This window comes from Glycine soja, chromosome 16, assembly GCF_004193775.1.
Source record: "Glycine soja cultivar W05 chromosome 16, ASM419377v2, whole genome shotgun sequence".
Lineage (NCBI taxonomy): Eukaryota > Viridiplantae > Streptophyta > Magnoliopsida > Fabales > Fabaceae > Glycine > Glycine soja.
The window spans coordinates 27994523-28138701 of NC_041017.1; the positions used below are offsets into that span (position 1 = coordinate 27994523).

At 33.2% G+C, this 144179-nt stretch overlaps 10 protein-coding genes, 2 long non-coding RNA genes and 5 pseudogenes across 33 annotated transcripts; 9 read left to right on the plus strand and 8 right to left on the minus strand.

The window, feature by feature from the left end:
• Window positions 1-7095: 7095 nt before the first annotated feature.
• LOC114389715 (chaperone protein dnaJ 11, chloroplastic-like) lies at window positions 7096-7972 on the minus strand. The gene has a single exon (XM_028350457.1). It carries the CDS (start codon window positions 7854-7856, stop codon window positions 7383-7385), a length of 474 nt encoding a protein of 157 aa, XP_028206258.1. The 5' UTR covers window positions 7857-7972; the 3' UTR covers window positions 7096-7382.
• An 8538-nt stretch (window positions 7973-16510) lies between these two features.
• LOC114389012 (fanconi-associated nuclease 1 homolog) lies at window positions 16511-21447 on the plus strand. 17 transcript variants are annotated; one of them, XR_003661670.1, is made up of 8 exons: window positions 16511-16634; window positions 16758-17086; window positions 17594-18610; window positions 19472-19563; window positions 19635-19772; window positions 20680-20738; window positions 20823-21051; window positions 21118-21447. XR_003661670.1 is itself a non-coding variant. In XM_028349588.1 (7 exons), the coding sequence occupies exons 1-3, from the start codon at window positions 16616-16618 to the stop codon at window positions 17849-17851; spliced, it is 621 nt and encodes a 206-aa protein (XP_028205389.1). In that variant the 5' UTR covers window positions 16511-16615; the 3' UTR covers window positions 17852-18610; window positions 19472-19563; window positions 20680-20738; window positions 20823-21051; window positions 21118-21447. The 17 variants fall into 17 exon arrangements, 8 of the variants coding, with proteins under 8 accessions (XP_028205389.1, XP_028205390.1, XP_028205386.1 ...); XR_003661671.1 differs by having other exon boundaries at window positions 19635-19740; XR_003661664.1 differs by having other exon boundaries at window positions 19635-20738.
• Window positions 21448-31680: 10233 nt separating this feature from the next.
• Window positions 31681-32523, plus strand: LOC114389251 (TMV resistance protein N-like). The gene has a single exon (XM_028349885.1). The coding sequence runs from the start codon at window positions 31914-31916 to the stop codon at window positions 32289-32291; it is 378 nt and encodes a 125-aa protein (XP_028205686.1). The 5' UTR covers window positions 31681-31913; the 3' UTR covers window positions 32292-32523.
• A 1231-nt stretch (window positions 32524-33754) lies between these two features.
• On the plus strand, window positions 33755-39099 carry LOC114389244 (TMV resistance protein N-like). 3 transcript variants are annotated; one of them, XM_028349874.1, is made up of 6 exons: window positions 33755-34464; window positions 34653-35823; window positions 35984-36274; window positions 36380-37177; window positions 37271-37773; window positions 37912-39099. In XM_028349874.1, exons 1-6 carry the CDS (start codon window positions 33881-33883, stop codon window positions 38990-38992), a joined length of 4428 nt encoding a protein of 1475 aa, XP_028205675.1. In that variant the 5' UTR covers window positions 33755-33880; the 3' UTR covers window positions 38993-39099. The 3 variants fall into 3 exon arrangements, with proteins under 3 accessions (XP_028205675.1, XP_028205676.1, XP_028205677.1); XM_028349875.1 differs by having other exon boundaries at window positions 37915-39099; XM_028349876.1 differs by having other exon boundaries at window positions 37927-39099.
• Window positions 39100-39214: 115 nt separating this feature from the next.
• Window positions 39215-41023, plus strand: LOC114389249. The gene is made up of 3 exons (XM_028349882.1): window positions 39215-39335; window positions 39617-40056; window positions 40145-41023. Exons 2-3 carry the CDS (start codon window positions 39618-39620, stop codon window positions 40993-40995), a joined length of 1290 nt encoding a protein of 429 aa, XP_028205683.1. The 5' UTR covers window positions 39215-39335; window position 39617; the 3' UTR covers window positions 40996-41023.
• On the plus strand, window positions 40996-43182 carry LOC114389250. Its single transcript, XM_028349884.1, has 4 exons — window positions 40996-41373; window positions 41488-42079; window positions 42149-42665; window positions 42767-43182. Exons 1-4 carry the CDS (start codon window positions 41356-41358, stop codon window positions 42792-42794), a joined length of 1155 nt encoding a protein of 384 aa, XP_028205685.1. The 5' UTR covers window positions 40996-41355; the 3' UTR covers window positions 42795-43182.
• A 2666-nt stretch (window positions 43183-45848) lies between these two features.
• Window positions 45849-52551, minus strand: LOC114389248 (TMV resistance protein N-like). Of its 2 annotated transcripts, XM_028349881.1 has the most exons (6): window positions 51811-52551; window positions 50704-50805; window positions 48180-49299; window positions 46820-48010; window positions 46538-46733; window positions 45849-46164 (listed from the first exon to the last, which is right to left on the minus strand). In XM_028349881.1, exons 1-6 carry the CDS (start codon window positions 52182-52184, stop codon window positions 45902-45904), a joined length of 3246 nt encoding a protein of 1081 aa, XP_028205682.1. In that variant the 5' UTR covers window positions 52185-52551; the 3' UTR covers window positions 45849-45901. The 2 variants fall into 2 exon arrangements, with proteins under 2 accessions (XP_028205682.1, XP_028205681.1); XM_028349880.1 differs by lacking the exons at window positions 45849-46164; window positions 46538-46733; window positions 51811-52551 and having other exon boundaries at window positions 47427-47585; window positions 47720-48010; window positions 50704-50924.
• Window positions 52552-53252: 701 nt separating this feature from the next.
• Window positions 53253-58423, minus strand: LOC114389923 (annotated as a pseudogene).
• Window positions 58424-61083: 2660 nt separating this feature from the next.
• On the minus strand, window positions 61084-62682 carry LOC114389924 (annotated as a pseudogene).
• Window positions 62683-70551: 7869 nt separating this feature from the next.
• On the plus strand, window positions 70552-75743 carry LOC114389245 (annotated as a pseudogene).
• Window positions 75744-78128: 2385 nt separating this feature from the next.
• On the plus strand, window positions 78129-85177 carry LOC114389925 (annotated as a pseudogene).
• A 7981-nt stretch (window positions 85178-93158) lies between these two features.
• On the minus strand, window positions 93159-94777 carry LOC114389252. Its single transcript, XR_003661730.1, has 3 exons — window positions 94197-94777; window positions 93628-93667; window positions 93159-93464 (listed from the first exon to the last, which is right to left on the minus strand). It is a non-coding gene; the product is annotated as an uncharacterized LOC114389252 (long non-coding RNA).
• Window positions 94778-95182: 405 nt separating this feature from the next.
• Window positions 95183-99927, minus strand: LOC114389246 (TMV resistance protein N-like). 2 transcript variants are annotated; one of them, XM_028349877.1, is made up of 5 exons: window positions 99089-99924; window positions 96589-97708; window positions 96129-96419; window positions 95541-95939; window positions 95183-95454 (listed from the first exon to the last, which is right to left on the minus strand). In XM_028349877.1, exons 1-5 carry the CDS (start codon window positions 99562-99564, stop codon window positions 95410-95412), a joined length of 2331 nt encoding a protein of 776 aa, XP_028205678.1. In that variant the 5' UTR covers window positions 99565-99924; the 3' UTR covers window positions 95183-95409. The 2 variants fall into 2 exon arrangements, with proteins under 2 accessions (XP_028205678.1, XP_028205679.1); XM_028349878.1 differs by lacking the exon at window positions 95183-95454 and having other exon boundaries at window positions 95901-95980; window positions 99089-99927.
• A 723-nt stretch (window positions 99928-100650) lies between these two features.
• On the minus strand, window positions 100651-104782 carry LOC114389926 (annotated as a pseudogene).
• Window positions 104783-121612: 16830 nt separating this feature from the next.
• LOC114389927 lies at window positions 121613-122281 on the plus strand. Its single transcript, XM_028350627.1, has one exon. The coding sequence runs from the start codon at window positions 121613-121615 to the stop codon at window positions 122279-122281; it is 669 nt and encodes a 222-aa protein (XP_028206428.1).
• A 10880-nt stretch (window positions 122282-133161) lies between these two features.
• LOC114391035 lies at window positions 133162-133610 on the minus strand. Its single transcript, XR_003662053.1, has 2 exons — window positions 133528-133610; window positions 133162-133292 (listed from the first exon to the last, which is right to left on the minus strand). It is a non-coding gene; the product is annotated as an uncharacterized LOC114391035 (long non-coding RNA).
• Window positions 133611-137231: 3621 nt separating this feature from the next.
• LOC114391034 (TMV resistance protein N-like) lies at window positions 137232-142400 on the plus strand. Of its 2 annotated transcripts, none has more exons than XM_028352032.1 (6): window positions 137232-137806; window positions 137995-139111; window positions 139277-139567; window positions 139673-140470; window positions 140564-141069; window positions 141211-142400. In XM_028352032.1, the coding sequence occupies exons 1-6, from the start codon at window positions 137331-137333 to the stop codon at window positions 142280-142282; spliced, it is 4260 nt and encodes a 1419-aa protein (XP_028207833.1). In that variant the 5' UTR covers window positions 137232-137330; the 3' UTR covers window positions 142283-142400. The 2 variants fall into 2 exon arrangements, with proteins under 2 accessions (XP_028207833.1, XP_028207835.1); XM_028352034.1 differs by having other exon boundaries at window positions 141223-142400.
• Window positions 142401-144179: the final 1779 nt, after the last annotated feature.

Consider the following 144179-nt stretch of genomic DNA (forward strand, 5'->3'; position numbering starts at 1 on the left):
GGGATTTTTGTTTAGTTGTACATGCTTTTTTGTATGAAACAGTGTAACCAAACTGTTGATGCATGTTTGCAATCAAGGTTTTGATTTCGATGCCCGGATTTGTTTTCACTAAATGAACAATATTATGGGCAATTATAGAAGAATCTAACCTAACATGATCTTGTGATATGGTAGAATTTGTACAGGTACGAATACCGTTTAATTTCTTCAACTCCCACCTTTTGCGTATTTTGCTGAACGATACTCTCGCCCTCCAATAACATCCATTACCATATTGATTACACATGGCAATGTACTTGTCACTCTTGTTCTCGTCCACATCAAAATTAAATGAATGCATCAAATGAAATTGTTTAATGGCATTCACAACTGCTTGTTTTGATTCAAATGTCAATCCTTCAGAAAGGTCATTTGTACTAACACTCGTTGTCCTTTGATAAGAATTTGAGTACTCTTAATTTTCAGAAAGTTGGTTACTAATAGTTTCAAAATATGAAGATGACTCACTTTGATTGCTTGGTTAACCATGTTCATCAAAATCATGTTGTTGTTCATCATCGTTGAAGTCGCTAACATTATCTCTTATTATGGGTTCTTCATTAGCCATCTGTAAAAAAAAGTTATTTATTAGTAAGGAATCATTGGATTGTATGTAATGTAAAAAAAAAAAAACCTTTTAATGTATGTAACACTAAAAAAATTATGTCAATATGACTCTACGAAACACGTTAAAATCAGAGAACCAATTAATTGTTTGGATGCAACAGATGCACCGAAGTAAGAATGAATCCTACTTTTATAAGTTTCATGGAAGTGAGCAGTGTTTGTTGAACAGTTCATGCTACAACTAAACACTAATATTCTAAAACATAAAATAATAATTTAATAAAATTAATTTAACATGTATAATAATTTATCTAACTAAACTGTAAATTAATAATAACTAAACACTAATATTCTAAAACATAAAATAATAATTTAATAAAATTAATTTAACATGTATAATAATTTATCTAACTGAATCATAAATTAATAATAACTAAACACTAATATTGTAAAACACAAAATAATAATTAACAAAATTAATTTAACATGTATAATAATTTATCTAACTAAACCGTAAATTAATAATAACTAAACACTAATATTCAAACATAAAAATAATAATTTAAAAACATTAATTTAACATGTATAATAATTTATCTAACTAAACCGTAAATTAATAATAATTAAACACTAATATTCTAAAACATAAAATAATAATTTAACAAAATTAATTTATCATGTATAATAATTTATCTAACTAAACCGTAAATTAATAATAACTAAGTGATATTTGGAATGCAAAACTAATTAATTATTTTCAGCATGCAAACTGATTAATTATTTTCATTCTTAAACACTACACAACGCAATGAAATAATATTAAGAATGCAAATGTCTAACAGTTGTAGCTTAAGTGATATTAAGAATCCAAACCGTAATAAAATAATATTTATAAGAAATCATGGATTGCATGAATAGTGAAGTCGTGTGGTATTCTACGACTTCAACAATTCAACAAATGTCTCGTGAATTAATAGTGAAGTCATGCTGCAAAGCAAAGAGCAAAAAACAACAAACAAAAAGCAGAAAACAGCAAAGAAAAACCAGAAAACAACATGTCATTAATGTAGTGTATTGTTCACTTGTGCAACAAAGAAATAGCAGAAAACAGCAAAGAAAAAGCAGAAAACAACATGCCATTAATGTAGTGTATTGTTCATGCAGCAAAGAAATAGAAGAAAACAACAAAGAAAAAGTAGAAAACAACGTCATTAATGCAGTGTATTGTTCACTCACTGTGCAGCAAAGAAATAGCAAAAAACAACAGTAATTTAATCTTGTGAACCTACCACATGACTTTCATTTATGATTCCTGAACCTACTAAGGAAATAGCTTTAGAACAATATGCTGAAAACAAGCTTCGTAGGCTCCAATAATTTACACCCATAAAGGTTGCACATGCATGAATAGAATAAAAGTAAATTGGTGTGCAATAAGAATGCACATGCTACTCACAACTGCTATATCCTGAAGCATGCTTACAGGTACATGAAATGATATATCAGACCTTGGAATCTTGTCATGAAGCATGCTTATACGGTCATTTATGATGAAATGATTTATGATACCATGGAATCTTGCCAGCAATAAAGTAGTTCAATAATAACTTATGTTATCAGCAATAATGGTACTCTAATAACTTGAATCACGAACCAACATGCTTTAAGTTGTGTATATTAGACTTCAACAACTGTGCAGCAATATTATACAAGTTAACATATTAGAAAGTTTTACTTTTGCAAAAAAAATATTGTGTGCACGAGTACCTTACACCACCCTCCTTTCATACCTCCCTCATTTCATTCTTCCCCATTCTTATTTTCATCCTTCTATCCATTTACCAATGGCATATTCAGCACAACCCAGACCAATTGATGGCTCCTTGTTACACTTATAAGACATCCATATTTCAAATCAAGTGTGGGGAGACCAAGAGAGAATCATCCGTCTGAGATATACTTCTGTTTGGGCTTTTACCCACTTAGATCAAATAGATAATCGGGTAAAAAATCTAATCATGTTAGCTGGTTTCGGTCATATTATAAATGTTGGAAAAGTTGATATTAACCAGCATTTGGTTAGTGCGTTGGTTGAACGTTGGAGAACGGAGACGCACACATTTCATTTTTCACATGGAGAGACAACCATTACTTTACAGGATGTGGCCCTACAGTTGGGCTTGAAGATTGATGGATTGCCGGTAACCGGTTTCATCGCCGATGATGTACATGTTGCTTGTCAGACATTACTAGGGGAAACTCCACCTGATAAGCATGTAAAGGGTAAAATGATTTACCTAACTTGGTTGTGGCAAAATTTTTAGCAACTTCCCGTTGATGTTGATGATGTTGTCATTGCACAACATGCTAGAGCTCATATCATGATGATTATAGGCGGTTGTTTGATGCCAGATACATCAGGTGCAAGAGTTCATTTTATGTATCTTCTTTTATTATCAAATTTAACTGAGGCAAGTCATTATAGTTGGGGTGCAGCAGTATTAGCATCCCTTTTTCGAACTCTAGATCGGGTTGTGAAGCTAGACTAAACAGAAATCGGTGTATGTTTGTTGTTGCTATAGTCATGGGTGTGAGACCACATTAAATGTATTACCCCAAAGATAGATCACCTATTCATGGAAGAAGTACAAGAATGACTCGGATTTCCTCTTGCATGAAGGTGGTCTCGTCCAAGGACTAAAACAAATATTCCCACCAATTCAGTGAGATTGATACACATCATATTTGATAGACTACATATTAATGAGGTTCATTTTTTAATTTTCATGAATTAATTATTTTTTCTAGTTTCCTATTCAATTATAAATATGTTACAATAATAATGTATGTGTTGCGATTCCTGTGGACTCCTTATGACACACCAGAAATAAGACCATTAATTAATGATGTAGAGGTATCAATGATTGTTCGGGCAAAAGTCTCACTCATATGTTTTGCAACTGTGAAATGACATCCGATAGACAAAGTCATGAGACAATTTGGACTGTGATAAATTATTCCAGATGACCCATCAAACCTAGATCAATTCCACGACATAGATATGAGAGGGAGAACAGATATTTTTTGGCCTCACCATCATCATCATTGGATTGTCAAATGGAATCATTAGAATAATTATATTGTTCATGGTGAAATGGACCAAGGTCTTTTACATAAAAATTCAGAATACATGCAATGGTATATACGTTGAACTAGATGATATATATCGCGCGAAGGAGCAGTATCAAATGAGGTTGTAAATCTGCTTTATAATTTTAATCATTCTTGATATTATTATTCATTATTATTTCTAACTTTGTAAATTTGAATCACAGTATTATCCTGGTCATTACCAACATCAATCATATGCAGAACCCAATGTACCTCCAGTGCTTGTTCCTAGATTTATGTCCCAACATCATCCATCACAAGCCCGATATCAATCAATTAGTTTTTTTGGTTACGCGTCTCAAGGATGTCAACAAAGTTTTCAACCACTAGGGTTCTCATCATATATACCTCAATACTCATTTCAAGTCCCTTCTACCTCAAATGTTTTTTATGGCTCCTCACAAATGTTTGCCACCACTTTCAACATTCCACCATCTACATATAATCTAGCACCATTGAGTTCTTGTTATCGTCTATCATTACTACACTCAAATACGTGACATAGATCACGAAGATGAGAACGAGGATGAGGATAACAACAATAACAACGATGATGGTGATAGTGATGATGATCATAATAACGGTGGTGATCATGTTCCTCAACAACAACGGACAGTTACACGTGAGCATCCTAGAATAAGAGGGGGTAGAGGCCGTAGACCAAGAGGACAATAAACACAAACAAATCCAGTCCAAGAAGATGAGAGACCGAGACGCATATCTAAAAGAACTCATTGTGGGACATCGTCTCATTATTAGTTTAACAAATATGTAATTTTTATTTAAATATAATCAATTTTTAAATTAAAGTCTTTCAAATTTTTAATATTTCATTTTAATTTTTTTATGTATTTTTATTGATAGATTATTTAAAATTTAAATAAAATCATTTAAAGTAAAATATATTTAAAATATATATAATATGTTTTAAATAATAAAACATTAAAATAAAATAATAACATATCAAATAAAATCATAAAAAAATATACTAATAAGTAAGTCAACTTAATATTATTTATTATATATTCAAATATATATTTTTAATTTTTTTATTTAAAATAAAAATGAAACCGTAAACAATTGTAAATTTAAAATAAAAAACAGAGAAAAGAAAAAAAAATAGGTTAACAAAACAAAAACAACTGTAAAAATAGAAAAAAAAAGCAGTTAAAAAAACTGGTTTAAGACTTCAAAGTCGTAAACCTTTAAAAAATAAAAAAAAAGTTTTACGACTTTGTCGTAAAACAAAAAGAAAATCTTAAATTAATGAAGTCGTAAAGAATTTTATGACTTCGGTTTTAAAAAAAATTACGACTTTAAAATCATAAAAAATAACATTTAAACTGAAGTTGTAAATAATTTTATGACTTCAGTTAAAAAAATAAAAATAAATAAAAAGTTTTAACAAGTGTTACAACTTCTAATTCAGTACGACTTATCCCGTTTTGAGTAATTTTTTAAAATATATCCCGATTGAAAATTTGGTAAAATTTTATCCCTAATCGGTAAAAAAACCGTTGTCTAGTTGGTCATATATTTAATATCAAGTAACTGTGACACTACTAGAAAAATCAATCTATACACCTTTCATATCCCTAGATTTATGAACAAAAGGTTCAGGTGTTATTTATTGAATTTGTTTTATATGTGAGTGTAAAGTCATATCCAAATATTTGGTTTCACATTATTATCCATTGAACGCATGTTTATCTCGATTAAACGTGGATTATGTTGTTGAACAAGATGTTAGGATAATTTAGTTTATGTGATTTGCTTAAGATACGCGTGTCACCCTTGACGCTAGTTCAAGTAGCTTATAGATTCGACAAAATTGATTTTTAGTGGGTATTTTTTCTGGTTTCCTATTTTATCCCTCTTCCACCTATTCATTCTCAAGGGTGTGCGTCTCGTGGAAATGAGGAGTAGAGCATAAACACATTCACACATGTAATAGAAAGAGTACGAACAACGAACTTCGGAGGACTTGGGAAACCTTATGAAGAACTTCAGATTTCAGAATCAAAACTCAAAAAGTAGTGGGAGGGAAGCTTGTAAGGATAAATACCCATCTAAGCTACTGTTTTGGTCCATACTATCTCACTTTTTTAAAAAAAAATTGTAGCGAAAATACTTTTATAGAAATTAGTTTTAATATATCACAAAATAATTTTCATAATCTAATCTTAGGGAAAGTAGTTTTCACAATCCAGCATTATTAATTTCATTGTAATTTTTAAAAACCTACTTTTTTTTTTTAAAAACAACAACAATGATAGTAATCTATATATCAATATCAATAATAATCTTTAGGAAATGCATTTTATTTCACAAGCTAATATTTTAATTATTAATTTTATTATAAAAAACTTGTAATAAAACTTACTTATTTATTTTAAATTAACAATCAAAATACCAATATAATAATAAATAATAAATAAGAATACACAAGTCATGTTCAAATAACTAAAACTCATTTTAGTAATTACATACTCAAAATCAATTTTTATTCAAAGTATTCAAATAACATTCTATTAAAAATCAATTTTTTTATATTTGTTATCCAAATAAAAATCACATTACTTTATAATCAATTTTGATCATAATTAATTCTTTAAAATCAGTTTCATTGAAAATTAATTTTGTCACCATTAATCCAAACACACACTAAGTTTATGCATATATAATTCTTTTTAAAAATAAATACTCTTCTTTATTTACAACTGATAAAAATGTTATTACATTAATATTTTAAAGTAAGTTAAATGAAGCATGTTTCACAAGAAATTAACTTTTATTGTAATTTTTAACCTTTTTCTCAAAATCCTAGTGGTAATCCTTTGTGTTTTATTTTTTTTAGTATTATTTAATTATTTTAGGATTAACTGACTTATTGTATTTCACTTTGGTTGAGTTTTAGATGAAGGTAAGATTACAACGATAATAAAGCAGGTAATTGACTGAGAAAGTTAGGAATTGTTTTAGTTACAGGATTTGGTGCATGTGAGAAGAAAATGCCTAGATTTTGATTTTAATTTGGATAATTAATATACCAAAATATTATGTATCACTATTTCTTATTTGATTCTCTTGTCTTATTTATTATTTCTTTGGTCCAAACATCAGCAAGTCAACGACATCCAAATCTTTGTGAAATTGTATTGTAAACTAAAGCTGTCAATAAAAATGTCCTTAAAATTTAAAATTTAGTCTGTGGGCTGGTCCTAACCAACAAGGTCCTGTGCACGAACATGTGTTATGTGTTATTTTCTGCAGTTGAAGGGAGAAAGGAAAGTGCATCGAGGAAGAAGAGAGGAAAGATTGAAGCCACACGTGTCACATTTGTAGTAAACAGATATCAAATACGTAGGTTTAGATTTTATAAATACAAAAAAATAGATAAAAAAATCAAATTTGAATATTTTGGGGGAGAGAAATGATATTTTAGACTGTTAAGATTAACACTTTCTATTTTTAAAATTTGCAAAGTATGTACTGTTTAAACTTAAAGGTGATTCAAATAACTGCGCCCAAGATCCCAATTCCGAAGTAGCTAGCAAGTTAGTTCAAGCGAGCGCGCTCCCACTCGGACGAGTCAACTCAACTCACTACCAACACTGATCCGTTTCCCAGTTCCGCCCACCGTAGCCGGAAGCCCCCGACAACGTCGTCTTGACCGGTCGCTGCTGGCGCCGGAACAAGCTTCTATCGTAGCTGTCGCGCTTCTCGGGATCCGAGAGCGTGCAGTACGCAGCATGGATCTTCATGAACTCGCCCGCAGAGGATTCCTTTCGCTCCACCGGCGCCACGTCAGGGTGGCACACCCTCGCCAGCCGCCGGTACGCCGCCCTGATTTCCTCGCCGGACGCCGTGGCGCGGATCCCCAGAATGTCGTACAGCGTCGCGCTCGAAGCCATCCCGTGATGAGGTCTCAGATACGGAGCTGCCTTATGTTGTTGCTCCTCCGTGAAAGTGGCGGTGGCGAACGATATTACTGACCGGAATCTGACGTGGCGCGGCGGTGAGGTTACGCTTTTACCGGAGAGAGTAACAGTGGATGTAGGAAAAGGTGCTGTGAACATGTTACGGTATGATACGGTGTCGTTGTTGGATTGGAAGTTGAGGCTTTCGAGGAATATTTGGTTTGTATTTAAAGAAGAGAGGGAGGAGAGATATATATAATGCTTTGGTAGTAGGGTGAAGGGAGGGATAGAGTATAAGTTAGAATTTTTTTCACATTACACAAACTAGCAAATTAATATTACATTTGAATAAAGAAAAAGAAAAAAATAGATGAAGAGAAAGTGTGGGTCCCAGTAAAACTGTGATTGTGCTCTGTTTGGGTGGGATTTCACGTGAAAAAGCATAACCAATCTTATCCTGTAGACGTTTTGATTTATATTGGCGTGTATGACTTATCCAATTTTGATACTTCGTGTCGATTATGGGTTGTCTTTTGCGTGTTTTTAAGGTACACGATGTATATATCTCGCATTTATTGTTTTTTGAAATCATCTCATTAAGTATTTTTTTTATAAGATCATTTTTGGCACACGGTCTATTTGGTTTTTGGTTTTGCAACCCAAACATGGCTCTAGTTTGTTCAGAACTATTTGGGATAAACAGTCTCCTTGTGTTTTTTATTGTGTAATTCGCTAACAAATGCTCCCTTGAGAGATAAAAATACAAAATTTAGTCACAAAAATGTAAAAAATATGATAAATATATCCGAATGTTTGTTTTCATCCATCCGTTAATAAAACAACTTATGTGGCATAGAAGAATGAATTATGATTGATAATTAATATTATCTTTATTATTATGTTTGTTTTAAATTATGTTTGTCAATATATTTTTTTAAGTGATTATTATAATGTTAGGTTTGTAACGATAAAAAATAATGAAAATTTATCCTAAAATTATATTTTACCCTTTAATGAAACAAAATTTTAAATTTAACAAATTAGTCCAATAAAAACATACTAATATTTAGATCCAATAAAAAATTATTGACATTTTCGTTCAATAATAATAATTTATCGACATCTTAATCCAATGGAATGTACCAACATTTAGGTGCAAAACAATTATTAATATTTTTTCTTCAATAAAAAAATATTGACATTTTTGTCCCAAAAAAATTAATAGCATTTACGTAAAAAAATGATATCTTACTAATGTTTCCGTTCAACATGGAGACAGCATGATCACCTTAACAATTATCTCAGTGATAAATTTGTCCCTCTTTATCATGTAAGCTATTCTATTAAAAACGATAGACTAAAGTTAATGATCATATATATATATATATATATATATTTGTTGTACTTTTTTCATTTTTTGAGACTAAATTTTATATTTTCATCTCTTATATACACATTTGTTATCGAATTATATATTCAGTAATAAAAGTGATTATTTATTCAAACAATTTGCATTAAAACTTTTTTGTTTTCCAGCTAATTTTTAGGTATACAACATATTTTTTATTTTTGCAAAATGCAATTAGAAAACGACCCTTATTCGCACGTTCTTTCAAAATAGTTTTCATTATAAGCTTTTTTCTTGCTAATTTTTAGGTATACAGCGTATTTCGCTTTGCGAATTGCAAACCCGAAAGTGGTTCCGTGTTTACAAATTCTTGTAAGCTAATACTTAGGTATACAGCGTATTTGATTTTGCAAATTGCAGCCGAAAAACTGCTTTTTATTCCGAAGTTCTCTCAAGACATTATAATATTACAGGATTTTTTTTTTCAGTCTAATTTTTTAGGTGCACCGTGTAGGGATGAAATTGAGTCGGGTTAAATCAGATTTTTTTTTCGAAGGCGGGTTAAATCATATTTGAGATATATATAAGTCCAAACCAATTAAGTACCGATGAAGTGTTAAAAGCACAATGCTCAGTGATAGATCAACAATGAGTGATAATAAGGGAATGAGCTTCTAGAATAAGAGCGTTGAATGAGTCATCAGATCACTTAAAAATTGTTGGGGTTCAGAGTGAAAGAAAACAAAATAAAAATAAAAATAAAGTATAACTTACACTTTTACATTATATTTTATTATTTTTATTCCAATTCACTTTTATTTCATTTCTTTTTATTTTACCGAAGGGACCTTATTTAGATATTGTTTAAAGTATGTTGAAGCATAGATCAAATCGCTTACTGAGAACATTCTCAAGAGCTGTTGTCACTTTAACACCCAAAAATTTTGCACATCAACCAGTATAAAGGATTATAATGAACTTACTTAAAAATTCTCATTATTAAGGATGACAATGAGTAGATTTTAAGTAAGATCATATAATATATATTTTCATATTTATAATTAAAAATAATATTTGTATCTGAATCGATATTTGTATGAGTAGTAATATTAATCCACATTTATATATCTAATGTATACTTATATATCTATATCCACAGCAGCCATCCACACTTTACTTATATATATAATTAATAATAATAATAGATTAATAAAAAAATAATTAAAACAATTATTATAATAAAAAATAATATTTATATTAAAATAAAGTGAATGAAGTGTGAGACCTACACTAAATAGTATGTAAAAAATTTCCTTCTTTTTTTTCTCCTTTTCTTAGGCTTAGTAACCAAATTTACCCTAAAGGCCTTACTTGTCATACTTGTCAATGGGTGTTCCTCATCGAGTGATGAGTGGGAATTATAATCGTATAAAAACGTGAATCCCAAGTTGTTAAAAAAGCTTTTGGGATTTGGGATTTGGGAATTGCAATTAAGATCATGATTTTCATAGTTGTTAATTGGATTTTCATTCTAGGAATATATTTTGAAGACTCCATAGATTGTTACTCGGTTCCTTTCTCAATTCTTATTCTTGTGTAGTACTTTTTTTATATTAAACTTATCATTAATTTAATTTTTCTATTTATATAATTATTTTAATATAGTATATTTATTATTAAAAAAATTCAATTTGGTTACTTTATTTTCAAAATCAATGCAATGTTGTTTTTTTTCATTCAATTGCAAGAAATGAAGTTAACTACTTACGTACATTACACATTAAAAAAATGACACATAATTGACCCATAAAACACATTGTCACCAATAAATTAAATGTTTAAATTCTTGATCCATTTTCAAAGTGTAAAGTTTGGGACCCATAGGAGGTCGGCCTTGGTTAATCACCAACTTGGTTATAGTCCTTAGTTATTAATAGGAGAAAACGAAGTGAAGTAGGTAAGTGACATTCTTTCATTACACATATCTCTTACATACACTCATTTGAGTGTCGAGTCCCTTTTCAGGTACTCCATCTCGTCATTAGAGAAAGAGCTTGGCTAAGGAAGAAGAACATCACTTATAGCTCAAACAAGGAGAAATCTGGTAAGAACATTTGGCGTTCATCGTGGGAAACAAAGTTAAATTTCCTTTCATCACAAGAGTATATGGTAGCAACTAGGAGTTCGACGTTGAGGTCAATAACCATGGAGGAAAATTCAGTGATGCAAGCGTTTAGAGAGTAGTTAGAGGCTTTACAGAAGAAGAATGCAGAAGAGTTGGTCATATTACAACAGAAACAATAACTAGATTTGCAAGCACTGCCTAAGGAGAATGATGCTATCTGAGCACAACTACAACAATCACAAACGAACACATAGAACATTATTCCAACTCACCCTATTGCAACATAGATAGAGCAATCATTACATAACACCAATTGTCAAACAAACATTGTAGGATGATCACATCAGGGGTCTCACAGTCAACCTGTTGATTGCATCGTCGACATCCTTTCGCTGACAACATTCTTAATGCACCCTTACCTTTGGGGTGGAAACCTCTCAACATTGACCAATATGAAAGAACCATAGATCTTGATGGGCACTTGGGGTCGCATATTACACATGTAAACTTATATACTAACAATGATGTCATTCTATGTAGGATTTTTCCAAGTTCCTTGAAGGAACCCAAACTAACATGGTGGCATCAACTCCCTCCTCGGACAATCAACACATTCAACACACTCGTTGAACTATTTGGTGCTCAATATGCCACATGTCAATCACATCGTACGACTCGATAGCGTCGATCAACTTGTGATAAGTTGACAATTAGTCGTTGTGAGACTTCATGGGTAGATTTTCACACATTGCAGTCAAAATTTGGGATCTCAAACCCAAGGTAGCCATTCATGCTATGATAGCGACACTTAAGCTAGAAGCATTTGCAAATAGTCTGGGTAAGAATAGGCCAACTAGCATGCTTGAGTTGAGACGTCGTGCAACCAGTTTCATCTAGATGGAAGAGTTGTTTGAGTTTTGTGACAAAACTAGTTTGTAAATATTTTTTTAAGTGATTATTGTAATGTTATACTTGTAATGATAAAAAATAACGAAAATTTACTCTAAAATTATATTTTATTCTTGAATGAAACAAAATTTCAAGTCTAACTAATTAGTCAAATAAAAACATACTGATATTTATGTCCAATAAAAAATTAGTGATATTTTCATCTAATAATGATAACTTATTGACATTTTAATTCAATGGAACATACTCACATTTAGGTCCAAAAAAATTAATGATATTTTTTCTCCAATAAAAAATATTGATATTTTTTTCCAACTAAAAATTACTGACATTTACGTCAAAAAATGATATTTTACAGACGTTTTTGTCCAATTTAGACAGTATAGTCACATTAACAATCATTTCAGTCACAAATTTGTCCCTATGTGTCGCGTAAGTTATTTTATTAACGACGATGGATGAAAAATAACGACCGGATATATTTATACTTTTTACATTTTTGGGACTAAATTTTGTATTTTCATATTTGATATACACATTTGTCATCAAATTATGCCTTCAATGACAAAAATGACTATTTATTCAAATAATTTGCATTAAAACTTTTTTGTTTTCCAGCTAATTTTTAGGTATACAGCATATTTTTTATTTTTGCAAAATGCAATTAGAAAACGACCCTTATTCGCACGTTCTTTCAAAATAATTTTCATTTTAAGCTTTTTTCTTGCTAATTTTTAGGTATACAGCGTATTTAGCTTTGCGAATTGCAAACCCGAAAGTGGTTCCGTGGTTACAAATTCTTGTAAGCTAATACTTAGGTATACAGCGTATTTGATTTTGCAAATTGCAGCCGAAAAACTGCTTTTTATTCAGAAGTTCTCTCAAGACATTATAATATTACAGGATTTTTTTTTTCAGTCTAATTTTTTAGGTACCGATGAAGTGTTAAAAGGCACAATGCTCAGTGATAGATCAACAATGAGTGATAATATGAGAATGAGCTTCTAGAATAAGAGCGTTGGGTGAGTCATCAGATCACTTAAAAATTGTTGGGCTTGGTTCCTTTGGAGTGAAAGAAAACAAAAAAAAGTATAACTTAACACTTTTACATTATATTTTTGTTATCATAATTCACTTTTATTTCATTTTTTTTTATTTTACCGAAGGGACCTTATTTAGATATTGTTTAAAGTATGTTGAAGCATAGATCAAATCGCTTACTCAGAACATTCTCAAGAGCTGTTATCACTTTAACATCCAAAGATTTTGCACATAAACCAATATAAAGGATTATAATCAACTTAGTTGAAAAACCCTCGTTACTAGGATGACAATGAGTAGGTTTTGAGTAAGGTCATATAATATTCATTTTCATACTCATGTTTAAAAATTATATTTATACACGATTTGATATATGTGTAGGTAATAATTTTAATTCTAATATCTATATTTAATGTATATCTATATATTTATATCTACACCAATAATCTATATAATAATAATAATAATAATAATAATAAATTAATTAAAATAATTACTAAAAGAATTATTTATATTAAAATAAAGTGAATGAAGTGTGAGACCTACACTAAATAGTATGTAAAAAATTTCCTTCTTTTTTTTCTCCTTTTCTTAGGCTTAGTAACCAAATTTACCCTAAAGGCCTTACTTGTCAATGGGTGTTCCTCATCGAGTGATGAGTGGGAATTATAATTGTATAAAAACGTGAATCCCAATTTGTTAAAAAAGCTTTTGGGATTTGGGAATTGCAATTAAGATCATGATTTTCATAGTTGCTAATTGGAATTTCATTCTAGGAATATATTTTGAAGACTCCATAGATTGTTACATGATTCCTTTCTCAATTCTTATTCTTGTGTAGTACTTTTTTTTATATTAAACTTATCATTAATTTAATTCTTCTATTTATATAATTATTTTAATATAGTATATTTATTATTAAAAAAATCAATTTGGTTATTTTATTTTCAAAATCAATGCAATGTTGTTTTTTTTTTTCATTCAATATTGCAAGAAATGAAGTTAACTACTTATGTATATTACACACTAAAAAAAAATGACACATAGTTGCCCCATAAAACACATTGTCACGAATAAATTAAATGTTTAAATTCTTGATCCATTTTCAAAGTGTACAGTTTGGGTGTTGGATGCCTTTTCAGGTACGTCACCCGCCATTGGAGAAGGAACTCGGCTAAAGAAGAAAATCACTTACAGAGACAAGGAGAAATCTAGTATGAACACAAAGTTTATTAAACTAAAGCCTAAAGTTTAGCCTAATTAAATTATCTAAAAAAAATAGTCATTTTTAATAAGTAGATGTTAAGATAATAATAATAAAAAGTAAATTAGTTTAACTTAACATTAGAATACTGATAGTGAGTATTTTTAAGTAAATTATGTTATTCCTATTTATTGAAATATATACTAAAATATATAGGTGTGTTGAAGTCTTAGCGAATCGTTCTTCAGTGCTTGTCAAATAGATAAAGGATCCCTGGTGTTTGAGCAACCTCTTGCCCAATTGAGCCAATTGCTGTTAGTAGCGGATGTAATAGGTGTTTCAATTTCTCGTAGTATTCCTTTGTACTTTTTTTTTCTTGGGCTTCTAGCACCTTTGAATACAAAAATAAAATACTAATATATAAATTAATAACTTAATAGCATTATTAATAATGTATGAATAATTAATATTTTAGTAATAAAATATAAAGATATTGAAATTCTGATATATTGTCAATATAATTTTTTTTACCCTGTAAAGAAGTTATAGATTACTTTAAATTTGACTTTTAATGTAAGAAAATGTAATTATCACAAAAAATTAACTTTTATACATTTTCAATTAATTTTTTTCACAGTAAATCAATTAGAAATCTTATCGTAATTAAATTCTTATTTCTTTGGTATAGATTATTGCAGTTGTATATCATGACTCAAATTCAAAATCTCCGGTCAAAGCTTGAAAAACTCTAAACTAATTGATAAGGCACTTAGTGATATTAAATTATTATTAAAAAATTCAATAATTTCATTTACATGACTATATATCATTGGATGGCATATTTTATAAACTAATACATTGTATGAATACAAATTTTAGTTTTATGTATAAATGCATGGAGTCCTCTTTTATCAATCAGAAACAAAATGCATCAACTTTGCTGTGGGAGTTATTTACTTCATCCGTTTCAAATTAATTGCACTAATACAAAAGTAGGCTTTCACATCGCGTTATCTACATCGATTATTTAAAATCAATATAGTATATGACGCGGTGACATTTTTAAAATCAATGTCAAGTATATAGAGCTGTTTACAACCTATGAAGCCCGGATACATGAAAAAAGGAAAAATATCGGTGTTGCACCCGTATTCAATTTTTATTTTTTATTTCTTAAAATACAAGATACGGCTGGAACACGACTTAGATACGGCTTCCTAAGGCTAGACACGACTTCAATACAACTCCAATATGGCTCGGATACGCTACTATTGAGCAGCTTGCAGATCCTCGGACATAGCTTCTGAAACGTTGCCACCGACACCGCCTCCCCTCCTCCACCGCCACCGCCACACTCCACCATCTTGGCCATGCACACCGCCGCCCCCGCCTGCACCCCCTTATTCTGCTCCCCCATTGCCTCAATCAGTGGCTTCACGAACAGCCCCACCACCGTCCCTACACCTCCCCCGCCACCCCCTCTATCGTTTCCCTTCAAAAATTGCGGCGAGGGCACCCACGATGTCGCGGCAAGCGTTGCGGACGGCAGAGTCAGCCCTTCAAATACTGTGCAGCGAGGGCACCCACGATGTCGCGGCAAGCGTTGCGGACGACAGGGTCAGCCCCTTGGGTGCTTCATTGTGTGAAGTGAGTGAGTGAGAGAGAAAAAAATGGTTTTGTTGAATGAAATTAGAGAGAGAAAGGTGGAAGAAGTAAAAGTAATGTGAGAAAGGAAAATGTGAACTGATTTGAAGGGAAGTGAGGGAGGTGGAAAGGAATGGTGAATCTATGAGTAATAGTGATGAAAAAAAAAAAGGTGGAAGACAAGTTTTGAAATGAAAATGATGGATGGGGTTTTCTCTTTTCTGATTTGTGTTTTTGGGAATTGTAAGTCAAGGGATAGGGGCATTAATGCATTATTATAATTATGGAAAAATGGAAATAGTTTTTGGGTACAACAAACAATAGGATAGACAAGGTTAGGGATCTGAGGCTAGACATATCTAGATTTTTTTTAATATGAATTTAAAGTTATTCTAGAAAAATCTGACTGCTCTAGAAAAAAAAATCTGAAATTATATACAATTTTTTATATATTTTATTAACGTATCTAAAAGGTATTGTATCTTTAATTTTAAAAATTTATCGTATCTCCGTATCCATGTGGTATCATATCCGTGTCGTATCTCGTATTAGACTTCATAGTTTACAACGTTGTCATTTTTATCGGATTTTTTTCACTTTCTAATCTCTCTGTCTACCTCCCTTAAACCCACCCCTCTCCTCTTGCCATGCTAGCCTCTCCTTCAGGTTTTCATTCCTCTCTAAAACCCTCACTCCCCCAATGCCAACCCTACGCTTCCAATTCCCGCAATTTCTCCTCTCATCACAACTATTCTCTCAATTTCTCTTTTCGTTGCTTTTTTTTGGCAGAGAACCGAACCAGATGCAGGAAGCGTAAGAGAGATTCGCCAATCAGCCGGCGCCACCAGAAGCACGAGGAGGAGGAGGACGATGACGATGAAAACCCAAATGCGGAGGAAGACCTCGCCGAACGAGACTACGATTCGGAGGACCAAACGCACCACAACCACCCTAATTCGCAACCTCATGTGGAGACGGAGGTCCTCTCCGACCACGGCGTTCAGATGTCGCAGTTCCCGCCAGTGATAAAGCACTCCGTGAATCGCCCTCACTCCTCCGTCACCACAATTGTTGCTCTCGAGCGTGCCCTCCATGGAATCGCCCTCACTAGATTTCAGGTACTTTTTTTAGTGAGTAATTAACCTCCTATCTTTCTCAGCTTTCAACTTTGTGCTGCGTTAATATATTTCCTGTATGTGTCATGGGATGTTATGAAATAAAACTTTCTAAGTTTCATGTATAGATTGTTGAGAAAGATAATGTTGTTCCTTTTTTTTACCCTAGTCCCCCTTCCATTGTTCCTCTACGTTACCTGTGTAGCAAGCCTTTTTGACCAATGCTTATGGTTCAATACTTGGCAAGTAGTCGTTTGCATTGTCCAGGACTCAAGCCAAGACCTCTAGTATGAGGGGGGCATGTTACATATATAAACCATTCGCATGATGTCTTCATTTTATATCAGCTGCTCTTTATGTTGATTAATTTTACTTAATAGGGTTAAAAAATAACTTTTATTGATAGGAGACTATGTGTGTTTGAATGTAACCAGTTATATTCATTCATTTTAATTTTTCTGTTTTTTTTAAACACATTGTAATTTTACTTATTAGTTTTTGAATTTACAGAATGCTCCTTTAGATTTTGGTACTGATGACTTTTATATTGCAAGAAAGAGTAGCATAGAATCCCATCTGCAGCAAATTCGTGATGGCATGGCTGAGGAGTTTCTTATTAAGTCATGGGAAACACATATTGGAACAACATGTAGAGGAGTTAATTGGGGCTGCCATTCTTTAGATGAGCTTCGCGCTGATGTTTCTTGTGTTGGGGGCACTTGCTTGGCATCTCTCTGCAAACTTCTGGCTCAAGACTATCGGAGCTGATCTAGTGGAATGCCGGATTTGCTGCCATGGCGTTTCCATGGAGAATACAGTGGTGAAGCCAAGCTTGTTGAAGTGAAAGGCCCCAGGCACTTGCTTGGCATCTCTCTGCAAACTTCTTTCTTTTTCCATTTCTCTTTTTAGATTTGCATTTTTTATAGTTGTTTTATGTAAGTATGCATGTATTCATTGAACTTGGAGAAAATAGGGTAATAAGCGGTTGCTACAATATGGCTTGAAAGTTGAAACTTATTATGCGTGTGCTTGGATATATGTTGTTTTGGTGGTTGCATGTCTTCGTTAATTGACCAAAATGTTGTGGGTTGTGTGGCTGTACTTCTTATATATTGATTCTGTGAGTGGATATTGAGAAAAAAAGATTGGAGAATCTTCAAATCTTCAAATTTACTAGTGTCTCTAGACTCTAATCATTTGATGTACTATACTGTAGAAGATGGACTTAGGTTGTTATATATATATATATATGCCCATCTGCATTGGACACAACAGTACTGTTTCTTTGTATAGTTTGTTGTCTTACAAAAATTAACTTTAAGCCTAATGTAATGGCTTTTACGGAAAGAAAAAAATCTAGCCTAATATCATATTTGTTTGTGGGATGCAGCTGAGAAACTTAGTATGGGCAACTTCAAAACATGATGCCTTATCTCCAACTACTCTGTTAATCACTGGTCATCATTAAGTGGTAATTTTACTGAGATAATCAATTTTGCTGGGCATGTGGCACCGCCCCCTACTGAGGTAATGCAGTCTCTTGAACAACCTTATTCATCCATAAAGACAAAGGAATGGTGTTATTTGCGTTTCTTCATGCTTATTAATGCAAGATTTATGTGGAACCTGCATTTTTTTTTTAAAATCATAAGAAACCTACAAGCTGTTCAATATACATGTGTGGCGTTGATTGAACGGTTGTGATCACTTGGAAGGGATACTCCTTTATAGCTGCACTTCATAATAATGTGATTACTTGAGCGGTTGTAGATTGTGTATATGTGGCGTTGCTTGAACATTCATCCATTGGGAGATGATAAATTTTCTTGAATAAGTGGGTTGCTGTGAACAAATTCTACCATGGCAAATGTAGGGCAGGTGGTTATAGAGGGCTAAACATTCATGAAAAGAATTGCAGGTTATCAATATGGAATCAGTGATCTGGAGGGTTCGGTTCAAAATATCTGTTTGTTTTCACTTTAATAAATGGGTACCTCTGCTTGTGAGGAACTTGGTCTCCCTTATTTCTACTCTTCCTGTTTCTATCACAGTCACTTCTCAATCAAGCTGCACTTAATAACCTAAGATTAAGTCATAGTTAATCACACTTGCTTTTGGAGGTCAAAGTTTCCTTAATTCACAGGGCTTGCCTTAATAGATATTCATGATTCTGTGATCTTGCTGTTTTTTCCTCTCTTTCCTCGTCTTGTGGCTTGCTTCTGTCTGGTTTGGCAATATATACTTGGTAAATACATTAATTTATTCATTTTATTGGATCTGTAGTAGGAATTATTGCTGCTACACAAGCCTACTACTTCTCTCTGTTTCTCTAGTTTATCCTATCAGAATTATGTTGGGTGCAACTTATGATGTCTGTATTGGATGCAGCGTTTGAATAAGAAAGGAGTAAGCTTTTGTACATGGATCACACATGATGATAATGTTATATCAAATGCAGTTGAAATATATGACAGCTTGAGGTATTTTTCATACCAAGTTTATTTGTCTTAGTTTGGAACATGAACATTGCTTGACATGGAAACTTTTGCAGTGGTGCAACGCATATTATTGCCTCCAATAATGATTGTGGTGTGAGAGAATTTGACACAGAAAGGTTTCAGCCTTTGAATAACTTCCAGTTCTCTTGGCCAGTGAATGTGAGCCCTCTCAATGCAATCTGACTGAAGAAGTATATTTTTTATTTTCTTTTCCTTTTTAGCTAATTATTCTCCCATTCAGGTTCATTTCAGCTTTGCTCTCATATATACTGTTGTGTTTTTTCCCTTTAGTTGATTAGAAAAAAAAATTGTATTAGAGATAGCAAGAGAAAACAGATAAAAAAGATGCAGGATAGAACTCTCGGAACTGATAAAGAAAACCAAAACAGAAACACAAAAATTGAAGTCCTATACTATAAAATTAGTTAGTGTAGAGAAGCTGTCTAATCTCTTTGTATATCTTAGATGTTGATACCATGAAAAAATACATGTGCTGAAGACCAAAGAGAAGCCACACACACTTCTATGTAAATTTTTCTTCACCTTTTTTGGTTTGATGTAAATTTATTGTGCAACCGTTTAATTACTCCATATCGATACATTTCCTTGTGAATCGAAGTGATTTTCTTATAACAAGCTGGTGCAGGTTACATGAATAGACTATCTGAATGTGATAAATTTTTTGTTGTGGTTGTTGAATATGAGGAATCTAAGTGAATAGCTTGCTTTTTCAAGTACGTCATATATCAAGATTTAACTTTTAAAATTAAAATATTTGGGATGAAAATGTGATTTAAATCTTTCAATTTTCACTTAAAATTAATCTTAATCTTTATGTGTGTGTTTTGGGTTCTGGCAAAAAAAAAAAAAATAGAAGAAAAAGCGTGTTTCGGGTGATGATAAATTTATTTCATTTTTATGGTGTTAGAGTCACATCATACAGAATTTTTCTACTTATTATATGTATAGCTAACCTGTGTAGAGTTATTATTTGGCATTTTCTTAGTAAAAATGTAAAACGATTTAATTTAAAAGATTTGTTTTAAATAGACAAAAAGTAAAAATTATTACTTAACATCATATTTGTTAATTTTTAAGCATTACTCACGAAAGGATTAGCTGGAATCCAACCTGTTGATATTCCTGGGATCCAAAATGTAAGATGTTTCTTCATCCTCTTTGATAATGTTTCTTCATCCATGGCTGCTGAAGTATATTACCAGGCTATTGGTACTTTGCAGTCCCGTTCTTATCTGAATAATTTAAATCATCACCAAAAGCATCAAAACAATTTAGTAAGATTGGTGTCTAGGGATTTTATCAGCAGTAATGGCTTGTCAACGAGAAGAAGTAACTGCACTAGCTAGAGGAATTGTAGTGTAATTCGATCTCTAGCCTCGCAAACATCAGTCGCTGATCCAGTGTTGTCCTCTTCAAGAAGCAATGCTGGTGACACTTACAAGAAATCAAGTAAGTTAAATGTTCCTGGCAATTATATTTATTGGTGGACATCCTTGTTTGCTAAATGTGTCTAAGCTTTAATCCTTATTGGGCATGGTGAGTCGTTATGGAATGAGAAGAACTTATTCACAGGGTGTGTTGATGTCCTTCTAAGCAAGAAGGGTATAGATGAGGCAATTGAAGCTGGGAAAAGAATTAGCAGCATTCCTTCTGAAGCTGGAGTTTATGCCTATACTAGGGTATGCTGTTTATAGCCCTTTTAAGACCCTTTCTTTTTTTTAATGAAATGTTTAACAATAGATATTATTTGTCTGGAAGGCTGCAATGGCACTTGCAGACCTCTACCAATAGATTGAATAGAACATAAAAATGGTTTTGCTTGTGAAATTATTTGTCACGTGTCTCTATGTGCTATGTTATTACTTATGATTGTTATCGATGATTGCTGTTGTTATGTGTTCTTCTTGTTAAACTAAGAAAGCTTCGTTAATTTCATGAATTTCTTTGTATATAGAGTACATAACATGAGACTCTTATGTAGTAAAAAAAAAACATGAGCTTGAAATAACACTATAAATCAATATCAATAGATTCAGTAATAAGAAATAGTTTCCCTCAATTATAAAAAAAGTTTTGCTCAATTAATTAAGATCATAAATTCAATTTTTTCAAGTGAAAAATAGATACTGGAAGAACTTTTCTTACATATAAATAGATGTACCGAACTCAAGTTAGATTAGTTAAGATATAATGCTACTTTTGATGCCTGGGTCATGTGCATAAATAATAAGCTAAGTAGTAATTTGTTGTACTTTTATAAAATAAAAAGTTTAACTTCACTCCATATGATAGGGACCGCCAAATCTAGCATCCACTTTAACTAATATTTTATTATGGGTCCAGAAATCCTTTAACCTAGGGATTATTTGGATTTAAGTCATTGGTTACTCTTCATTGGTAGATTTAAATCCTTTAACCTAGAAATTGTTTTTCTAGTTATTTTACACAGACTAATAAAAAGTAATAAATTAATAAAAGAGAATAATAATTTTATAAAATTAATATTATATCATTAGTAATTCATATATAGATTTTATAGTCTATCATTAATATTATAAGTAGTATTATTTTAATAAATTTTGTTGTGGAAAAAAATTGTGTTAAAGGAATTAGAGTACATTTAATATGAATTATAACCAATAATTATAACATGTTTCAATTACAATAATTTATAATTTTATTCTATCTTATTTAGTAATAGTGGTAAAAGTTATACTATAATCATCAACCGGCTAAGTAGATTTTAACCTGTGGGAGGAGAAATTTGATTGTTATTAACTTAATTCATTATATTTTCTTCTCCAAAAAGGACTTATTGAGAAGCTTATTCAAACTGTCTGTTGTTCGTAAAAAAAGACAATGCAAAAGCTCAAAACACTATTTTCCTAGTTCAGTAAATCCATGTGAAAAAAGACAAAAGCTAACCAAGAAATTATGGACAAACTATATATAACCATTTAGCATGAACAGGTCAAATAGGATGAGATTGCAATTGAACTTACCCTACCAATCCACAACCAGAACCCAATTCAACAATCTTCTTTCCCTGAAGAAGGACAAGCATCCCTGAGTCAACAGCGTGCTCTAGAAACTTTCCCAGTACAACTCCACTGTCCCACATCACTGCTCCAGTTACTCCATTCGTTCCCTTGAAACAAAAGTCCAAAATTTCAAAACTGTTTAAAACTAAAAACCAATCATTAGAAAAGGCACAGGCCAAAGCAGAAGCCATCTGAGCACTAATGTGAATTATCCATGTCAACAGAACCATTACTCATAAATAATCAAAAAACAAGCACGAATCACACGCCTCTATCCCTCAACCACCAAAACATGCACAAACAAATAAAACACAGCAACAAACATTACAGTCAGTCACTAATTTAAGTTAGTTTATTCTGTTAGTTAAGTTCCGCTCCTATAAAACAAGTGTACAGCATCCAAGACACTCCAGACACTATATATATATATATATATATATATATATATTAATGATTACACAAAAACAAGTTAATTTTTCATTTTCTCAATGCTAATGAAGCTCTTAAATTTTTCCGGAGGAATGCTTTAAGAAACAAAGAAGTTGATCCGAGTTGCACTGAAATCATAAAGCGTGCAATATCCTATGCTGGTGGCCTTCCACTGGCTTTGGAAACAATAGGGTCAAACTTGTTAGGTAAAACATTGGATCAATGGACATCTGCATTAGATGCATATGAAAAAACTTAGAGTTGTCCGTTTACTTTTCTATCTTTTTTTTTCCCTATCCGACTATGATTGATAAACATTAGTAATATTTTTTTATCAAATGTTTTTATACAAAATCAAAGAATAAGATAACTTTTTTTAACACCAAAAAGACAATTTTTTATAAAATCTATAATTTTGGTCATTTTAGTTCTTGATTTTTGCTAATCTTGCAACTTTAATTTGGGTCCGAAAAATACTTATTTATCCTCTTACAAATAAAAATACACACATTGTGTGAGATTGTCCTCCTTTGTTATAACAAGGCTTCAATATATCATACTAGGAAATTTTTTTAATGAATACTCACAATGCTATCTAACACATTGAAAGTGAAAAAAATGTAAATATTATAAAATTTATTATATAATAAAAAAATAGAAATATATGAAAAGTATTAATGAAATATTTAAAATTAAGAGATATCTATGTATTATTACTCTTTCAAATTTAAACTTTTATACTACATCTTTTTTTGCTTGTATATATTTTAGGATATTGTCAGTAAAGTAAATTAGGTAAGCAAATAATGAATTGGTGGATTGGAAATATAATTATTACCTATTATTTAGGCAGTTGTACTAATGAATGGACTCAATGGTCAACTAGTCAACTTTAGGCTTTTATGATATTCCACGATGTATTAACTATTGAAAAATAGGTATGGGGAGGAAAGTCAAACCAAAAAAAGCTAAAAATGAAATGAAAGGCACTAAAGAAAAGTTGTAACAAAAAACTGAAAGTGTTGAAAAGTACAGGAAGGCAAATCAACTTGTCTTTGATGAATGATAAATGCCTTAAAATTAGAAGATAATCCCAATTAAGGCCTTGCAAATACAATACCAAAGAACATATGAGTAAGCCTTTCGTCACCATCTTGACATGCACTACACCCTGCTTCCTCATTATGCAATAATATAAAATATTTACATTAAAAAATTAAAAATAGAACTCAATGAATAAAAAGTAAGTCCAACTACTTTTATAATTTTTTTAATAAATTTTAGTTGATAAAAATGTGTTTATAATTTTAGTTAATCATGCGTCTCCCTTCTGTTGCCTTCTCTTTCGTCGTCACCTATCAAACTTCTGTAGAAGCAAAGTTTCCAAGATTATTTTGATGATGTCAAAGATTATTAAATCAAACAAGATTAAAGAATCAAGAAGATTCAAGTGAAGAATCAAGAGAAGACTCAAAATATGCAAGAACCTCAAGAAAAGCATCAAGGTAAGTTAAAAATAATTTTTCAAAGAAAAGATTGAACAACACAAAATTGTCCAAGAAAATTTTTCAAGAAATATCTTTTACCAGAATTTTTACTCTCTGGTAATTGATTACCAGAAGTCCATAACATTTTATAACTAATTTACAAAGTAGTAATCGATTATCATGGGCATGTAATCGATTACCATTATCTTGTAACGTTCAAAAATATTTTCAAAATAGTGTAATCGATTACACAATATTTGTAATATGGTTTTTGAACGTTGGATTTCAAACCTCAACATGAAGAGACACAACTTTTGATAAAATAAACTATATAATCGATTTCACCATTATGGTAATCGATTACCAGTGACTAGTTTTGAAGAAACTGCCAAAAGTCACAACTTTTAAAGTGATTGATTTTGAAGAAATTGTCAAGAGTCTTAACTTTTAACATGGTTTCTTCAAGAGCCATCAAATGACTATAAATATGTGATCATGGCACGAATTTCAAAATGCTTATTCTCAACATCTTTCTAAGAGTTTTTGTTCAAGACTTGCTTTGTCAAGAAAAGTTCATTGTCAAAAACTTGTGCTATTCTATTTTCTTCCTCTCCTCCATTCTTACAAAAAGCTTTTCAAGAGACTGACTCTTGGTTGTAAAAGCTTTCAAGAGACGGTCTACTTGGTTGAATCACTGGACACAAAGGAGTAACATCCTTTGGGGTTCATTGCAAGAAGTGGAATTTGCTTCTTGGTGTAATCACTGAACACAAAGGAAGAATGTCTTTTGGGGTTCATTGCAAGAAGTGAAATTTGCTTTTTAGTGAAAACGCTCAAGTGGAATTTGCTTGAGGACTGGACATAGGCACGAGTTGTGGCTGAACCAGTATAAATTCGGTTTTGCATTCTCTCTTTCCTTAATCTCTTTTATTTTCTGTTGTGTTTATACTTCTTTAAGGTTACTTCTCCTTATTTGTTATTTGAGTAACTTACAATTAAAGAAATAATTGAATCTAGGGAATATCTAAGTAAGAGAAATATTTTAATTAGGAATAGTCAACGAAATCTTAATTCAACCTCTCTTTCTTAAAATTTTTGAGGCCACTTGTCCAATAACTTCTGCCAAGCTCCTCACTACGGTGACCTCAGGCTCAAACTTGTTGCCACAAGAAGAAGTTGGGATGCAGTGAAGAGGCAGATGAACACAAGAAGAGGGTGAGCGACGAGAGAGGGGAGAAAGGTAAGACGAAGATATAATTTTTTTTTAGGTGCGTCAAACAAAAAAGGGTTGCATAAAGCAATTGCCAATACAATTAACATAACAACATGGCTTTGTTTCAATGCCCAAAAGCACCAACAAATTTAAGGGTGTTGATAGGTGCACCCAACAGTATTGCTGGTCCATCCAACATTTTTTATTAATGCTCAAAAACACCTCATACGTATGCTTTATACAGATGAACTTACTTCATATAAATCATATCATCCGTATAATCATACGAATGAAGTTCATCGGTATGCATATAGATAAAGTTCATCCGTATGCATAATTACACAGGAATTATAAGATTGATTAAATGATTCAAAAAAAAAATTACGGACTCAAATTTTACTATTGACAAAAAATTCAAAAAATTAATAATTAATATTTATCAATAAAAAATAATTATCTTTTAAAAACTTCAATTCATTGAAAACTCTATAAAATTCATCTACCAAGCAACGTAGAAAGAGAGAAGAAAAAATGATGTATAGTTTCCAAAAGTTATATTCAAAAATTAAATTCATCTAACTTAGAGTAAAACAGCTTATTATATACTTAGATATCATTAATTTTAGGGTGAAAGACACTTTTTAGGATAAAAAAATGTAACAATTTTTTTGAAGTTCATGAATAAAACTTATCCGCTTACTTTTTAGTTAACATTCACTAGTATTTTATTTACAGCTAACAATTAACTTTTTTGAGGGATGTATCATTATCAATAGTCAATTATTCTTAATATAGTGCCAATTATAAAAATTGACTGTATACTTCATTAATTTGTAATGATTTATTACAAAGAAAAAGTATTTTTTGTAAGACAGTTTAAATAGTGCGGTGTAGAACGTATACTTCATAGTTGTACGATTTTTTTTTTATATTTACAATTTAATATTTATCTTTTGTTTTGCTCCTGAGAAAGAGGAAAACAGAAATTTTTCCATAAAGTTAGTTGGTGCAGTAATTAACGTTACTGTGATGGGTCCGCCTAATAATTATGTTTTGTTTGGTAGTCCGTGTTCACTTTACCCATGTGGCCCTGTCACATGCCATCCACAATCATACTAAGTTTTCGGTTTTCTTCTGGGAAGTTACTTCCGAAAAAAGAAGGATACTTACCCAGGAAATATAAGATAGATCAAATGATTCAAAAAATATAGTTATCGATTCGATTTTTACTATTAATTTTTTTAAAAAAAATTAATAATTTAATAACTAATATTTATCGATAAAAAAATAACTATTTTTTAGGAAAAAATATGTAACAAATTTTTTGAAGTTCATGAATAAAATTATCATCTTACTTTTTACTTAACATTCACTAGTATTTTATTTATTGCTAACCATTAAATTTCTAGGGAGATGTACCATTATCAATAGTCAATTATTCTAAATATAGTGTCAATTATAAAAATTGACTGTATACTTTATTAATTTGTAATGATTTATTACAAAAAAAGTACTTTTTGTAAGACAGTTTAAATAGTGCGGTGTAGAACGTGAGCCACGGGTTATGCACAGCCAAAGGTTTTCACTTCTAAGAAAGAGGGACGAAACAGAGAGAGATTTTCCATAAAGTTGATATGTCCACGTAAATGTAATAATATAATGTTAAATAAATAAGTACCTCAATATAATCTTTATTTCTTACTTTCTTGTTTTGTTTTAGATTTGTCCTTACAGGTTCTACTGTATAAACAATTGGATTATATTTATGTAATTTACTTGGTGTATATTTATTTAACATTATATTCCAATTTTTTATTTTATTTTATGAACATTAGCATGTGTGAATTAAACATACGTTTGCAAATTTTAATAAAAAAATATTTGAATACTAACTAATTTATTTTTTGTATTTTAACAGACAGTATATATCTCAATCTTAATTATAGAAAAATTAAACATAAAACCTTTTGCAAATATATGGTGTTTTAAATATTTGCAAATTTTAATAATAAAGTATATTTGAATACTTACTAACTAATTTAATTTTTTGGTATTTTAACAGGCAATATATATTTCAATCTTATAAACAAATTAAACAAAACCTTTGTAAATATATGGTCTTTTAAATGGAAATCTTTGGGTCCCAAAAATACTTATTTACCCTCTTACTAATAAAAACACATATATTGCGTGAAATTTTCCTCCTTTGTAATAACAAGGCTTCAATGTATAAGAGTAGAAATTTTTTTTAGGGATACTCACAATGCTATTGAACACATTGAAAGCCAACAAAATATATAAATATTAAAAATTTGATATAATAAAAAATATATATGAGAAGTATTAATGAAATGTGTAAAATTAAGAGATATCTATGTATTATGTTAGGCACAGAGCATAAAGATTGGTTTCGAGGGCCAGTACCTCCAGAAGTAAAAGAAGAAGGGGATTCAAGAGTAAAAGGTAATATAATTTTTCATGCTTGATTGATTATTTACATAGATATTTTTAGCATTTTACTAATATCAAAATTATTCTATTTTGCCTATAGGAATATTCTACTAACAGAATTTGTTATGCTTGTCTCTCCTAGGGAGACAAACATCAACCAAGCCAAATCGTGTTGCTGTTGCTGCCTAATTGCCTAAACTGTCCTTAAGCGTAATCCTTCAAGTATGATGGCCTTGTGACTTTCCTTTTGGGCTTTTATGCTTTCTGCACCCTTGGTTCCTCACTGGTTGTTGTTATGCCTTATGTTTCTGGTGCTATGTCCTTTGCTTCTCGTATCCTATCATTTTCTGAGCCCATCAAAAACACCTTGTCCTCAAGGTGTTGGGTTTTCAAACTATGGTGTCTGAAAACAATATTGGGATCCCAAGGTCTATTCCGACAAATTGCACATGGTTTAGCAGTTGTGCATAGTGCAAAGGCAACTGGTTGGAGCTTGTATGCGGCCATGGCAATTCCATAAGACACATCTCCCATCTCAAACAGTGTCAAGTCTTTATTTGTCCAAGGCTTGTCATTCGCAACAACTGCATGGTCATAAAGAGGAACAATGTTGATGAGCTTGTTGAAGGAAATGGCGGTGTGAATGAGACCGAGATTGGACAGATGAAGAGCAGGCATAGGAAGCGGACTCGACAATAGTGGAAGGAATGGTTGCACGGGTGCAGGACATGGAAGCGCAATCGGCATGGACGACAGAGGTGGCATGGGCGGCGAAGTCGGCATGGGTGAAGGAGTCGGCAAGGGTGAAGTTGGTATGGCAGCCATGAAATGCAACCATTGGGCTCTTAATGAAAGCACCAAATTGTTAGGCATAGAGCATAAAGACTGACTCCGAGGGCTAGTACCTCCAGAAGTAAAGGAAGAAGGGGATTTAAGAGTAAAATGCAATATATTTTTCCATGCTTGATTGATTATTTACATCAATATTTATAGGATTTTACTAATAAAAGAATTATACCATTTTGCCTACAGTAATATTCTACTAACATAATTTGTTATGCTTGTCTGTCCTAGGGAGAAAAACATCAACCAAGCCAGATTGTGCTGATGTTGCTGCCTAATTGCCTAAACTGCCCTTAAGCATAATCCTTCAAGTATGATGGCCTTGTGACTTTTCTTTTGGGCTTTTCTGCTTTCTGCACCCTTGGTTCCTCACTGATTGCTGTTACACCTTCTGTTTCTGGTGCTATGTCCTTTGCTTCTGGTATCCTATCATATTATTACTCTTTCAAATTTAAACTTTTATACTACATCCTTTTTGCTTGTATATATTTTAGGATGTTGTCAGTGAAGTAAATTAGGTAAGCAAACAATGAATTGGTGGATTGGAAATATAATGATTACCTATTAATTACGCAAAATGGACTCAATGGTCAACTTTAGGCTTTTATGATATTGATGTATTAACTATTGAAAAATAGGTATGGGGAGGAAAGTCAAACCAAAAAAGCTATAAATGAAATGAAAGGCAAAGTAAGTCCTACTACTTTTATAATTTTTTAATATTTTAGTTAATAAAAATATGTTTATAATTTTAGTTAATCATGCGTCTCTCTTCTGATGCCTTCTCTCTCGTCGTTACCTGTCAGACTTCTACCAAGCTCCTCACTAAGGTGACCTGAGGCTCAAGCTCAAACTCGCTGCCACCACGAGAAGTTGGGATGCAGTGAAGAGGCAAATGAACACAAGAGGGTCAACGAGTGGAGAAGGATAAAATAAAGATATAATTTATTTTAGGTGTGTCAAACAAAACAGGATTGCGTAAAGCAATTGTCAAAACAATTAACATAATAACAGGGTTTTGTTTGAATGTCCAAAAACACCCAAAAAGCTCATGACTTGTGTGTGTGCGTGTACGTCTATTACTAATGCTTTTGTTATAAGTCAAGCAAAGTACAAGATAAAAACTTAATTTCCAAAAATTCATCCGCGTAATGTATGATATGTCTATTAATTTCGAGAAATGCTATAGCCACCTAAATGAATACAAAAAAAATTGGCCGTCCCCATCAAATTTGGACCCCTGCAACTAACTATTAATTAATTTCAACTTTTTAAAATGTTTTTCACATTAGAGAAAAAATAATTAAATAAAGATATGTAAAAAAAATAACATATGTATCTAGAAATTAAAAAAAAAGTAATAATTTTTTTTAATGAAGAATCTTATAATTAAAGACAAAGATAAAGAAAATATATTGATTAAGTTAAACACGTTATGATGATATAACATTTATTTAGTATTGGATTGATTGATATTCTTAGGTGGATGAACTTGTTTATGGAGGGTGGTGAGAGATAAGGATCTAAAAATCAAGTGTAATAGCATATTTATTTGATAATGGATGATATTTTTCATTCGAGAATGGTACAAAAATATAAAGTTAAGCATGAACTAATCTCGTTGGTCATGATTAAAAACTTGGCTTGTCATTCATGAGTACAAAGGGTAAATTTGAGAAAATAAAATTTCTTTAAAATATTTAAATTAACTAATATGTGATTCACAGGTATAATGAATTAATTAATTGGACTGGCCATATCTATTTGTTGACAATTAAAACTTACAAAGTCATGAAAGTTTTATTTTTTTAAAATTACGAATTTTTTAAATGGCAATTATAATTTGAAAAGCTCTTAATTTTGTTTATCATTGATTCATAGTTGTATGATTTTTTTTTATTTATTTACAATTTACTATTTATCTTTTGTCATGCACAGTCAAAGGTTTTGCTTCTGAGAAAGAGGAAAACAGAAATTTTTCCAAAGTTAGTTGGTGCAATAATTAAGTTACTTTGATGGGTCCGCCTAATAATTATGTTTTGTTTGGTAGTTCGTGTTCACTTTACCCCTGTCACCTTCTTATCGTAACCAGTCAAAGTTTGAATCTCGAGATCCAATTCACACTAAGCAAGTTTTCAGTTTTCTTCTAGGAAGATTCTTCCGAAAAGAGAAGCATTCTTACCCAGGAAATATAAGATGGATTAAATGATTCAAAAAATATAGTTACTGATTCGATTTTTACTATTAACAAAAAATTATAAAAAATTAATAAATTAATATTTATTGAAAAAAAATAACTATCTTTTTAAGAAAAAATATGTAATAAATTTTTTGAAGTTCATGAATAAAATTATCATCTTACTTTTTAGTTAACATTTACTAGTATTATATTTATTGCTAACAATTAAATTTTTAGGGAGATATACCATTATCAATAGTCAATTATTCTAAATATAGTGTCAATTATAAAAATTGACTGTATACTTTATTAATTTGTAATGGTTTATTACAAAAAAAAAAAAGTATTTTTTGTAAGTGCCGTGTAGAACTTATGCCACGGGTTATGCAGAGCCAAAGGTTTTCACTTCTAAGAAAGAGAGAGGAAACAGAGAGAGATTTTCCATAAAGTTGATATGTCCAAATATTTTTTGTAAGTGCGGTGTAGAACGTATGTCACGGGTTATGCAGAGCCAAAGGTTTTCACTTCTAAGAAAGAGAGGAAACAGAGAGATTTTCCATAAAGTTGATATGAATGTTTGGTATAAATGTAATTAACACTTATCAGTTTCATATTTAATTTGGAGACCCAACAAGCAGCCATCCACATTCATACTAAGATTTCTTATCATGGCTTCGGGATCACCTTCCTCTTCCTCTTCCTCCAATTACGATGTGTTCCTCAGCTTCAGAGGGGAAGACACACGTCTTGGTTTTACTGGCCATCTCTACAAAGCTCTTCATGACAAGGGAATCCGCACTTTCATTGATGATGAGGAGCTTCAAAGAGGGGAGGAAATAACACCAGCACTTATGAAGGCAATTCAAGATTCCAGAGTTGCCATCACTGTGCTCTCTGAACACTATGCTTCTGTTAGCATATCAGAGGCAACAAGCATGGCATCAGGAAACAAAGACATGAAGCAGAAGAAAGTACAGGAGGTGCAGATAGCAAAGAAGCCCAAAAGAAAGGTTAGAAGGCCAACTTACTTGAAGGACTACGCGTAAGGGTAAATTGGGAAGCATAATCAGCCCAGAAATCACCATACACTGCTTGATTGTAGCTTGTTCCCCATAGTTAGACAAAGATAACCGTATAGAATATTCTGTAGGCAGAAGAGTACAAATTCTGTTATTAGAAACTCTTATATATATATCCATGTAATAATCAATCAGGCATATATGAATACAACTTTTCCTTGCATAAAGACAAGAAAATATATTGATTAAGTTAAACATATTATGATGATGTTTTTTTTTCCAGGTACCAAAAAAGAAGATAGTTTTAGCTTTGCAATCAAAAGTCTTACATTTATTTAGTATTGGAATTGATTGATATTCTTAGGTGGAGGAACTTGTTTATGGACGGTGGTGGCAGATAAGGATCTAAAAACCAAGTGTAACAGCATATTTATTTGATATTGGATGATATTTTTCATTCGAGAATGGTACAAAAATGCAAAGTCAACCATGAACTAATCTGGTTGGTCATGATTAAAAATACGGCTTGCCATTCATGAGTACAAAGGGTAAATTTGAGAAAAGAAAATGGGACCAACACACCAATTATTTATTATGATGATAATAATTTTTTTTTATTATTATTAGTGTTCCCACCAATCATTTTAAGTGGTTTGATTGATTCGTAAAGACCGATATGAAGAAGAATAGGTATTAGAGTTTTTGTGAGCAATTTTACTTTTTTTTATGAACTAAAGATAATTTGAGAATTAAAACTTACAAAGTCATGAAAGTTCTATTTTTTTAAAATTACGAATTTTTTAAATGGTAATTAAAATTTAAAAAACTCTTAATTTTGTTTATCATTGATTCATAGTAGTATGCTTTTTTTCTTTTATATTTAGCATTTAACACAGTCAAAGGTTTTGCTTCCGAGAAAGAGGAAAACAGAAATTTTTCCAAAGTTAGTTGGTGCAATAATTAACGTTACTTTGATGGGTCCCCCTAATAATGTATGCTTTGTTTGGTAGTCCGTCTGCCACCTTCTTATTTTAACGAGTCAAAGTTTGAATCTCGAGACCCAATTCACACTAAGTAAGTTTTCTGTTTTCTTCTAGGAAGTTTCTTCCGAAAAAAGAAGCATACATACCCAGGAAATATAAGATAGATTAAATGAGTCAAAAAATATAGTTACCGATTCGATTTGTACTGTTAACAAAAAATTTTAAAAAATTAATAAATAATATTTATCGATAAAAAATAACTATCTTTTTAAGAAATAACATGTAACAAACTTTTTGTAGTTCATGAATAAAACTTATCATCTTACTTTTTAGTTAACATTCACTAGTATTTTATTTATTGCTAACAATTAAATTTTTTGGGAGATGTACCATTATCAATAGTCAATTATTCTAAATATAGTGTCAATTATAAAAATTGACTGTATACTTTATTAATTTGTAATGATTTATTACCAAAAAAAAGTATGTTTTGTAAGACAGTTTAAATAGTGCGGTGTAGAACGTATGCCACGGGTTATGCACAGCCAAAGGTTTTCACTTCTAAGAAAGAGAGACGAAACAGAGAGAGATTTTCCATAAAGTTGATATGTCCATGTAAATGTAATAATATATATGTTCGATACTGAGTGTAAACTACACTTATCAGTTTCATACTTATTCAAGTTTGATTTAATTTGGAGACCCAACAAGCAGCCATCCACATTCATACTAAGATTTCTTATCATGGCTACGGGATCATGTTCCTCTTCCTCTTCCTCCAATTACGATGTGTTCCTCAGCTTCAGAGGGGAAGACACACGTCATGGTTTTACTGGCTATCTCTACAAAGCTCTTCATGACAAGGGAATCCGCACTTTCATTGATGAGGAGCTTCAAAGAGGGAAGGAAATAACACCAGAACTTATGAAGGCAATTGAAGATTCCAGAGTTGCCATCACTGTGCTCTCTGAAGACTATGCTTCTTCCTCGTTTTGCTTAGATGAACTTGCAACCATCTTTGACCAGAGGAAACGGTTGTTGGTTATACCGGTCTTTTATAAGGTGGATCCTTCTGATGTGAGAAACCAGAGAGGCAGTTATGGAGAAGCATTGAAAAAGCTTGAGGGAAAGTTCCAGCATGACCCGGAGAAGTTGCAAAAATGGAAGATGGCTCTGAAGCAAGTAGCTGACTTGTCTGGCTATCATTTCAAAGAGGGGTATGACACCATACTAATCTTCTTACTTTACAGTTTTTGTTGGATTAACTTTTACTTGTCTGATTATTTGACATTAAATCTAAAGGGAAAATAAATGCTTGTTGACCTTGACAATATGCGTATCAAGACATGGATACATGCAAGACTTTTTTAGTTTAACTTGTTAAAACTTTTTTTGTTTGAAACAGAGATGGATATGAATTCAAGTTTATTGAGAAGATTGTTGAGCAGGTCTCTCGGGTGATTAGTCTTGGTCTTTTACATGTTGCGGATTACCCAGTTGGACTAGAGTCACGAGTGCTACATGTAAGGAGCCTTTTGGATGCTGGATCTGATGATGGTGTCCACATGATAGGGATTCATGGAATGGGCGGGATAGGAAAATCAACACTTGCTCGAGCTGTCTATAATGTATTGATAATTGCTGAGAAGTTTGATGGTTTGTGTTTTCTTGCAAATGTGAGGGAAAACTCAAACAAACACGGGTTAGAACGCCTCCAAGAAAAGCTTCTTTTAGAAATACTCGGAGAGAAGAACATCAGCTTAACAAGTAAGGAACAAGGAATTCCAATCATGGAGTCTAGGCTCACGGGAAAGAAGATTCTCTTGATTCTAGATGATGTTGACAAACGCGAGCAATTACAAGCAATTGCTGGAAGACCTGGTTGGTTTGGTCCCGGCAGCAAAATCATCATCACAACTCGGGACAAACAATTGCTAACATCTCATGAAGTTTATATAACATATGAGGTGAAGGAATTGGATGAGAAGGATGCTCTACAGCTGCTTAAATGGGAAGCTTTTAAAAAGGAAAAAGCTTCTCCAACTTACGTGGAGGTGGAGGTCTTGCATCGTGTAGTAACTTATGCTTCTGGTCTTCCATTGGCGTTGGAAGTAATAGGTTCCCACTTGGCTGGACAAAATATACAAGAATGGGAATCCACAATCAAACTATTTAAAAGAAGTCCCAAGAAGGAAATTCTAGATATACTTCGAGTAAGCTTTGATGCTTTGGAGGAAGAAGAGCAGAAACTTTTTCTTGACATTGCTTGTTGCTTCAAAGGATGGAGATTGACAGAGGTCGAACATATACTTCGTGATGATTATGAAGACCGCATGAAACGTCATATTGGGGTGTTGGTTAAAAAATCTCTAATAAAGGTTAGTGGGTGGGATGATGTAGTTACCATTCATGACATGATTCAGGAGGACATGGGCTGGGATGGTGTAGTTACCATGCATGACTTGATTCAGGACATGGGCAGGCGAATAGACCAACAAGAATCCTCAAAAGAGCCAGGGAAGCGAAGGAGATTGTGGTTAACAAAAGATATAATTGAAGTTTTAGAAGACAACTCGGTAAGTGACAGTATGGTTTCTTATCTTGATCGTTTTTTCTATCTTATCTTTACATCATAGTCAAGTTTTTTCATGACAATTTGTAAATTTCTTTAAACAGCTGGTGAATTGATGTCTTACATATAACTTGTATTGTGGTTGATTCGTACTTTTTTTGCAGGGAAGTAGAGAGATTGAAATCATATGTCAGGATTTATGCTTATCCGAGAAAGAAGCAGCAATAGAATGGGAAGGAGATGCCTTCAAAAAGATGAAACACCTTAAAATACTTATTATTAGAAATTTACAATTTTCCAAAGGTCCCAATTGTTTTCCAGAAGGTTTAAGATTACTGGAATGGCACGGGTATCCTTCTAATTGTTTACCATCTAATTTTCCTCCGAAGGAACTTGTCATATGCAAGTTACCTCAAAGTTGCATTACGTCATTTGGGTTCCATGGCTCAATGAAGGCAAGTTTAAGGAGTATATTTTGTTCATCTTGTTAATTAATAAATTCACTTCAAATTTATTCATTTAGTTCTTATTTCTTTTTTCCTTTATTTTTTCTTTTGCAGAAGTTCTCGAATCTAAAGGTTTTGAAGTTTAAAAAGTGTGAATTTTTAACAGAGATACATGACGTATCTGATCTCCCAAATTTGGAAGAACTTTCATTTCGTGTGTGTGGGAATTTAATTACAGTTCACCACTCAATTGGTTTTCTAAATAAACTTAAAATATTGAATGCTACAGGTTGCAGGAAGCTTACCACATTTCCACCTCTCAACTTGACCTCGCTTAAAAGACTTCACCTTTCATCTTGTTCCAGTCTTGAGAATTTTCCAGAAATATTAGGAGAGATGAAAAACTTGACCTCGCTTAAATTGTTTGACCTTGGCTTAAAAGAATTGCCAGTTTCATTTCAAAATCTTGTTGGACTCAAAACTTTATCCCTGGGTGATTGTGGAATTCTTTTGTTACCAAGTAACATTGTCATGATGCCTAAACTGGATATTTTGAGGGCTAAAAGTTGCGAGGGGTTGCAATGGGTAAAATCAGAAGAGCGTGAAGAAAAAGTGGGCTCAATAGTATGTTCAAATGTATATCACTTCAGTGTCAATGGTTGCAACCTGTATGATGATTTTTTTTCAACAGGTTTCGTGCAGCTTGATCATGTGAAAACTTTAAGCCTAAGGGACAATAATTTCACATTCCTTCCTGAATGCATCAAAGAATTTCAATTTTTAAGAAGTCTTGATGTGAGTGGTTGCTTGCATCTTCAGGAAATTAGGGGGCTTCCACCAAACTTAAAAGAATTCAAGGCAAGAGAATGTATATCCTTGTCTTCCTCGAGTTTAAGCATGTTGTCAAATCAGGTATTTTCTTGTTTTTAACGTATATGATTTGATAATATATTGCACACTTGATGTTAATAAACTTATGACTTCTTTATGAATTATGACTAACAGGAATTGCATGAGGCTGGACAAACTGAGTTTCTGTTTCCAGGAGCAACTATTCCAGAGTGGTTCAATCACCATAGCAGGGGACCTTCAAGTTCTTTCTGGTTTCGTAATGAATTCCCTGACAATGTTCTTTGTCTTCTTCTAGCACGTGTGGAATACACATATCAATGTATTTCCAAGCTCACGGTGTTCATCAATGGCAAACGTCATAAAATTATCCCTCGGGGGCCGGGCAGTCAAGGAACAAAGGAGAAATTGAATTATACATATCTATTTGACTTTAAATCATATTTTGAGCTTGATGATCTATCTGAAGTGGCTTTAGAAAAGGAATGGAATCATGTGGAAATTACATACGCAGGTCTGATAGAGAACTCACTGGTTAAAGCAACCGGAATCCATGTATTCAGACAGGATGATATTCGATATGATGATCCCTATGGCAAGAGAAAATTAGAGCATGATCTCAACAGTTTTGAATCACAACCACTAATTAAAAACCCTAGGTATGTGGACAAGCAAGTTTCATTATTATCTTATATATGAAAATTATAGTGTTAAATTGTAATAAAGTAAAAAATAGCAATCTTATAAATATAAAGTCAGCGAATGAGAGGGTTGCTAGAAGTGGTGTGACTGAACAGAAGGTTGTTTTGCAGGTTATCGAGGTGGGTTGGCCCTGAAAGAATTATAAATCTTCTGGGGAATGCTGCAGATGGAGCTTTAATTACTAATGCCCAGAGGAGATACAGGCATATTTCTATGGACTCCTTTTGTCCGCGATGCCGCCTTGTGGAGGAGACATGTCTGCATGCTCTTCGTGATTGTCGAAAGGTGGCTGCATTTTGGAGAAGTGTGTTACCTAAGAAATTAGCACCAAAGTTTTTTAAAGGTGATGTGACAGTGTGGCTGGAAACAAATTTATCTTTTTCAGAGGCAGCTTTTTTTTGGCCAACTTTTTTTGGGATTGCAGTGGAACTGTTGTGGGAATACCGCAACGACCTTAAGTTCTTTCAACGTGCCTTTCGGCATGGGGTTTATTCAATAGATCCTAGTAAAAGCATGGATATTGTCTTTAAGCGTTATAAAGATTATATGAGAGCCCATGCTTCTCACAATTTGATGACGAGGAATCTCTTGAAGTGGAATCAGAGCCCATGGTTGTTGAGGCTAAATGTGAGTGGTGCCTATGATCCCTCTTCAGGTACTGCTGCATGCGGAGGTATATTCAGAGACAAAGATGATGATAGATTCGTGCTTGGGTTTTCGGTTAAGCTTGAGGAATGTTGGTCAATTGATGAGGCTGAAATATGGGGTATTTATCATGGTATGAAGATTGCAAGGAAGTATGATATTTGGGGTTTATATCGTGATATTCTAAGGCAGAATAACATTCGAATAAGTCTTGGGATTGCAAGGCAGCATGATTTTGGTAAAATTAGAGTGGAATCGGGCTCTAAGAAAGCTATTGAGTTTGTGTTAGATGGATGCCCTACAGCTACATCTACAAGGCAGCATTGTTTCCCACTCTCTCAAGAGTTGAAAGCTCTAACCTCTGCTACAAATCATTCATACTTCTTTTACACAGGGCACAATGGTGCTGCTGATTCCTTTGCCAAATTCGGTTTATCCATGAGACAGCAGGCCGCGTCAATTTTTTCTGCATGTCCCTCCTTTTGCCAAAATTTTATTTTAAAAGAGAGATACATGTTACATGTTACGTAAAGAGTGAATAGGCAATTTAGTCCCTGAGATTGTAACCACTTTGCATATTAGTCCCTGACTTAAATTTTAATTCATAATAGTCCATAACTTTACCTCCGTTATGCAAATAAGTCCTTGCTGTTAAAATCTAATTTCCTCCGTTAGTCAAATGTCTATTTGGCAAATGTAAGCATCCAATGTGGCAGGTTTGAGTCCAAGTTAGCAATATTATGTGGCAAGGCAAGGACTGAATTGAAAAATTAGGTTTAAAAGAAATCAAAAATGAAGTAAACCCATTTTCCCTTTCACTGTTGCTCTTCCCTCCCCTGCATTCTCGTGATTGAGGGTTCGCGCTTTTTGTCAGGTTGGTGGTTTCATTCAATTCGTTTGCATTGTTTTGGTGGTTTGATTTGGGGTTTTACATGTTCGAGGGGTTTCATCTGCGGCATTGTCTTCGTGCTTCGTAGGGAGGTTTATGATCGTTTATTATTTTCGTTTATGATGCTCTGTTTTTATAGATGACAATGTTTTTGGTTTTTGATTGTGTCTTCGCGGTTTTTGACAATGTCAATGTCTTCGCGCTTTTTGAGGTAGGTTTTTTTATTTCCTAATATCTGACCATGTTTGCGGTTTCTGATTGTGTAGAATGAATGACAATATAACTTTAGTATTGCACCATGGAGGAAGATTCACTCCACGTGCCAGTGATGGAAAGGTTGAATATATAGGCGGAGAATTTGACGTTTGGGAGGATATATCTGCAGATTGCCTGAATGCATTTATCTTATATGATTTGGTGAAAGCTTGTAAGAAGTATAGTAATATAGGAGAATGTTTTTGGTTGATTGATAAGGACTTAGATTTTAATCATGGGTTAAGGAGTTGTACAACTGATGGAGATATATTACACTTAGTTAGGGATGCTTTTGAAAATGAGAATGAGATAAATGTTTATTTTCATCATGAAGTAGATCCAATTTTAGAAGAAGTCCCACAAATGTTGTACTTGGAATGTGATCCAATTCGAAAAGCTGTTGAGAATGAGGATGATTTAGATGATGTACCTGTTGCTGGCCATGAGGAAGGTAAGTTTTAATTCATCTGTACTTGGTCCGACATGGTTACCATAATTAATTAATATGATTAATTTTTACTTTATGACCATTGATGCAGATGTTGGTGCTGGAGAGCAGACAGATGCTGGTGAGCAGATGGATGCTGGTAAGCAGAGGGATGGTGGTGAGCAGAGGGATACTGATGCTGGTGAGCAAAGAGATGGTAGTGAGCAGAGGGATACTGATGCTGGTGAGCAAAGAGATGGTAGTGAGCAGAGGGATGCTGAAGCTGGTGAGGAGAGAGATGCTGATGGTGAAGAGAGAGATGTTGCTGATAGTGAGGAGGAAAAGGAAGTTGACAGTGATGAGACAGATGCTGAGTGGTTTATAAATTTCTCTTGTATGTTGAATGAAGTTGAAGCTGAAGTTGAGACAGACGGTTATCATTCAGAGGAGCTTAATATCCCCATTAGTAGTGATGATGAAGATGAGGATGTTGAAGTTTATCCTCAATATAGTCAAAGTAGTGGAGTTGGTGAACAGAAGTTGGAATTAGGGATGGAGTTTGGTACTCTAGATGAATTTAAATCTGCCTTGAGGGAGTATAGCATATTGATGGGCAGGGAGTTCAAGTGGAAGAAGAATGATAAACAGAGGGCTAGAGCAAAATGCAAGAAGGCATTTTGTGATTGGGAAATCTATTGTGCAAAGAATGAAGTTAGAAACTCTTTTCAGATAAAGACATTTAAGCATAACCATAATTGCTGCAGAGAAGTGAACAACAAACAAGCAAATAGACAGTGGGTGGTCAGTAAACTTGAGGGCAAACTCAGAATGCAGCCAACCCTTAAATGTGTTGAAGCTTTGGAATATTTCAAGCAAGAGTTTGGAGTGCACATTGAAGTTACAAAGATGTGGAGAGCCATGAAAGAAGCAAAGCAATTAGTGGAAGGGAATGAGAGGAAATAATATGCCAAAGTATTTGATTATGCACATGAATTGTTGAGGAGCAATCCTGGATCAACAGTTAAGATCAACACAGTGCCAAGTCCAGAAGGTCCACCACAATTTCAGAGGCTATATATTTGTCTTGCTGGCTGTAAGAAGGGGTTTGTTGCTGGATGTAGACCATTCATAGGTCTAGATGGATGTTTCCTAAAGAGTGCATTTGGAGGAAACTTGCTCTCTGCTGTTGGGCTTGATGGCAATAACCACATCTATGTTATTGCTTATGCTGTTGTGGACATTGAGAACAAAGACAATTGGAAATGGTTTTTAACTTTGTTGCATGAAGATCTTGGGGATTACATACAGAATGGGTGGAATTTCATGTCAGACATGCAAAAGGTATGACATGGTGTGATTTGCAATTGTTATCATAAGTTAGGTATTTAATTGAAGTTAATGACATAAGTTAGGGACTAGTCCAGAAGTATTTACTACTTTGCTGTAATTTTTCAGGGACTTATTCCAGCTTTACAGGAAGTCATGCCTGGTGCACCTCATAGATTTTGTGTCTTGCATCTTTGGAAAAATTTTACAAAGCAATGGAAAAGCAAGGAACTTAAAGGAATTGTGTGGCAATGTGCAAAATCCACTACTGTTGCTGAGTTTGAAGGCCATATGGCCCATTTGAAGACAATCAACTGCCAGGCTTGGGAGTATTTGAATAAATGGCCCAAACAAGCATGGACAAAAGCCCACTTCAGTACAATACCCAAGGTGGACAATATATGCAACAACACTTGTGAGGTATTCAATTCCAGAATTCTGCAGTATAGATGCAAGCCTATTATCACAATGCTTGAAGAAATTAGAAGTTATATCATGAGAACCATGGCTGCCCGCAAGGTTAAACTTTCTGGAAAACCTGGACCATTATGTCTAGTGCAGTATAAAAGACTAGAAAAAGAATTCCATTTTGCTAATCAATGGACTCCCATTTGGTGTGGTGATAACATGGGCCTGAGATATGAGGTCCACATGTGGGGGAATAAGGTTGAGGTCAATTTAGGTGAATGGACATGCACTTGTGGAGTATGGCAACTAACAGGTTGTGTTTTTTATAGTTTTTTTTTCATTCCTAACCTACATGTGTGCTGATTTTACAACTTTGATGTAGGGATGCCATGCCGACATGCCATTGCAACAATAACTCACAAAGGAGGGAAGCCTGAGGACATGTGTCATGAGTGGCTGTCAATAGAAGCTTATAATAAGACATACCAGCATTTTATTGAACCAGTCCAAGGACCACAATATTGGGCCCAGACACAGTATACACACCCTGTTCCACCACATAAAAAGGTCCAAAGAGGAAGGCCAAAGAAAAATAGAAGGAGATCTGTAGATGAGGACAATGTCACAGGACATAAGCTAAAGAGGAAATTGGCTGAGTTTACATGTGGAAGGTGTGGCCAAACCAATCATAACATTAGAAGCTGTAAAAATATTGGAGTTCCTGTTAGGCCAAAGAAATATGTTGCACCATCAACTTCAAATGAGGATGACCACCTATTATCTCAAGATGAACAAGCTTTGAATGAGGCTGAAGAAGCTGCTGCTCATGTTCAACAAGATCCGGTGGAGATTAATTTATCTCGCCTCATTTGTCACAAGATAGTGACATGGAGTTTATGGTAAATATTTGTCACAACAAAGTAGTTTTATCTCAACCTAATTTGTTGCAGCACTCCATTTTTATATATTACAATTATTCATGTTTGGCATTTACATGTAGGTCCCTGCAACTATTGTTCCACCAATAGCAAGGAATAAGCTAGCCATAACAAGAGCCAAAAAAAGGAAGGTTGCTGATAAAGATGATGCAGAAAACTGAAGAAGCATTTTTTGTTGCATTTTGAAGGTTGCTGAAGGTTGCTGAAGACCCATTTTTTGTTGCGCATTTTGAAGGTTGCTGAGTTTGAAGGTTGCTGATGAAGAAAACTGAAGAAGCATTTTTTGTTGCATTTTGATATTAGGATGTGTAGTTGTATATTTTGAAAGCTTCACTGGCATGTGAAATGATGTAAACATTATGGCCTACTGAACAATTGCTTCTAACTACCATGCTTTGGGATGTCAAATATTATGTGAAATTGATCTAAAGTCATGTTTCTTCTCTTTCTTTTATAAATTATACACTGTGTTGGATTTGGAGTTGGAGTAGTACAATCCATCCCAACATACATTATGAGTTGCTTCTTATTACCTAATTCTCTTTCTTTTATTAAATTATATTTAATAAACTGCAAATTTCAGCAACAAATTTCACCAACAAATTATATTTAATTGAAATGGATAATTGACAGTACCAACAAAAGCTGCTATTACACTACAAAAGCTACTTCCTATTACAAATTCTTCAGCAAAACAACAATTGACAGTAGCAACAAAAGCTGCTATTACACTACAAAAGCTACTTCCTACTACAAATTCTTCAGCAAAACAACAATTACAATATCAAAAGCTGCTATTACACATTTTACCTAAAGTACATTCCCCTTAAAACTAACATTACAATTAAAAATGAAAAACCTAACAACACAATGTTTGTTAAATTTCTCATTTTCTTCTGCAAAGCTTCAATTTGTAGCCTCAAATCAGCCACTACCATTGTTTCTCTTGAGACAGAAGACGAATTAGAAAGTTGGTTTTCTTCTTCAACCCATTGAAAAAATTGACAGTTATCTGGGTCTGTTTGGGGTAATGCACAAGTATAGAATAACCTTCCTGGGTTTCTCCTTGTTCTTGCAGTTCGAATAGCTGCACGTCTTCCATGGTGGCATTGCCGAATGAAACTACCAGAAAATGCACAACAACTGCCACTTGCAGACATGTACAAATCAAGTGAACAAGCAGCAGGGACTGAGCCTCAGAGTAGAAGAAGAAGAAGCAACTCAGCGTGGGAAGAAGAAGCAACCAGCAGCTTCATAAACCCTAATTTTTTTGGGGAAGAAGAAGCAACCTTGCATGTGAGAGAGATTTTATAGATGCAGACCTCAGTGCCACGTTGGACAATCTACGTGGTACTGAATTGCCACCTATACACCTCACTAACGCCGTCACCTGAGAAATTAACGACAGGGACTATTTTGCAAAACTTATGTAAAGTTAGGGACTATTATGAATTAAAATTTAAGTCAGGGACTAATATGCAAAGTGGTTACAATCTCAGGGACTAAATTGCCTATTCACTCGTTAAATAAATAAGTACCTCAATATAATATTTATTTCTTACTTTTTTGTTTAGTTTTAGATTTGTCCTTACAATTTCCACTATATAAACAATTGAATGATATTTATGTAATAAAATATATTAATGATTATTGAAGTAGTATCAAATGAAGTACCATGCTGTTTGCCCATTACAAATGAGAGTTCAACTGGACGGGAATTGCGCATGAATGGACATTTAATCAGATCAACGCTGGATTATTTCTTTATCAATATCTGATGGATCCGTCAGAGAGGTAATATAGTAATTATATGATCAATTAAAAGAGTGAATTAAATTACAATATTATACTTTAAATTCTATTCAAACTTGATGTCTAATATAGTAATTATATCATCAACCTAGTTTTACAATAAAACATCTAAACATAAAAAAGGTTACATTTAAATTACTTAAGTTAAAAAGTTACATTACGTTAAACTTTACAAATTATAATGATAATGAACCTATTACCAACTACATCGGTTATAATCCATCCTTATTTGATCAGGCAAATTTTTAAGTAAATATGAACAATCAATTTGGTCAAAAATCAAATTATAAAATATAGGATTTGATATTTTTAAATAAATTTTAATTTTATTTTATTGATTATATATATTATTCCAAAGTGGTAATGTATTTTTGGATATTTATAATTTTAGTTTTTTCACTAATTTTAAAATCATTCGATTTTTCAATTACAGATCAATTATTTTAATTATATTTTTTAGTTTTCATTATTATATTTTTTTCATATTACGCATTCTACTGTTAATGCTATATTATATATTAAAATATTCTCAATTATGTTTAAAATAATATTATACCATTGTTACGTCAATGAACGTACATAATAATTAAAATATCTTAAAGTGTAATGTTAAAATAATATAATAATAATATTGGACGACTCAATAAATCTGTCAAAAATGATGAAAACAAATATAAATAATGTTAGGAAAAAAAACATCTTATCTAAAAAAAGTAATAAGAAGATTTATTAAATATTTTAAGGCTAAGAAGGAAATAAATATAAAAAGATAAAAAATTGTCATTTTCAAAAATTGTCATGAGGTAGCGTTTCAAATTATTTTTTTCAAACTATTAAAAAGACATGTTTGTCAAATGTTGTTTATAAAGTCAAAAGCAAATTTTTCAGTTTGTGAAAAACAAATTAGAAACTAACTACAACTATTTGTCCAACATACACTAAATTAATATTTTAGGAACAAATTCGATGCGGATGAGTGTTTTAAAATTGTAAGTAACTGGTTAAATAAGAAGCAGATCTCACAAAATTTTATAATCTTTAATAAATTTAAATGGATTCATCTTCATTTATGTGATTGTTGATGAATACTTTGTGTTTACGATTGCCTCTTGGTACTTTGTTATTATTTTATGATGTTAAAATATTAATTTGTAACCAATTGTAAACATTTTTTTTACTCTCTTAAATAATTGGTTTTGAGTGAATTTTAATCATAAAAAACCTAAAATAAAAAGGAACAGAAGTAAGAAAAAAGTCCAATCAAATTCTATTTTTAAATTGAGTTTAAATAACCTTTTATCCTTTTGTTATTTTAAAGAAACTTTTGGTCCTTATAAAATGTGATTTTTTATTTTAGCAACCGGTGGTTTGAGATTCCAAACTTTCTAGATCATCGTCTGATTTTCTCTTGCTATAAAAGGATCAGTAAATCGAACATCCTCCATGGCATATTCCTGTTTAAATATATGGATTCCCATTTTAACAGGGTGGATATAGGTATCTATACAACGTGGACATGTAACATTCACATGGTTCCATCCATTTTCGAAAGGCATCTCATATGGACTATTTCTGGATTTTATCTCTTGTAGATCACAAAGATATGCATGGTGCATTCCTGTCCTGAAATGGCAACTATAAGGGGAACTGATAGGGAGAACACAGACCACAGAGCAGGGGTACAAGGAGAACATTCAGCAGAGGTGCAGAATAAGGAAAAGCCCAAAAGGAGAGTAATGAGGCCAACTTACCTTCGAGATTATGCGTAAGGGTAGAAAAGGGATTTAGTGTGATAGTGCTGTTAGAGCAGGGGACAAGCTTAACGGAATTGATTCTGTGATATTCCTCTTGCACCAAAAGATAAGAATTCTGTTAGCAGAGGATAGTATAAATAAGTATGTAAATTAAATCAGAATCATGAATGAGAAATATACTTCCTTGCCTTATTCCTTCTTCCCTTCTCTTCTATGGAGGTTCTGGTCCTCGAAACCAGCTAATTGGATCTTCCCCCTAACAGGAATATTGGTTGCCATTGATGAACACCATGGGACGAAAAAATTTGTCTTGAATAGGTGCAACAATAAGACAAAGAACCATGTCAGGGAACTTATTACGAAACCAGAAAGAAATTGAAGGTCCCCTGCTTTGCTGATCGAACCACTCAGGAATCCTATCTCTTGGCAAACAAAACACAGTGTTTCCAGCTTCATGCAGTTCCTGTTAGCCATAAAGAATTCATGAGTTTACCAAAGTTAAGTACACTATATATTATCAAATAAAATACATTTCAAACAAGATAAAACCTGATTTAGGAACTTGCTTATACTTGAGGAAGTCAATGATTTACAGTTTATTGCAAAGAAATGCTTTAAGTTTGGTGGAATCCCTCTAATTTCCCGAAGATGCTTGCAGTAACATACATCAAGTATCCTTAAAAATTGACATTCTTTGATGCATTCTGGAAGGATTGTGAAATTATTCTCGGATAGACATAATTTCTTCATATGTGCAAACCAAGTAAAATCTATTGAAAAAAATTCATCACAGAGGTTGCAACTTGAGACAGTAAGCCTTTCTACCTTTGAAGATACTGTTGACCCCGTTGTTTTTTCACCCTCTTCCTGTTTTAGCCATTGCCACCCTTTCAATCCCACGGCGAAGATTTCATCTGGCATCAGGACAATGCCACTTGGCACCTTAAAAATTGCATGAGGACTTAAAAAGCTCAGGTCTAATCCTTGAAGCCCAGCATGATTTTGAAATGAAAATGGCAATTCTGTTATGGAAGAGTGTGACAAACAAAGTTCTCTTATGTTTTCCATCTTTCCTAATATTTTTAGAAAACTCTCAAGACCGTAACAAAATGAAAGGTTAAGTTTTTCAAGAGAAGTCAACTTGATAGGTGGAAAACTTCTTAGCCTTTTGCATCTAAAAGCATTCAATATTTTAAGCTTATCCAGAAAACCAATTGAAGTGTGAACCGTAATTAAATTATGGCAGCATTCAAATGAAAATTCCTCCAAGTTTGGGTGACCAGATACGTCAGGAATCTGTGTTAAACATTTGCACCTGTCAAAATTCAATATTGTTAGATTTACAAACATCTGCAAAAAAAAAAACAGAAACAATAAGAACAGAATGAATAATCTTAAAAGTGAATTTATTAAATAACAAGATGTGGAAAATGTACTCTTTAAGCTTACCTTCCATAAGCCATCCAAGTCAAATGAGGAAATACAACTATAGGGTAACTTGCATATGGAAAGTTTTTTCGGATGAAAATCAGATGGTAAACAATGTGAAGGATATCTCCACCATTCCAGTACTCTCAAATTATTTGGAAGATATTTGGGACCTTTGGAAAATTTACCATTTTTAATAATAACTGTTTTGAGGTTTTTCTTCTTCTTGAAAGCCTTTGTATTTAATTCTACTATTTCTTCTTTGCCAAAGCTGGGGAAGTCTAGACATATGATTTCAATTTGACTAGTTCCCTGTCAATCCACCAAAAGCCACGAATCAACCACAACAACAATGCAAGTGAACGCATATTTACAGAAATTTACATATTATGAAGAAAAACAACAAATATGATTTGAACATATGATAGTCAGGAAACATAAACCAAGATATGAAATCAAATCATTCATTAGTGCCACTCACCTTGTTGTCTTCCAAAACTTGAATTATATCTTCCAGTAACCACAGTCTACTGCGCTTCTCTGGCTCTTTCGGTGATACTTGCCTGACAATTTCTTTACCCATGTCCTCAATCAAGTCATGCATTGTAACTCTAGGTAATCTACCATACCAACTAAACTTTTTTATAAGAGATTTTGCAACCAACACTCCAATATGATATTTCATGCAATCACCATAATGAGCGCGAAGTATATCTATAACCTCTGTCAAAGCATATCTATTGAAGCAACAGGCAATGTCAAGGAAAACATTCTTTTGTTTTTCCTCCAAAGCATCAAAGCTTACTTTAAGTATCTCTAGGATTTGAATGCTAGGAATTCTTTTATATTTTTTGATAGCAGATTTCCATTCATCTATACTTTTCCCAAACAAGTTGGAACCTATCACTTCCAAGGCTAATGGAAGGCCAGAAGCATAAATTACTACATCATTCAAGTCCTCCTTATAACTTGGATCAACCTTTTCTGTTTTAAAAGATTTCCATGTAAGCAATTGAAGAGCATTGTTCTCATTCAATAGTTTCACTTCATATGTTCTTTTAACCCCATGAGATGCTAGCAGTTGTTTGTCCCGAGTGGTGATGATGACTCTACTGCCTGGACCAAACCAACAAGGTCTTCCAACAATAGCCTGTAATTGTTCATGCTTGTCAACATCATCTAGAATCAAGAGAACCTTCTTCCGCTGAAGCCTATGTTGTATAATTGAAGTTCCTTGTTCAACACGTGCTAGGTTGATTTCCTTCTCTCCAAGTATTTCCCAAAGAAGGATGATCTGGAGGTATTGTAACTCCTGTTTGTTTGATTTTTCTCTCAAATCTTTAAGAAAACATGAACCATCAAAATGACAAGCAATCAAATTATAAACGGCTATAGCAAGTGTTGTTTTTCCTATCCCGCCAATTCCATGGATCCCTATCATGTAGACACCATCATCAGATTCAACATCCAAAAGCTTTGTTACTTCTAGTAATCTTGACTCTAGTCCAACCGGGTAATCCGCAACAGGCAAAGGAGCATGATTAATCTTGCTGGAGACCAACTCAACAATCCTCCCAATAAACTCGTATTCATACCCTTCTCTGTTTCAAACATAAAAGTCTTACATTATGTTTGGATGGTACTTTTAACAAAATAATTTATTTTAAATGGAACATTGAATATCTATCATTTTAAATTTAGTGTTTGAATAATAATTTAAAGAAAAATTGAATATATGACATTTTAACAAGAAATTTTAATCAACAAAAAATGAATAATTTCAAATTCTCTTAAAAATTAAAGAATTTCAATTCCTCCACAGAGAGTCATTCCTCCCTCTCTCAGTCTTTCTTCTTTACAAACACTGCTCACTCCTCTTGAGCCACACGCTCTTCCTCTCTTGGGATTTCAAGATCCTTGCTCTCTCCGGGTGGTGACAATTCTCACATGGGGTCTTTTTACCTAGAGTTTTTCACAAAACTCTCACAGAAACAGATAAGAATCGCGCAAACAAGTAATTGAAAAACGAATGAATAAGGAGAAGAACAGACGCGTCTTGGAAGTTTCGGCCATGGAGGTGTGAGAAGAGAAGGAAGTAGTGAGAGAGAGGAGTGTGGGGTATTGTTCTTTGAGAAAAGGAGAAGGAAGGACGAGAAAGAGAGTAAGGCAGAGTCAAAGAAGAGGAGAGGTTCCTTTTAAACAAGTGCTGGCTCAGACTAACACGATCTAGGAGGACTGCGCCATTTGTTCCTTTGTTAATTACTTATCCCCTGGTTCATCTGTTTAACATATACATTTATTTATATGTAATTAATCAAATCAAAGTGAAATATTTTGCATTAAAATATTTTGTATTAAATTATTGTGATATTAGGTAATTGAATTTTTTTTAACAAAAAATTAGATTGAACAAGAAATTATATATTATTCATCTTTAATTTTACAGTATTGTCTAATCCAAGTTTTTGTATGTATTAATATAAGAATATTATGTAAGATTTAAAATTATTTAGTATTAAAATTATTTTGATTATTTAATTATTAAATATTAAAAAAATTGATTATTAAATATTGCGTAATATTAAATTTATTTTGAATATTTAACTAGTTAAAAATGACTAATATTTATTTTTATTCCATATTAAAATTTTAATTTTTAAATAAATATTTAAAAATAAAAATTTGAATTTCATTAAAATTAAATTACTTTATCCAAAAAAAATAAAAATTGAATTATTATATCCAAACAAAATGTTTACAAAATAAAAGAAATTTAAATCAATACAATTAAAATATTGTGTATTTAAATTTCTTATAAATTTTTAAATCCTCCCTCTAAACATGGGTTAATGAAGTCAAACAAATAGCCATATCCAGGTTTGATACCAATGTTGTCATGGTTAACAACCATTTCTTTTCTCTTTAAATTTTAGAATCAAATCATTAGACAATTGACACTTAACCCAACAAAAATTATGAAGTAAAAGATTGGTAAGTTGTGGTACCCGTGTTTGAAATGAAAGCCAGACAAGTTAGCTACTTGATGCAGAGCCTTCTTCCAATACTCCAACTTCTCCATGTTGTGGTTGAACCTTTTCTGTAGTTGAAGAAATCTTTAAATTCTCTACTTCAGTCGTGCTCCTAACTCGAGTATGGGTCAAAATCATCTCTAGTAGTGTCAGAATTGAGCATGAGCTTCAATTTTCATTGTGTATTTTTAAAAACTAAAACCAACTTTCTCCAAATCTCATCAGAAGCATTGGCTTCTTCAGAACTACCTTTCTCCAAATCTCTTCATAACTACCGTTCCTACCTTTACTGACCCAAAAAAATTCAACCGACTCTGTTTAGGAAAAAATAATATATGAAAGATAAAGAAAGACAAAAATAGGCTCTTAATTTATTTGATTGAAAAAAAATTAGAAATAAAATAAATGATTGTATACCTAAACTAAATATGAGTATTAATATTCTTTCAATTGTATTTAATTTCTTTATTATGGTAAAGCTATTTAGAATATCTTTTGGTGAATAAAAGCCATTAAAATGCAATATTATTTGATCAACGTGATGACTGACATGTGAATGTAACTGAAGGTAATCACGATGGAGAATGAAGCAATTTGGCGCTTCAAAAGTTGTAATGACAATCCAGCGATATTATTTGGGAAGAAAGCAAGAAGAAATATCTTTGACCCTTTCTGACAAGTTTCTTGGCTAATTTGAGCAGAATAAAAAGGTATAAGACCTATATTCATTTTTTCTTTGTTAAAACAAACTTAAGGACAGTATCTTTCACGTTTCTCTCCCACCACTTTTTCTCTTCTTCCTTTTTAATGAAACCAAACAGAATAAAATTAAAAGTCTCACTCATTAAAATGATTTGAAGTATGGCTCATTTAATCTCTTAGTAGAGAGAACTGTAATTATTCAACATAACAAAATGTGATCATGTAATTTTGGTATACAAAATTTTGATCATAATTTGGTATAAAATTTAATTACCAAAAATATTATTCTCCAAGTAAAATCAATGCTTCAACTACTTTTTGATTATTCAAGATGAATACAATTATGTAAAACACTGGAGAAGTTGAGCATGAGCTATTTAAGCCAATGTTTCTCCATAACTACCTTTCTGGTGTCTGACATCGGAAGGATCCACCTTATAAAAAACTGGCACAACCAACAGAGTTTTGCTCTTAAAGCACTCAAGAATGTGAGCAAGTTCATCTAAGCAAAATGAGGAAGAAGCATAATTTATAGAGAGCACAGTGATGGCAATCCTGGACTCTTGAATTGCCTTCAGAAGTGCTGGTGTTATTTCCTCTCCACTCTGAAGCTCCTCATCATCAATGAAAGTGTAGATTCCCCTGTCATCAAGAGCATTGTAAAGATTTCCAGTAAAACCATGACGTGTGTCTGCACCTCTGAAGCTGAGGAAAACATCATAGTTGAAGGAAGAGGAACATGATCCCAAAGCCATGTGAACTGAGAACAAAGTCTACTATGATTGTGGATGGAATGTTGGGTCTCCAAAACTTAGATGAAGGTTCATATGTTTATTTTTTTCTGGCCTGCATAAAATAAAACAATTAAAAAATAAAGACTGTGATCATTTAGTGTTAGAAGATGAAGTGTGTGAGTTTTTAATATGCATTAAGCGACATTATTTTTGTGTAACCACTAAGTATTTGAAGGGTTATTGACATTATGCCCGTTTATTGTGTTAATTGAAGAGTCATTTAATGGCTATAGATTGCTCTCAAGTCTCCTCTCTATTTTTCTAACACCCTCCAAGTGGAATGTATTTGCGTTTTGGATCCACTGACAATTTTGTATAGTAAATTAAACTGCAATAGTGGATGATATGCTGTGTATCTTCTTCAGTTTAATATATATAAAGCAAAGCACTTTCATTTTTGAGTTTTTGAAATTAAACGAATTAGATTTGTTGATTTTATCACTAGCATCCAGAAAAACTTCCACGAAGTTTCATAAAATAATTAATCTCCTTGATATTAGTTGTTCTTCTAACATGATTTTTTATCATGATTTTGTAATTTTGAATAAACTTTAATCAATGATAAAATGTGTCTAAAAAGTATGTTATTTGCACTTTTCATATCCATTTTTATACTATAAAATAAAATTATCAATTTAGAAAACACTCTTTTCTCTTCATCAGTTAGACATTTTCAACACTTTTTTTCTTTTCTCTCTGAAAGATGCATTTCACATTCTATTTTTGTAATGAGCAAAAAAAAAAACGTATCTCTCAACCATTTCAAATTAAATTTCTTTGTTTTTCAAATGTATACTTTGATTATCTTAATTAACTAATTATTTCTTTTTTATTTAAATTATTTACTCTAAATATATTTATGCATTAAAAAAATATTTTTATTATCAATTTTAATTATATAAAAATAAATGTTTATTACGTGTTATTCAAGAATACAAAATATTAGTTTATTTCATTAAACTAGTATCAGCAAGTTTAATAATAATGCTTTTTGAATTAAACCAATGGGTTTATTGTATTCGCATCAGCATACATATAGCTAACAACTCAAGCTTGGCATAGCACAAATGTGACGAGAGATTGTTGCCTTCAATCATTAATTATGCCAATTTTTCTGCAAGGGATAAAGTGAATTGCTCGGTATCTAGAAATCAACGGTGCACAGCTACAACGTCAGATTCTTTAGCATACGAGACTTTTTATATATAGTTGAGAGAATACAAAAAATAGCATAGCATATTATTATTAGCATAATCAATATTGTCCTTTAAAAGATGCAACTCTCACCAATGTTCAATGATAACTTGGCAAAGTAGTTTCTATATTCTCCAGGACATTGATTTCTTCAATAACTTTCTCTTTTTTACAAAAAAAAAAAAGAAACCCATAAAGGCGCAGGAATTATCTTGGCATGTGGATAACACATCTCAGACACTTTCCTTCCTTTCATGAGATTGAAAGCTTTGTTAATGTCATCAAATGGCAAATTGTGTGCTATGTAGTCATCAATCTGGATTTCCTGCATATTAATCATAATATTAGTACATATTTTCTTTTGCTAAAATCGCTGATTGAAGGAAAAAAAGCATATTAAGCAAGAAAATAGTTCGGATAAGCATTTGAAGTTGCATTCTCAATTCCTCCCTCCCCCCTTCAAAAATATCTCTTTCACAGACATTTGGCACACTTTATAATGAAAAACAAGATTAGGTCACAAATACAGGCTATATATAGACAGCACATCACATCTCATGCTAAACTTTGTAGGCTGAGATTTTTTTCTTGTGATAATGATAACATGAAATTGTCCTCCGCTTCATCATAAATAAACAATACAAGTGCGGCAGATGGAAGTAAGAAAAAAAGGGCATACAGCAGGTAAATCAACATACACTTTGACACTCATAGTCAAAAATATATACAAGTAGAATGAGAGAGAGAGAGAATTTTCTCAGGGTAATGCTGCTATAAGAACTGTTTACCTTTGCAAAAACTCATTTTTGAACCATAGATTTACCTTTGTATCTCTGGTGTCAGTTCAAATTTCAAAGCATTAAGCATATTTTCTGCACAAATCAGCATGAAATCTAATGGTTCTTCACATTTGTTGTCTTCTCTCCTTAAGTGTTTGTTCATGTCACATTACTAAATTTCTATCTTCTCTGTAGAGTTATTCTAATCCCTGGTCAATGAACTTAATTATCTATGCAACAAAATGACCTTTTTCAAATAGTCATAGAGAACCATTTATGCAGAAGGTAGACATTGCCGTGTTTCAGCTTATAGAGTGAAAACGTATAAAGTAGTCAGGTTAAGATGAGAGGAATCCGGGTACTGTTTCAGTTACCTTGTTGAGATACTTCTTTACTAATGAAGGCAGATCAGATTTTGGTTTCCATCCCCCAAATAGAGATCCTTTCAATGTTCTTCCCATTAGGAGTAGTCCATAATGAGCTGACATCTCAGGCTTCACCTTTGGCACACAAATGTTACAGTCAAACCCCATCCCTATGCAACCAAGGAAAGATAGAATGAATTCAATTATAATGAATAAAAGCTTTTAAATGTCAATTTCCAAAACAAAAATTTTGGGTTTATAGAGTATTACATCACAGCATGACTGCAATGCAGTGGTTATCAGATCAGTGCCACCTACACATTCGAACAAGAAATCTGCCCCACCATCAGTAATGCACTTAATAACCTGGAAATTTTCAACATATATAAATGTTTGTTATGACTTCCAAACTTTTTCTTTGTGTGCATACTTATAGTTTTTGTGCCGAAGCAAAATTATATTCGACCAAAATAAAATTCACAATAAATAAATTTGTATGGATCAACATATGTAATATTTGGTCTAGCGGGATACTTTTGATAGCCATCAATTACAGTTACATACAATTTTCTCCACAAAATAAAGTATGAAAAGTTAAATCAGATGTTTTGTAATGAGAAGATCAAGGCACCTGAGCAATAGGTTCTTTATAGGAATTCGGGAAAACAACTTCAGTAACCCCAAAAGCTTTAGCTGTGGCAACAAACAACAATAAGTAAATAAAGGGAATTATTAAATATAAATTTAAGAGTAACTTGAGGAATTGAATATAGTACCATTTTCACACTTCTGTTATTCGAGATGCACCTCTTAGCTAGTTTGGAAGCTTGAGCAACCTAATATTAAATTATCAATGACATTAACAACACTAATTGGGATCTATGGCTCTGACAGTGTCAAGTAGCAAAAGTTCGTAGTAAATTATTTGTGAGGTATAAGAAAGAGGAGGAAAATAAGTCCAGCATTTGTATTTTGCCTACAAATTCATCCAATGCCTCTTGGAACTAACAATTCCTTCAATTTCATCCAATCTTTACCTATGCCAGTTACAATGCCTCTGGCATCATCAAATCCAACAATAAGACGTTTTACACTATCTTGTGTTTCCTTACCAATCATTTGTGGAGCTGCTTTGGTTAATAATTCGGAAATCCAGTACTGTGTTTTGGATCATTACACATTGAGTTATAATCAAATTAGTTTCAAGTTTTTCTGGAAGTCCAGAAGCAGTAACAAGTCATCAATAGACAACGCTAAACATGCAATTAAAAATAATTTTTTCGACACTTATATGCCTTATGTGGCAAGCAAATAATGTGTTTAGGGCATATAAGTCATTCATTAACAAACTACAAGATATTAAAGCAAATAATGCAAAACAAAAATATATGAGGACATTTTGCAGGGTAAACCTATGTGGAAAGCATCTATGAGGCAGGTGATGGAACACTTATATGCCCTAAAATCAATTTAAACTGTAAAAAACAGTGACCTTTGACAATCAATCAATCTCAAATACACAACAGGTTTTGTCAAAATGCAAGACAACAAAAAAGAAAGTCATTATCTTTCTAAGTTTTAACTAATTTAAGAGAAAATCAGACCAATTCACTTGATGACCTCCAGCTGAGAGGATCACCTGTGATGATTTTACAATTATATATATTGCCTTTGTTTATTTCCCAAGGCCATACTGATCCTTTGACATTCAAACTGATGAACACACAGACAGAAGTCATGCCTCCTCTAACCATTTATAGGAAATAACAAGAAAAAAAAATCAGACAGCTTAATGGCTATTAACCTGTTACTATCTCAAGTAATTTAAGTAAGCGGTTTTAAGTTTACAATGTTGATTACTGAAACTCCATTAATCTATTCCCTAATTTTAGAACTAATAATAAACAGCTGAAACATTTACCTGCAGCAACCCCACAGCTCAGAAGACATATTTTCTCAAGAGGTGCAAGGGGACTGACTTTCACTGCACATCCAGAATGGACTACTGTGTATTCACTGAAACTTGAAACAGCACAATAATGGTAAACAGGTTCCCCTTTTACTGCCTGCATGACATGCATTCTCCAATGAATACTGTCAGCACATGGTCCCCCTCTTTGAATTCAGTCACTCCTTGTCCCACACTCTCAAAAATGCTGCAAAAATATGGCAAATATTAAATATCTACTGAGAAGACTACACCTTTTTGCAATGATTTAGCTAAAGTAATGTCCTTGATGCAACAATGTATCACATTCCCATGCATAGTGTAATACTTCACTCTCAGCTGATCATTGTCACTCTAACTCAACTTGGCATATCAGTATTTGATCAAATTCTCATACTACCCAATTGGGTAACTCTTAAAAATACAAAAATTCTTATGAAATTCAACAAAAATAACCTAAGGATCATTAGTGACTCAATGTTGCCTTAATCCAAACATAGAAATAAGAGTAGATTACCCTGATGCTTCATGGCCAAATATTTGAGGAAATATGGCCTGCAAAAAGGCACCTGGCGTTAAACGCTTAACTCCATCCATTCATAAATTTTTAACAGAAATCATGACAAAGAAATATCATTCGTAGACTAATCGACCACACCACCAGCCATTGTTAGCTTTTATAAAAGAACAGGAGGCATACTCTTGAGAACACAACATTTAATTCAAGATTTATCAGTAAAACAATAATCAATCACATTAAACATCAAATGTTGATAGGCATGCATTGCCTAATATGTTATTGAATTACATCTCATGAGTTGAATTTTAATAAATTCTGTCAAATCAGAAACTGTCATGGCTGAGAGAAGAAGATTAATGTTCAATTGATCAATAGTGAACCAATTGGTGTATTGAGGATTGGGAGTAGAAGATCCATCTTGGACAATAGTGGGTGATTGAGACGATATAGTTCCGTCAATGTGGCCCATGACTTGGATACCAGAGAGGAGGGTGGTGACTTGACGTTTCCAAGCACGGAGACGATTTGAAAGTGATGGAAGCATTAAGGAGTAGGGAGGAGTTGGAAGAGGTGGGGTAAGTGGTGGCCATGGCGGCTGATTCGAGGGAGGATCGAGGTGCTATTGAGCTAAGGAAAGTCTGATACCATGTAGAGAAGTGAAACAATAATGGCACGCGTTTTCTATTGCTTTTGAGAGTGTATTTATACATAAGGGTCACATGGATAAGATAAAAAAACTGTTTAGATTTGTAACAACTTGGTATACATAACAACCAGATATGTTATCTACCATTCAAAGCAGGCATAATTGAAACTGATAATAGACTGAGATATGTATGGCATTCCTTGATTCTAGGGTTGGTTAACTTGCTGATCTAACACTTCAAGTATGACTTTTAAAGCAACAAGAGTCAATAATTTTCAATGATATGACAATACACAATTCTATGATGATGTAAAAGATCCTTACAATGTCAATTTATTCCAATTCAATTTGAAGTTTCACACTCCAAAAGAACCACGCGAAGTTTTATGAAACAAATTTTCCATTAATGACAAGATAACAACCAGACTTACATGAGATTCCCAAGCGGAGAGATCACTGCGACAGAGAGAAGTGGAGACAACCTTAATCCTAATCTACATTGGTTGAGGAGGACTCACTTCCACTTCCTCCATCACCAATGCTTCCCCAGCTCCCCATGCCACTGCAGTTGTTCCATGTTCCACATACCATTAACAAAAGCCACACGAATTAATATCCCATGTTCATCATAAAACAATGCACAGACAGAGATATCAAAACAAGAAAATGAAAAAGGAAAAGGGTGGCTGACTTTACCTTTGCAGGTAATGACTTCAGGTGTTGATGTCACGACCCACCATAGGGCCATGACAGGCACAGACCATGACTTCCTTAGTCTGGCTAGCCTACCCTATACAACGCAATCTGTAAAAGAACATGTAATATATCTAGACAAATCTATATAAATATATCTCATTTCATCCATTTAATATCAAGGTCTCAGGTCGCAATATTGTCTAAAATATCCATTAATAACAATATTGATTATAGTACTAATCATCAAGTGTTTCAAAATCATCATAAGTACACAATCATCATATCTATAAGAGAGAATCATTCAAATTTCAAAATAAAGGGATTCTCTCCAAATCTACTACTACCCTGGTCCCTATAGTTGCGTTATAGTGGAGTTACAAACAAACTATCCATCAGACATAATGGAAACCTATCAAAATATTATCAAATTCCTGGGTACGTCAGCAAATCCCAGGAAGTTAGTTACTCCACTATCGTGTACCTGAGAAAATCAAATAAAATAGGGATAAGTCACAAGGACTTAGTGAGAGCATAACATACAAAGCGGACAGGAAAGAGAGCACAACATAGTACGAGCCCTTGCATTCCAATAACATTAAATAAATAAATAATCAAATACTCTTGCTTTTAGAAATCAATGTACTCAAAGAAACATAATTTGAGAACTACTCATAAACTGGTATTCAAGAATAATAACTTTATAATCACACATTTTCATTTTCACTATGTGCACATAGACCACATTATATCTTCGTTGTGGTGAACGATAATTATATAACTATGGCATTTAGCTCGTAGGCTGCATTATCTCTTTGTTGCAGCGAACGGAATATATAAATATACTATGAGTCTCTTACTCATAGGCTACATTATCTCTTCATTGTAGCAAACGACAAATATAATCATACTATGAGAATTTTACTCATAAGCTACATTATCTCTTCGTTGTAGCAAACGGCAAATATATTTATACTATGAGAATTTGACTTATAGGTTACATTATCTCTTCGTTGTAGCAAACGACAATTATAATTATACTATGAGAACTCAACTCATAGGCTGCATTATCTCTTTGTTATAGCAAACGATAATATAATTATACTATGAGAATTCAACTCATAGGCTACATTACCTCTTTATTGTAGCTAACGGCAATATAATCCATGAACTCACAATAAATAAAATTAAACAAATAGTTCAACATTCATCCTTATATATACTATCAAAATCTCAAAATAAATTTCAAAGCTCACCAAAGATATACATATATATATATATATATATATATATATTCTGAAGTTTACGTGCTTCTCCAAAAAGAACTTTGAAAACGTCACTAAATATATTAACTACTCACCTAAATAATGCAATCATTGTCTTTCACTGCTGTTAGGAAGATCAACTACTGTATTTTCATAGAATCTAAACATTTAAAATAATAGAACAATGGATTAGACAAAATCCCCAATTTTGGCAAACCTAGGGTTTTGAGAAAACTACAACAATCCATAATACTTAGTTTCTAACCCTTTACATACAACTCCTAACTAATCAGTGTCTTAAAATATTCATCTAACACAATGAGTCATAAACATTTACCTTTTAAAGAGATCAAATAGAAAAATCAAAGAAATGTGTAATGTTTCCCCTTTTTCTGCTACAAAAGAAAGAGAAGTTTGGGAAATGGGGGGAGGGATCTCGGGAGTTTTTGAAATGCTGGAGGGAGTGGGTTTTATTATATTATTATATTCTTTTTTTTCCTTTTTATTTAAACAGTGCCTTTCAGTTGACATGTTGGTGAGTGAAAAACTATTACAAAGTGGGAAAGAAAAAGGGTGGAAGAGAACTTGAAATAGCAGTTGGCGGTGGTAGGTAGTCTTGTCTAAGACACGGAGTTAGTTGGTATATTATAGTAGGATTAAGAATGTTGTAGTAATTATGTGGCTACGGTCAATTTTCAAGTTTTATTGAAACTAATGAAATTTAAGAAAGTATTTAATTATTTTATTTAAAAACAAGAACAAATTATAAAAATGTTTGTTTTTGAAAAAATTGGTATTTCAAAATTGTTTGGATGTATGTGAGAGTCTAATTATGACCATGGAAAGGCGGAAACTTTTTTATACTGTGCCTTCAAGACATCTATTGAAAAAATACTAGTTGCCTAACAATTAATAGTGTAAAAATTACGTACCCCATTGCCTAACAATTAATTATATAGCAATAATAAATAAATAAAAAGTTTGCGAAATTTATTCGAGTTCGATGAAGTTTTTCCATATTATGGCATATGAGCATATCCCTTGGTGTTATTTTGCTTATAATTTTGTTAAAGCAACTCGGGCCAAAAAGAGTTATGATTAAACTTTTTTTGGGTACAAATCCCTAAAAAACACCTTTTTTATTCTTTTATGATTTAACTACATAAACTAAATGTCATTATATTTTTTATATAATAAATACTTTTGCATAAAATATTTTCGACATTTCTTTATATAGTGCTCTCACGCGTTAAAATTTTTCTATTATCAGATACAAAAAAAGAGGCAGTAAGTGCATTATTTAAATATTGGTTTTAACACAGCTTAGCTAAGTCTTGGTGTACAGAGTTCCAATTCGCAGCTAAATCTTCAGCATTCCGTCCCATTAAAATGTCACAATATGGCAAACTTTCCTTTGGAATTCATCAAACCAAACCAAACTCGCAAGGACAGAAAATAACAAAATACTTGAGGGCTAACAAAGAAAATATGATGCACAATATGGACATCGTGTTCCTAGCGCTACAGAAGACAACTAAACATCATATTCTCAACAATAATTTCCTCACTAGAACATAAAGAACAACACGATTGCTGCAATAATCAGGGTGCCAGAGCGTTTGTTCCACGCGGCCAATAGTGAAATTATCCATTGCAGCTACTAAGAAGTACTCAAGAATGGCATCTGAAATCAGAAAACACTACTCAGCGGTATGCTATAGTTTGTGCTCCCAAAAGAAAAGAAAAAGGAATGCTATTCTTTACCATTTCGGAGTTCTCCAGCCAAAAATATTGTTTTATTAGGTCCAGAGAGCTGCATAAGTGTCTCTAGCAGATCCCCACAACTGTCCCCTCACTGTATACTACATCAGATCCTATTACTGAAAACAAGAAGTCAGGTATTGAATTAATAAGGAATGCTAGCAAAATATCATACGAGATGCAGGTAATTCAAATATTTGACAAGGCATGCAAGTCAAAGGAAGAAAAAGATAAAATTAACTACAAAGCTATGATTAGAATGATGACAATAATCACAATTCACAGCAAAATGTCAAAAGTTTCTGATGCCAGTAATTGAATGCTGTTTGCTCCTTGTCACTTGAAGGAGTTGAGGGAGAGAATTATTATACCAAAATCGGGTGTGGGGTCAATGAGTTCTGGGTCAGGATCTTCTCCCCATGTGAGCTCAGTTGCTGTTACAGAACCCCGTACAGAAACATGTTTCATGTTGGTCTCAATGTTCTTTCTCAGTAGCCTCAGCCTATCTGGCAGATCAGTGACAATGACCTCACTACCCAAAAGGGCTGCAATGCAACTAAGGAAGAAAACTAAGAAAGGTGTATCATAGAATGAGTAAGAACAAACTTAAAAATAATTCCTCCTCATTTGTTAGACAACTTAGAGATAGTTTGGATAAAATTTTGAACAATGAAAAGGAAAATAAGAAGAATTAAGGAGGTAAAATGAATCAAACTTCTCCCATAAGATAAAATCAACTTATACACAACTAATGGAGTAGAAAGATGAGAGTTCATAGCAAAATTTAGGTGGAAAAGTAGATTTTAACCTGTGGGAGGAGAAATTGGATTGTTATTAACTTTTTAATTCGTTATATTTTCTTCTCCAAAAAGGACCTATTGAGAAGCTTATTCAAACGGTCTCTTGTTCGTAAAAAAAGACAATGCAAAAGCTCAAAGCTCTATTTTCCTAGTTCAGTAAATCCATGTGGAAAAAGACAAAAGTTAATCAAGAAATTATGGACAAACTATAGCCATTTAGCATGAACAGGTCAAATAGGATGAGATTGCAATTGAACTTACCCAACCAATCCACAACCAGAACCCAATTCAACAATCTTCTTTCCCTGAAGGACAAGCATCCCTGAGTCAACAGCGTGCTCTAGAAACTTTCCCAGTACAACTCCACTGTCCCACATCACTGCTCCAATTACTCCAGGCGTTCCCTTGAAACAAAAGTCCAAAATCTCAAAACTGTTTAAAACTAAAAACCAATCATTAGAAAAGGCACAAGCCAAAGCAGAAGCCATCTGAGCACTAATGTGAATTATCCATGTCAACAGAACCATTACACATAAGTAATAAAAAAACAAGCACGAATCACATGCCTCTATCCCTCAACCACCAAAACATGCACAAACAAATAAAACACAGCAACAAACATTACATTTAGTCACTAATTTAAGTTAGTTTATTCTGTTAGTTAAGTTCCGCTCCTATAAAACAAGTGTACCGCATCTAAGACACTCCAGACACTATATATATATTAATGATTACACAAAAACAAGTTAATTTTTCATTTTCTCAATGCTAATGAAGCTCTTAAATTGTTCCGGAGGAATGCTTTAAGAAACAAAGAAGTTGATCCGAGTTGCACTGAAATCATAAAGCGTGCAATATCCTATGCAGGTGGCCTTCCACTGGCTTTGGAAACAATAGGGTCAAACTTGTTAGGTACATTGGATGAATGGACATCTGCATTAGATGCATATGAAAAAAACTTAGAGTTGTCCGTTTACTTTTCTATCTTTTTTTTCCCTGATTGATAAACATTAGTAATATTTTTTTTATCAAATGTTTTTATACAAAATCAATGAATAAGATAACTTTTTTTTAACAAAAAAAGACAACTTTTTATAAAACCTATAATTTTAGTCATTTTAGTACTTGATTTTTGCTAATCTTGTAACTTTAATTTGTGTCCGAAAAATACTTATTTATCCTCTTACAAATAAAAACACACATTGTGTGAGATTATCCTCCTTTGCAATAATAAGGCTTCAATATATCAAACTAGAAAATTTTTTTATGGATGCTCACAATGCTATCTAACACATTGAAAGCGAAAAAAAAATTTAAATATTATAAAATTTATTATATAATAAAAAAATAGAAATATGAAAAGCATTAATGAAATGTTTAAAATTAAGAGATATGTATGTATTATTACTCTTTCAAATTTAAACTTTTATACTACATCTTTTTTGCTTGTATATATTTTAGGATGTAGTCAGTGAAGTAAATCAGGTAAGCAAACAATGAATTGGTGGATTGGAAATATAATGATTACCTATTATTTACGCAGCTGTACTAACGAATGGACTCAATGGTCAACTAGTCAACTTTAGGCTTTTATGATATATCAGGATGTATTAACTGTTGAAAAATAGGTATGGAAAGGAAAGTCAAACCAAAAAAGCTAAAAATGAAATGAAAGGAAGTAGAGAAAAGTTGTAACAAAAAACTGAAAGTGTTGAAAAGTACAAGAAGGCAAATCAACTTGTCTTTGATGAATGATAAATGCCTTACAATTAGAAGATAATCCCAATTAAGGCCTTGCAAATGTAATACCAAAGAACATATGAGTAAGCCTTTTGGCACCATCTTGACATGCACTACACCCTGCTTCCTCATTATGCAATAATATAAAATATTTACATTAAAAAATTAAAAATAGAACTCAATGAATAAAAAGTAAGTCCTACTACTTTTATAATTTTTTTAATAATTTTTAGTTAATAAAAATATGTTTATAATTTTAGTTGATCATGTGTCTCCCTTCTGCTACCTTCTCTTTCGTCGTTACCTATTAGACTTCTACCAAGCTCCTCACTATAATGACCTCAGGCTCAGACTTGTTGCCACCACGAAAAGTTGGGAAGCAGTGAAGAGGCAAATGAACACAAGAAGAGGGTGAGCGAAGGGAGAGGGGAGAAAGGTAAGACAGAGATATAATTTTTTTTGAGGTGCGTCAAACAAAAAAGGGTTGCATAAAGCAATTGCCAATACAATTCACATAACAACATGACTTTATTTCAATGCCAAAAAACGCCCAAAAATCTAAGGGTGTTGCTAGGTGCACCCAACAGTATTGCTGGTGCACCCAACATTTTTTATTAATGCCCAAAATACCTCTAGCTCGTTGTTCCTTTGCTTTTTCTGACTGGGTGATGATTCGTAAGCATATTTTTCACATACAAATCAATTTGATCCGTATGAATTATATGGATGAAGTTGATCCGTAAGTATGAAATTTATGTGTATAAAGCATACGGATGAAATTCATCTGTATAAACCATATGGATGAAGTTCATCCGTATAAATCATACGGATGAAGTTCATCTGTATGCATAATTACACAAGAAATATAAGATTGATTAAATGATTCAAAAATAAAATTACAGACTCAATTTTTACTATTGACAAAAAATTTTAAAAATTAATAATTATTATTTATCGATAAAAAATAACTATCTTTTAAAAATTTCAATTCATTGAAAACTCTATAAAATTCATCCACCAAGCAACGTAGAAAGAGAGAAGAAAAAATAATGTATAGTTTCCAAAAGTTATATCCAAAAATTAAATTCATCTAACTTAGAGTAAAACAGCTTATTATATACTTAGATATCATTAATTTTAGGGGGAAAGATACTTTTTAGGATAAAAAAAATGTAACAATTTTCCTGAAGTTCATGAATAAAACTTATCCGCTTACTTTTTAGTTATTGAATTAGCTATTGAGTTTGTGTTAGATGTATGCCCTACATCTACATCTACAAGGCAGCATTGTTTCCCACTCCGTCAAGAGTTGAAAGCTCTAACCTCTGCTACAAATCATTCATACTTCTTTTACAGACTGCACGATGCGTCAATTTTTTCTGCTTGTCCCTCCTTTTGCCAACCTTTTATTCAAAAATACAGATAAATATTAAATAAATAAGTACCTCGATATAATCTTTATTTCTTACTTTCTTGTTTTGTTTTAGATTTGTCCCTACAGGTTCTACTATATAAACAGTTTGATTATGTTTATGTAATTTACTTGTTGTATATTTATTTAACATTATATTTCAATTTTTTATATTATTTTATGAACATTAGCATATGTGAATTAAACGTACGTTTGCAAATTTTAATAAAAAAAATATATTTGAATACTAACTAATTTAATTTTTTGTATTTTAACAGACAGTATATATCTCAATCTTACTTATAGAAAAATTAAACATTGTAAATATATGCTCTTTTAAATATTTGAAGATTTTAATAATAAAATATATTTGAATACTTACTAACTAATTTAATTTTTTGGTATTTTAACAGGCAATAAATATTTCAATTTTATAAAAAAATTAAAAAAACCTTTTATAAATATATGGTGTTTTAAATGGAAACCTTAATTTGGGTCCCAAAAATACTTATTTATCCTCTTATAAATAAAAGCACACATATTGCGTGAGATTTTCCTCTTTTGTAATAACAAGGCTTCGATATATCAAACTAGAATTTTTTTTTATGGATACTCACAATGCTATCTAACACATTTAAAGTAAAAAAAATATAAATATTATAAAATTTATGATATAATAAAAAAATTAGAAGTATTAATGAAATGTTTAAAATTAAGAGAAATCTATGTATTATGTTAGGCACAGAGTATAAAGACGGGCTTCGAGGGCCAGTACCTCCAGAACTAAAGGAAGAAGGGGATTCAATAGTAAAAGGCAATACATTTTTCCATGTTAATTGATTATTTACATAGATATTTATAGCATTTTTCTAATAAAAGAATTATACCATTTTGCCTACAGGAATATTCTACTAACAGAATTTGTTATGCTTGTCTATCCTAGGGAGAGAAACATCAACCAAGCCAGATCGTGTTGATGTTGTTGCGTAATTGTCTAAACTGCTCTTAAGTGTAATCCTTCAAGTATGATGGTCTTGTGACTTTCCTTTTGGGCTTTTATGCTTTCTGCATCCTTGGTTCCTCACTGGTTGCTGTTATGCCTTCTATTTCTGGTGCTATGTCCTTTGCTTCTGGTATCCTATCATTTCTCGAGCCCATCAAAAACACCTTGTCCTCAAGGTGTTGGGTTTTCAAACTATGGCATCCGAAAACAATACCGGGATCCCAATTAAGGTGTATTCTGACAAATTGCACCTAGTTTAGCAGTTGTACATAGTGCAAAGGCAATTGGTTAGAGCTTGTATGTGGCCATGGCAATTCCATAAGACCCATCTCCCATCTCAAACAACATTGAGTCTTTATTTGTCCAAGGCTTGTCATTCGCAACAATTGCATGGTCATAAAGAGGAACAGTGTTGATGAGCTTGTTGAAGAAAATGGTGATGCGAACGAGACCGAGATTAGGCAGATGAAGAGCAGGCATAGGAAGCGGACTCGATAATAGTGGAAGGAATGGTTGCACGGGTGTAGGATATGGAGGCGTAATCAGCATGGACGACGGAGGTGGCATGGGCGACGGAGTCGACATGGGTGATAGAGTTGGCGGGGGCAGCGAAGTCGGCAAGGGTGATTGGTTGTGTTGCATCGGTATGGGACATGGAGACACAACCAGCCTGAAAGGCGGAGGCGGCAGTGGTGATTGCATGGAGGAAGGAGATGGGTAGTGGTGGCTGGTTCTCAGAGGCAGTTTTAGAAGAAGGGCATCCAGTGTGGATTCGAGGCGGAGTTGAGCTGTAACAAGTTTGGCCATGGTGGCCTCAAGGTGGTCCACGCCTGCGGGAGAAGGTTCGGCATCCGCCATTCGAGGTGGGTGTTGAAATGGAAGGGACAGAGGTGGTTGTTGAAATGAAGAAAGAGTTCCCTCGATATCAAACAAGCATAGCAAACGTTTGCGGGTGCTCTCAAAATCAACCCCAAGGAATTAAGCAGGATGTACCAAAGGATGAGGGGTGTGTGGAAACAAAGGGGATGGGTGCTGCAAAAATGGTTGCTGGTGGGTGGCTGTGTGGAAAGGATGTCGTGGGAAGGGGTGGTTTGACGGGTGGTACTGTTGGTTGCAATGGCTGGAGCTGCTATGGCAGTCATTGGACTCTTAATGAAAGCACCAAATTGTTAGGCACAGAGCATAAAGATTGACTTCGAGGGCCAGTACCTCTAGAAGTAAAGGAAGAAGGGGATTCAAGAGTAAAAGGCAATATATTTTTCCATGCTTGATTGATTATTTACATAGATATTTATAGCACTTTCCTAATAACAGAATTATACCATTTTGCCTACAGTAATATTCTACTAACAGAATTTGTTATGCTTGTCTGTCCTAGGGAGACAAACATCAACCAAGCCAAATCGTGCTGATGTTGCAGCCTAATTGCCTAAACTGCCCTAAGTGTAATCCTTCAAGTATGATGGCCTTGTGACTTTCCTTTTGGGCTTTTCTGCTTTCTGCACCCTTGGTTCCTCACTGGTTGCTATTACGCCTTTTGTTTCTGGTGCTATGTCCTTTGCTTCTTTATCATATTATTACTCTTTCAAATTTAAACTTTTATACTACATATTTTTTGCTTGTATATATTTTAGGATATTGTCATTGAAGTAAATTAGGTAAGCAAACAATGAATTGGTGGATTGGAAATATAATGATTACCTATTAATTACACATAATGGACTCAATGGTCACCTAGTCAACTTTAGGCTTTTATGATATTCCAGGATGTATTAACTATTGAAAAATATGTATGGGGAGGAAAGTCAAACCAAAAAAGCTATAAATAAAATGAAAGGCAATAAAGAAAAGTTGTAACAAAAAGCTGAAAGTGTTAAAAGTACAAGAAAGCAAATCAACTTGTCCTTTATGAATGATAAATGCCTTATAATTTGTTGTATGATGGATACTTATAAGCTTGAAAGACCTTGCAAATGCAATACCAAAGTACATATAAGTAAGCCTTTTGGCACCATTTTGACATGCACTACACCCTGCTTCCTCATTATGCAATAATATAAAATATTTACATTAAAAAATTAAAAATAGAACTCAATGAATAAAAAGTAAGCCCTACTACTTTTATAATTTTTTTAATATTTTAGTTAATAAAAATGTGTTTATAGTTTTAGTTAATCACACGTCTTCCTTTTGTTGCCTTCTCTCTCGTCGTCACCTGTCAGACTTCTACCAAGCTCCTCATTAAGGTGACCTCAGGCTCATACTTGCTGCCACCACGAGAAGTTGGGATGCAATGAAGAGGCAGATGAACACAAGAGGGTGAGCGAGTGGAGAAGGATAAGACGAAGATATAATTTATTTTAGGTGCATTAAACAAAACAGAATTGCATAAAGCAAATGCCAAAACAATTCACATAACAAGAGGGCTTTGTTTCAGTGCCCAAAAACACCTAAAAAGCTCATGACTTGTGGGTGTGCGTGTACGTCTATTACTAATGTTTTTGTTATAAGTCAAGCAAAGTACAAGATAACAAATTAATTTCCAAAAAATTCATCCGAGTAATGTACGATATGTCTATTAATTTCGAGAAATGCTATAACCACCTAAAAGAATACCAGAAAAATTGGCCGTCCACATCAAATTTGGACCCCTGCAACTAACTATTAATTAATTTCAACTTTTTAAAATGTTTTTTAGATTAAAGAAAAAAATAATTAAATAAAAATATGTAAAAAAATAACTAATGCATCTAGAAATTAAAAAAGAATCTTGTAAAAAAGCAATTTTTTAAAAGAAGAATATTATAATTAAAGACAAGAAAATATATTGATTAATTAAGTTAAACACATTATGATGATGTTTTTTTTTCAGGTACCAAAAAAGAAGATAGTTTTAGCAATGCAATCAAAAGTCTAACATTTATTTAGTATTGGATTGATTGATATTCTTAGGTGGAGGAACTTGTTTATGGAGGGTGGTGGGAGATAAGGATCTAAAAAGCAAGCGTAATAGCATATTTATTTGATAATGGATGACACTTTTCATCCGAGAATGGTACAAAAATGCAAAGTCAAGCATGAACTAATCTCGTTGGTCATGATTAAAAATGCGGCTTGCCATTCATGAGTACAAAGGGTAAATTTGAGAAAAGAAAATTTCTTTAAAATATTAAAATTAACTAACATGTGATTGACAGGTATAACGAATTAATTAATTGGACTGGCCATATGTATCAAAGTTTGATGGGGACAACATGCCAATAATTATTATTATTATTATTATTATTATTCTAAGTGTTTCCACAAGTCTTTTTTGAGTGACTTAATTGATTCACAGAGACGGGTCCATGATTCAAGAAGAATAGGTATTAGAGTAATTTTTTGTGAGCAATTTTACTTTTTTTTTATGAACTAAAGATAATTTCACAATTAAAACTTACAAAGTCATGAAAGTTTTATTTTTTTAAAATTACGAATTTTTTAAATGGAAATATAATTTAAAAAGCTCTTAATTTTGTTTATCATTGATTCATAGTTGTACGATTTTTTTTTTTATATTTACAATTTAATATTTATCTTTTGTCATGCACGGTTACTTTAATGGATCCGCCTAGTAATATATGTTTTATTTGGTAGTCCGTGTTCACTTTACCTCTGTCACCTTCTTATTTCAACAAGTCAAAGTTTGAATCTCGAGACCCAATTCACATGGCATCCACAATCATACTAAGTTTTCAGTTTTCTTCTACGAAGTTTCGTCCAAAAAAAGAAGCATACTTACCCAGGAAATATAAGATAGATTAAATGATTCAAAAAATATATAGTTACCGATTCGATTTTTACTGTTAACAAAAAATTAAAAAAAATTAATAAATTAATAATTAATATTTATCGATAAAAAAATAACTATCTTTTTAGGAAAAAATATGTAATAATTTTTTTGAAGTTCATGAATAAAATTATCATCTTACTTTTTAGTTAACATTCACTAGTATTTTATTTATTTATTGCTAACAATTAAATTTTTTGGGAGATGTACCATTATCAATAGTCAATTATTCTAAATATAGTGTCAATTATAAAAATTGACTGTATACTTTATTAATTTGTAATGATTTATACAAAAAAAAAAAGTATTTTTTGTAAGACAGTTTAAATAGTGCGGTGTAGAAAGTATGCGACGGGTTATGCACGGCCAAAGGTTTTCACTTCTAAGAAAGAGAGACGAAACAGAGACAGATTTTCCATAAAGTTGATATGTCCATGTAAATGTAATAATATGTAAATGTTTGGTATGAATGTAATTAACACTTATCAGTTTCATATTTAATTTGGAGACCCAACAAGCAGCCATCCACATTCATACTAAGATTTCTTACCATGGCTACGGGATCACCTTCCTCTTCCTCTTCCTCCAATTACGATGTGTTCCTCAGCTTCAGAGGGGAAGACACACGTCATGGTTTTACTGGCCATCTCTACAACACTCTTCTGAGCAAGGGAATCCACACTTTCATTGATGATGAGGAGCTTCAAAGAGGGGAGGAAATAACACCAGCACTTATGAAGGCAATTCAAGATTCCAGAGTTGCCATCACTGTGCTCTCTGAACACTATGCTTCTTCCTCGTTTTGTTTAGATGAACTTGCAACCATCCTTGACCAGAGGAAACGGTTGTTGGTTATACCGGTCTTTTATAAGGTAGATCCTTCTGATGTGAGAAACCAGAGAGGTAGTTATGGAGAAGCATTGGCAGAGCTTGAGAGAAGGTTCCAGCATGACCCGGAGAAGTTGCAAAAATGGAAGATGGCTCTGAAGCAAGTAGCTGACTTGTCTGGCTATCATTTCAAAGAGGGGTATGACACCATACTAATCTTCTTACTTTACAGTTTTTGTTGGATTAACTTTTACTTGTCTGATTATTTGACATGAAATCTAAAGGGAAAATAAATGCTTGTTGACCTTGACAATATGCGTATCAAGACATGGATACATGCAAGACTTTTTTAGTTTAACTTGTTAAAACTTTTTTTGTTTGAAACAGAGATGGATATGACTTCAAGTTTATTGAGAACATTGTTGAGCAGGTCTCTAGGGTGATTAGTCTTCGTCCTTTACATGTTGCGGATTACCCAGTTGGACTAGAGTCACGAGTGCTACGTGTAAGGAGACTTTTGGATGCTGGATCTGATGATGGTGTCCACATGATAGGGATTCATGGAATGGGTGGGATAGGAAAATCAACACTTGCTCGAGCTGTCTATAATGAATTGATAATTGCTGAGAAGTTTGCTGGTTTGTGTTTTCTTGCAAATGTGAGGGAAAACTCAAGCAAACACGGGTTAGAACACCTCCAAGGAAAGCTTCTTTTAGAAATACTCGGAGAGAAGAACATCAGCTTAACAAGTAAGCAACAAGGAATTTCAATCATACAGTCTAGGCTCACGGGAAAGAAGGTTCTCTTGATTCTAGATGATGTTGACACACGCGAGCAATTACAAGCAATTGCTGGAAGACCTGGTTGGTTTGGTCCTGGCAGCAAAACATCATCACAACTCGGGACCAACAATTGCTTAGATCTCATGAAGTTAATAAAATATATGAGGTGAAGGAATTGGATGAGAACGATGCTCTACAGCTGCTTACATGGGAAGCTTTTAAAAAGGAAAAAGCTTATCCAACTTACGAGGAGGTCTTGCATCGTGTAGTAACTTATGCTTCTGGTCTTCCATTGGCGTTGGAAGTAATAGGTTCCCACTTGGTTGGAAAAAGTACACAAGAATGGGAATCTGCAATCAAACAATATAAAAGAATTCCCAAGAAGGAAATTCTAGATATACTTAAAGTAAGCTTTGATGCTTTGGAGGAAGACGAGAAGAAAGTTTTTCTTGACATTGCTTGTTGCTTCAAAGGATGGAGATTGACAGATGTCGAACGTATACTTCGTGGTGATTATGATGACTGCATGGAACATCATATTGGGGTGTTGATTAAAAAATCTCTAATAAATGTTAGTGGTTGGGATGATGTAGTTACCATGCATGACTTGATTCAGGACATGGGCAGGCAAATAGACCAACAAGAATCCTCAAAAGTGTCAGGGAAGCGAAGGAGATTGTGGTTAACAAAAGATATAATTGAAGTTTTAGAAGACAATTCGGTAAGTGAGAGTATGGTTTCTTATCTTGATCGTTTTTTCTTCTTATCTTTACATCATAGTCAAGTTTTTTCATGACAATTTGTAAATTTCTTTAAACAGCGGGTGAATTGATGTCTTACATATAACTTGTATTGTGGTTGATTCGTACTTTTTTTGCATTAACAGGGAAATAGAGAGATTGAAATCATATGTCTGGATTTCTCCTTATCCGAGAAAGAAGCAACAATAGAATGGGAAGGAGATGCCTTCAAAAAGATGAAAAACCTTAAAATACTTATTATTAGAAATGGTAAATTTTCCAAAGGTCCCAATTATTTTCCAGAAAGTTTAAGAGTACTGGAATGGCATCGGTATCCTTCTAATTGTTTACCATCTAATTTTCCTCCGAAGGAACTTGCCATATGCAAGTTACCTCAAAGTTGCATTACGTCATTTGGGTTCCATGGCTCAAGGAAGGCAAGTTTAAGGAGTATATTTTGTTCATGTTAATTAATAAATTTACTTCAAATTTATTCATTTAGTTCTTATTTCTTTTTTCCTTTATTTTTTCTTTTGCAGGAGTCCAGTAATCTAAAGGTTTTGAATTTTGAAGAGTGTGAATTTTTAACAGAGATACCTGACGTATCTGATCTCCCAAATTTGGAAGAACTTTCATTTGATCGGTGTGGGAATTTAATTACAGTTCACCACTCAATTGGTTTTCTAAGTAAACTTAAAATATTGAGTGCTAAACGTTGCAGCAAGCTTACCACATTTCCACCTCTCAACTTGACCTCGCTTGAAACACTTCAACTTTCATATTGTTCCAGTCTTGAGAATTTTCCAGAAATATTAGGAGAGATGAAAAACTTATTGATGCTTGAATTGATTGACCTTGGCTTAAAAGAATTGCCAGTTTCATTTCAAAATCTTGTTGGACTCGAAACTTTATCCCTGAGTCATTGTGGAATTCTTTTGTTACCAATTAACATTGTCATGATGCCTAAACTGGCTTCATTGGACGCTGAAAGTTGCAAGGGGTGGCAATGGAAAAAATCAGAAGAGGGTGAAGAAAAAGTGGGCTCAATAGTATGTTCAAATTTAGCTTTGTTCAGTGTCGATGGTTGCAACCTGTATGATGATTTTTTTTCAACAGGTTTCATGCAGCTTGATCATGTGGAAATTTTAAGCCTAAGGCACAATAATTTCACATTCCTTCCTGAATGCATCAAAGAGTTTCAACTTTTAAGAAGTCTTGATGTGAGTGGTTGCTTGCATCTTCAGGAAATTAGGGGGGTTCCACAAAACTTAAAAGAATTCATGGCAATAGAATGTATATCCTTGTCTTCCTCGAGTTTAAGCATGTTGTCAAATCAGGTATTTTCTTGTTTTTAACGTATATGATTTGATAATATATTGCACACTTGATGTTAATAAACTTATGACTTCTTTATGAATTATGACTAACAGGAATTGCATGAGGCTGGACAAACTGTGTTTCAGTTTCCAGGAGCAACTATTCCAGAGTGGTTCAATCACCAAAGCAGGGGACCTTCAAGTTCTTTCTGGTTTCGTAATGAATTCCCTCACAATGTTCTTTGTCTTCTTCTAGCACGTGTGGAATGCATATATGAAGATTATATTCCCATGCTCACGGTGTTCATCAATGGCAAACGTCATAAAATTACCTCTTGGTTGGAGTATGGGGAGGGCACTGGAGTAAGAAAGGTGAAATTGAATTATACATATCTATTTGACCTAGAATCAGCTTTTGAGCTTGATGATCTATCTGAAGTGGCTTTAGAAAAGGAATGGAATCATGTGGAAATTACATACGCAGGAATGCTAGAGACCTCACTGGTTAAAGCAACCGGAATCCATGTATTAAGACAGGATGATATTCGATATGATGATCCCTATGGCAAGAGAAAATTAGAGCATGATCTCAACAGTTTTGAATCACAACCACTAATTAAAAAGCCTAGGTATGTGGACAAGCAAGTTTCATTATTATCTTATATATGAAAATTATAGTGTTAAATTGTAATAAAGTAAAAAATAGCAATCTTATAAATATAAAGTCAGAGGGTTGCTAGAAGTGGTGTGACTGAACAAAAGATATAGTAGGTTGTTTTGCAGGTTATCGAGGTGGGTTGGCCCTGAAAGAATTATAAATCTTCTGGGGAATGCTGCAGATGGAGCTTTAATTACTAATGCCGAGAGGAGATATAGGCATATTTCTATGGACTCCTTTTGTCGGCGATGCCACTCTTTGGAGGAGACCATTCTGCATGCTCTTCGTGATTGTCCAGAGGTGGCTGCATTTTGGAGAAGTGTGTTACCTAAGAAATTAGCACCAAAGTTTTTTAATGGTGATGTGACAGTGTGGCTGGAAAGAAATTTAGATCACCAAAGTTTTTCAGAGGCAGCTTTATTTTGGCCAACTTTTTTTGGGATAGCAGTGGAACTGTTGTGGCAATTCCGCAACGACCTTGTGTTCGATCACTCTGGCAGGAGGGGCTTAGATCTTAGTGGAGCCATAGATATTGTCTTTAAGCGTTATAAAGATTATATGGGAGCCCATGCTTCTCACAATTTGATGACGAGGAATCTCTTGAAGTGGAAGCCGGAAAATAGTAAGGATTGGTTGTTGAGGCTAAATGTGAGTGGTGCCTATGATCCCTCTTCAGGTACGGCTGCATGCGGAGGTATATTCAGAGACAAAGATGATGATAGATTCGTGCTTGGGTTTTCGGTTAAGCTTGGGGAATCTTGGTCAATAAATGAGGCTGAAATTTTGAGTGTTTATCATGGTATGAAGATTGCGAGGAAGTATGATATTTGGGGTTTATATCGTGATATTCTAAGGCGGCATAGCATTCCAATAAGTCTTGGGATTGCAAGGCAGCATGGCTTTGGTAAAATTAGAGTGGAATCGGACTCTGACAAAGCCATTGAGTTTGTGCAACGTGGATGCCCTACATCTCCATCTACATCTACATCTAAATCTACATCTAGAAGGAAGCATTGTTTCCCACTCTGTCAAGAGTTGAAAGCTCTAACCTCTGCTACAAATCATTCATACACACGGCACAATGCTGCTGCTGATTCCTTTGCCAAATTCGGTTTATCCATGAAACAGCAGGGCGCGTCAATTTTTTCTTCTTGTCCCTCGTTTTGCCAACCTTTTATTTGAAAACAATACAGATAAATGTTAAATAAATAAGTACCTCAATATAATATTTTTTTTTTCTTACTTTTTTGTTTAGTTCTAGATTTGTCAAGTTCCACTATATAAACAATTGAATGATATTTATGTAATTTACTTGTTGCATATTTATTTAACATTGTATTTTAATTTTAATTTTATTTTATGAACATTAATTAGCATATGTGAATTAAACGTACGTTTCCAAATTTTAATAAAACAATATTTGAATACTAACTAATTTAATTTTTTGTATCTTAACAGACAGTAGATATCTCAATCTTAATTACAGACAAATTAAACATAAAACCTTTTGTAAATATATGGTCTTTTAAATATTAATTTTCAAATTTTAATAATAAAATATATTTGAATACTAACTAATTAATTTTTGGCATTTTAAAAGGTAGTGTATATTTCAATCTTATAAACAAATTAAACAAAACCTTTTGTAAATATATGATCTTTTAAATGGAGACCTTACTTGATACAATTTGGGAATAAATGGAATAAAAAAAAAAGATTAATTACATAACTAAAATATGATAGATTTAAAGTGCGGGAAGTAGCTAAACTACTATTCACAAGAAGAAATAGCGTAGTAGTTAGAATATGACACAAGAAGATTTGAATATGACATTTCCAATGTTAAAATTTGGCAGTCTCAAGAATATATAGGTGCAGCAAGAAAACTAAAGTTGATTAATTAGTCAATCAATTACTGTTATTCTTCTCAGTTTAAATAACCTTTTAAATCAGAAGTAAGAAAAAAGTCCAATCAAATTCTATTTTTAAATTGAGTTTAAATAACCTTTTATCCTTTTGTTATTTTAAAGAAACTTTTGGTCCTTATAAAATGTGATATTTTTATTTTAGTTCTTTAAACATATTTTTTTGTTTTAAATTCCAGTAAAATTTAAAAATTTTAATTTCAATCTTTACTTTCATGTAATAATGTTTTGATAACATAACAACAACGTTGATCATCTATTAACTTATCACACATCAAAGTTTGATATGAGAATAATGTTATCAATTATTTTGAATATAAAATTTTAAAAGATAGTTTACTAAAAAAAATAAAGTTACATTTAATTGACCTGTCATAATTCCTAATGACATCGCAAGCTAAAATCGTTATTACATTGACACGCTCTTAGGCCTTGTACTAGGGCGCACTGAGCATTAGAACCTGACCTAATCTTCGACTCCCAAGATCCAACTCCTTCGTCACATGTTGGGTGATTAGCCTACCAAATGAACTCTTGATGTAACAATAATGACTTTTTGCTAGTCAATGTTATTTCATCTATTACCTTAACCAATTAATTCACTCTAACCATAATCTCTCATGTAAAAGAGTCTAAATCACTTGTTTCTACTCCTAATCACTTAGCAAGTTAAGTCAGATGATTTAAATAGGAACAAAGGTTTATAAAAGGCTAGACAATATCATTTCACCCCTAGATATGAGTTAACTAGAAGTCCTTTATGTTCTTAGTGAAAATAAATTTTCCAATGATCATTGCACTACAACATACATACACATGAGTGACCAAACCATAAACAAAGCAATAAACATAGAAAGGAAGCAATAATAGTGAGCTAACATTAAATCGATAGTAAAGATAGTTACATCATAGATTTTTCATATCTAGGCCTTAAAAAATAATAGTTATCTTCTCATATCCATGAGAAACCTAAAACAAGAATGGGAATACAAGAAGAAGAGGAGAAAAAATGGAGAACAAGGAACACTAGAGCACCCAAAAATGTTTGTTCTAAAGCCTCTAAACTGCAACCTTAATAAAATCCCTTTCTTTTAAACTTTTTGCTCCAAAATGTTATCTCAGAAAGGCTTATGTGCTAGCCTGGTAACTGAGCTAAGCATGTACACAAAAACAACATCGGTTTAAGTGATTGCGCGCTAAGCCCAGGATGTGTGCTTAGCCCAAACAAGTAGCAAAGGAAACAATTAGTTAAGCACACTACTTACGTTGTGTGCTGCCAAACTTCAAATCTTCTCCCAACAGCCTCTAGATGCTTGCCACGTGGTCTTCCAAGTTGTCTCATATGTGCTAAGCGCACTACTTACGTTGTGTGCGGCCAAACTTCAAAACTTGTCCCAACAGTCTCTAGATGCTTGCCACGTGGCCTTCCAAGTTGTCTCATATGTGCTAAGCTCGGTTGGCGCGCTAAGTGCACTTCTTCATCACCCAAAAGTGCTTTCTTCGCTGTTGATGTACCAAAATTCTACAAAACAACTAAAACCAATAAATTTGCTAAAATTAACTTCAATAAGCTAAAAAGTATAAAAGATATTGAATTCTAACTTATTGAGAACAAACTTAGCAATAAATATGAAAAATTAAGATAATTGTTTTGCAAATTGAGTGCAAAAACTAAGCATGCACAACAATTGTCATTAGCACAATGGGTTTGTCTCATTTCCAATGGAGACATGCAGCAAGCCAAACACCACCGCCGCTAATCGCCAAACGCCCTCCAGATTGCGGTTATGATTATGCCACACATCGAGAAGGAGTAGTCGCCAACGAGTCAAAGGAAATTAAGCTTATTTTTTGTGCTACACCCTGGGGAATCAAGATGGCGATAGAGGGGGAATTCTGACGAAGGAGTTGGATCTTGGGAGTCAAAGATTAGGTTAGGTTCTGATGTGCAGCGGAGGGGTGTCGCTCCCTAGTACAAGGCCCAAGAGCGTGTCAATGTATGTTGCGCTTCTTGTGTCCCTCATGCGAGTGATCTCGATAGTTGTAACAATAATAATCTTGTCCTTTCTAATTAACCGCAGAATCAAGATTAGAATTGTTATATACTTTAATCACTTCAACCAAGCATTTTCTGGTGGTTAAAAATTTTCAAAAAAGTAATCACCGTAAAATGAAATTAAATAATAATAAAATTTACACCACGGTATCCTTTAAAGCCATCTTTTGACAGCAAAAACCAAAATTATTAACCGACAAAAAAGGTTAGGGATTAAGATCGGTCAATTCTTTGTTCAGAGATTAAAAGTGAAAAATATAATAATGAAAACTAAAAACTATAGCTAAAATACTTAATCTGTAATTAAAAAATGGAATGATTTTAAAATTAATGAAAAAACAAATTATAAATATCCTAAAATACATTATCATTCTCTCTCTCTCTCTCTCTCTCTCTCTATATATATATATATATATATATATATTATCAATAACATAAAATTAAAATTTATATAAAAATATCAAATCCTATATTTTATAATTTGATTTTTGACCAAATTGATTGTTCATGTTTACTTCAAAATTTGCGTGATCAATTAATCATAGAATACAACCGATGTATTTGGTAATGCGTTCATTGTCATTAGACGTAGATTCGTGAAGTAATGTATTGTTAGATTAGAATTTGTAAGGTTCAACGTAACTTTTTAACTTAAGTTTAGATAAAAGTAATTTAAATGTAACCTTGTGTACATGTTTTATTGTAAAAGTAGGTTGATCGTATAATTATTATATTAGACATCAAGTTTGAATAGAAATTAAAATATAATATTATAATTTATTTTATTATTTTTTTAATTAAAACATATTCTAGGAAAATGATTCATGTAATTAAATCTTCGTGAATCTGCCCTTGGAGAGGGGGAAGTTATATAAAAACTTGTGTTTTATCTTTTTTTTAATACAAAAAAGGATACTTAAATGCATAATATATTATTACATGCATCTTATTAAAAATTGCATGAACCCTCATTTGTAATTGGCAAACATCAAGGTATTCCATTTGATACAACTTCAACGACCATTTAGAGACTCAGACGAACCAGTTTTACAATGTAAAATAGAATGAAAATGGTATAATTAATAAGATGAAAATGTTATAATACAACCTGAGATAAGAAAAAAAAAAAGTTACAGACTTTATTTGCTATGTAGCGTCAACTAAAAAGTTGGACACAATATACACAACTGTTTAGCTTTAAACTTGTAGTAGGGGTGGGTAAGCGGGTCAGCCCACCCGCATAAACTCGTATTGGCAGTGGACCGGGCCAGTCTGTCCCGCTTCTTACACATATCAAATAAATTAGTTCATCCCCGCCTCGCGGACCCCGCGGGTCAAACCGGTCTATCCGCGGGCCTAATTTTAAAAGAATTTCAGTTTTAATAAAAATACAATACAATTAAGTTTAATAAAAATGTAAATAAAATCTCAATAATTAGTCAATTACATTAATAAAATAAATAATGTCTTAACAAAAAAAATCCAATCAATAAATCTAAAATATGAAATTCAAACATCTCCAGCAACAAATGATTCCATATTTAAAATAGTTTCAGCCTTCTCCATCTCTAATGTGAGCTATTTTTTATAATAAAAATATATTGAAAAATATTTATTTAACAATTATTTTTGGCTTAAATGATAAGAATTAATATTTTTATTATTTATGACTTGCAGATATGAAAAGGATAGATTAAAAGAGAAAAAGGATCAAGAATATATCAAAAACGAAAATTTTTAGCATGTTATCACTTATCTTTTTATCTTAATCTTTTATTTTCTATTATCTTTTATTATCTTATCTTATCTTTTTTATCTTTATCATCTTTTAATTTAAATCCTTTATTTTTATATTTAGATCTTTATCTTATCTAATATATTTCTTTATTTGTTGTTTTAAAAAAAAAATTAAGTGAAAAAAGAAAATCAAACCTAATATAATTGGATCAATATCACATAAATCAAATCTAATGCGGGCTGCAGGCAACCCACGGACCCCACGAGCCAAATCCGCATAGTCCGCGGGTTCAGCGGGACGGGTCCAAAAATATGATATAACCATGGACTGTTTAAAAAAATTAATCCGTAACTCACGTGGACCACTGATCCCACGGGCCAGTCCATGGACCTGGGCCCGTTTACCCACCCCTAACTTGTAGTGTCAGATAGATGGTAGACGCAAAGTTGATGGTGAAACTTATTTAATGTTAGGTCTTCCATGGCAGCAATAAGCCATTAAGCTATTTTATAAGCCCTTCCAAACACTTTTGTTACTTATATTATAAGATAAGCTCATATAAGTTGTTCATAGGCTAAAATAGACTTATCTATACAATGATTACTTCAATAATCATTAATATATTTTATTAATATTGCGTTTTGAAATAATTCATCATATACAACAAGATTCAAATAAACTAAAATATACTTTAAATCTATTTGATTTGTTTTGTGTTTATTCTAACTACTACGCTATTAATAGGGTTAAGAGTTCTTTTTTTACTGCAAGGGTGAGACAGTTTTAAATATATGTGAATACTAGTTTAGCCGACTTCCCGCACTTTAACTCTGCCACATTTTAGTTACGTAATTAATATTTTTTTTATTTCATTTAATTCCAAAGGTTTTGTTTAATTTTTTTATAAGATTGAAATATAAGTTAAAATACCAAAAATATTAAATTAATTAGTATTCAAATATATTAAATTAATTATTAAAATTTGCAAATATTTAAAAGACATGTATTTACAAAAGGTTTTATGTTTAATTTGTCTATAATTAAGATTGAGATATATACTATCTGTTAAAATACAAAAAATTAAATTAGTTAGTATTCAAATATTTTTTTTATTAAAATTTGCAAACGTACTTTTAATTCACATATGGTAATGTTCATAAAATAAAATTAAAATTAAAATACAATGTTAAATAAATATGCAACAAGTAAATTACATAAATATAATTCAATTGTTTATATAGTAGAACTTACACGACAAATCTAAAACTAAACAAAAAAGTAAGAAATAAGTATTATATTGAGGTACTTATTTATTTAACATTTATCTGTATTTTTTAATAAAAGGTTGGCAAAAGGAGGACAAGCAGAAAAAATTGATGCGGCCTGCTGTTTCATGGATAAACCGAATTTGGTAAAGGAATCAGCAGCAGCATGCATCTATATAAACAATTGACTTCTTTGGCCGAAAATTAAACCATTCTTTAACCAAAAGAAGTATAAGTGATTTTTAGCAGAGGTTAGAGCTTTCAACTCTTGACAGAGTGGGAAACAATGCTGCACCGATTTACATGTAGATGTAGATGTAGATGTAGGGCATCCATCCAACACAAACTCAATAGCTATCTCAGAGCCCGACTGCACTAAAATTTTACCAAAATCATGTTGCCTTGCAATCGTAGGACTTATTGGAATGCTATGCTGCCTTAGAATATGACGATATAAACCCCAAATATCATACTTCCTTGCAATCTTCATACCATGATAAATACCCCAAATTTCAGCCTCATCAATTGACAAACATTCCCCAAGCTTAACCGAAAACCCAAGCACGAATCTACCAAGGTTGTCACTGAATATACCTCCGCATGCAGCAGTACCTGAAAAGGGATCATAGGCACCACTCACATTTAGCCTCAACAACCAATCCTTACTATTTTCGGGCTTCCACTTCAAGATATTCCTCATCATCAACTTGTGAGAAGCATGGGCTCTCATATAATCTTTATAACGCTTAAAGACAATATCTATGGTTTCCCTAAGATCTAAATAGCCCCATCTTGAAAGAACATAAGGTCATCGCGGCATTCCCACAACAGTTCCACTGCAATCCCAAAAAAAAGCTGCCTCTGAAAAAGATAAATTTGTTTCCAGCCACACTGTCACATCTGACATCACCATTAAAAAACTTTGGTGCTAATTTCTTAGGTAACACACTTCTCCAAAATGCAGCCACCTCTGAAAAACATGCATGCCTTATTGTGTTTGGGCTATGTTTTCATCTTTAATACTAGTACTATTAATTAGATGTAGCTATTGATGCTTTCTACATTACTTACAATTTATAAGCAATTAAGCATTTTTATCTGTATGATGAACATACCAGTGTCAACATCGGGCACCTCAAAACAGTTGTACATATTCTCCAGCAACCCTTCGTAACTGGAGTTTCTCGAGTTTGCAAGTCAATCCCTCTCTCACCTTCAGTTAGCAGTGAGGAGAGGCGCCATTCTCCTCTTAAACACATCCATGTTGATGTGGTTTGTACCCTCAGCAGGAAGCCGGTCTGGATTATAGTATCTGACAGAAATCCAGAGTACATTTCTTGGGATCGACGCCATAAAAGTAAGGGTTTAAAGCTACGTATTGAAGAAGTCCTTGCTGCTGCCCAGTCTAACTTAACATTAAGACCTTCCTCAGTTATTCTTTTCTTTGCCAATGGGCTTCCAACCCAGATTTACAATAAACTTCGAGATGAGTTTGGGGGATCTGAAATTTGGATGGATTTCTCTGTTTTCAGTTCTGACATGTTGGAAGAAACTGAAGGTGACTGGATGAATGTTATTGCAAGATCTTACAGAAATGCATGTGTCCTTGAAATCAACCCCGCTGATGGCAAGGATGTTGAGGGTACAAATTCTGGATGTACTGTTCAAGGTTCAACTGTGGACTCTTCCCAACTAGAGCCTTCAGTAGAAAAAGCTGAAGCTCAGCTGCAACTAGTGGAAGAAAATGCTAGAAGTGGGGACTCCTTTCATCTTGAGTTTTCAGTAGATGAGGCCGAAACTCAAGCACTGCCTACAGAAGAGAATATCAGAACAAACTTGGGGGTTATGTTCTGTTCCATTCTTATGGGAATGAAACTAAGTTCAATGGAGAACAAAGTTAGTGAATCTTCTAATCCTGGGAATCTTTTAGGTGAGACTGATCTAGTAAATTTTGATACAACAGCTATGATAGCTCTTGTATCAGGAATTAGTAATGGTGGAACAGAGAAACTTTTGGCCACTCCAGAGAGTGGAATGAGGCAGCGGTTTTAGGGAAACTACGATTTTGTGATTGGTCAAGTAAGTAAGTTCTCTTATTCGAACTTTTGCCTCTTGTTTTGTGTGTCTAACCTTTTGCATGCATAGAATCATTTGGTGGTAAAACATTTGATGAACAAGAACAACAATAATTTTATGTAGTTTTCATAAATTATTCTGATTGTTATCAGCATCAACCAAACTGATTAAAGCTTTCCTCTATTTTTGGTAGATAACGTCTGAAATTCAAAACCCAATCTATATGGAATTTGGTAGAATCCTACGTGGGAAGAGTGGCCTAATTTGTGAGAGTGTTCTTATGGAATTTAAGGAGTTAGTATCAATGTGTGGAGGGCCCAATGAGAAACTGAGAGCTGACAGGTTAATAAATTGTCTCAGGTGAGTTAAATCTATGTTTATCTGCCAAAAAAATAGAAAGAACGAAAGAAAAATCGCAAAAGAAAATTATTTTGATATTGCTAGTTTGTTAACTATGCTAAATAATCAGTTTTAGGAAATTAATTGGAGACTGTTTCAATAAACTCATGCAGTTGCATTTCATGATTTCTTTTACCTAATCTTGTATTTATATAGTTCACTCTTGAATCAAGTGTCTTTGTTGATGCTATTTTTTGTTGTGCTGACAAAAGTACTATTTGCAACATTTTGCACTGACAAGCTGGAGTATCATCACAGGGTTGTTCCTGATACTCCCTCAGAACGCTTGATGGGCCTCCCATCAACTAGGAAGCTGGCATTGAAAAACAAGGTTGTCTTTGGCACTGGTGACCATTGGCATGCCCCAACTTTAACAGCAAATATGGCATTTGTTAGAGCTGTTTTACAGACGGAGATGTCCCTTTCTACTATCGAACATAGACCAAGGGCCTTAACTGGTGATTAGCTACATACATGCATGAAAACAAGTTTTGAGGCATTCAAAATCAGGTACTAGAATCTACTTTCTATTAAACGTGTTTGCCACATCTAGTCATAAAAAATTTATTGCATAAACAAATAAGAAAATCTGCTTGGTGGCTGTTGAGTGTCTGCTTTGTTGAATAAAGGTGAATGGTAGTAATTTGTAAAAGATGAATGTTATTCCCGGTAGTCAATAGAGTAACTGCATGTTTCTGATTATGTACAAGGGTCCTTGTATTAGATGATGTTTCTCTCTTTCTGATTAGTATTTATTGAAGTATTATACTCCAATGCTAGATGGAAATATAAAATTGTTAACTTGTTAATGGTTATATTACCATACATAGAAGTTTGTGTCATCAATGAGCTACTTCACTTGAGTGTCACTGTGTTCGGTTTGCATATTCTGAACTTTTTCATAATTCATAATCTGGCCACTATGATATTTATCGGAATGATGATCTAATAATGTATGCTATGTGGAAGGTTCAAATTATATGGGCTACAACTTTTTTTATTTGTTGCTTCAATCATCATATCTTTTTACCTTAGTTTTAGCAGTGTCAGTGTCAATGTAACTTGCTAGATGGACTCTTCATATATAATCCAGGATGCAACCAAGTTTAATAGAATTCCTCCTCTCAAATCTCTTATCCTCAGGCTGTCAATTAAATAATTGGGCTGAGTGTTCAACACATGGCGCTTGCAAATGCAGCCTTCTTGGGGGTGTTGAGTGTATTAATTGCTAGCTTAACATGTTGTAATGGAGGATGGTACTGCACCTGAACTACCCTTTTCTGATCTTGAGAGCTACCATTGGTAATCTTTGGCGGCAGTGGTGCTTCCACCTCTACAGCGTGGATCCGAAGTCTCTGATGATCTGCCATGAATACAATAAGAGAGTGCTCTTACTATCTCATCTTTTTTTATGGCTACCCTTTGTGTTTTTGTTCAAGTGACAATAATGTAATGTCCCTGCTCCAAGTACAGATTCTTTAATTGACTTGTCAAGTGTGAAAATATTTTATGGGAGGTGGACTGAGTGATCTCACAAAAGATACTTTGGTGAGGTTACCTTCCTCATTTATGAAAACATGATATTAATATTGATGAGAGCTCCTTTTTATTTTGTTGAGGCTCGGAAGATTGCGTTTGACTAGGGAAGCCTTAACTTTATCAATGGCATGTACACTTGTTAAAGTTCATTCTTTTCTACTTTTATAGGGAGGTACCTGTAGAAGCAAAGCTTCATGGTGAATCAAAGGTGTTTTGATGATAACAATGACGATAACAAAAGATGCTGACAAAGGTGATGACAAAAAGTTCAGAGATCAACCAAAGAACAACTCAAGTGAATCAAAGATCAATCAAAGAACAACTCAAGTGAATCAAGAACAATTCAAAAGTTCAAGATAAGAATCAAGAAGAATTCAAGACTCAAGAAGAAAGTTAAGAGTCAAGAATCAAGATTCAAGGTTCAAGATCTCAAAAATCAAGATCAAGATTCAAGATTCAAGATTCAAGAATCAAGAGAAGACTTAATCAAGATAAGTATAAAAAGTTTTTCTCAAAAATTGAGTAGCACATGATTTTTCTCAAAACATGTTTACCAAAGAGTTTTTACTCTCTGGTAATCGATTACCAGATTGCTGTAATCGATTACCAGTAGCAAAATTGTTTTGAAAAAGTTTTCAAATTGAATTTACAACGTTCCAATTAATTTTAAAAAGTTGTAATCAATTACAATGTTTTGGTAATCGATTACCAGTGCCTTTGAACGTTAAAATTCAAATTCAAATGTGAAGAGTCACATCCTTTCACATAAAAGCTTTGTGTAATCGATTACGCTGATTTGGTAATCGATTACCAATGATTGTTTCTGAATAAAATAAAAAGATGTAACTCTTCAAATGATTTTTGACTTTTTCAAATTGGTTTTAAGTTTTTCTAAAAGTTATAACTCTTCTAAATGGTTGTCTTGACCAGACATGAAGAGTCTATAAAAGCAAGGCTTTGTTTTGCATTTCGAGAATCTTGAACACTTATTCATACAATCATTTACAAACCTTGAATCTCTTTGAACTTCTTCTTCTTCTTCGTATCAAAAGCTTTCTGAAGTTTTCTAGTTTTCCAAACCTTGAAAACTTGTGCTATTCATCTTTTCATTCTCTTCTCCCTCTGCCAAAAAGAATTCGTCAAGGACTAACCGCCTGAATTCTTTTTGTGTCTCTCTTCTCTCTTTTCCAAAAGAACAAAGGAATAACCGCCTGAATTCTTTTGTGTCTCCCTTCTCCCTTGTCAAAAAATTGAAAACGACACAGTCTGAGAATTCTTTTGATTCTTCCCTTTCCCTAATACAAAAGTGTTCAAAGGACTAACCGCCTGAGAATTCTTTTGTATCCCCATTCACAAAGTATCAAAGGTTTAATAGCCTGAGATCTTTGTCTTAGCACATTGGAGGGTACATCCTTTGTGGTACAAGTAGAGGGTACATCTACTTGGGTTGTTGACTGAGAACAAGAGAGGGTACATCTCTTGTGGATCAATTCTAGTGGAGGGTACATCCACTAGATTCAAAGAGAATAAGGGAGGGTACATCCCTTGTGGATCTTTGTTTGTAAAAGGATTTTTACAAGGTTGAAAGAAATCTCAAGGACCGCAGGTCGCTTGGGGACTGGATGTAGGCACGGGTTGTTGTCGAACCAGTATAAAAACTCTTGTGTGTTTGTTTCCTTCTTCTCTACTCTTTTACTTTCCGCTGTGCATTTAATTTCCGCTTTTACTTTTGGTTAAGTTTCTCTTCTACTCCTTATTCTCTTAACAACATAAGTAAAAGCCTTAAAAGAGTAAATTTTTAATTAGTAAAGGTTTAGGAATAATTAATTCAACCCCCTTCTTAATTATTATGAGGCCACTTGATCCAACAAGTGGTATCAGAGCAGGTATCTTGTAGAAAGTCTAACCACTTCAAGATAGATGGCCTCCTCAAATTCCCTATTTCCTGAAGGAAATTCCATTCACAGACCACCCATTTTCAATGGTGAGGGTTACCATTATTGGAAAACCTGCATGCAGATATTTAGTGAAGCCATAGATCTAAATATTTGGGAAACAATAGAATTAGGACCACATATATCCACTATAGTAGATGTAAGCACAAGCACTACAACCCAAAAACCTAGAGATAAGTGGACAGATGAAGATAGGAGAAAAATCCAGTACGATCTCAAAGCCAAAAACATCATCACTTCAACCCTAGGAATAGATGAGTACTTTAGAGTGTCTAATTGTACTAATGCCAAGGATATGTGGGATACTCTCCAGTTAACCCATGAAGGAACCACAAATGTTAAAAGGTCTAGAATAAATACCCTTACCCATGAATATGAATTATTTAGTATGAACCCAAATGAAAATATCCATAGTTTACAAAAAATATTTACACATATAGTAAACCATCTTGCATCTTTAGGAAAAATCTTTTCTAATGAGGATTTAATTAATAAAGTCTTAAGATGTTTAAGTAGGAAATGACAGCCCAAGGTAACTACTATTTCTGAAAGTAAAGACCTTTCTTCCATGTCTCTTGCCACTTTATTTGGTAAATTGCAGGAACACGAGATGAAACTTCAACGCCTCAATCAGAATGAAGAAAATGACAAAAAGAAGAGAAGCATAGCCCTTAAAGCCTCATCTTCAATACAAGAATAAAATGAAGAAGAAGATTCAGATGATGAAGAAGATTTTTCCTTCTTTGTTAAGAAATTTCAGAAATACATCAAGAAAAGAAGAATTGACAGGCGTTAGAATTTCAATAATGGAAGAAAATCACAAGATGATTCTCAAATCTTGAGGTGTTACAAATGCAACCAAATTGGTCACATCAAGGCCAACTGTCCGTCAAATGAAGAATGGTCGAAGAAAAGTGAAAAGAAAAGATTTGACGAAAGAAGAACTAAGAAAGCATACATTGCATGGGATGACAATGATTCATCCGATGGTTCAGAAAAGGAGATTAATCTTCTAACCAAAGATTATGAAAGTGACGAGAACATCTCTCAAGGATGAAAAACAAGGAGAAAAAACATGATCCTCATCTTTGAAGATCTAGACAGTTCAATCCTGAAAAAGGTAATATCAAAATCATTATCTTGTTAAAATTTCTCTTAAAGTTGAAATTTTTATTCAAACAATTTGATTATGATGACTAACAATTCTGTATTTGTTTGTCTTTTGATTGTTTGAAATCATGAGTATATTTGCTTGATTGATTTCATCTTATTTGCATGAAATATTCATTCATATATTTAAGTAAAATCAATATTCTTCATACTTGTGTTTTGATTGTTTTTGATAAAATTGATTATCTTCATGTTTTAATGTTTTTGCATGATATGATATGTGAATTACATGATTCAGAATTATTCATAAAGTATTTTCAAATATATTTTTCATAAAAAAAATATTTTGATAGTAACTCAAAACTTCTTCTCTCCTAGAAAGTCTTTTGGTTTTGTTTTCTGGCTAAAATAACCACTGGTAATTGATTATTATAATTGTGTAATCGATTACAAGCAGTTATTTCTGGCAATGTTGCTCTCTGGTAATTGATTACCATTTTTGTGTAATCGATTACAACGCGTCCCTGCACCTATATATTCAGATTTCAAATTCTGAAACCTGCAACGCTTCTCTCTCTCGAAAACCCTCGCCCCCAAATTTTCTTCCAGTCATATCTCACTCAATTCTTGACCAAATTACTCCGCACAAAGCCCAAACTTCATCTTTTTTTCAATTTTTTTCATTTGAACCGATTGAAATCCCGAAAAAACTCCTCAAATGGCAGTACCATCGAAGAAGCAGAAAGGCACTTCGAGTCGGAGTCAACGGCATTCCGGGTCACAGGAAACTCCAATTCCTCCCTCCATTCCCTCTGGATCATTGTTCTCATTAGAGGAACAGCGTATACGGTACACAAACCTCTTTTCCTCTCGTTGCATTATAAACCCAAAATTCATAGATATGAAGTTCTTCTCAAATGAGAATTTTGAATGCTTTCAAGCATTTGAAAACTCCAATCTTATTCCATTCATGTCTCTGAAATTACCTGTTTATTTTGAACTAGTCAAAGCTTTCTATTCTAATTTAGAAATCCATGAAGGTATCATAATGTTTGAGGTTTATGGGATTAAGATGGTCATTGACCAATCCCTATTTTATGATTTAACAAAATTGCCTAGTGAAGGTGTTCCTTTAGAGGGTGCACTGATTGATGATTGGAAATTCGATTTTTCTGTGCATGATGCCCGCCGGTTGGTTTGCACCAACCAAGCGGATATGACTAGAAGGCTTCTTGCCGGTTCATTGGCTTTTGAAAGCCGCATCCTCCATTACCTTATTGTTTGCATTTTGCTTCCTAGATCTTCAAACCTTGCCCAGGTTTCTGAAGAAGATCTCATTGTCATGTGGGCCTTTCATAAAGGTTTACAAATTGATTGGGCACACCTTGTTAGATATCGCATGCATAAGGCATTGCGATTGAATGCCCCATTGCCTTATCCTCATCTTGTTACCCTTTTCCTTCAACACTTCAACATCCCTCTTGATTCTGAACCTTATGTTTCAATCAAGAGATCATTCCTTATAGGCGCTTCAGTCATAACATCCTTTGGTTATATAAAGGAGCATGATGGCTCTTGGGTGAAGAAGGGTGCTAGAAATGTTGGTGAAGAAGGACATGAAGGAGATGATTCATCTCTTCTTTCGAAGATTATGGACAGGTTTGATGGTCTTCAAACCTTTGTTGGTGAGAGGTTTGACACTTTGAAATTGCAAGTGGATATGCGCTTCAATGACATGGAGTCAAGAATCACAAAGGTTGAAGAAGATGTGTCTTACATTCGTTCAAGCTTTGATCTTCCACCACCGCCACCACCATCATCTTAGATCTATATTTTTATATTATTAGTACTTTGATTTTCAGCCTTGTATTTTGGCTATATTATTATGGTATTTGAACAATTTACTATTTCCCTATTTGCATGGTATGTTTGAACAAATATTAAGTATGTTATTTGACTATATGGGTTTTATAGATAATCTATTTATGATTGTTGCTTCATGATTCTTGCTTCATGGTTTGGTTGTTAGTTTCTCAATGAATATTGTATGGATGTTTAGTTATATTTGATTATTTCAAATTTGTTACGCACTTTGGCTTTTTTTGATGTCAAAGGGGGAGAGAAATGAGATTAAAATCAAGAACTCACATGAGTAATCAATTTAATTTTAAGATATGCACAAATTCAAAAACAAAGGGGGAAAATTTATGTGAGTAATCCACTAGGAAAAAGTGTGTGTGTGTTTCTTGATTTTAGAAGTTATCATCATAAAAAAGGGGGAGATTGTAGAAGCAAAGCTTCATGGTGAATCAAAGGTGATTCAAAGGTGTTTTGATGATAACAAAAGATGATGACAAAGGTGATGACAAAAAGCTCACAGATCAACCAAAGAACAACTCAAGTGAATCAAAGATCAATCAAAGAACAACTCAAGTGAATCAAGAACAATTCAAGAGTTCAAGATAAGAATCAAGAAGAATTCAAGACTCAAGAAGAAAGTTAAGAGTCAAGAATCAAGATTCAAGGTTCAAGATCTCAAAAATCAAGATCAAGATTCAAGACTCAAGATTCAAGAATCAAGAGAAGACTTAATCAAGATAAGTATAAAAAGTTTTTCTCAAAAATTGAGTAGCACATGATTTTTCTAAAAACATGTTTACCAAAGAGTTTTTACTCTCTGGTAATCGATTACCAGATTGCTGTAATCGATTACCAGTAGCAAAATTGTTTTGAAAAAGTTTTCAAATTGAATTTATAATGTTCCAATTAATTTCAAAAAGTTGTAATCGATTACAATGTTTTGGTAATCGATTACCAATGCCTTTGAACGTTGAAATTCAAATTCAAATGTGAAGAGTCACATCCTTTCACATAAAAGCTTTGTGTAATCGATTACACTGATTTGGTAATCGATTACCAATGATTGTTTCTGAATAAAATCAAAAGATGTAACTCTTCAAATGATTTTTGACTTTTTCAAATTGGTTTTAAGTTTTTCTAAAAGTTATAACTCTTCTAAATGGTTGTCTTGACCAGACATGAAGAGTCTATAAAAACAAGACTTTGTTTTGCATTTTGAGAATCTTGAACACTTATTCATACAATCATTTACAAACCTTGAATCTCTTTGAACTTCTTCTTCTTCTTCGTACCAAAAGCTTTCTGAAGTTTACTGGTTTTCGAAACCTTGAAAACTTGTGCTATTCATCTTTTCATTCTCTTCTCCCTCTGCCAAAAAGAATTCGTCAAGGACTAACCGCCTGAATTCTTTTTGTGTCTCTCTTCTCTCTTTTCCAAAAGAACAAAGGACTAACCGCCTGAATTCTTTTGTGTCTCCCTTCTCCCTTGTCAAAAAATTCAAAACGACACAGTCTGAGAATTCTTTTGATTCTTCCCTTTCCCTAATACAAAAGTGTTCAAAGGACTAACCGCCTGAGAATTCTTTTGTATCCCCATTCACAAAGTATCAAAGGTTTAATAGCCTGAGATCTTTGTCTTAACACATTGGAGGGTACATCCTTTGTGGTACAAGTAGAGGGTACATCTACTTGGGTTGTTGACTGAGAACAAGAGAGGGTACATCTCTTGTGGATCAATTCTAGCGGAGGGTACATCCACTAGATTCAAAGAGAATAAGGGAGGGTACATCCCTTGTGGATCTTTGTTTGTAAAAGGATTTTTACAAGGTTGAAAGAAATCTCAAGGATCGCAGGTCGCTTGGGGACTGGATGTAGGCACGGGTTGTTGTCGAACCAGTATAAAAACTCTTGTGTGTTTGTTTCCTTCTTTTCTATTCTTCTACTGTTCGCTGTGCATTTAATTTTCGCTTTTACTTTTGATTAAGTTTCTCTTCTACTCCTTATTCTCTTAACAACATAAGTAAAAGCCTGAAAAGAATAAATTTTTAATTAGTAAAGGTTTAGGAATAATTAATTCAACCCCTCTTCTTAATTATTCTGAGGCCACGTGATCCAACAGTACCAAAATTGTTTATTTAGGTGTTTCAGCATTCTTTTAGAGAACTTACTTATCTTTAAAAAAATTAATTAAAAATGCACTTTTTTTTTATTAAAAAAACAAACAAACAAACAAATTGAGCCCAACTCTCGTAAGCAGATTGACTGATCCATAAAGCAAACTCAGAAATTGGAATTCAAGACGAGTTACATTTAGAATACGTGCACAAGTTCAACATGTGTGAATATTTGTTAAGTAATACAGAAGGGAAATGCTTGCTCATTGACACTAGTGTTCAAGGCGGTAATGTAACGTAGCAGTGTTCTCAAGTTCAGCTAAAGCCTAAAGCTTAGGTGAAACGCGGGTTTAATTTTAAGTGACTTTTTATAATTATTTGTTTTCTTCTCTTTCATTTATGAGAATAAAGTTGATTTTCACGTCAGTGTATGGGATTAAATTGAGACAAAGTAGATATCAATAACTCTTAAAAACACCAAAGAGTTCTGTAACTAATTAATAGGAAAAAGAAACAAGAGTAACGTAGTATTTATTATATACTGAGTTATTATAGGATGGAAGGAAAATAAACGGTGGCAACGAAAAAGCACTAAAAATATTTTTGAAAAATAAATACGGCATCTTTTTAGTACAACAGAGAATGAGTACAGACTGTATTGTATAAAACTAAGATCTTTGTAGTCTATAACGAGCATTTTGACAACATAATTAGGGATCTTCTACCCATTTTCCCATAGAATTCTAGTTCCTAACCCTTCCTCCTTAAAAAAGAAAAGTTCACAGCTCACAAGTAACAATGGTTTTGTACCACCGCAAGTTTGAGTTTGATTATGCAATTACATTAAATATTTGAAGAGAGTTTTGTCATCTAAAGTGGTCTTGTTCCCCTCGATCAAAATTGTCTCCGGTAGAGGATGCTTATGATCTGTATCAAATAAAGTAACAAAATTTCTGTAAAAGGAAATCTCATTCCTAAGTTTTGGAAAAAGGAATCAAAAGTCTAGCAAGAAAAGAAAACTAAATCAAGATGTAAAAATAACTAAAGCACATTTTCCCTTCATTGGAAGTTGAAACCACCTGAGTCTCACCTTGCATTACCAGAATGAAGCAAGAAAACCCCTAGAAGACCTATTCAAACAGAAAAGGAATATTCTCAACAGCTAAGAGGAAAATCAAATCATGGAAATCCCATTACAAATTCTCATGAAAATATCATTAGCATGCAATCCTGTATTTGTATGAAAGGAATATGTGTTGTTGATTCACGGTTCTTTCATTCATTCAAATCCATTATCATAACTTTTGGCAATGCAAAAATCTTTAGTTAAAGAGAGCAAGTTGCCTGCAATGGAAACCAATGCTCCTGGAGCAACTAGAAATAGATTGTATGGGAATTTTGAACCTTAAATCAAATGGCTTACAAAGGAAGGACAAAGACTCTTGGAGGAGATTGCTAACTTTGCTCATCATTTATTGTTTCACCTCGACTATCTAATTCTTCCGAGTTATAATCATCATCAGATAATCTCATTTTAACAACATCTTCCTTATCAATGATCTTGTGTTTATTAAATTTCAGTGAATCAGTATCTGGTTTTTTCACTTATGTGCATATATGATATCAGCACTGGATTGGGTACCTTCTTTGGTTGTCTACCTGTTTTTTGCTTGATCTCATAGTGTCCTTGCCTTCCCTATCTCTTGCCATTTTCTCCTCTGCATTTCATTCATAAATTGTGTGGTCTGTCATTGCCATTTTCTCCTCTGCATTTCTCATAGTATCCTTGTTTATTTCTTAGGCTTCTAACCCTTAATATTTGCATACTGTCATTGCCTCCGTTATTGGACTCACCTATATTTTTACCCTACTAGGTTGGTAGTAAGTCCATTACAACATGGAATTACAAAGTTAATCATAACACGGAAAAATAAATGTCACAAGATTCATGATCCACATCACTAGTTAATATCAAAACCCAAGCTTGTCAAATTTTGGAATTCTGAATCTCAGCATACTATAAGAAGAGAAGTTAGACGAAACAATTGCCTTCATTACTAATACCCGTTTTCCTACTTCTTCAAACAATTTCACAGCCTATTGGGATTACTATTAAGCTATATAAACTATTTCAAATTATGAAATCATAATAGTTTACTAACATACTACATAAAGCAAAATTTATGATAGTAGTTTCTTACTAATTGTAATTCACAGTTAATGACATTCATTCAGTTTCTCTAACATTAATTTACCTTTGACAATAATTGTGCCCCTTATATAATTCGAATCCATTGAATTTAATCCAACTTCACAGTATCATACAATTTCCACTGCCCAGCCCAATGGATGTGATCATAAAACTATACATTGTTGCTGTTGCACAAATACTGTCTATGAAAGTTCCATGTCCACAAACCTGCCCTCTTTTAGCAACTGGTGGTTAGAGATTCCAAACTTTCTAGATCATCGTCTGATTTTCTCTTGCTATAAAAGGATCAGTAAATCGAACATCCTCCATGGCATATTCCTGTTTAAATATATGGATTCCCATTTTAACAGGGTGGATATAGGTATCTATACAACGTGGACATGTAACATTCACATGGTTCCATCCATTTTCGAAAGGCATCTCATATGGACTATTTCTGGATTTTATCTCTTGTAGATCACAAAGATATGCATGGTGCATTCCTGTCCTGAAATGGCAACTATAAGGGGAACATTGGTTGCCATTGATGAACACCATGGGACGAAATAATTTTCTTGAATAGGTGCAACAATAAGACAAAGAACCATGTCAGGGAACTTATTACGAAACCAGAAAGAAATTGAAGGTCCCCTGCTTTGCTGATAGAACCACTCAGGAATCCTATCTCCTGGCAAACAAAACAGTGTTTCCAGCTTCATGCAGTTCCTGTTAGCCATAAAGAATTCATGAGTTTACCAAAGTTAAGTACACTATATATTATCAAATAAAATACATCTCAAACAAGATAAAACCTGATTTAGGAACTTGCTTATACTTGAGGAAGTCAATGATTTACAGTTTATTGCAAAGAAATGCTTTAAGTTTGGTGGAATCCCTCTAATTTCCCGAAGATGCTTGCAGTGGCATACATCAAGTATCCTTAAAAATTGACATTCTTTGATGCATTCAGGAAGGATTGTGAAATTATTCTCGGATAGACATAATTTCTTCATATGTGCAAACCAAGTAAAATCTATTGAAAAAAATTCATCACAGAGGTTGCAACTTGAGACAGTAAGCCTTTCTACCTCTGAAGATACTGTTGACCCCGTTTTTTCTTCACCCTTTTCCTGTTTTAGCCATTGCCACCCTTTCAATCCCACAACGAAGCTTTCAGTCAATTCCGGCATCAGGACAATGCTACTTGGCACCTTAAAAATTGCATGAGGACTTAAAAAGCTCAGGTCTAATCCTTGAAGCCCAGCAAGATTTTGAAATGAAAATGGCAATTCTGTTATGGAAGAGTGTGACAAACAAAGTTCTCTTGTGTTTTCCATCTTTCCTAATAAAAGTGAAATTATTAAATAAAAAGATGTGGAAAATGTACTCTTTAAGCTTACCTTCCATAAGCCATCCAACTCAAATGACGAAATAGAACTATAGGGTAACTTGCATATGGCAAGTTTTTTCAGATGAAAATCAGATGGTAAACAATGTGAAGGATATCTCCACCATTCCAGTACTCTCAAATTATTTGGAAGATACTTGGGACCTTTGGAAAATTTACCATTTCTAATAATAAGCGTTTTGAGGTTTTTCATCTTCTTGAAAGCCTTTGTATTTAATTCTACTATTTCTTCTTTGCCAAAGCTGGGGAAGTCTAGACATATGATTTCAATTTGACTAGTTCCCTGTCAATCCACCAAAAGCCACGAATCAACCACAACCACAATGCAAGTAAACACATATTTACAGAAATTTACATATTATGAAGAAAAACAACAAATATGATTTGAACATATGATAGTCAGGAAACATAAACCAAGATATGAAATCAAATCATTCATTAGTGCCACTCACCTTGTTGTCTTCCAAAACTTGAATTATATCTTCCAGTAACCACAGTCTACTGCGCTTCTCTGGCTCTTTCCGTGATTCTTGCCTGACAATTTCTTTACCCATGTCCTGAATCAAGTCATGCATTGTAACTCTAGGTAATCTACCATACCAACTAAACTTTTTTATAAGAGATTTTTCAACCAACACTCCAATATGATATTTCATGCAATCACCATAATGAGCGCGAAGTATATCTACAACCTCTGTCAAAGCATATCTATTGAAGCAACAGGCAATGTCAAGGAAAACATTCTTTTGTTCTTCCTCCAAAGCATCAAAGCTTACTTTAAGTATCTCTAGGATTTGAATGCTAGGAATTCTTTTATATTGTTTGATAGCAGATTTCCATTCTTCTATGCTTTTCCCAAACAAGTTGGAACCTATCACTTCCAAGGCTAATGGAAGGCCAGAAGCATAAATTACTACATCATTCAAGACCTCCTTATAACTTGGATCAACCTTTTCTGTTTTAAAAGACTTCCAAGTAAGCAATTGAAGAGCATTGTTCTCATTCAATAGTTTCACTTCATATGTTCTTTTAACCCCATGAGATGCTAGCAGTTGTTTGTCCCGAGTGGTGATGATGACTCTACTGCCTGGACCAAACCGACAAGGTCTTCCAACAATAGCCTGTAATTGTTCATGCTTGTCAACATCATCTAGAATCAAGAGAACCTTCTTTCGCTGAAGCCTATGTTGTATAATTGAAGCTCCTTGTTCAACACTTGCTAGGTTGATTTCCTTCTCTCCAAGTATTTCCCAAAGAAGGATGCTCTGGAGGTGTTGTAACCCCTGTTTGTTTGATTTTTCTCTCAAATCTATAAGAAAACATGAACCATCAAAATGGCAAGCAATCAAATTATAAACGGCTATAGCAAGTGTTGATTTTCCTATCCCGCCAATTCCATGGATCCCTATCATGTAGACACCATCATCAGATTCAACATCCAAAAGCTTTGTTACTTCTAGTAATCTTGACTCTAGTCCAACCAGGTAATCTGCAACGGGCAAAGGAGCATGATTAATCTTGCCGGAGACCAACTCAACAATCCTCCCAATAAACTCGTATTCATACCCTTCTCTGTTTCAAACATAAAAGTCTTACATTGTATTTGGATGGATACTTTTAACAAAATAATTTATTTTAAATGAGACATTGAATATCTATCATTTTAAATTTAGTGTTTGGATAATAATTTAAAGGAAAATTGAATATATGACATTTAACAAGAAATTTTAATCAACAAAAAATGAATAATTTCAAATTCTCTTAAAAATTAAAGAATTTCAATTCCTCCACAAGAGAGTCATTCCTCCCTCTCTCAGTCTTTCTTCTTTACAAACACTGCTCACTCCTCTTGAGCCACACGCTCTCGCTCTCTTGGGATTTCGAGAACCTTGCTCTCTCCGGGTGGTGACAATTCTCACATGGGGTCTTTTTACCTAGAGTTTTTCACAAAACTCTCACAGAAACAGATAAGAATCGCGCAAACAAGTAATTGAAAAACGAATGAATAAGGAGAGGAACGGACTCGTCTTGGAAGTTTCGGCCATGGAGGTGTGAGAAGAGAAGGAAGTAGTGAGAGAGAGAGAGAGGAGTGTGGGGTATGTTCTTTGAGAAAAGGAGAAGGAAGGACGAGAAGGAGAGTAAGGCAGAGTCAAAGAAGAAGTGAGGTTCCTTTTAAACAAGTGCTGGCTAAGAGTAACACGATCTAGGAGGAATGCGCCATTTGTTCCTTTATTAATTACTTACCCCCGGTTCATCTATTTAACATATACATTTATTTATATGTAATTAATCAAATCAAAGGTGAAATGTTTTGCATTTAAAATATTTTGTATTAAATTATTGTAATATGAGGTAATTGATTTTTTTTTAACAAGAAATTATATATCATTCATATTTAAGTTTACAGTATTATTTAATTCAAGTTTTTGTGTATAAGATTCAAAATTGTTTAGTATTAAATTATTTTAATTATTTAATTATTAAAAAATTAATTATTAAATATTATCTAGTATTAAATTTATTTTAAATATTTAACTAGTTAAAAATGACTAATATTTATTTTTATTCAATATTAAAATTTTAATTTTTTAAATAAATATGTAAAAATAAAATTTGAATTTATTAAAATTAAATTATCTTATCCAAACAAGAAAATTAAAGTTTAAAAAATTGAATTACTACATCCAAACAAAATATTTACAAAATAAAAATAATTTAAATCAAGACAATTAAAATATTGTGTATTTAAATTTTTTAAAAAATTTTAAATCCTTCATTTAAACATGGGGTTAAATGAAGTTAAACAAATAGCAATATCCAGGTTTGATACCAATGTTGTCAAGAAGGTTAACAAGCATTTCTTTTCTCTTTAAATTTTACAATCAAATCATTAGACAATTGACACCTAACCCAACAAAAATTATGAAGTAAAAGATTGGTAAGGTGTGGTACCCGTGTTTGAAATGAAAGCCAGACAAGTTAGCTACTTGATGCAGAGCCTTCTTCCAATACTCCAACTTCTCCATGTTGTGGTTGAACCTTTCCTGATGCTTAGCCAATGCTTCTCCATAACTACCTTTCTGGTGTCTGACATCAGAAGGATCCACCTTATAAAAAACTGGCACAACCAACAGATTTTTGCTCTTAAAGCACTCAAGAATGTGAGCAAGTTCATCTAAGCAAAACCAGGAAGAAGCATAATTTATAGAGAGCACAGTGATGGCAATCCTGGACTCTTGAATTGCCTTCAGAAGTGCTGGTGTTATTTCCTCTCCACTCTGAAGTTCCTCATCATCAATGAAAGTGTAGATTCCCTTGTCATCAAGAGCTTTGTAAAGATTTCCAGTAAAACCATGACGTGTGTCTGCGCCTCTGAAGCTGAGGAAAACATCATAGTTGAAGGAAGAGGAACATGATCCCAAAGCCATGTGAACTGAGAACAAAGTCTACTATGATTGTAGATGGAATGTTCTGGCCAGCATAAAATAAAACAATTAAAAAATGAAGACTGATCATTTAGTGTTAGAAGATGAAGTGTGTGAGTTAATATTATTTTTGTGTAACCACTAAGTATTTGAAGGGTTATTGACATTATGCCCGTTTATTGTGTTAATTGAAGAGTCATTTAATGGCTATAGATTGCTCTCAAGTCTCCTCTCTATTTTTCTAACACCCTCCAAGTGGAATGTATTTGCGTTTTGGATCCACTGACAATTTTGTATAGTAAATTAAATTGCAACAGTGGATGATATGATGTGTATCTTCTTCAGTTTAATATATATAAAGCAAAGCACTTTCATTTTTGAGTTTTTGAAATTATACGAATTAGATTTGTTGATTTTATCACTAGCATCCAGAAAACCTTCCACGAAGTTTCATAAAATAATTAATCTCCTAGATATTAGTTGCTCTTCTAACATTATTTTTTTTATCATGATTTTGTAATTTTGAATAAACTTTAGTCAATGATAAAATGTATCTAAAAAGTATGTTATTTGCACTTTTCATATCCATTTTTATACTATAAAATAAAATTATCAATTTAGAAAACACTCTTTTCTTTCAATCAGTTAGACATTTTCAACACTCTTTTTCTTTTCTCTCTCAATGATGCAATTCACATTCTATTTTTGTAATGAGCAAAAAAAAAAAAAACGTATCTCTCAACCATTTCAAATTAAATTTCTTTGTTTTTCAAATGTATACTTTGATTATCTTAATTAACTAATTATTTATTTTTTATTTAAATTATTTATGCATTAAAAAATATTTTTATTATCAATTTTAATTATATAAAAATAAATATTTATTACGTGTTATGCAAGAATATAAAATATTAGTTTATTTCATTAAACTAGTATCAGCAAGTAAGTAATGTTTTTTGAATTAAACCAATGGGTTTATTGTATTCGCATCAGCATATATACAGCTAACAACTCAAGCTTGGCATAGCACAGATGTGACGAGAGATTGTTGCCTTCAATCATTAATTAGGAATAGAGTGAATTGCTCGGTATCTAGAAATCGACTGTGCACAGCTACAACGTCAGATTCTTTAGCATCTGAGACTTTTTATATATAGTTGAGCGAATACAAAAAATGGCATAGCATATTATTATTAGCATAATCAATATTGTCCTTTAAAAGATGCAACTCTCACCAATGTTCAATGATAACTTGGCAAAGTAGTTTCTATATTCTCCAGGACATTGATTTCTTCAATAACTTTCTCTTTTTTACAAAAAAAAAAAAGAAACCCATAAAGGCGCAGGACTTATCTTAGCATGTGGATAACACATCTCAGACACTTTCATTCCTTCATGAGATTGAAAGCTTTGTTAATGACATCAAATGGCAAATTGTGTGCTATGTAGTCATCAATCTGGATTTCCTGCATATTAATCATAATATTAGTACATATTTTCTTTTGCTAAAATTGCTGCTTGAAGGAAAAAAAAAAGCATATTAAGCAAGAAAATAGTTCTGATAAGCATTTGAAGTTGCATTCTCAATTCCTCCCTCCCTCCCCCCTTCAAAAATATCTCTTTCACAGACATTTGGCACACTTTATAATGAAAAACAAGATTAGGTCTCAAATACCAGCTATATATAGACAGCACATCACATCTCATGCTAAACTTTGTAGGATGAGATTTTTTTCTTGTGATAATGATAACATGAAATTGTCCTCCGCTTCATCATAAATAAACAATACAAGTGCAGCAGATGGAAGTAATAAAAAAAGGGCATACAGCAGGTAAATCAACATACACTTTGACATTCATAGTCAAAAACATATACAAGTAGAATGAGAGAGAGACAGAGAGAATTTTCTCAGGGTAATGCTGCTATAAGAACTGTTTACCTTTGCAAAAACTCATTTTTGAACCATAGATTTACCTTTGTATCTCTGGTGACAGTTCAAATTTCAAAGCATTAAGCATATTTTCTGCACAAATCAACATGAAATCTAATGGTTCTTTACATTTGTTGGCTTCTCTCCTTAAGTGTTTGTTCATGTAACATTACTAAATTTCTATCTTCTCTGTAAAGTTATTCTAATCACTGGTCAATGAACTTAATTATCTATGCAACAAAATGACCTTTTTCAAATAGTCATAGAGAACCATTTATGCAGAAGTTAGACATTTTTGTGTTTCAGCTTATAGAGTGAAAACGTATAAAGTGGTCAGGTTCAGATGAGAGGAATCCGGGTACTGTTTCAGTTACCTTGTTGAGATACTTCTTTACTAATGAAGGCAGATCAGATTTTGGTTTCCATCCCCCAAATAGAGATCCTTTCAATGTTCTTCCCATTAGGAGTAGTCCATAATGAGCTGACATCTCAGGCTTCACCTTTGGCACACCAAGTGTTACAGTCAAACCCCATCCCTATGCAACCAAGAAAAGATAGAATGAATTCAGGTATAATGAATAAAAGCTTTGAAACGTCAATTGCCAAAACAAAAATTTTGGGTTTATAGAGTATTACATCACAGCATGACTGCAATGCAGTGGTTATCATATCAGTGTCAGCTACACATTCGAACGAGAAATCTGCCCCACCATCAGTCATGCACTTAATAACCTGGAAATTTTCAACATATATAAATGGTTGTTGTGACTTCCAAACTTTTTCTTTGTGTGCATACTTACAGTTTTTGTGCCGAAGTAAAATTATATTCGACCAAAATAAAATTCACAATAAATAAATTTGTATGGATCAAACATATGTAATATTTGATCTAGCGGGATACTTTTGATAGCCATCAATTACAGTTACATACAATTTTCTCCACAAAATAAAATATGAAAAGTTAAATCAGATGTTTTGTAATGAGAAGATCAAGCCACCTGAGCAATAGGTTCTTTATAGGAATTCGGGAAAACAACTTCAGCAACCCCAAAAGCTTTAGCTGTGGCAACAAACAACAATAAGTAAATATAGGGAATTATTAAATATAAATTTAAGAGTAACCTGAGGAATTGAATATAGTACCATTTTCACACTTCTGTGGATTGTTGTCCACACCAATTATTCGAGATGCACCTTAGTTTGGAAGCTTGAGCAACCTAATTGATCAAAGGAAAATTAATTACAATTTGAAAAATATTGTTGCTTATCTGTTGAGAAGATCGATACAATTGAATTATCAATGTACTTACAGATAGGCCAACAGTTCCAAGACCAAAAATCACCACAGTTGATCCTTTTGACACGTCAGCAACATTCCATGCTGCACCCAGACCTAATGTTTAAAAAAAATGAGTCCCATAATCAACAAAAAAATATTAATTTATCAATGACATTAACAACACTAATTGGGATCTATGGCTCTGACAGTGTCTAGTAGCAAAAGTTCATAGTAAATTATTTGTGAGGTATAAGAAAGAGGAGGAAAATAAGTCCAGCATTTGTATTTTGCCTACAAATTCATCCAATGCCACTTGGAACTAACAATTCCTTCAATTTCATCCAATCTTTACCTATGCCAGTTACAATGCCTCTGGCATCATCAAATCCAATAATAAGACGTTTTACACTATCTTGTGTTTCCTTACCAATCATTTGTGGAGCTGCTTTGGTTAATAATCCGGAAATCCAATACTGTGTTTTGGATCATTACACATTGAGTTATAATCAAATTAGTTTCAAGTTTTTCTGGAAGTCCAGAAGCAGTAACAAGTCATCAATAGAACACGCTAAACATGCAATTAAAAATAATTTTTTCGACACTTATATGCCCTATGTGGCAAGCAAATAATGTGTTTAGGGCATATAAGTCATTCATTAACAAACTACAAGATATTAAAGCAAACAATGCAAAACAAAAATATATGAGGACATTTTGCAGGGTAAACCTATGTGGCAAGCATCTATGAGGCAGGTGATGGAACACTTATATGCCCTAAAATCAATTTAAACTGTAAAGAACAGTGACCTTTGACAATCAATCAGTCTCAAATATGCAACAGGTTTTGTCAAAATGCAAAATTATCTTTCTAAGTTTTAACTAATTTAAGAGAAAATCAGACCAATTCACTTGATGACCTCCAGCTGAGAGGATCACCTGTGATGATTTTACAATTATATATATTGCCTTTGTTTATTTTCCAAGGCCATACTGTTCCTTTGACATTCAAACTGATGAACACACAGACAGAAGTCATGCCTCCTCTAACCATTTATAGGAAATAACAAGAAAAAAGAATCAGACAGCTTAATGGCTATTAACCTGTTACTATTTCAAGTAATTTAAGTACACAGTTTTAAGTTTACAATGTTGATTACTGAAACTCCATTAATCTATTCCCTAATTTTAGAACTAATAATAAACAGCTGAAACATTTACCTGCAGCAACCCCACAGCTCAGAAGACATATTTTCTCAAGAGGTGCAAGGGGGGACTGACTTTCACTGCACATCCAGAATGGACTACTGTGTATTCACTGAAACTTGAAACAGCGCAATAATGGTAAACAGGTTCCCCTTTTACTGAGAAGCGCGTCTTCTGGTCACTATGCATTAAACCCATCCTTTCCAATCCCAAAACTTGACAAGTGTTGCTTTTTCCAGATGTGCACTGCCTGCATGACATGCATTCTCCAATGAATACTGTTAGCACATGGTCCCCCTCTTTGACTTCAGTCACTCCTTGTCCCACACTCTCAACAATGCTGCAAAAATATACCAAATATTAAATATCAACTGAGAAGGCTACACCTTTTTGCAATGATTTAGCTAAAGTAATGTCCTTGATGCAACAATGTATCACATTCCCATGCATAGTGTAATACTTCACTCTCAGCTGATCATTGTCACTCTAACTCAACTTGGCATATCAGTATTTGATCAAATTCTCATACTACCCAATTGGGTAACTCTTAAAAATACAAAAATTCTTCTTATGAAATTCAACAAAAATAACCTAAGGATCACTAGTGACTCAATGTTGTCTTAATCCAAACGTAGAAATAAGAGTAGATTACCCTGATGCTTCATGGCCAAATATTCGAGGAAATATGGCCTACAAAAAAGCACCTGGCGTTTAACGCTTAACTACATCCATTCATAAATTTTTAACAGAAATATATCATGACAAAGAAATATTCATTAGTAGACTAATCGACCACACCACCCGTCATTGTTAGCTTTTATAAAAGAACAGGAGGAATACTCTCGAGAACGCAACATTTAATTCAAGTTTTATCAGTAAAACAATAATCAATCACATTAAACATCAAATGTTGATAGGCATTGCCTAAATGCTATTGAATTACATCTCATGAGTTGAATTTTAATAAATTCTGTCAAATCAGAAATTACTTCAAGCATGACTTTTAAAGCAACAAGAGTCAATAATTTCCAATGATATGACAATACACTGTTAGATATTAATTAGAAAAATAATAATAACAAGTTTTATGAGCCTTAAATTGTGGAAGATGAAAGTTGTAAGGTTGTGAATTACAAAGTCTTGAATAAGCAATTATGTGAGCATTTAGTATTCTTGAATAAGCAAATTATGTGAGTGGTCACTCTATTTTAATATAAATAGGGGATCATACTCTTGTATTTTGTGTGCCAAATGAAATAAAATCTTCTTCTTCTTCCAACAAAGTGGTATCAGAGCTTGAGTTCTAGAGTGTTGAGAGAGAAACACTTTCTGAGTTGAGAGAGAAACACTTTGTGAGTTGAGAGATGGCAAGCAATGGCTTGAGTATGTTTCAATTCCCTCGTCTTACCAAAAAGAATTATGATAATTGGTGTCGTCGCATGAAAGCCTTGTTAGGTTCTCAAGATGCATGAGAGATTGTAGAGAAAGGTTATACCCAACCTCAAAATGAGGCTATTTTGTCACCAAATGAGAAGGAGACTTTGTTGAAGTCGAAGAAGAAGGATCAACAAGCACTTACTTTCATTCATCAAGGTTTGGATGAAGCTATGTTCGAGTTGGTGTCAAATGCAACCACATCCAAAGAAGCATGGGAGATTTTGAAAACCTCCCTTGAAGGTGTTGATAAGGTAAAAAAGGTGCGCCTACAAACTCTACGTAGAGAGTTTGAATCATTGCATATGAAGGAATCTGAATCTCTCAGATTTTGGCAACAAGGTGTTGGCTATTAATAATGGTGAGAAGGAAGACAAATGCTTATGGTATCTTGACAATGGAGCAAGCAATCACATGTGTGGATGCAAAGAGAAATTTGTGGAACTTGATGAGAAGGTGAAAGGAAATGTTTCTTTTGGAGATTCTTCCAAGGTGCAAATCCAAGGAAAAGGTACCATTTTAATTTCTTTAAAAGATGGTGCTCACAAATTAATCACGGATGTTTACTATGTTCCTAAACTAAAAAGCAATATTTTGAGTTTGGGACAACTTGTTGAAAAGGGGTATGAAATTCATATGAAAGATTGTTGTTTATGGCTTTGAGATAAAAATTCTAATTTGATTGCCAAGGTGTTTATGTCAAGAAATAGAATGTTCACTTTGAACATTAAAACCAATGAAGTAAAATGTTTGAAGGCTAGCATAAAAGATGAATCATGGTGTTGGCATATGAGATTTGGGCACTTGAATTTTGGAGCACTAAAATCCTTAGGAGAGGAGAAGATGGTGAAAGGGATGCCTCAAATCAACCATCCTAATCAATTGTGTGAAGCATGTCTCCTTGGAAAGCATGCAAGAAGGAGTTTTCCAAAAGAAGCTAATTCAAGAGCAAAGGAGCCTCTCCAACTTGTTTACACCGATGTGTGTGGCCCAATCAATCCTCCTTCATGTGGTAACAATAAATATTTCTTGCTTTTTATTGATGATTATAGTAGAAAAACTTGGGTTTATTTTTTAAAGCAAAAATCTGAGGCATTTGTAGCTTTTAAAAATTTTAAAGCTCTTGTGGAAAAGGAGAGTGGTTATGTAATCAAAGCTCTAAGATCCGATAGAGGTGGCGAATTCACATCAAAAGAATTTAATGAATTTTGTGAAAAATATGGGATTCGTCGCCCTCTAACGGTTCCTAGATCTCCACAACAAAATGGGGTAGCGGAGAGAAAAAATAGAACTATTCTTAATATGACTAGATGTATGTTGAAGGCTAAAAATATGCCAAAGGAATTTTGGGCTGAAGCTGTTGCATGTGCCGTTTATTTGTCCAATCGCTCCCCAACAAAGAATGTCAAAGATCAAACACCACAAGAAGCATGGAGTGGAGTGAAGCCAAGAGTTGATCACTTGAGAGTATTTGGGAGCATTGCATATGATCATGTACCCGACCAAGGAAGATTCAAGCTTGATGATCGGAGTGAGAAACATGTGTTCATTGGCTATGATGCAAGCTCAAAAGGCTACAAATTGTACAATCCAAACAATGGAAAGACAATTGTGAGCCGAGATGTCGAGTTCTATGAAGAAGGCACATGGAATTGGGAGGAGAAAGAAGACACTTATGATTTTTTCCCGTACTTTGAAGAAATAGATGAAGAAGCCTTGACTCCAAATGATTCAACTCCAGCACTTTCACCAACTCCTTCAACCAATGAAGCCTCATCATCTTCCGAAGGGAGTTCAAGTGAAAGGCCGAGAAGAATGAGAAATATTCAAGAATTATATGATGAAACTGAAGTTATAAATGATTTGTTTTGTCTTTTTGTTGACAGTGAACCCTTAAACTTTGATGAAGCAATGAAAGACAAAAGGTGGAGACAAGCCATGGAAGAAGAAATCAAAGCCATTGAGAAGAACAATACTTAGGAGTTATCAAGCCTTCCCAAAGGTCATGAAGCAATTGGAGTCAAATGGGTGTTCAAAATCAAGAAGAATGCAAAAGGAGAGGTTGAGAGACACAAAGCAAGACTTGTAGCTAAAGGTTATAAGCAACAATATGGAGTTGATTATCATGAAGTGTTTGCACCGGTTGCCCGCATGGAATCCATTCGTCTTCTTATTTCCTTAGCAGCTCAAATGAAGTGGAGAATTTTTCAGCTTGATGTAAAATCGGCATTTCTAAATGGCTATCTTGAAGAAGATGTCTATGTTGAACAACCAATGGGTTTTGTCATCGAAGGTCAAGAAGGAAAAGTCTTGAAATTGAACAAGGCGTTGTATGGTCTAAAGCAAGCACCGAGGGCATGGAATACTCGCATTGACAAGTACTTCCAAGACAATGGGTTTGTTCGTTGTCAAAATGAGTATGCTCTTTATGTTAAAACTTTTAATAATGGTGATGTCTTATTTATTTGTCTTTATGTGGATGACCTTATCTTTACCGGCAATAACCCAAATTTGTTTGAAGACTTCAAGGAGTCCATGTCTCGTGAATTTGATATGACAGATATGGGACTCATGTCATATTACTTGGGAATGGAAGTGAAGCAAACGGAGAATGGTATCTTTGTCTCACAAGAAAGGTACACAAAAGAAGCGTTGAAGAAATTTAATATGCTTGATTGCAATCCCGTGAACACACCTATGGAAGGTGGCTTGAAGTTATCAAAGTTTGATGAAGGAGAGAAGGTAGACTCCACGATCTTCAAGAGTCTTGTGGGGAGTTTAAGGTATCTAACCAATACAAGGCCCGATATTCTATATGCGGTGGGAGTTGTGTGTCGCTTTATGGAGGCTCCTACCTCTCCTCATCTAAAAGCCGCAAAAAGAATTCTTCGTTACTTGAAAGGTACAATTGATTTTGGATTGTTTTATTCTCCCTCCAATAACTATAAGCTTGTGGGATTTTGTGATAGTGATTTTGCCGGAGATGTTGATGATAGAAAAAGTACTACCGGATTTGTATTTTTTATGGGTGATTGTGTTTTTACATGGAGTTCTAAGAAGCAAGGCATTGTGACACTTTCTACTTGTGAAGCCGAGTATGTAGCTGCAACTTCTTGCACATGTCATGCCATTTGGCTAAGAAGATTGTTGGAGGAACTTCAGTTGTTGCAAAAGGAAAGCACAAAGATCTATGTTGATAATAGATCTGCACAAGAGCTTGCCAAGAATCCGGTGTTCCATGAACGAAGTAAGCATATAGATACAAGGTATCATTTCATTAGAGAGTGCATTACCAAGAAAGAATTAGAATTGACTCATGTGAAAACTCAAGATCAAGTTGCGGATATTTTCACCAAGCCTCTCAAATTTGAAGATTTTCGAAGATTGCGAGCAAGACTTAGTGTGCAGAAGAATTTTCCAATTAAGGGAGGATGTTAGATATTAATTAGAAAAATAATAATAACAAGTTTTATGAGCCTTAAATTGTGGAAGATGAAAGTTGTAAGGTTGTGAGTTACAAAGTCTTGAATAAGCAATTATGTGAGCATTTAGTATTCTTGAATAAGCAAATTATGTGAGTGGTCACTGTATTTTAATATAAATAGGGGATCATACTCTTGTATTTTGTGTGCCAAATGAAATAAAATCTTCTTCTTCTTCCAACATACACGATTCACTGATGATGTAAAAGATCCTTACAATGTCAATTTATTCCAATTCAATTTGAAGTTTCACACTCCAAAAGAACCATGCGAAGTTTTATGAAACAAATTTTCAATTAAAGGCAAGATAACAACCAGACTTACATGAGATTCCCAATAAATATACTTGAATAAAATGAGAATATTTTTTATTTTTAAAATATTTATTTATGTAATTTATTGACAGTATTTTTATCTATATTATAATAAATATCATGAATTTCTTAATATAGATAAAAAATGTTATCACTAAATCAGAAATATTATTTTAAAAGATAAATATAATATATAAAATAAAAAAAACTTATATAAATATACATATTCTAATTTATGTGAATAGTATTTTTTACATATATTAAGATTAAGACACTTTTATTATTTATTGCAATAGTATTTTTTATTTATATTTAACATTGTTTGGTCAAGTGGTTAATTTTTTTAAAGAATTAAATTATATAGTAAATAAATGTAGTTAAATAAAATGAGAAAATTTTCTATTTTTAAAATATTTATTTATGTAATTTATTGACAGTATTTTTATCTATATTACAATAAATAAAATGAATTTCTTAATATAGATAAAAAAATGTTATCACTAAATCAGAAACATTATTTTAAAAGATAAATATAATATATAAAATAAAAAATTTATATAAATATACATATTCTAATTTATGTGAAAATAAAATTTAATCTTACATGTTATATTTTAAAAGATAATATATAAGATTATAAAAATATAATAAATAAAAAATTAAATTTTAACTATTTTTGCATAAAATTTATATTGATATTATATTTTGCACCAAATATTCAAATGAGCACTTAGATGTAGTGACAAAGGAGTGTATTTCTCATTTTAAACATCATGGTTTTTGTCCTTCCTACTATCCAATCCATGGATTATGCAAGACGGACCCAAAATCTTGCATAACCATTAATGGTTTGTGGCCTGCGCGAACCACAAGCCCTACTATCCGATCCATGGACTCGAGTCTGTTTACTCACCCCTAATTAAAATCAGTTACTCAAATAGTGAATTAAAAATATAGGAGGACCAATTTGGTGAAATAGGTAAAATAGGGGGACAAATTTTGCAATTAAGCCTTAAATTAAAATAAATTTGGGATTTTAGTGAATGCATATGTTACCCAATGCATCTTAGTAGGCCTTGCTCAATGCATATGTTGTACTAAAGTCAAATTGGGTCTTCATCAATGCATAAATTTTACTTATGTCATATTAAAACTTAATGAATCATTGGTGTTACACTTATACCTTATATTTTGAATTACTTAATTTTATAAATTTTGATTATCATATATTTTCAGAATATAAAGGGTATTTATTATCATTTTTAAATATTTATTTTGTAAAAAACACAAATTAAAAGACTAATGATAAGCATGGCTTATTTATCCTAATCAAATAATGTAAATATTATTTTCTTAATTGAAAAATATTACTAATTTCAATATTTTTCTAGTATAAAATATATTTAAGTATATTATGTATTTATTACGATTTATAATAAATAAAAATTTTGTTACTTCAATTATAAATAAAAAGAGATTTTAGTCGCTAATTCGGTCGTTAATCTCAAAACGGAAATAAGCATAGCGACCGAAATATTTTCTATCACTACAATCTTGATATAGCGACCAAAACCACTTCGATAGTTATCTTCAACTACATATCGGTTGCTACTTCGGTGGCTAAAGTGCTTTTATTTTTTTACATATACAGCAACCGAAACAGCCATCGAAGTTTTCAGCGACCTTTCATATCAGTCGCTAATTCACTCACTGACACAAGTTAGACATCACGATCAATTTCAGTCGCAAATTTGGTCGCGATTTGAACATTAACGGTGTGATCACTACTTCAGTTGCTAACAAGACCAAAATTTTTTGGTCGCTAATTTTGGTTGCTAAATTGCATTTTTCTAGTATTGACAATACATTGGGAAATGCATGCGTGTTAACATAAAGCGTGACAGGACATTGTAAGACTTGACTACACATTCACACTGTAAAACTTGACTACACATTCACGTCATTGGTGTGGTTGACAACACAAACAGAAACCATGTGCACACATATGTATTTATTTGAAAAAATTGAATCAATGATACTGAAACTCATCTATATATATCACACAGCCGAACACTGTCAAAAATCAAACATTCATTCCTAACTCAACTCTTTGAACAAAGTATGACATTCTTGGGAGAAACAAGCAGTCAGACAATTGTGAATTCCACATTAGCTTTTATTTTTCTAAATGGTTCCATTGTTCACAAAGACAATGGTGTTTATTTTCAAACCTCCACTCCAATACCTTTTTGAGTACCTAACGTTTATGATTTTCAAACGTTAAAAACCATAATACACAATACCTTTCAGCTAACCGACGAACAATATTTGGATGAAATTTACTACCAGCAGCCATTCACAAATACAGGTGACCATTTTCACTTTCAATGTATGCAACTGAAAAATGATGATGATGTTAACACAATGTTAATGTGTAATCATCAATTTTTATGTGTTAGTCCAATTGAGTTATTATACACCATTGGTAGAACACCAGATGATATATTAAACTTACTTGAAGCCATTGTGACTCCTACTCATGATGCCCTGCTATATTACAATGGGAGGTGAAATATGCCACGCTAAAATGAGTTTGTTGGTTACTCATTCACAGGAAAAAATCCCAAAAAGTTTGACATTCCTTTCGGATGTACCATGGATGAACTGAAGGATTTTATCAAGCAAGTTGCGCCTCAAGGGATTCCCCCTTATGGTCTTCATGAAACACAAATGGTAAGGCGATTGTTTTTTCGACAACCAAGTCACTATGAGTATTCAGATAAAATTATCAAATAAGAAATTATTGAACTTAAAATCAACGATGACGTGTTGAAGGTGTTAGTGCATTCAAACTACTAGAAAAAATTTGGGCCAATAAAAATTTTAGGTGTTTTTAGTAAGCATGTAATAGAAAGGGAAGATAATGTGTCTTTGTCACAAAATTAGCATGCCTTAGTTGTAGTATTTGATGCTAATTTGTTTCCACTCTGTTAAAGTTAATGTATTGTTTAAGTTAATATAATGTTATTTTATGTTTGGAATGATTTTACGTTTAAATTCATGGAAATTTTATGTTATTCGTATTCAAAAATAAAATTACCTTCTAAAATAAAATAAAAAAGATAAAAGCTTCTTGCGGATCAACTTGATTTGCAAGTTTGTTAAGGATCAAGTTGTTCCACCTTGGAAGTGTCAAATTGGGTCCACCATTTAATGAATGCATGTCGCTGTAAATGTGGAAATTGCTCGTGACTTTCTGTTTTACCATACCTGTATTGCCATGAGAAAAATCCACGGCAATGCGAAGTTGGAAAAATACATTAAATCTGCAGGGATCCTTGACTCTTGGGCATTGAACATTTTGTTAAATTGTTCAAATCATTGTTGGACTTGGTCTAGATAAATGGCTGAGGTTGGTCCGAAGAAATCCCACCATTGGAGAAACCAATTCGGAAAATTATAAACTGTATTAGTTTTTAAATAAATTAACCATGAGTGTTTGAATTTATTATTTTGGTGCCAGAAAACATTTGTCCATGCGTCAACATAGTCCCAAAAGGTATAACCTGCTGGGTCAAATGGGGCAGAGAATTTTTTGGGTTAGTTAAGGTTTGGACCAAAATGTCTGGGTTGCAGGACTTTTAGGATTTGAATAGTCAAATGCGTGTTCAGACTTGGGTCATTATTGTATTTGAAATGGTTAATGGATATTGAATTTGTATCCACTAAAATAAATTCGTAAAATTTTCTTGTTTTATTTATGGCTATTGGCCTAAAACAAAATCCCGGTGGGAATACTTTTGTTGTAGCCTTGAAAGGATTTTTGTCCCAGAATTCTGACTCCATCTACAAAACATTCAAAAAATTATTTTTAGAAATATAATTGTTAATGGGTTTTTGTGGGGGATTTTGGGATAATACTTGTTTGCCTTTGGGATTAATAATCGTTTTGGCTTGTTTGGCTAGCTGGATTTGCTTTTGAAGTTATGTTTCATAATCATCATCAGATTCTGAGGCAATTTATGCCCAAGTCTTTTTTGCTAAAAGTGGGGTTTTGGTTAGACCCATTTCTTCAAGGGCTAGAAGGGTTTTGAGTGACCAAGCATAGTCAGCCGATGTTTGTTTGGTGGTTACCGGTTTGGGGGGCTTTTGAGTGGATGACTCAAGTTTGATGGAGATGTTTTGGGTTTATGACCCTTCAGCTTTAATTTTCTGGGTAGAAGACCTAGCCTGGGTTGGTGACCCAGAGGATGTTGAGGAACTTTTCTTGATTATGGGCTCTGGTAGAGCCAATCTGAAACCTTTTCCCATACTTCTACCACCCCTCAAGGAGGTTCCTTTTGCCTTAGGAGGCATCACCGTTTTTCTGTAAGAATTCACGGGTAAGGTAGTTAGGCAGAGAGTTTGAGATGTCCTTGATATATTCTATGTCAAAATCAAAGACACTTAAAATTGCTTGTCATCTTGCAAAAATTTGTTTCGAGGCAAGATTTTTAACATCCTTTTGTAAAATATCCTTGGCTGACTTACAATCAACCCGAATTAAAAAAATTTATTTAATAAATCTAATTGAAATTTGGAAATGCACAAAACAATTGCTAAAACTTCTTTTTTACAGTTGAATATTTTAGTTGCGCAGAATTCTAATGTTTTGATGTATATGCAATGACATGTTCTTGGCCATGGACTCTTTGTATGAGAATACCACCATAACCTATGTCAGATGGATCAGTTTCAATGATTTTGAATGCCTGTGAAATAGGAAGATACATACATTTTATGGATTGGACTTTGAGTTTGATATCTTTGATTGTTTGGGTATGAAGGTCCGACCAAGGAGGCGGATTTTTCTTCAATCTATCATGTAATGGTTTGATAATATTGTTTAAATATGGAACAAATTCACCTACATAATTCAGACAACCGAGAAATCTTTATAACTGGGTTTTGTCTAAGATTTGGTTGGAGAATTTGCTGGCAAATTCTATTGATCTGCCTATTGGAATGATTGTTCCCTGATATATATTATGACCAAGGAATCTAATCCGAGTTTGAAAAAGATTGATTTTTGATTTAGAGACCAATAAACCATTATGTTTAATGATATGAATAAAGGTCTGAAGATGTTTGAAATGTTGGTCAATATTTTGGGAAAAGATTAAAACATCATCTATGTAGACAATGACAAATTTTGAATAAGGATTGAAAATATCATTCATAATTTTTTGAAATTTTGAAGGGGCATTCTTCAGTCCGAATGACATTACATTCCACTCATATTGCCCGAGAGGTACACTGAACGTTGTTTTGTACCTATCTGATTCTTGGATTTGAATTTGCCAAAATTCAGATTTCATATCAAATTTGGAAAATATTTTTGCAAAATTTAATCTGTTAAGTAGATCTTTTTTATTTGGGATAGGATACCTAATACATTGTAACACTTGATTTAAAGGTTTATAGTTTATGACTAAATGAGGCGTACCTCACTCAAGCTCAGCCTGTTTATTGACATAGAAAGCAGCACAAAACCATGAGCTTTTGCTTTTTCTGATTAGGCCTTTATCAAGCAAATCCTTGATTTCTTTTTGGCAGTATTGGAAGAGTTCTTCATTCATTTGGATTTGCCTAACTTTTGTGGGAATTTGTTTTTCCCTGAAGTCTTTCTTACAAGGGAGATCGACAATGTGTTTCTTCCTATTCCAAAATGCATGTGGCAAATCGGAACAGATAGTTGTTTCAATATAATGTAATAAAGATTGAATTTTTTCTTTTATCTGAGGTTTTTCCAGTTGTATTTGGATGTTATTAAAAGATACTTCTTCTTTTAAGAAGTTAATTTGGTTAATTTATTTTCTATGAGATTTATATTTCTAGAGATTGGTTTAGTGGGAAAATTAAATATAATTTTTCTGCCTAAATGAGTTGTAGTTATTCCCTCTTTAGATATCTGAATAGGAAAAAGAGCTCTAATAAAGGGAGTACCTATGATTACTTCGTTCTTAAGGTTTTTTACCAGAAGAAAATTTGTGTTAATCCTAAGGCCTTGATTTTCAATGATTGCATTTGATAATTTAAAATTAATTTTTAATTTCGAGCCATTGGCCGTGCTTAATTTTTCTATGGTTTTCTCAAAGAATTTTGTGGGAATTAATCCTTCTAAAATACAGTTTGGATCAACCCCTGTATCAAATAAGGCCATTGTATCTAAAACAAAATCATTAATAATGATTTTAATGTTTACGTAAAATTTTTGGATTTTAATCTTTTTGATTAATCTCATAAACATATCATCTTCCAAATTTTCAGTTTGATTTTCTTCATCATTTTTGGTACTCTCAGAATCACTATCTTCCTCAAGTTGGAAAAGGATGATTTGATAAATTTTTTGTTGTTGACAAAGTTCTTTAACTTCTCTTTTCAAATTATTAATCTCTATTTGGAGATCCTGGATTGTTGTTGGTTTGGTTGAAGTATTTTCTAACCTTTTGAATATGTTACTAACGTCAAATTTATTATTTGTAATAAAATCTTTTTGTCTGGGTTTGTTTTCCAGAGTTTTCTTTAATTTTTCTAGAAAAACCTTCTTTTCCTGGGGATCTGGTATAGAGTTGATGGCCTCGAACAAGAGATCTTGTTCTCTTGTTAGAGTGTTGATTTGACTTTCTTCGTCATCCGTAGAAGATGGTTGGTCATCTTGTTGTATTATGTTAAGGTTTTCATCAGATAATGTGGAGGATGAAGTTTCTGTTTCTTCCTCCGAAGTTTCTATGAGCAAATTATTAATCTGCTCTTCAATGGCCGGTTCTAGGTTAAAATTTCTTAATTTTTTCTTTAACCTACAATATTTGCTAATATGGCCTTGTTTTCCACAATTGTAACACGTTATTTTTTATTTTAATTTTTGTTTAGGATTTTCCATTTCTTTGCTAGTCGAGGGTTTGTGCAAGTATCTCCTTTTTGGAAATCTCTTTTTGTGGACAATTTTATTCTCATGGGTTTCTTTCCTAGAAGTTTGTTTTTTCTTTTGTTTTGGACAAGCTGGTAGTCCAAATTGTTCGCAGAAAGATCCTAAATCTCTCTTTGTTTGGGTTTTTTCTTTAGCTAATTGCCTTTGAATTTTATCATCTTGACAGATTTTTAGGGCTACTTTCTGGACATAAGAGATTAATTGACCGTAACTTAAACTCTTATATGGAATGTCTCCATTAGCAGATTGGCTACGAATTTTATCTCTAACCTTATTTCCTAATGATCTTAGAAGACCCGCTAGAAATTTTTCTTTCCAAAAAGGTTGTTGACTATCTTCTCTAGTGTAAACTCTAGTTAGGAAGGTATCTCTATACTACCTAAAATCTGCTAAAGTTCTACACTTCAGATTGGATAATAATTCTACAGACCTATCTTTCCAGAGAAACGGGTCTCCAATAAAATGTTGGGCTATTTTAAATATCAATGTGTTAACAGCGTTAGGAATCTCCTTATTATCGTCATTAGTAATGACTTTTCCGTTGAAATTCGTCTTAACTGCGCTGTAAATTTTTTATTTTTCGTCATTAGTGAGATAATTATCCCACCAACCTTTTAATTGTACGGAAAATCCTGCCACTAAGATATCAATAATGGTTTCTTCCGAACATTCATGGGACGTTTGGTAGGCTGTGACTACCATGGTCATGTGTTGGAGTGTATTCATGATATTGTACTCCGTTTGGACATCTATGTTCCACTCATAAATGTTATTTGCACTAAAGCTTTTAAAATTATTCTCACCTTTTTCTTCTAGTAGAAGGTCAGGGGCAGTTAGACATTGATAATATAATTTGGAAAGTGTTTTCCAGTGTTTGAAATTTATCGGATTTATGTCCTTTTCTAATACTGAACCTATCTCAATTGTGTTTTATGAATTTTGGTCACTATCTTCATTTATAACATTAATTAATTTGGAGGTACTTCTTGTTACCATTTTTGATGTATTTTCCGAAGCTTGGGGAGTTTCTGGGATGACTCTAAGTATACTATCAAGCTTGTTTAATAATTCACTATTATTGTCACCTATTCCTTCTATCAGGGACTTGTTTTTTCTAAGTTTCCTAATTTTCCATTTAGCTTTGTCGCCAATTTTGAAAGCTTTGAACAAAGGTTTTTCTATCGGGATATTTAGTTGAGATTCTTCTAAAGACTTTGGTTTAGGAATTGTTTTGGCCTTAAAAGACTCTCCTAAAACTTGCAAATATTTGTTGGTATAATTAGCCTGTTCCATGAGGCTTTTGATGTCTTTAGAAGTTACTTCTTCATTGACATGTTTTGTTTTAAATGGATTGGCCATAACAAGTCTATCATTGTTGTCTTTGACCTTTGGTAATTGGTATTGTGTTGTGGGAGGTAATTCCGATTGGATTATCTCATCGTCTTTGATTTGCCAAATGGCGTTGGTTGTAGGATCACCTATGATATATTGTTTCCACGGGTAATCTATATTTTCTTTAATGGTATAAGCGTGAAACCAATCAAAGAATAGAACATTAATTTTGACTCTTTCGACAAATTTATAGAACTTGTCTTGGATTTGTTTTCTGTTTGGACCCTTAAAATGTTGAAAAATCATCTCCTTTGAGGTTCATTCTCAGAAGAATAAAAGTCTTTCCTAAGGGTTTCTTTATCAATGCTAAAGTTGTCAGATAGCATCATAAGGTTCATGCATAGAGGAATAAGTTAGGGATTGGATTGACTTTTGGTCGTCCTCTTGTTCTTGGTTGTATGTTGTTCTAGGTATACTAGATGTGGTATCTAAACCTTGGAGGTTTATAGTAGGGAACTGGTTGTGTGACTCAGATCTGGTTAATCCTACTGGAATTGAACGGGTTTTCATCGAGAAAGACCTTCTTGCTGACTCACACTCAGTCTTAGAGGCTTCTATCCTTGATGAGAAAGAATTTCTCCTATTGAAGGTTATCTCTACCTTACCAGAGTTGTCTGCTTAATTTGTTCTATTGTTGGAGCGGGTCGGGGGACAGACGATGTGGCCTTATCCATGACCCATTTTTTAGGAAGAGTTACCCCATCCCATTTTATTGTTCTCGGGAGAGAAACATTGGCCTTTGCCATATCGGTGATAAACAAAGTCGTCTCTCCTTTTTGGGGTTTTAATAGGACTCTAGACACATAAATTGTCATGACTTTGTACTGGATCCTACACTACCACAAAAAGAAGCTTCTACATCGGTGGAAAACCAGTATCTACGACGGGCCCAACACCGTCTTTGTTCCAGGTGTCGTTGTATGTCGACAACAATGACATCGGTCAACTAGCACCTGTCTTTGTAATGCAACAATACAATGTCAGTGGCTACAAAAGAACAGACGTTATAAATAAGGATTCAACGACGCACATTATGAAGAACACATCGTTGTTATGATCCATTTCAACGACGGGTAGCCCAAAACACGTCGTTGTTTTGTCCCATTTCAACGTCGGGTAGCCCAAGACACGTCGTTGTATGCTTCCATTTCAACGTCGGGTTAGAAAGGTCCGACGTTGTTTGGCAGTATGTCAACGTCGGTGTCCCTAGCACCCGTCGTTGTTGGTAAATAACAATATAAAGACGGGTTTAAAGAACGACCGTCGTTGAAGTGGTTTTCCCTGCTGACGAAATTTGTGTTATGCCATTCAAATTTCAAAAACAAAGCTACATTTATATACAACAAACATATATAAATACATGCATGCATGCATGCATTGTTTATATATATATGAAAACAAAAAAAAAACCAGAAAAGATACTTCAGGTCATACTAGCAAATGGAATATAGTTCTTATAGTATCAATCCTAATTTGGGGTTCCATATATTTATATAAGTAATCAAGGGTGTAATAGTTAATGTTTGGATCAATATATGACAACGACTACAGCTCCAACCTGAAAGAGTGAAGTCCCATTACTATGAGAATAGCTCTAATGACCCTGAAATCACCTGTAGATAAATCCACTGTTTCAAAGCTATAGCTCTAATGACTATAGCTTTTTAACATTGTGATGTTTCAACTTTTATGTAAGAAACACCAAACTTTTAGTTTATGATACAAGAGTGAGTCAATTAAAACGTTTAAGCTTCTTTCTTTGTGCCTAAAACAAGATATGTTCATTGGGAGTGAATATGAGTATTGAGTACTTACCCTCCAAGATATATTTTTTCTGCAAGGATGAAGGCACCCATGATGGCTACGATAATCATCATCAAAGGGCTGAAAGCAATAACGAAAACAAACCCTTTTTTCTGTATGACAATCCCTTGAACATAGTAGGTGATACCTGATTATATTATTCCCTGGTTCAACAACAAATACACAGAAAAATAGAATAAAAATTATTGTATATTCCGAGACTAGGACATGTCTATAATCTTGACTCCTGATCAATTTTTATGTCATAGGTAATTGAGGTTTCTTTTAATTTAAAAAAAAAAATTAATAAAACTCGATTATGTGTTACTTAAAAATTAATTGGAATAAGATGATCCTAGACCATATAATAATTTATTAGATAGATCATAGATGGATAGACAAATAGAGAGAGAGTGGCTTACAGCATAGGCTGCAGCAAAGTGTACCTAAGGCACACACAAGTGCTGTGAGGGAGAGCTGAGCAGGGTATTTCCTTAATGTCACTGCCTGCATTAATCATAAATAATGTACACAAGTCACTCTCATTAGACCAACAATCAAAGTAGTAAAGACTTAATTACTTGCCTGAAGGATGAAGAAGCCCATGAAAGGGTGGCAAGTACGAGAAGAACAGAACCCTTGAACCAATCCTTTTCACCAGAATCAGTGTTGTTTTCAGGTACATAGTTTGTTGGGTGATGCATGTACTTAGACCCGAAGAAACTGATTACTTGCCCTTTGTACAATGTCATCAACATGGCCCCAACAACTGTTACTACAGTTCCAATCACCTTTGCTTGGCATCTTACTTTTTTCACGTTTAACTTCTCCATCCTAATCCATCCCAAGCAGAGAGTAAAACCATGTTATCTCAAAGCAATACAAAAAAAAAAGTACTAATAGTAACAAATGAATAGAATTAAGATTAACATTAACATTAACTGATTATGCATTTAAATTTACCTGAATATAATTGCAGTGCCAAGCTTGGTGGTACTATGGCTGCACTAAATTGTTGCTATGGTAATCAAATGCAGATGCAATGCAGTAGAAGGGGGTAAAGACAATATATTACTACAATTATATGAAATTTAGTAGGTAATACTAAGAACAGAAAACCATTGCACGCAATCACCATTATAGGAATTGTGATTCATTATGAATCACAGTGGCATGACCGAAAATAAAATAGCTGCTGTGTAAAATAACATAACAATTGTCTCAAATACAAGAAAAAAAAAATACTCCTACGCCATCATTAGCCGTTTTTACTTATTGTTGTCTTTAAAAAAAATGTTGCCCATTTCTTTCGAATTGTGGTGATGATGTCGATGTCCAACGGTGTGTCATTAGCAAACCACTGCAAGTATTCATAATTGTAAGTTAGTACTGCAAATTTAAAAATTTAGTTCCAATTGCACTGAAGTTTATGCATACCATGGACCAGTCACTCTTTATGTCGCTGGTTATTTATAAATTCCTCAGCAGATCGCTTGAAAAAGAAGTGGTTAGGAGTGATTGCTGCAGCAAGTTGGAGGACTAAGGTAACAAAGAAACTCCAAATTCAATACAAGGTAACCATCTCAGCATGTGGCTCTCTCAACACTCGTCCTTTAATGATTTCTACTGGACTAGTATGCTACGAAGACATAATTTGCACCAACAAAATAATTAACTAGAAAGTAAAAGTTTCCAGTGCAAACCTCCTATCATTTATGCTAAAACACAGTGCATGATCCCATCTTCGCCATCAGTCCGTGACAACTAAGAATCCAACGAGCCTGAAGGTGTTTTGGGCCCTAAGGTTATGGGCCGATCTGAATCTGTCACAAAGGTCTATGTTAGAAGAAAAGTGGTGCTGGCTAGTAGGGGACAGGCCCAATATCCTAAGAGTCCAACTATGAACTCAGTTACGGGCTTACAATCTGTTTGCATACCTTCAGATCAAGAAGAGGAACTGGAAAGGCAATATGCCCTGGTAAAAGACCTGGGATTGACCCATGTGGGTGTTGCTTCGAAGGTCCAGCAGTTCATGAAGGACATGGACACCAGAGATAACAAAATGGCAGTTGAGATGGGCATTAAAAAGCAGTAGTTATGATCATCCTTTCTTATAATTCAAGAGGTTTGGGGATAAAGTAAATTTCTGGAAAGACAAATGGCTAGGGGAGGATTATACTCTCCAATAGAAATACAATCAGGTCTTTCTCATCAATGAACAGCAAGCTGATCTCATTTCAATGATGGGGAATTTTGACCAGGACAGGTGGAGGTGGAACTTCAAGTGGCGAAGGAATCTGCTTGATTATGAGAGTGATCAAGCTGTGAATTTTATGGAGGAGATCAATTCCATACACATTCAGAGATATGTTAAAGATGTCATGTTATGGAAAGCTGACCCTAGTGGGGTGTATACCACTAAGTCTGCTTATAAATTACTGATAACACCTTCTACACCAGCCTCGGATAGGAGAACATCACAATTACTATGGCATATGAAAATTCCTCCAAAAGATGCAGTTTTCACTTGGAAGCTTTTAAGAGACAGACTCCCCACTAGAGCTAATCTCTCAAGGAGAGGGGTGATCATTCAGGATATTGCTTGTCCTTTATGTGGTGATGAACAAGAGGAGGTGGGGCATCTATTTTTCAATTGCAAGAAGACAGTAGGGCTATGGTGGGAGTCCATGAGCTGGATTCAGGCTATGGGACCTCTCCCAGCTTCTCCAGTGGACCATTTTCTTCAGTTTTGTGATGGTTTTGGAGCAGAGAAAAATCATAGTACTTGCTGTGGATGGTGGGTTGCTTTGACAAGTACTATATGGAAGCATAGGAACTTCCTCATTTTCCAGGACAAACCTTTCGAGCCACAGAAGGTCATGGAAGATGCTATGTTCTCAATTTGGTCTTAGTTAAAGGCTAGACAAAAAGGCTACAACATCAGTTTTAACCATTGGTCTTCCAACATCTCGGAATCCTCTGGTTAACCTGTATGGGATAACCTTTTTAGTTGGGATAGCTTGGGCTTTTTGGAGGGCAGCACCACTGGTGCCTTGTATTTCCTATATCCAGTACCACTTGTACTGTTTTTGCATATATTAATATATATCTATTTTTGCCTTCCAAAAAAAAACTAAGAATATAGTCAGATTTCAACTCATGTAAGCAGACAAGAAGAGACCTATCTTTAAATAGGCCAATGGACCTCTAAACAACCTAAGTTAGGCATATGAGCCAATAGGCTAAAGCATGTAAATAGGTCAGTAGTGCATGAAACACTTTTGAAAAACATGTGGACCTGTTAACAGTGGCAATAATCCAAAAAGCTTAAAATACAAATGAAAAGGGAGTCAAATGTAAAGGCAACAAAAGTGACATTTACAGCCAGGAAAATATGAATGATAATACTTGATAAAAGGGACTGTCTATGTTTTGATAACCATAGGAAAATAAGAATGATAGCACTTGATTGATCCAAGAAAACCTAAAAACAAAATGTTGTACTGAAGTGGAGAAGTTGTGATGATGTTTATGTAGAACAACAGAAAGGCAGATAAAGGTAGAGCTATGCTACAAGCCTAGAACAACAGATGAACAGAAATGGAACCAGAGGAATATTTCTATGGCTGGTAGAATCACTCTTATTAATGCTGTTCTAACAGCATTACCTCTGTTTTTTATGTCCTTTTTCAGGGTCCCCTCAGCTGTTATTAATAGGATCTATGCCATTCAAAGGCAACTCTGGATGATCAAGGTCAGTTCGAGGGGTTCCAGCAACTCTGGAAGCTAAAAATTCCTCCTAGGGCCCTTTCTTTCGCCTGGAGGTTGCTTTGGGATAGACTTCCTACCAAGGATAACCTGGTCAAGAGACAAATTCAGGTTGAAAATGATCTTTGCCCTTTCTGCCACAGTCAACCTGAAACTGCACCTCACCTTTTTTTCAAATGTGATAAGATTATGCCTATATGGTGGGAATTCTTCTCTTGGGTCAAGGAAGACAAGGTTATCCACTGCAGGCCATTGGATAATTTCCTCCAACACTATTCTGCAGCAGCTTCAAAGGCTTCTAACAAAAGATGGAAAATGTGGTGGGTAGCAGCTACAAACTCAATTTGGAGACTCAGGAACGACATGATATTTCATAACCTATCCTTTGACATCTCTAAGTTGACAGATAGCATCTTATTCCTTTTATGGACTTGGCTGAGGGGTTTGGAAAAAGATTTCAAGACTCCTTTCCATTGCTGGTCTTCAGGAATGTCTATAGCTTTTAGCTAGTGTGACACCTAGTAGGGTGCTGTTTTTGTAGGGTGGTTTTTCTTTCCTGTTTTACAGGTCTACTATGTATCTTGTAGTACCTCTGGTACTTTTTTAATCAATATATATATATTTTCTTTCCAAAAAAAAATTATATCAATCAAGAGTAAATTACACTAATTGTCACTGAAATTCCCCCTGATATCCCTGTTTTTTCTACTCCTACACTAACCCTATTAATTGTTTGCAAAACATGACACTAATATCCTTGTACATTACACTATACCATTAATTGATTGAAAATCATTACACCATGTACCCCTGTAAGAAAGCAGCTGTAAACGTTAAAAAAGCAAGGGTTTTGTGCAATATCAAAAACTTTTAAGGGGAGTTAGTGCAATTTAATCTTATATAAAATGTAAACAATTTTAATTCAAAACAAAAGACGCGTGATTTCACAGACAAATTGTTCAAATGAATCAGAACGCCTTGCCACTTTCCTGGCTTGAACTCTTTTAAGTCAATTTATGAGAACACACTTATTGATTGTGCAGGTATTGTTATTTTAGTATTTAGAAACTTAATGAGAGAAATGACACTCAACAGTTACAAAGTAGGAAACATATCATAACAGGGGAGTCCATGTCCACCTCAAATGCAATAAACAATGAAACTATAACTGATAGAACGAACGCAGGCAGAAGGTACCTTAGATTGAACAACACACGATGGTGGCCTCTGTGTTCTGCTGGCAGGAACGACGACGTGCGATTAAATTAGGGGTCTTTGGTCTGGTCATTTGACAGATAGTATAGATTAGGGTTTATAGTTTTTAAAATGTTAATATATATATATATATATATATATATATAACTATTAATTTAATCAAGGGACAAAATTAAGGTTTAAGGATGAGAACCTGCAGAAAATCACGGTGCTGCGTGTGACTTAGCGAGTTAGGGTGTTGCAACTGGAGGATATTAATCAAGATTGAGGACCAGAGAGAGCTCAGAGCTGTTCCAATGTTGTTGAAGACAAGATGTTTAGAAATTTTTTTGTTTTAATTTAGATCATTAAAATTCAAAAAGGGGTAAAAAATAATAGAATAAACATTGTGGCAAATTATAGCCGCCAATAAATGCTAAGAACAAATAAACCACAACTGTATGCTTTGTGACGTTTATAGCCAATGTATTTTAATTTTTAAACCGCGGCAATGTATATATTGTGTTGGGATAAAACACAACAATCCATTTTATTCCACAAAATTATGGCCATACCATAAAAAAAATAGAAACAACTATTTATCACTTTATCTTTATCATGAAAATTTAATTAATTTTTTTCACCATCAATCTAATCCAAACACACTAGTAAGTTGAATTCCATTAAATAAGAAGAGATTGAATTCACATATTTAGTTACAACAGTACTATTGTATATTTCAAGGTGTGTGTGTGTGTGTGTGTCTGTGTGTGTAAAATAGGTTATTAACTAGTTGTTATAGTTACAACAGTACTATTGTATATTTCAAGGTGCGTTCTTGTAATGTAATAAACCTACAAATACTTAAATTAATCCCCGTTAGAATCAGCTTATTTTCAATACATAAGCGCAAAATATCAAATACTAGTATATCTATACATGAGTTTCTATAATGACTATTTTTTAAATTAACGTCTTGAGACTTTATAATAATGAAAACAAACAAAATGAAACTAATAAAAAGAAAAACACAAGGAGGCCGATCGAGAGAGGTAGTAGGTGCTAGCCAAGAAAGAGACTAGCAATTAGCAGAATGGGGTCTTATTAGGAGACAGAATAACACAGGAGAGGGCTGAGGAGATGGGTGAGGATCAATAGGAGACAGAATCTGAAATAGAGGAAGGTTTAGAAGGACATTCATCCCTTACTCCCTTTCAAATGCTACGGATTTTATTTCCTCCAAACTAGACAAAAAACGAAATGAATACCCCCAGTGAGTCACTGCTGGTCCACCACAACGACCTAAAGGGAGTTAATGAATAACAAGGGTTTTTAAAGTTTTATGTTGGAATTAGATTTTTAATTTTTTATGCTAACTATGATTCTAAATTTTGGGGAACTATTCAAGATTAGGAATTTTATGTTATTCCTGGTGTGGATATTACTGTCCTACTTTTCTCTATTTAAGACAACAACCTTATTTCTTAGGGATTGAATTTTGATTTGACTTTAAATGCAGCACCTATCAAACTTTTACAATGGGTTTGGTATAGATGAATGAAAATGGATGAAAGTGTGAGGAATGAAAAGAGATGAAAGAGAGTAATCTATACTATTCTCTGTAGTGGCTCTCATTTGTTTCTAAAAGGAAACAGCATACTGACTCTATAATTATAATATAAACACAAAAAACAAAAAAAACATTTGCATTTGGATATACTTATTAGTATAAATATGATAATCTGCTCCTAAATACACCATAATGATCTCATATCCTACTGTGGGTCATGTTGAAACATTCAAATAGGATCTAAGTCAAAATGATTTTAAAAAAATAATCCCTTTGCATTTATTTTTCCTCTATGTTACTCTTTACTTACACCATTTTACTTGATAATTACTAGTTTTGGCAGAGGGAGCCAGAAATTGTAACGCAGCAACTACAGAATCTACAGAAACACCAAAGATACACCAACTTACCAACCAATAACAACCCATAAGAAAATTATTATTTTTTAATAATTTCTAAACGCACAATCAAAATTAATAATCAAAAAGTACCTTGTGCCAGCAATAGATGCAGAAGGTGGTTCAGTCCTTATGGTCTTCAATTTAACCTTCTTGAGTAACTCTTCCAATTGATCTAAGTTCCTCTGAAAAATGTAACAAAATTAATTCAAACCCAGAGTACACAACGCAAATAATTATCCAACTCGAATAGCAGTTCTTGGACTCTTAGTTTCAGAAAAAGCTTAATTACTCCAATTTGCTGACTATGTAAATGAGTGAAGAAACTGTAGACATTGTTGATCCGATAACCACGTAAGACATGTTTCCACAAAGAAAATAAAAGCGAAGCTAACTTTTTCTGACTAAGTAGAGAAATGCCAAAACAACACATCAAAAATGGAAATACTTATAAAATCAATGATTTTAAAGTGCATTAACTGCACTTTTACACGTAAACAAGAAAAAGAAAAAGAAAAAACACATGGTCAAGAAAAAAAAAACAAAAAACAAAGCAAACATTAAGGGATAAATGAAAAATAGTGCATCCACCAGTGGATCGATTCATAAACCCAGAAAAAATTGAGGGCAAATGAAGGATAAGTGGGGACAGAAAATATAATATTTGAAAAAAAAATAATAAGCCAATTGTACTAACGTATATAGGTGCAACAACTGTAACAAAAAGCAACCTTAAATTTTGATATCGTTATTTAAATTATGTTTTATGTTTCTTATAGATTGCAGATAGAATATGGTGTGACTCATACAATTAGGATGTTACCTCGTATAATCTAACCACGTTCGGATGCTTCAGCAGCTTGAAGGTGGATATTTCCCTCTTTATCTGCTATGAAAAAATGAAGATGAGAAAACTGATCTTTTGTATTAATTTGAATCATAAATTATAAGCAAAGAGAGGTAAAGAAACAAACAAACATAAAATTTGCACAAAAATTGCAAAACAAAACCCAATTACACTGTAAGAGTGTAGGACCACCTAATTTCCAGTCTTTTGTGCCAGAAGATTTTGGCACATTTGATTCATGCTTCTCATTGAACTGTTCCCATGAATTGGGACAAAACCCAAGTTTGAAAACTCCCAATTTCATCTTTTGTATTAATTTGAAAACTTCCTTTTGTCATTTGAATCCAATAGGTTATGCATATGTAATAATGGTAGAAAATCATCCAAACCACAAATGCATATGTAATAAATCCAACAACCTATGCTCGAAGTGCACCAATCCAGATAAGAAAAACGCGAAACCAAAACAACCAAGAACATCAACTTCCTTAGTACTCTGACTTAACTAAACCCTTTGGCCTTCAAATCCTTTTCGCATATTCAACGATGACATTGTTAGGGCAACTCAAGAAGTCGATAATCACATTTTAAAAGTCTTATATTATCAAACAAGAACTCAAAAACTTATATTATCAAACAAGAACTCAAAAACTTTGACATCCTTACCTTCACACTAGCAAGGTGGCGACACCACTCCAAAGGGCACGAGATCTGATACGTGGTGGTGGTCGGAACAATGGCTAGGGTTTTTCTTCTTGGTGGTTGGAAACGCAATGTCAGGGTGGGCACGACGGAGTCGTCGCTGGGATGACTTCAGGCAACAGAGCGCATTAGGGTTTTGCTATAGCTTTTTCGAGGACGCGAGAGTGTTCAATCATCGCGAAACAGGAGTATATAAAGCACAAAATTAAAGACGGTGCACACGTAACACCGTCTTTGTCTCTAACCACAACTACGACGGTGTCTATAAACACACCGTCTTAGATTAGTTCCACCAAAGCTACAAACGCGGCGTTCAATTGAAACGTCGTTGTATACGAAATGCGCCGTATATAAAACTTATATATTTACGGAAATGCCACCGTGTGCACTACTACGTCGGGTTATGTACAACCGCGTAGAATGTGCATCGTAAAATAGAAAATTTTTAGTAGTGCTATAAATTAAGGCTACTGGAATTGATCCTTCTTTCATGTCAAGGCCATGAAAGTGGATGTTTAAGAACAGAGAGTCAAGAATGTTCCTATCCATCAGACTCACTATTTTGTTTGGATAATAATTGAAGTAGACCGGACCTTGTCCTAGGCTTGTTTCTACTGTCCCTATCAAGGAATCTTCAAATTTGTTATGTCTAATGTCTTTAAGGCACATTAAAACTGCAGCATCTATGTTCATATCAATTAAGGGCTTGATGACTACTTGTACACAACCGATGTGTAAATATTTGTATTTACAGCTATGCTCATAAATTGAGTTTTTTGAAAGTAAATGAAATTCTTCCCCTATATCTTGTCTTAGAGGAATATTATTTTCTACAGTTTTGATTATGTAATAAAAGTTATGTTTATCTTTAATTGTTTCAGGAACATATAGTGTATCCTGAGGGATTTATGGAATGTTACAGTCATCCATGTTTTGATTTATATCTTTGAATTGGACCTCCTCATCGACGAGATTGTGTTTTGGGGCGACCTCGTGGGTCTGGTTTTCTTGTTCATTGAGTAAATTGGTGTTTCTTTGGGAATTATTTGAGGATGAAGATGAAAATGAGTTAGATCGAAAGAGATACGGGAGAAAGAACGTAAAAGACAAGACATATCTAAAACATCCTCTAGTATCTTTGCCATCATATGGTTTCATAGAAACGTTTCTGTAAGTATATATGTCACTAAATTTCTTGGATCTGAAAAATAAAAATTTTAATTTTTTTTAATAAAAAACAAACAATATAGTTTGAACACTACTTCTATAGCCACCAGTGGAAGGATAATATAGAAGGTTAAGGAAAAAGACTTATAATTTCACTTTAAATTTATCTAGTTTAAATTTTGTGAGATTTATTTTTTAAAAATATAGTTGATTTAGCTTTATCTAGTTTAAACTTTGTGAGATTTGTTTTTTAAAAAAAATAGTTGATTAAATTCTCTTTTTAAAATAAATAAATTTGGTCCCGTGGCCGGTTGTGTTTTTTCTACTCAAAATTCTTGACATATTATTTTCAATCTAAATATGAGGTATAAGATAATAAAAAAAATTAACAGCAAAGATTAAGGTTTGACAAGGAAATCAAAATAATAAAAAAATATATATTAAAAAGAAATTTAAAAAATATATTGCATAAGTACTAAATGAATAGGAGCAATAAATTATAAACACATAATAATAATAATAATAATAATAATAATAATAATAATAATTAATCACAATCTATTATTAACGTCCGAATATATTTGTCACACTTTTTATATTTTTAGGGATTAAATTTTGCATTTTGATTCTTTAGAGACACATTTGTCAGTGGAGTGGGAAGACAAAAAGTCAAACAAAATATTATGACAAATATGCCTCTATTCTGGCAATCAAGTTGCCAATCATTTTAGTGACAAATTTGTCCCTACATGACATATAGGCTATTTTATTAACGATAACGGAAGAAAGTTAATGACAAGACATATTTCTCGCACTTTTTATACTTTCAGGGACTAACTAAATTTTGTATTTTCATTTGTCAGGGACGCATTTGTCAACGAATTACACATTGAGAGACAAAAGTGACTATTTACTCTTTTGTTTATCATGGATTCATAGTTGTATGATTTTTTTTATATTTACAATTTAATATTTATCTTTTGTCATGCACAGTCAAAGGTTTTGCTTCTGAGAGTGTTGAAAAGTACAAGAAGGCAAATCAACTTGTCTTTGATGAATGATAAATGCCTTACAATTAGAAGATAATCCCAATTAATTAAGACCTTGCAAATGCAATACTAAAGTACATATGAGTAAGTCTTTCGGCACCATTTTGACATGCACTACACCCTGCTTCCTCATTACGCAATAATATAAAATATTTACATTAAAAAAATTAAAAATAGAACTCAATGAATAAAAAGTAAGTCCTACTACTTTTATAATTTTTTAATAAATTTTAGTTGATAAAAATGTGTTTATAATTTTAGTTAATCATGTGTCTCACTTCTGTTGCCTTCTCTATCGTCGTCATCTGTCAGACTTCTACCAAGCTCCTCAATAAGGTGACCTCAGGCTCATACTTGCTGTCACTACGAGAAGTTGGGATGCAGTGAAGAGGCAGATGAACACAAGAGGGTGAGCGAGTGGAGAAGGATAAGACAGAGATATAATTTATTTTAGGTGCATCAAACAAAAACAGGGTTGCATAAAGCAATTACCAAAACAATTAACATAACAACAGGGCTTTGTTTCAATCTCAAAAACACCCAAAAAGCTCATGACTTGTGGGTGTGCATGTAGATCTATTACTAATGTTTTTGTTATAAGTCAAGCAAAGTACAAGATAAAAAATTAATTTCCAAAAAATTCATCCACGTAATGTACGATATGTCTATTAATTCCGAGAAATGCTATAGCCACCTAAAAGAATACCAGAAAAATTGGCCGTCCCCATCAAATTTGGACCCCTGCAACTAACTGTTAATTAATTTCAACTTTTTAAAATGTTTCTCAGATTAGAGAAAAAATAATTAAATAAATATATGTAAAAAGAAATAACTAATGTATCTAGAAATTAAAAAAAGTCTTATAAAAAAACAATTTTTTAAAAAAAGAATCTTATCATTAAAGACAAGAAAATATATTGATTAAGTTAAACACATTATGATGATGTTTTGTGTTTCAGGTACCAAAAAAGAAGATAGTTTTAGCATTGCAATCAAAAGTCTAACATTTATTTAGTATTGGAATTGATTGATATTCTTAGGTGGAGGAACTTGTTTATGGAGGGTGGTGGGAGATAAGGATCTAAAAACCAAGTGTAATAGCATGTTTATTTGATAATGGATGATACTTTTCATCCGAGAATGGTACAAAAATGTAAAGTCAAGCATGAATTAATCCCGTTGGTCATGATTAAAAACGCGGCTTGCCATTCATGAGTACAAAGGGTAAATTTGAGAAAAAAAAATTCTTTAAAATATTAAAATTAACTAACATTTGATTGACGGGTATAACGAATTAATTGGACTGGCCATACCTACACTACTAGAAAAATCCCATTTTACATCGGTGGAAAACGTATTTCAAAGACGGTGGACGTCCGTCTTTGAAACGAGGGTCGTTGTAGAGGGCGGATTTCTACGACGGTCGTAAAAGGACCGTCTTAGAAACACGTGATTTTCTACATCGGTGGTGTTGTAGACACGACTTCTTTTATGACGTGTTCTACGACGGTCCTTTTATGACCGACGTAGAAAGTTATGATTTCTACATCGCTGCCTGCATAGAAACGACTTTGTTTATCACATGTTCTACATCGGTCCTTTTACGACCGATGTAGAAAGCTTTATTTTCTAGACATATTAATACATCGGTGCCTATTTATATATAAATTAACCAACATAATGACTTTGTCTCATCATTCAATTTTAAACCCAAAGGTGAAATGAAAAAGATAATGTATTAGGTAAAATTACGTGAGATTTAAGACTTTGAGCGTGGAGGCAAGACAATTTACCTCTAGCACCAAAATATGATAGATAGCAGGTTTCCCAGTCTTAGGATAGCAGCAGGTTTCCCAGTCTTAGGATAGCAGCAGCTCTGCTTTGTGTCACAGTATGCTCCTGGCCACTGCATGATACGTGAAGAATTAATCAGAATAAAATGTGAATACACAAAGACACACATAAATGAATCCAGTAGAAATAAAAAAGAAAGAAAATGAAACACTAAACTATTCAACGTTATAATATGCAGAACTCATCATGACTTACCTGCTGAACAAAGTAGAAGAAATCAAATTCCTGAGAAATGCATAAAACTGATAGATATTGCAGTATCAAAAGCTTAGATAAAAAGGAAAAGTTGGGTTTCATGATCTTTGATGCTTTTTCCCCTTCTATCTCTCTCTCTTTCTCTCTTAATATGAACTTTGGCACTTCACACAAGCAAAAGGAAATAATATTGTTGATAAAAAATATAAAAATAACAATACATCAAAATTAGTTTCCATAATTTTAAGTACTAGTTAATCTAGTTTCTGAAATTATATAAAAATAGCTTTTCAATTTTTGAAATTACCAAATGCTAATCATTTTAGTCTTTATTGTTATAATTTCAAATACTAAAGTAATGTTTTTATAATTTTATTGATTAAATTGACAAATTAGTTTCTAGAATTAACACTTTTACATATTCATATACAAATTAACACTTTTACACGTAAAGAAAAACAACAATACATCAAATTAGTTTTTAGAATTTTATAAGTATCGATCGGTTAATCTAGTTTTTTTTTTAAGTATAGGTTAATCAAGTTTCTGAAATTATATATAAATATCATTTCAATTTTTGAAATTACCAAATGTTAATCATTTTAGTCTTTATTGTTATAATTTCAAATACTAAAATAATATTTTTATAATTTTAAAGATTAAATTGACCGATTGATACTTATGGTTTTTTTTAAGAGTCGATACTTATAGTTTTAAACCGTGTAAGTTTGCCAAAGTTTTATATCCAACAGCTTATTTTAAGACAAGTTTTAAATGCAGATTGGTACGTAGTCATCTAAAAAAGAAAATGTAGCTGGATATAAATTATTTGAAATATTTAGACAGATACTATAACAATATAGAAATCATGCAATAATCTTTTAGTTTCTTTCATTGATTTGAATTTTGATTATATGCATTGCTGGCAGACATCCCCATCAAAGCAGCCATATAGTAAAATAATTTAGAACTAATCCTTACCAGATCATTATATTGCTGATAATTTTTTATTTTTGATAAACATAGAATTCGTTGAAATTTGAATTACTACCTTTCAATAATGATAACACCACATAGCCATTAGAAGATACAGAGGAAGAAGGGAGAATACTCCAACATGAGCCAACTAAGGAGAATACTTTCAATAATGTTCTCATTCCCACTTGCTTGTAATTCAATCTGAAAAACATCAATAACTCTTGTTATTCAATCTTCATAATCTTGCTTGTAATAATGTAAAAGAAACTAGAAAGAGTGTAACTTTACAAATTTGGGTGGGACAAAATGGGAGATTTCCCAAAGCATTATCTATAAAACTATGCCAAACTGTGAACTGGTGGGACCTTTCAGACCTTCTACTATGGACTTTATTAATTGGGGGCATAATACATGCATACAGACATTATACACTTACACAATATCATCCATTGGCTCTGGTCTTTTGACTGAAATTGGTGCCACATCTCCATCATCCAATCTCACTACTATAGGCCTGGGAAATGGTTATTCATGTCTTTCTATTATGTCTCAAACTTTGTGGATAGTACAGAAAATGCAGAACACAATTAAACATGTATACCCATCCCCTTGTATCAGGACCTATATTAAGCCCAGCTCCAAACCCTTGTGTTTGAACTTGTCCCTGCCCCTGGATATTCCATATGCACACCAAGCTAATACATTTTATACCGAGAATATATACAATCATATGAAATATCAGCTAGCACATATGACAAAAACAAATTATGTACAAAATCCAAGGTTAAAGAAATAATATTATAAGAAATATGTTGACTGCATTGCTGGAGAAAATGCAATTCACTTGATTCTCTCAAAAGCTCTCTGATTATATACTAGTATATTCCCATTATTAATCACATAATAATAAATGCACAGAGAAGGCTGACTGCATAGCTTCATTCACCTTGCATGTTGTATCAAACCCAAAACTTGTGGGAACTTCTTTGCATTTCAAATCACCATCAATGGTTTTAGGGCACCCAATCACACAAGTTTTCATATTTTTACTCCTGTATAATCCAAGTTGAACAAACAATAGTTAAGGAAACAGGAAAAGTTGTATATTTATGAAAGGTAATTTTTTATCTCATGTATATGCCAAACAAATTATACAACAGAGGGACAGGTAAAAGGCCATTGAAGGTAAAATCATAAACTAAGCAAAAACAATTTTTTTCCTAGATAGGGACAAATCCAGAAAATATAAATCTAACAGGGTTGAAGACCCAAACATGCTTAATTGCATCAACTAAAAGTCAAAATAATGGACCTGAATGCTAAAGCCTACTACATACATGACTTCAGAAAAAATAGAAAATTGGGAGGGGGAGGGGGTCCCTATTCCTGGATGCAGATCATGCCAAAATTAAAATTCCCTTCAGAGAAACCTGAAATGCTTATAGCAAGGATGCATGCATTTGTGTTCGAGTCATCTCCACCAATAACAACAAGGCCGTCCAAGTCTAGCTTCTGCACTGTTTCTTCAGCTTGTTTAAACTGTACATGTAAAATAAATTACTCCCCATACTTGAAGAAGATGTGTAACAGTACAAGAGTTCATATGATCAATCTTTATAGCAAATCTGCAGAGAAATAGGCCAACCTGCTCTGGAGTTTCAATCTCATGATTATTATTTCTAGGAAAAAATTGAAACAACAGCAAGATACTTCATTTGAAAACATTTACATGCATGAGCCACCAATAGAAGGCAAGTCATATGCATCAACTTTACAGCATCAGATTGAGAAGTCAAGAAATACAAACAGCATGACAGTGAAAGGAAAATATTTATTCCACACAACCATATTCGAATAAACAAAGGAATATGTGAAGCTCCAAATATACCAGTAATAAATTATCATAAGAACAATGAAAAAAATAAATTGGGTCAAAACTACACTTATAGAAAAATAAACCTGATTTCTGTAAGGATAAATATAGTCTGAGGTGAGTTCAACGTATTTGCACTTCATGATGCCAGCTGGACCACCCCTGAAACCATACAATGTGCTTCCTTCTACAAGGTCTTGCAGGTAATCTAAAACCAAAATCAAACATTCAAATTAAAACATAACACTGATTCAACTCAATTCAATTGAAGATTATCCTTTACCGAAGATTCCAGAAATGACATTGTGACCGCCGGGAGCCTGACCACCAGATAGAACCACGCCAATCTTCAACTTCTGGTTTACAGGCGGCGCGTGGGAATCGCTCGGCACCAAAGCCGCCGACGGTTGCCCGAACAGGTTCAGAAACAACTTCGCGATCTCCTCTGCAAAAAAAAAAATTAATTTAATAATTAATATTTAAATTATAGATTAAATTGCAACGCGCAATCAATCGGAAATATAAAACCTAATAATTGCAACGCGCATGAATTGAAAGTAATCGATTAAATTGAAGTAAAAGAGAGTAACGACGCACTCCGCCAGCGCCACCGGCATCTCGGCGCGTAGGCCGTCCAACTCCTTCTTCTTCGCCGGATCGACGCACTCCGCAACTTCTTCACCGACGACTACGACAATGACTTCTTCTCCAGCGGCTGCTTCTTTTCCGTCTCCTCGCTGGCGACAACCACCACCACCACGCCACCAACCTCCAAGGCCTCCATTTTGATGCCGCCGCAGTCCTCGATGTTGGAAGCAGCGAAACACAGTGCCAAAACGGCCTCGCCCGAGTTCGTCAAACACTTGGTATTTGTCTTTGTTCACAGCTACTTCTGGATCTAGAACCTTTGAAGGCGCAGATGAAGAGACGCACACGGGCATTATTTTTAAATTTTAATTAGACCAATTAAAGACGGTGTCTATCAAATCACCGTTGTTGTCTCTCCTAGCTTCAAAGATGGTCCATATTCACACCGTCTTAAATTATTTTAAATAAAATAATTTATTTTATAAAATAAATGTCATTCAGTTTTCTACTACCGTGCTGTAATACCCGTCCTGAACAACTAATTTTAAGACGGGTTTGAGTAACACCGTCTTTGTATGGAAGCTTCAAATTACGAAAATGCCACCGCATATATTTTTAAGACGTTTGCGTCACGACCGTCTTAAAAACTATGCCGTGGAAAGGCCTTTTTCTAGTAGTGCTATTTGTATCAAAGTTTGAGGAGGGACCAACACATCAATTATTATTATTATTATTATTATTATTATTATTATTATTATTATTATTATTATAAGTGTTCCCACGAGTCGTTTTTAAGTGGTTTGATTGATTCGTAGAGACGGTCCATAATTGAAGAAGAATAGGTATTAGAGTAATTTTACTCTTTTTTTATGAACTAAAGATAATTTGACAATTAAAACTTACAAAGTCATGAAAGTTTTTTTTTTAAATTACGAATTTTTTAAATGGTAATTATAATTTAAAAAGCTCTTAATTTTATTTATCATTGATTCATAGTTGTATGATTTTTATATATTTACAATTTAATATTTATCCTTTGTCATGCACAGTCAAAGGTTTTGCTTCTGAGAAAGAGGAAAATAGAAAATTTTCCATAAAGTTAGTTGGTGCAATAATTAACGTTACTTTGATGGATCCGCCTAATAAAGTATGTTTTGTTTGATAGTCCGTGTTCACTTTACCCCTGTCACCTTCTTATTTTAATGAGTCAAAGTTTGAATCTCGAGACCCAATTCATAAGCCATCCACAATCATACTAAGTTTTCAGTTTTCTTCTAGGAAGTTTCTTCCGAAAAAAGAAGGATACTTACCCAGGAAATATAAGATGGATTAAATGATTCAAAAAATATAGTTACGAATTCGATTTTTACTGTTAACAAAAAATTAAAAAAAATTAATAATTAATATTTAATATTTATCAATAAAAAAATAACTATTCTTTTAGTAAAAAATATGTAACAAATTTTTTGAAGTTCATTAATAAAATTATCATCTTACTTTTTAGTTAACATTCACTAGTATTTTATTTATTGCTAACAATTAAATTTTTTGGGACATGTAACATTATCAATAATCAATTATTCTAAATATAATGTCAATTATAAAAATTGACTGTATTAATTTGTAATGATTTATTACAAAAAAAGAAAGTAAATGTAATAATATATATGTTTGATACTGAGTGTAAACAACACTTATCAATTTCATACTTATTCAAGTTTGATTTAATTTGGAGACCCAACAAGCAGCCATCCACATTCATACTAAGATTTCTTATCATGGCTACGGGATCACCTTCCTCTTCCTCTTCCTCCAATTTCGATGTGTTCCTCAGCTTCAGAGGGGAAGACACACGTCATGGTTTTACTGGCCATCTCTACAACACTCTTCAGAGCAAGGGAATCCACACTTTCATTGATGATGAAGAGCTTAAAAGAGGGGAGGAAATAACACCAGCACTTATGAAGGCAATTCCAGATTCCAGAGTTGCCATCACTGTGCTCTCTGAACACTATGCTTCTTCCTCGTTTTGTTTAGATGAACTTGCAACCATCCTTGACCAGAGGAAACGGTTGTTGGTTATACCGGTCTTTTATAAGGTAGATCCTTCTGATGTGAGAAACCAGAGAGGTAGTTATGGAGAAGCATTGGCAAAGCTTGAGAGAAGGTTCCAGCATGACCCGGAGAAGTTGCAAAAATGGAAGATGGCTCTGAAGCAAGTAGCTGACTTGTCTGGCTATCATTTCAAAGAGGGGTATGACACCATACTAATTTTCTTACTTTACAGTTTTTGTTGGATTAACTTTTACTTGTCTGATTATTTGACATGAAACCTAAAGGGAAAATAAATGCTTGTTGACCTTGACAATATGCGTATCAAGACATGGATACATGCAAGACTTTTTTAGTTTAACTTGTTAAAACTTTTTTTGTTTAAAACAGAGATGGATATGAATTCAAGTTTATTGAGAAGATTGTTGAGCAGGTCTCAGGGGTGATTAGTCTTCGTCCTTTACATGTTGCGGATTATCCAGTTGGACTAGAGTCACGAGTGCTACATGTAAGGAGCCTTTTGGATGCTGGATCTGATGATGGTGTCCACATGATAGGGATTCATGGAATGGGTGGGATAGGAAAATCAACACTTGCTCGAGCTGTCTATAATGAATTGATAATTGCTGAGAAGTTTGATAGTTTGTGTTTTCTTGCAAATGTGAGGGAAAACTCAAACAAACACGGGTTAGAACACCTCCAAGGAAAGCTTCTTTTAGAAATACTCGGAGATAAGAACATCAACTTAACAAGTAAGCAACAAGGAATTTCAATCATACAGTCTAGGCTCACAGGAAAGAAAGTTCTCTTGATTCTAGATGATGTTGACACACGCGAGCAATTACAAGCAATTGCTGGAAGACCTGGTTGGTTTGGTCCCGGCAGCAAAATCATCATCACAACTCGGGACCAACAATTGCTTAGATCTCATGAAGTTAATAAAATATATGAGGTGAAGGAATTGGATGAGAACGACGCTCTACAGCTGCTTACATGGGAAGCTTTTAAAAAAGAAAAAGCTTATCCAACTTACGAGGAGGTCTTGCATCGTGTAGTAACTTATGCTTCTGGTCTTCCATTGGCGTTGGAAGTAATAGGTTCCCACTTGGTTGGAAAAAGTATACAAGAATGGGAATCTGCAATCAAACAATATAAAAGAATTCCCAAGAAGGAAATTCTTGATATACTTAAAGTAAGCTTTGATGCTTTGGAGGAAGAAGAGAAGAAAGTTTTTCTTGACATTGCTTGTTGCTTCAAAGGATGGAGATTGACAGAGGTCGAACGTATACTTCGTGGTGATTATGATGACTCCATGGAACATCATATTGGGGTGTTGATTAAAAAATCTCTAATAAATGTTAGTGGTTGGGATGATGTAGTTACCATGCATGACTTGATTCAGGACATGGGCAGGCGAATAGACCAACAAGAATCCTCAAAAGAGCCAGGGAAGGGAAGGAGATTGTGGTTAACAAAAGATATAATTGAAGTTTTAGAAGACAACTTGGTAAGTGAGAGTATGGTTTCTTATCTTGATCGTTTTTTCTATCTTATCTTTACATCATAGTCAAGTTTTTTCATGACAATTTGTAAATTTCTTTAAACAGCTGGTGAATTGATGTCTTACATATAACTTGTATTGTGGTTGATACGTACTTTTTTTCATTAACAGGGAAGTAGTGAGATTGAAATCATATGTCTGGATTTCTCCTTATCCGAGAAAGAAGCAACAATAGAATGGGAAGGAGATGCCTTCAAAAAGATGAAAAACCTTAAAATACTTATTATTAGAAATGGTAAATTTTCCCAAGGTCCCAATTATTTTCCAGAAAGTTTAAGAGTACTCGAATGGCACCGGTATCCTTCTAATTGTTTACCATCTAATTTTCCTCCGAAGGAACTTGCCATATGCAAGTTACCTCAAAGTTGCATTACGTCATTTGGGTTCCATGGCTCAAGGAAGGCAAGTTTAAGGAGTATATTTTGTTGATGTTGTTAATTAATAAATTTACTTCAAATTTATTCATTTAGTTCTTATTTCTTTTTTCCTTTATTTTTTCTTTTGCAGAAGTTCTGGAATCTAAAGGTTTTGAATTTTGAAGAGTGTGAATTTTTAACAGAGATACCTGACGTATCTGATCTCCCAAATTTGGAAGAACTTTCATTTGATCGGTGTGGGAATTTAATTACAGTTCACCACTCAATTGGTTTTCTAAGTAAACTTAAAATATTGAGTGCTAAAAGTTGCAGCAAGCTTACCACATTTCCACCTCTCAACTTGACCTCGCTTGAAACACTTCAACTTTCATATTGTTCCAGTCTTGAGAATTTTCCAGAAATATTAGGAGAGATGAAAAACTTATTGATGCTTGAATTGCTTGACCTTGGCTTAAAAGAATTGCCAGTTTCATTTCAAAATCTTGTTGGACTCGAAACTTTATCCCTGAGACATTGTGGAATTCTTTTGTTACCAATTAACATTGTCATGATGCCTAAACTGGCTTCATTGGACGCTGAAAGTTGCAAGGGGTGGCAATGGGTAAAATCAGAAGAGGGTGAAGAAAAAGTGGGCTCAATAGTATGTTCAAATGTATATCACTTCAGTGTCGATGGTTGCAACCTGTATGATGATTTTTTTTCAACAGGTTTCATGCAGCTTGATCATGTGAAAATTTTAATCCTAAGGAAGAATAATTTCACATTCCTTCCTGAATGCATCAAAGAATTGCAATTTTTAAGAAGTCTTGATGTGAGTGGTTGCTTGCATCTTCAGGAAATTAGGGGGGTTCCACCAAATTTAAAAGAATTCACGGCAAGAGAATGTATATCCTTGTCTTCCTCGAGTTTAAGCATGTTGTCAAATCAGGTATTTTCTTGTTTTTAACGTATATGATTTGATAATATATTGCACACTTGATGTTAATAAACTTATGACTTCTTTATGAATTATGACTAACAGGAATTGCATGAGGCTGGACAAACTGTGTTTCTGTTTCCAGGAGCAACTATTCCAGAGTGGTTCAATCACCAAAGCAGGGGACCTTCAAGTTCTTTCTGGTTTCGTAATGAATTCCCTGACAATGTTCTTTGTCTTCTTCTAGCACGAGTGGAATGCCTACATCTAGATGTTATTCCCAGGCTCAAGATGTTCATCAATGGCAAACGTCATAAAATTACCTCTCGGTGGGGGGGCAGTGAAGTAAGAAAGGCAAAATTGAATTATACATATCTATTTGACCTAAAATCAGCTTTTGAGCTTGATGATCTATCTGAAGTGGCTTTAGAAAAGGAATGGAACCATGTGGAAATTACATACGCAGGTCTGATAGAGACCTCACTGTTTAAAGCAACCGGAATCCATGTATTGAGACAGGATGATATTCGATATGATGATCCCTATGGCAAGAGAAAATTAGAGCATGATCTCAACAGTTTTGAATCACAACCACTAATTAAAAAGCCTAGGTATGTGGACAAGCAAGTTTCATTATTATCTTATATATGAAAATTATAGTGTTAAATTGTAATAAAGTAAAAAATAGCAATCTTATAAATATAAAGTCAGCGAATGAGAGGGTTGCTAGAAGTGGTGTGACTGAACAGAAGGTTGTTTTGCAGGTTATCGAGGTGGGTTGGCCCTGAAAGAATTATAAATCTTCTGGGGAATGCTGCAGATGGAACTTTAATTACTAATGCCCAGAGGAGATATAGGCAGATTCCTATGGACTCCTTTTGTCGGCGATGCGACTTTTTGGAGGACACATGTCTGCATGCTCTTCGTGATTGTCCAAAGGTGGCTGCATTTTGGAGAAGTGTGTTACCTAAGAAATTAGCACCAAAGTTTTTTAATGGTGATGTGACAGTGTGGCTGGAAACAAATTTATCTTTTTCAGAGGCAGCTTTTTTTTGGCCAACTTTTTTTGGGATTGCAGTGGAACTGTTGTGGGAATACCGCAACGACCTTAAGTTCTTTCAACATGTCTTTGGGCATGGGGCCTATTCAATAGATCCTAGTAAAACCATAGATATTGTCTTTAAGCGTTATAAAGATTATATGAGAGCCCATGCTTCTCCCAATTTGATGACGAGGAATCTCTTGAAGTGGAAGCCCGAAAATTTTAAGGATTGGTTGTTGAGGCTAAATGTGAGTGGTGCCTATGATCCCTCTTCAGGTACCGCTGCATGCGGAGGTATATTCAGTGGCAACCGTCGTAGATTCGTGCTTGGGTTTTCGGTTAAGCTTGGGGAATGTTTGTCAATTGATGAGGCTGAAATTTGGGGTATTTATCATGGTATGAAAATTGCAAGGAAGTATGATATTTGGGGTTTATATCGTGATATTCTAAGGCAGCATAACATTCCAATAAGTCTTGAGATTGCAAGGCAGCATGATTTTGGTAAAATTTTTGTGGAATCGGGCTCTGAGATAGCTATTGAGTTTGTGTTAGATGGATGCCCTACATCTACATCTACATCTACAAGGCAGCATTGTTTCCCACTCTGTCAAGAGTTGAAAGCTCTAACCTCTGCTACAAATCATTCATACTTGTTTTACACACAGCACAATGCTGCTGCTGATTCCTTTGCCAAATTCGGTTTATCCATGAAGCAGCAGGCCGCGTCAATTTTTTCTGCTTGTCCCTCCTTTTGCCAATCTTTTATTCCAAAATACAGATAAATGTTAAATAAATTAGTACCTCAATATAATATTTATTTCTTACTTTTTTGTTTAGTTTTCGATTTGTCCTTACAGGTTCTACTATATAAACAATTGAATTATATTTATGTAATTTACTTGTTGCATATTTATTTAACATTGTATTTTAATTTTAATTTTATTTTCTGAACATTAGCATATGTGAATTAAACGTACGTTTGCAAATTTTAATAAAAAAATATTTGAATACTAACTAATTTAATTTTTTGTATTTTAACAGACAGTATATATCTCAATCTTAATTACGGACAAATTAAACATAAAACCTTTTGTAAATATATGGTCTTTTAAATATTAATTTGAAAATTTTAATAATAAAATATATTTGAATACTAACTAATTAATTTTTTGGCATTTTAAAAGACAGTGTATATTTCAATCTTATAAACAAATTAATGAAAACCTTTTGTAAATATATGATCTTTTAAATGGAGACCTTACTTGATACAATTTTGGAATTAAATGGAATTAAAAAAATAATTACATAACTAAAATGTGGTAGAGTTAAAGTGTGGGAAGTCAGCTAAACTAATATTCACATATATTTCAAACTGTCTAACCCTTGCAGTAAAACAAAGAACTATCTAACCCTTAAAGTTTAAAAATGAGTATTAATAGCGTAGTAGTTAGAATAAAAACAAAACAAATCAAATAGATCGATTTAAAGTATATTTTAGTTTATTTGAATCTTCTTGTATATGATGAATTATTTCAAAACCCAATTTAAATAAAATATATTAATGGTTATTGAAGTAATCATTGTATAGATAAGTCTATTTTAGCCTATGAACAACATATATGAGCTTATCTTATAATGTAAGTAATAAAAGTGTTTGGAAGGGCTTATAAAATAGCTTAATGGCTGAATGCTGCAATGGAATAGCTTAATACCATCTATTTGACACTACAAGTTTAAAGCTAAGCAGTTGTGTATACTGTGTCCAACTTTTTGGTCGACGCTACATAGCAAATAAAGTCTGTAACTTTTTTTTTTTCTTACCTCAGGTTGTTTTATAACATTTTTATCCTATTTTACATTATATTGTAAAACTGGTTGTTTTCCTATTTGAGTATCTAAATAGTCGTTAAAGTTGTATCAAATGAAGTGCCACGCTGTTTGTCCATTACAAATGAGAGTTCAACTGGACGTGAATTGCGCATGAATGGACATTCAATCAGAAACAACGCAGGAGTATTTCTTTATCAATATTCGATGGATCCGTTAGAGAGGTAATATAGTAATTATATGATCAATTAAAAAAATAATGAAATAAATTATAATATTATACTTTAAATATTATTCAAACTTGATGTCTAATATAGTAATTATATGATCAACCTTGTTTTACAATAAAACATCTAAACATAAAAAAGGTTACATTTAAATTACTTTTATCTAAACTTAAGTTAAAATGTTACATTAGGTTACAAATTATAATCTAACAATATATTACTTCATGGATCTACGTCTAATGATAATGAACGCATTACCAACTACATCGGTGGTAATCCATCTTTATTTGATCACGCAAATTTTGTAGTAAATATGAACAATCAATTTGGTCAAAAATCAAATTATAAAATATAGGATTTGATGTTTTTAAATAAATTTTAATTTTATTTTATTGATTATATATATATATATATATTTGCCAGAATGGTAATGTATTTTTGGATATTTATAATTTTATTTTTTTCACTAATTTTAAAATCATTCGATTTTTCAATTACAGATCAATTATTTTAATTATATTTTTTTCATATTACGCATTCTACTGTTAATGCTATATTATATATTAAAATATTCTCAATTATGTTTAAAATAAAATAAATTAATACTCTTAAATAGATATTATAC

What these genes read in the sequence shown, in the direction of transcription:
- LOC114389715 (XM_028350457.1), bottom strand. Translation starts at nt 7,856, where the DNA reads ATGTTCACAGCACCTTTTCCTACATCCACTGTTACTCTCTCCGGTAAA.
- LOC114389012 (XM_028349585.1), top strand. An exon ending in TCGCCCTCACTAGATTTCAG is followed by an intron (nt 17,087 to 17,578) that starts GTACTTTTTTTA and finishes TTTACTTATTAG; the next exon opens with TTTTTGAATTTACAGAATGC.
- LOC114389251 (XM_028349885.1), top strand. Translation starts at nt 31,914, where the DNA reads ATGGCTTCGGGATCACCTTCCTCTTCCTCTTCCTCCAATTACGATGTG.
- LOC114389244 (XM_028349874.1), top strand. Translation starts at nt 33,881, where the DNA reads ATGTTCGATACTGAGTGTAAACTACACTTATCAGTTTCATACTTATTC. An exon ending in AAGTTTTAGAAGACAACTCG is followed by an intron (nt 35,824 to 35,983) that starts GTAAGTGACAGT and finishes CTTTTTTTGCAG; the next exon opens with GGAAGTAGAGAGATTGAAAT. An exon ending in CCACTAATTAAAAACCCTAG is followed by an intron (nt 37,774 to 37,911) that starts GTATGTGGACAA and finishes GTGACTGAACAG; the next exon opens with AAGGTTGTTTTGCAGGTTAT.
- LOC114389249 (XM_028349882.1), top strand. Translation starts at nt 39,618, where the DNA reads ATGAATGACAATATAACTTTAGTATTGCACCATGGAGGAAGATTCACT. An exon ending in TGTTGCTGGCCATGAGGAAG is followed by an intron (nt 40,057 to 40,144) that starts GTAAGTTTTAAT and finishes CCATTGATGCAG; the next exon opens with ATGTTGGTGCTGGAGAGCAG.
- LOC114389250 (XM_028349884.1), top strand. An exon ending in TGGAGTATGGCAACTAACAG is followed by an intron (nt 42,080 to 42,148) that starts GTTGTGTTTTTT and finishes ACTTTGATGTAG; the next exon opens with GGATGCCATGCCGACATGCC. An exon ending in ATAGTGACATGGAGTTTATG is followed by an intron (nt 42,666 to 42,766) that starts GTAAATATTTGT and finishes ATTTACATGTAG; the next exon opens with GTCCCTGCAACTATTGTTCC.
- LOC114389248 (XM_028349881.1), bottom strand. Translation starts at nt 52,184, where the DNA reads ATGGCTTTGGGATCATGTTCCTCTTCCTTCAACTATGATGTTTTCCTC. An exon ending in AAGTTTTGGAAGACAACAAG is followed by an intron (nt 48,011 to 48,179) that starts GTGAGTGGCACT and finishes GTGGATTGACAG; the next exon opens with GGAACTAGTCAAATTGAAAT. An exon ending in GTTCATCAATGGCAACCAAT is followed by an intron (nt 46,165 to 46,537) that starts ATTCCTGTTAGG and finishes TTCTCCCTATCA; the next exon opens with GTTCCCCTTATAGTTGCCAT.
- LOC114389246 (XM_028349877.1), bottom strand. Translation starts at nt 99,564, where the DNA reads ATGGCTTTGGGATCATGTTCCTCTTCCTTCAACTATGATGTTTTCCTC. An exon ending in AGTTGGATGGCTTATGGAAG is followed by an intron (nt 95,940 to 96,128) that starts GTAAGCTTAAAG and finishes GCAATTTTTAAG; the next exon opens with GTGCCAAGTAGCATTGTCCT. An exon ending in TAAGCAAGTTCCTAAATCAG is followed by an intron (nt 95,455 to 95,540) that starts GTTTTATCTTGT and finishes TATGGCTAACAG; the next exon opens with GAACTGCATGAAGCTGGAAA.
- LOC114389927 (XM_028350627.1), top strand. Translation starts at nt 121,613, where the DNA reads ATGGGGAATTTTGACCAGGACAGGTGGAGGTGGAACTTCAAGTGGCGA.
- LOC114391034 (XM_028352032.1), top strand. Translation starts at nt 137,331, where the DNA reads ATGGCTACGGGATCACCTTCCTCTTCCTCTTCCTCCAATTTCGATGTG. An exon ending in AAGTTTTAGAAGACAACTTG is followed by an intron (nt 139,112 to 139,276) that starts GTAAGTGAGAGT and finishes TTTCATTAACAG; the next exon opens with GGAAGTAGTGAGATTGAAAT. An exon ending in TAAGCATGTTGTCAAATCAG is followed by an intron (nt 140,471 to 140,563) that starts GTATTTTCTTGT and finishes TATGACTAACAG; the next exon opens with GAATTGCATGAGGCTGGACA.